The sequence below is a fragment of the Dipodomys merriami genome, unplaced genomic scaffold (genome assembly GCF_024711535.1).
Source record: "Dipodomys merriami isolate MVZ:Mamm:240054 unplaced genomic scaffold, mDipMer1.0.p SCAF_20, whole genome shotgun sequence".
In the NCBI taxonomy this organism is placed as follows: Eukaryota; Metazoa; Chordata; class Mammalia; order Rodentia; family Heteromyidae; genus Dipodomys; species Dipodomys merriami.
Window position 1 is genome coordinate 4735873 of NW_027203382.1, and position 144179 is coordinate 4880051.

The 144179-nt window shown below is 35.1% G+C and overlaps 1 protein-coding gene and 1 non-coding gene across 3 annotated transcripts; both read left to right on the forward strand.

Annotated features, from left to right (window-relative positions):
* The first annotated feature begins 26080 nt into the window (after positions 1-26080).
* On the forward strand, positions 26081-119143 carry St8sia4 (ST8 alpha-N-acetyl-neuraminide alpha-2,8-sialyltransferase 4). Of its 2 annotated transcripts, XM_070031016.1 has the most exons (5): positions 26081-26517; positions 33963-34094; positions 41894-42151; positions 76784-77077; positions 114848-119143. In XM_070031016.1, exons 1-5 carry the CDS (start codon positions 26405-26407, stop codon positions 115128-115130), a joined length of 1080 nt encoding a protein of 359 aa, XP_069887117.1. In that variant the 5' UTR covers positions 26081-26404; the 3' UTR covers positions 115131-119143. The 2 variants fall into 2 exon arrangements, with proteins under 2 accessions (XP_069887117.1, XP_069887118.1); XM_070031017.1 differs by lacking the exons at positions 26081-26517; positions 33963-34094 and adding an exon at positions 41171-41253.
* Positions 119144-131531: 12388 nt separating this feature from the next.
* On the forward strand, positions 131532-131638 carry LOC138833043 (U6 spliceosomal RNA). The gene has a single exon (XR_011373763.1). It is a non-coding gene; the product is annotated as a U6 spliceosomal RNA (small nuclear RNA).
* The last annotated feature ends 12541 nt before the right edge of the window (positions 131639-144179 follow it).

Here is a 144179-nt window from a genome sequence, read left to right on the forward strand (position 1 = left end):
CTTCCTTCCTTCCTTCCTTTCTTCCTTCCTTCCTTCCTTCCTTCTTTCTTCTTCTTTCTTTCCATACTTCCTTTTCTTCCTTCCTTTCTTGTCTTTATCTTTTCTCTTTTTAACACAAGGTCTTTCCATGTATCCTAGAGTGGCCATAAATTTTGCTTCTATTCCCTGAACTCTGAGTTTACAGATATGGTCACCTGCATTTGGCTTATGTATCTTGGCTTTTTTTTATTGTAAAGATACTGTACAGAGGGGTTATAGTTACATCAGTAAGGTAATGAGTGCATTTCTTGTCGAGCATTGTAACCCCCTCCTTTTTCTCCTACTATCCCTTCTCTACTCCACCTCCCCCACTACTCTCTCCACCCCCAAAAGTTCTAAAGTTCATTTCCATCATAGTGTCTTGTGAGTATCATTGTTGCAATGTGCCATTCTGTGTTCTTGTTTCAGGATTTTATTATTCCCCTTCCCCTGCCCAAATTAGATAAATGTATATACAAGATGCAGGGTACCAAAATCATTTACATGGTACATTAGAAATACGTTAGAATCAATAGCAAGAAAGAAAAAAAACACTTGTGTCCCTATCTTGGGGTTCATTTCGCTTAACATCACCTTATCTGGTCATATGTGCATAGTTTTTGACCTTTTCTGTTTGTCCCAGACATATACTAGTTATTGCAAATCACTGTATTTGATGTCGGTGCCCTGCATCTTGTGTATACACTTCTCTAATTTGGGGAGGGGAAGAGGAAAAACAAAATGCTTAAAAAAGGATACAGTTTGACCCATTTTAACAATGAGATGTACAAGACGCTAAGTCGAAAAACGATCTTTACAGTTTGGGGGGGGGGTTTCAGGAAAAGCAAAGGAGGAGGGAGCAATGCTTGAGAGGATATGTGCTCATTGCCTCGCTAATGTAACTATAACCCTTCTGCACAGTATTTTTACAATAAAACGTACTAAAATTTTACAAAAAAATCAGTGGAAGAGGCGATATACCATACGGGGAAGAACATATAAAAGAAACAAAAAAATCACAAAGTACATTAAAAACAACAACGACAAAGAAAAACTCTTGTGTCCATATCTTGGGGTTCATTTCGCTTAGCATCATCTTATATGGCCATATAGAGCTGCCCTATGACCCAGCAATCTCACTCCTGGGAATTTACCCAAATGATCACAAACAAGGCCATACTAGCACTACTATGTTTATTTCATTCACCATAGCTAAGATATGAAACAATCCAGATGCCCCTCAGTAGGTAAATTGATCAAGAAAATGTGATATATATATGTATATATATATGTATATATATATATATACATATATATATAATGGAATTCTCTTCTTCCATTAATGGAATTCTCTGCTTCCATTAGAAAGATTGATACTGTGGAGGGGAAGGGGAAAAACAAATCATTTAAATAGGGATACAGGTGGACCCATTGCAAAAATGAGATGTACAAGTCGTTATGTCGAAAAATGAACTTTACAACTTTGGGGCGGGGCGGGGCGGGGGGGGGGGTAGCGGGGAGGATTGGGTGGGGGGGGGCGGGGGAGGATGGGAAGGGATGGGAAGGGGAAACAAAGGAGGAGACTACAATGCTTGAATGTACTCATTATCTTGCCCATGTAATTGTAACCCCTCTGAACAGTATTTTCACAATAAAAAATAAATAAATAAAATAAATAAATAAAGATAGATCACCAAAAAAAAAAAAGATTGACACTGCCCCATTGGTTAGGAAATGCAAAGACTTGGAAAAAATCATATTAAGTGAAGTAACCTAGACCCAAAAAAATATAGGTCCCATGGTTTCCCTTATTTGTAATAATTGGTATACCTCTAGGATAATCTATCAGATAAGCAGAAAGCTCAAAAACTGTGTCTTGGATTTTTAAAGTGTTGAACATGTTGTATGTGAGAGCTGTACCTATTTTAGCCCTGACCTCTGTTTACCACATCATCTCAGGCATATTTTCCTGATTCTTAGCATGTACTGTATGACAGATCATAAAATTTAAGTAGTTAGTAACTAAATTTTTGTCTGACATTTATCAATGTTTAGCTTTGTTCTAATAAGTCATTGAGATCTATGACAGTCCTAAATACGGAATTGGAAAAGAAATCAGAAATTATTTCTCTATAGTACTAGACAGTGTACTTTTAAGTTTGGGAGTCATTTAGTATGCATTATAACTAATGAGCTCTGTAGATAATATGTTAATGAGTGAGCAGTCATTTTGCAGTGACATATTCTTTAGTAGTTCAGATATGGTATTTTAGGTATTTTATTTACTGACTTCAGTCTAGAGAAATCTATATAGTACTAGTCCAGCAAAATTATAGCAAGACCTTTATTGGATCTCTACTAAATGTTGATGTGTTCACCAAGATTTCTCCACTTGATGCTGTGATTTGGAAAAAAAAATAGGTACAATCAAAACATTTGTGCTAAAGGAATTGCTTGCATTATGTGTACCAGCAAACTATTCTTTCCTCTGAACATTTTCTTTGCCTAACCTCATAAGAAATTTTATGACAGATTGATACTCAACTGAAGACTACGGGGCATCCTTTTGCAGATTTCTGTTGTTTTCCTCTTACTGTCCTTCGCTGGTAATCTGTCCTCTAATAACCTGTACCTCAGTGTCTGCAGACTCAAAGGTCCATTTCAAAAATTTTAAAAAATCTATCATAGCTCTTTTGAGTTGGCACTCCCTGTCCAGGAATTGCAAGTTATAAATAACCAGGCAACAGCACACATTTTGCACCTGTACCTGTCCTCTCACAGTCTCTTGGGGACAGTTATACAGTCTCTAATGACAATTTTGTTTTTAATTGTTTGTGAAAAGAAGTCCGACTTTCATCTGTAATTCATTGTGTATACAAAATTTTTTTTCTTGAAAAAGAGTTTTAGACACTGTTGGAAAAAATCAGAATATGTAATTTCTGCTTTTGTCTATAATATAAATGATCAAGCACCTGTGGACAATTTTTATTATTTTTGTTTTTCTTTTTGTTTTTGCGAGTCACGAGGCTTGAACTCTGGGCCTTGGGTCTGTCCCTGAGCCTCTTTATGCTCATGGCTAGCATTTGAGTCACAGTGCCACTTATGGCTTTATTGGAGGTAAGAGTCTCAAGAACTTTCCTGCCCTGGCTAGCTTCAAAGCATGATCCTCACATCTCAGCCTCTTAAGTAGCTGGGATTGCAGCTAGGATTGCAGGCGTGAGCTACTGACACCTGGAAAATTTTAGTATTTTTAAATGAAAGCATCCTGCATTTGAAATAACCTTGGGAACTGTTTCCATAGCTAGAAATGCTCTTATATGCTGTTTATATTTTACTTATCAGAGAAATGAAAACCACATAGCATAAAACATTTTAAAAGTTTGAAATTATATTGCAAATTTGACTGATTTCTACAACTGCAAGATGTTATGTGAAAATTTTCAAGGAAAAAGGTCATGTTTTGCAGTGACTTTAGGAGTTTCTTGCTATATAAAGGTCATGTTTTGCAGTGACTTTAGGAGTTTCTTGCTATATATAGTTTCCTAAATCTATCTACATATCGTCATGCTTTTCAAAAACAGATCACATTGTGTTTTTAGCAATTCTTCAATTTCCTCTTTATTTCTTTTCTATTTGCTGTTCCTGTATTCTGGGGTTCCAAATATGAAAGAAATTGCTTTCTTTGTCATTTTCTTGAGAGTGATAGTTGGTAGGTAGTCATAAACCTGTCGGCAAAACAGTTAGAGAAAGATACAATCTTTCTATTAAGCAAGCTCATATGTCTAAAAAAAAGGGTATTTAGGAACCTAGACATAGCCATGGAGAGAAGGTAGCAATCTGATGATAGAGAAATTTCTGAAATAATTTATCTGATGTGAATATTTGAGTTTTGTACAATAGTTATTTTATGATTTTCCAGAGCAAAAGACACTACGCATGTGTGTTTGTAGGTATGAATAGAGACAGAGACAGACGCATACATATGGAGGGGAGACTTGTTATAAAGAGGTTTTTTTTCATATGATTGTAATGAAGGCTTAAGTATTCAAAATTTGTAATGTAAATGAGGACTTTTAAGACCAAGAAGAAATAATCATGTAGTTGCAATCAAAAGACCAAAAAAGCAGAAGAGAGACCCAAGAGAGCCAGCAGAGTGCGTGAAGTCCAAGGGCAGTCGTGCAAAATGTCCTTCTGCTCACAGATGTTGGGCTCTATGTTGTATTTAGACACTCAACTGTTTGACTAGATCCCATCTACATTATAGGGGACAATCTACTCTATCAATTTAAATTTTACCAAGTTAAATGTTTTACCAACTTAAATGTATGATCACAAATGACTCTCACACTTACCATTTAACGTTAACAATAACATTTATATCAATGCTTTAACTTATTAAAATACCTGTAAAATAGAAAAATCATAATGATACCATTAGTAAACTGAAAAACAAGTCTCTGTGTTGTACAATATATTGAAGGAATAAATGGTGGTATCTTTCGGAAGAGGAATGAAAAGGTCATAGAAAATACATGAGATGGAGATCACAGAAATAATAGAATAATTTTGGTATTCTTAATAGAATAGACTTAATTGACACACAGACACAGAATGATAATTGTTGAGAGATTTCCTTTCTATGTGGAATCTATAATAAACAAATCCATAAAACAAGTAAAATTGTGGTAGTGGATAAGAAATACAAAGTTTGAGTTGCAAAGTAAAATATTCTGGAAATCTAATATCAAACGCTTAAAAGTTACTAAAACTAAAGATATTAACTGTTCTACTCAAACAAATAAGGATAATTACTAGATTAAGTGATGAACATATTAACTAGCTTTATTGTGGATTTCACAGTACACACATATCAAAATGGTATGTTGAACAGATTAAATACACATGATATTGTCAATTATTTATTCATAAAGCTGAAAATAAATGTCTTTTTAAGGAATTGTCATCTTTCCAATATACAGTAATTAGAATGTGGAAAATCCCTATGATCCTTTGATTCTATCCAACCCAGTCTTCCACAGTGTTCTGTTGCTTTATTCAGTGACTCAGAAATATTTTGGTCCAGCCAGGAAGTCACACTGGGTAAAATGAACGGAACAAAGAATAGAATCTTGTACTTTTTGTGCCAAACACAGCACTTAGCCAGCACTCTCTAGATACTCAAAGGTAAATGAAGCATGTCCTTTTCCACAAATTTCTAAAGCAGTCTTTGGGAAAATTTACATTTTATTAAACTGTGAAAATATGCTAAAATGGTTCCAAATTCCTTTGTATTTTTATTCTATAATTCTTTGGAAATAACATAAAATATTCTCTCATGTTGCGTTTTAGGTTTGCTTTTGGAAACAAGATAATGATCTATGCACCATTAGAGAGAACAGTTGAAACTAGAATAATATCAACTAGATCTGTTTTCATTCATCATTGATTCAAATGTGTGCTTTCAGTCTTTGTATATAAACTCTTCCCATAGCAATAAGAAAGCATTATGGTAACTCTTACTGAATATTATGATTAACCATGTGATCTTTCACGAACATTTATAGGAAGTTTTCCCTGCTCATTCAAATAAATGCCACATTGAACACTCAATATGGTTGAAAGTGCCATCCCTCACTAAAAATACCCTGTCTTCAAATCATAGTATTGTACATTAAGTTACTATGAAACTTTTAAATATGCATTACAGTGCAATTCTGTACATGTCATCTTCAAGATGTTGTGCTATGAGCCATGTAATGCTCTTAAATAGTAGAACCTGTGTTGTTAGACTCAAGGTTGATTAGCTTGCTGCAAAGATAGTAGAACAGGGGTGCTTGTCACCTAGATGACTGCTCTTGATTTGAATTTTGCATTTAGGTAGTGCATCTTAGTGATGTTAAAGGTGATCTTACCATAAATATCTCCTCCCAAAATTCCAAAGCTAGCACTGAGATGCTTCAGATAGCAAGATAAACAAATTCCACTTAAACAATTTAAGTTAGACCCCAAGAAACATAGGTCCCATTTTTTAAATTTGTAATAGTTAGTATATTCTAGGATAATCTTTTTTAAATAAGTTTTAAATTGTGAAAATACTGTACAGGGGTTACAGTTAACATAAGCAAGGTAATGAGTGCATTTATTATCAAGCATTGTTGCCTCCTCCTTTGTTTTTCCCCTACCATCCCTTCCCTCCCACCTCCTCAACTACATTCCCTCCTTCCCGCACCCCTAGGATAATCTTATCAGATGAGCAGAATAACTCAATAACTATGTACATATGACCATATAGGATGATGCTAAGTGAAATGAAGCCCAAGACATGGACAAAAGAGGTTTTTCTTTGTTTTTGTGGTTTTTAACGTACTGTGAGATTCATTGTTTCTTTTGTATGTTGTTCCCTCTATAATGTATCCATTGTTGTCACTGTATTTGATTTTGGTGTCCTGCTATGTATATATGTTTATTTGAATTAGGGAAGGGAAAGAGAGCAACAGAATGGTGAGACAAAGGACAAAGGGGGAACCAATACAACAGTGACGTATACAAGACAATATGTTAGAAATGACCTGTACAACCTGGGAGGGTTGGGGGAAGGGAGAGTAGGTGAAAAATGAGGGAAGGGATAACAAGTTTGACAAGAAATGTACCTATTACCTTACTTATGTAACTGTAGTCACTCTACACATCACCTCAAAAATAAAAAAATGAGTGAAAAAATAACGTTAGTAGGAATTCGTTTTCCTTTACTTCATTTGATTTTCCTTGAGGCCTCCAAAAAGTAATTAAACAGCCCTATTTTTCTAAATGCATTAGCAGTATTAGAAATGCTATAATTGAACAAATGCCAGAAGTGAGCTATCTTTGTGTTATACAAGACTGAGTTTATTGAAACAAAGGTTGTCATTCTCATAGTAATGTTGAACAACAGAACTCTTGCACTTTTCACTTTGATGTACCTGTCATATGTATCAGCAATATTATCAGTATAAAATAAACACAATTCCTAGAAGGTATATGGGAAACAAGTCCTTAAACCTGAACAGCATTTTGAGACCTAAAATTCTGATGAAGTGAAACCAAGATGGAAGGACCAACACAATGTTACTTAGAATACTCTGTGAAGTTGATAATATAATGTATTACCTAGAATCTTCCTTTAAAACTAAAGAACTATTTTCTTCCCCCTTTGGCATTGCCAGGATCTCATTCCCTCTCTAGAAATTTCCTTTAGCTAAAGAGAACATCAGTGCTCAGGTCATGGCCCCTATCAAAATAGAAACCTGCTTATTGTCAAAATAGGAGTGTAAAATTATGACTCCCTTGTCTCAAGGCAAGACACCCAAAAGGTTATCTCAGTCATACATATTCTAAGAAAATGCATGAACCTATTTTTGGAAGTTCGACTTCTTCCAGTATCCAACCAAATGCCGAAACTTGCAAAGTGTGGTAACATTTAGAGCACTGACTGACAGATACCCTTCCCACATACAAATTTCCATCTCAGAGAGTTTTTTAGGGATCCTGACTTGAGACAATTGGCACCAACAGTGGTTTAAATACGCAGATTTAATGTAAGATGTGGTTACTGGTGCTGCTGCCAGGTATATGGCAAGGAGAGCACTGTCATTGGCATAAAAAAACTCATATCTGCTGAATCCACCAGATGTTATGATCCACCATTGTTATGATGGGGGGCTGGGAATGTGGCTTTCTGGTAGAGTGGTTGCATTGTATACATGAAACCCTGGCATCAATTCCTCAGTACCACGTAAACAGAAGCAGCCAGAAGTGGTTCTGTGGCTCAAGTGGAAGAGTGCTAACCTTGAGCAAAAGAAGCTCAGGGGCAGTGCAAAACCCTGAGTTCAAGCCTTAGGGAAACAAAAGAATGTTATGATAGTACAAGTGAATACACTTAGAAAGATAGAGACAGTATTTCAAGGGAAAAGAGGAGTGTTAAAGAATAATAGAAGATAATTGAAATAGATATTGTCACTCTGTTAAGTTGATACACCATAGAAAATGAATAAAAGATTTATAGTTTCTGAGAATGTACTTACACCTTACTACCTTACCCTCTGTACATCACCTTAACAATAAAATTAAATTAAAAGATTGTTCATGACTAATCATGAATGAATATAAAATATAGGGGGGATCTGACTCAGGATTAAATATAATCATCTTCAAAGAAGGGTGAATTCTCAGCAATTTCCAAAAGAGACCATACAAATTCCAGTGGTAGGCTTCTGATTGGGAAAGCCTGTGATCATAGAGTTTGGGATCATTGGAATTAATGAATTAAAATCTTTTATAGCAGAACTCCCAAGTGCTCTGGGATAGAAGAAGATACTCACTTTATCCTAAAGACCAACATGGCCATATTACTCTAAACAAAAATATAGTGATGTATGCCTAGAAGGCATCATGAACAGTTCTGGACCCAATGCTTTTCTAGCCTCCAGGCTAAGAAAATGATTTACATGTGAAGAAAATTTTTTAAAGAAAAAAGTATCTACTGAGAACACCTCATAATAAATATTGTGTTCTGCAGAACTTAGTATGTATAAACTAGAAGGAGTTATGAGAATTTAAATGGATCTAGACCCTAAGGGTGCTATATCGTAAAGGTAAAATATGAATTTGTACAAAAACTCCTTGGTTTATTGATAAGGGAAGATTATCCCAGGATAAAACATTTGACATTCTAACAAAGATTACAATGAATAATTCTAATAGATTAATTAAACTTTTAAAAGTTTAAATAAAAACAATATCTGATTGCACATAAAGTAGAAATACTAAAATTGACATGGCAGATGAAGTTTTAAAAATTTACCATTTTACAAATGTGACCAACTAACGGTTTCTTTCCCAGCTTCTGAACTTGACCCAGTTTTCCTAGATAGAGCTCATTGAGAGAAGGAAGGAAGGAAGGAAGGAAGGAAGGAAGGAAGGAAGGAAGGAAGGAAGGAAGGAGGGAGGGAGGGAAAAAGGAAGGAAGGGAAGGAGGGAGGTGGGAGGGAGGGAGGGAGAGAAGAAGAAAATAAAAAAAGCAGAGCGAGAAGAGAAAGGGAGGGAAGAAAGGGCAAAGGGAAATTTCAGTGACTATTGGTCCTGTTGCCAATCATGTGTTGAAAGTTGACAAAGCCATGCAAGTTATTAGCAAGGCAAGCCTATCAGAAATAAGTTGACATGGAGATTGTAAATCTAAGATCAGGAATGTGCAGGGTTAGATGGAAAGAAGTATGTTACAGGAATAAATTGGTCTGACTCTACTAATAACCACACCACAACCTTGTATTAGTCTCTCTCCCTCTGTGACATTTGTGATCATGTAAGATTTTCTTTACCACAGTAGAGGAGGAAGATACTAAACTGAATCTGCTGCTGCACTACAACCCACTCAGGAGCAATCTTTAAAGGAATTATGAGACATTCCTGTTTGGTAAGCTTGCTCCTAAGGCCAACTCCAGAAATGAGGTTAGTAATTCACCTCGTTATTCATCCTTTCTGAGTGTCTTAAATTATAAAACTATAAGAATCAGAAAACCTATGTGCATCAACAAAATGTTCATTAAAGTAGCCTAAAGTAAGTAGATCATGGTGAAAAATATGTACAATTTAGAGATACTTTCAGAGGTTAGCATATGAGGATCCTTGTTGGTTTCCAGGGTAACATGAAACCTGAAACAACCTACATCTAACAACTGGTCAGTAGAATACTGAAGCAGATCCTTTTGCTTCAAATACTTAAGAACACTCTCACATTCAGAGTATCTAATAGGCATTCGGAGTCTTGTTAAGACTCCGAAGCAGTTTCTCATCTCCCTGACAAAACTGATTTCTTTCACACCAACACAGATGACAGATGTTGCCTTCAAAGATATATATATATATATATATATATATATACATATATATATATATGTATTTATATATATTTATATATAATCTAAGAGTATGTTTCTTGCAACTGATATAAAATTAAGAATGTCTTTATAAGTGAACATACTAACATAACAACTATTGTTATTTTTGTCTAGTGCATAGATCATTTTTTGGTCAGCAGAATAGTTGAACTTATTTAATTCCAGGAAGGCTTAGAGGTTTCTAGCACAATATTAGGAATGCAGAATTGGAGTTCTTATCCAATTCTGCCCACAGAAATCTTACCTGTATATTTAGAATACTTCTTTATGATGGTACATCTTGGTAATTGTTGACAGAAAGTGAGATTTGGGGCACCCTGAAGTATTCGACAAGTTCTCCAGAATAATGTCATTTTTCTCTCTGACTATCTTTTAAGTATTTCCTACTTCTTGTCTTTTCCAAGCCTGTCATGAATTCATAGTCTTCCAAGAAATATTTTCCAAATCACCAGTCTGTTTGGGATGTAATAATAAAAGATCCATAGATGAGGAGGTTTATACAACAAACATATTTCTTGCAGGTCTAGAGGCTGAGGATTTCAGGTTTGAGGGGCTGGATTTTCTACCTGGTGACGGCACAATTGCTGCATTAGAAACTTGTGTCCCCTTGCTGTCATCACATATGTGCTTGGAAGGCAGAAGGGGTAAGAGAGCTCTAAACTCTTTATGAGGGCACTTATTTGGGAGAGTGCTGCCCTATGGCTTCCTGCCTTCCTTCCAAAGCCTGCAGCCCTAAGTGTCATCATTAAATGATGAGGATTTCAACAAATAAAATCAGGGAAAGCATAATAATTCAGTACATAATTTCAACTTAATGTTTTATCATTCTGGAAATCATAGTATTATTTGGTTTTAATTACTCATAGTACATATCACTTCCAAACTTTTATAATTGGACTAATCTTGGCATCGTTTCATTGCTCGCATTCCATTATTGCATCAAGATAACATTAGATGAACAAACAATTATTAGAAAAAATGTGTAGACGAAAAACTAGATCAGAGCCACAGGAAAATAGGATGCCCTTTCCAATCACCTGTGCCTCTTGTAAAGGGGAGCTAACTATCAACCCCAGCTTGAGTTCTACAAAGAAGGAGAGATACAGAAGAGTATGAGTTGTTTCAAACACAAGTTTCACAATGTATGCGCTTTAGGGCTGACTTCTCACAATTATGCTGTAGCATATGTTTGAAGTAACATAAGAAAACAACAAAACACAAGCACTTGGCAGGCTCCTGTTTGAAGCCTGAAGCGGATACCAAATCATCTTCTCAAAATAAGTAACAGTAAAAATTGTTAAGTTGTAGAAGCAACTATATTCAAGCACTGTAAGCAAGCAGCAAACCACTCTTCCAGCAGCCATGGAATGCACCCCACTGATCTCCTATGCAGGGATTATGATTAACTGACAGACCCAGCTGCTGCATGCAGAGTTCAATACCATGTCCATGCTGAGGCCATGCTTCCCACAGCTTCTGACAGCAAATGACTGCACCTTTGTAGTGAATAAGAAGACTCACCAGATAAGAGCTGTGGACTTGTTATCTTGATTAAAGCTTGTCAGAAAGCCAGAACAGTGTCTACTCCCAGCCATTTGAGAGGTAGAGATAGGAGAATCTCCTTTAAAGGCCACCTACGACCAAAATTGTTAACAGACTTTATTTTAAAGAAGCTGAGAGTAGTGACAAATGTCTGTAATTTCAGCGATGGGAGAGGCACAGATAGGAGAATTGTCTCCAGCTGGACAAGGCAGAAGAAAACACTAGTCCCTATGTGAAAAATACCTAAAGCTTAAAAAAAAAAAAAAAGGGAGGAAGGAGGAATGGGAGAAAGAAAAGAAGAAAGCTTTGTCAGAGCAGTGCTTTATGTCAACTTGATTACCTTCTAAACCCTCTGTCTTTCCCTTTCTCCTTCACAGAGGCCTCAATTTTCCCTGGAAATTGCTTAACTACTCTCTCTTGTTTTTTCTCTCTTGTGTTTCTCTCTCTCTTGTTTTTCCCTCCCTCACTTTCTCTCTTTCTTTGTCACTCTTTCTCTTTGTCTCTCTCACTGTTATTTTCCTTGATGTGTGCCTGTCTGATAATGTGAAATAGTACAAATGATTTCAAGTTTGGTTCAAAAATTCAAATGGTAAGATTTGCAACTGATTCTTACATGATCAGTAGGATAGAATCCAGACTAGAAGATAGAAAATTGGTCCAAGGTGAGCCTAAACTCTTAAATATTTCACAAGTTATGGCTTGACAAAACAAAAACTCCTAGGACCAGAGAGTACCTTTACAGCTGGGGTGATGATTCACAAGATGTGGGGAGTCTACATTCGGGTTCTTGTGACCCAGTTGGAAAACTTTGTGACTCTTTTCCTAATGCAATTGTTGATAGATACATGCTGCATGCCTGTTCCAGGAAGATTTTTATTGTGATGATTATTATTATGATGATAGTTTGTGTCACTGTATGAGGAGCTACCATGACCTGCAATGGGATGTTTTTATTACAAGTTTCTTTAATCAATAACTCAAAGGCTAGTCAAAAATAATTTTCAAAGGATAATAAACATCAGTGTTTACCTAAGACTATTTTCTAGGAAAAAATATGTCTAAACTTTGATATACAAATACAGATAAATAGATGATAGAGATATATGTTTATATATAAATATATACTTATATATAGATATCCAAATATATAATACATATCCATTTTTAGGGCATAAAATGCACAAAGAAAATTGGATTAACTCTTATTTATCAAATTGTATCAAACTGGGTAAATTTTACTTCATCTGCTTATTCTTAAGCAATTAAAAATATAGAAAAGGAAAACCACTGATTTTTGAAAAATTTTTGCTATATATTTTAAAATATTTTTCAAATGTAAACACCAGAAAATACATAAAATTCTCAAAACTCTCAATAGTGCTTGAAAAGTCACTATACAATCCATTTATATGGCACTCAAGGGCTGATCAAAATGGAATTAATAAGAAAGAACGGCGTTGCCTGTAATGGATGGGGTTAGCCAAGGGAAGGACTAGAGGGTATTGCTGGCTGAAAGAAGCATTCTGTGCTCTTAAAAACTGTACTAGTTACTGCTACAAAATCGACCTAGCTTTTCATATCATATCCTTAAGAAGAGTGTATTTCAGAAGATTTAAGTTATACCAGTAAAAGTAAAAATAATTGGCTAAATTCAGAGTAGAGAGTGAGAACAATAGACAGATTGATTACTATTTTTTGTCAGCATCTCCACACTCTAGCAAACTACTGTTTTAAGTCTTTCTCCCTTTCCCAGTGAAATATTTTAGGTTGTGAGAAGATATAACTAACAAAATGGTTTCTATAGGTTTGATATTGAGAAATGTGTACATATAGTACTGCTTCTACAGGATACCATGAGACAAAATCAATCTTTATAAAGGAGAGAGAATGATGGTTGTGTTCTTGGGGAGAAATGTTAAAAAGTAGAGATAGAATGTTATGTGGAGGAAACAAGTTATCTACATGAGGTAAATATATAAATAAAATCTGTTTATATAAACTAAAGCTGAAATCCTAAAGCGAAGAAAATTGTTGACAAACTTCTAGCCCAGAATGACCTGCACTCTTAGCCCACTGTGTATTTTAGCATCAGGAGTTTTTTCTATGTCATCTACACTTCTCTCATATTATCCTCAATTTTGTTTTTGCTTATATATTTCTATCTGGCATGGAGCGATTTATACCTCTTTCAAGAGGTAAAGCTGTTTTGTTTTGCTTAGTTTTGTTCCATTTGCTTTGTTTCTGCTAAGTGTGTCTACCTGCTAAGAATTTTATTCAGATATATTTATTAAGAGATTAGCATGCAGCAATCTCCTGAGGGAAGAACCACATTACTAGTGTTCTATTGATTTTCATCCACATTTCAAGCTTTAGCCAATAGAATGTGAGGACCATAACATACAGAAACATCAAGAAGAACAATAATATGGTGATCCTAGATCTCTTGCATTATGTCTGAAATAAAGATTACCCTTTAAAGCTAAAGTCTGCATTGGGAAGACAAATAGAACAGTCACAGAACTTGATCCTTAGCCACAGACATCTGTGTTTGTTGTTCTTAGATTTGGGGAATGTTTCTTATTACTAATGTTAACTCACATGCTAAATTAGGAAATAAAAGATTCAGAATAAAATATTTTAACAACAAGTATGAATTGTAAATTTTAATAGGTCTTAGATGATAAAAATACACCATTTAATTAAAATTAAAAATCAAATTATTTAAAAAAATATATTAGTACGAGATCAAAAAACAATGCTCTGTCCAGGTACCAGTGGCTCACACCAGTAATCAGAGCTACTTGAGAGACTGAGATTAAAGATTTCAATTAAAAGCCAGCCCAAGTATCAAAGTCTATGAGACTCTTATCTTCAATACACTCAAAAAAAGCAAAAAAGAAAAAATAAAAAGAAAGAAAAAAAGCTCAAGGACAACACCTAGACCCCAAAGTTTAAGCAGCATGATTGGCACATAAACAAAAAATTATCCAATTCAGTTACTGAGGTTTGATTTCTTTAACTCTTGGGTGTAGTAATTAAAAATTAACTACTCCTCTCACCACTAAATTATCATTTGTTTTAACACTTAAAGAGAGATCTATTCCTACAGAGGCTCTCACAAGTGAATTCTGTTTTTCTTTATTAGTTTCTTAGATCAGTTTTCAAATACGGATATTATTGCAGTGTGTTTACCCACATGACTGCCCTTCTTTTAGGTCCCACTCTGATCATTTAAGACATATTTGTTCTTTCTGATAGTCATAGTCTTGAATTGCCTTATAATTGTCCCAAAAATTTCAGCATGGAATTTCACTTCTACATATTCCAACATTTTCCAATTTGACTATGCATATATGCCTATGGCCCTAGAGATATTTTCAAATATATTGGCATTTTAGCATGTGCCCTTTATAATTGCTGAGCCTGGCTTACTTCACTCATTATGAAATTTCCTAGGTATCCAATTTCTTACAAATGACATTAAATTATTCTTCTTGATGAATTAATAACATTTAATCTATTCTCTATCTTACTTTTTTTTTATCAGTCATGGGGTTTGAACTCTGGGCTTGGGCACTGTCTCTTAGCTCTTCAGTTCAAGGAGAGTGCTCTAGCACTTGAGCCACAGTGCCACTTCTTGCTTTCTGGTGATTTGTTGCATATCAGAGTCTCAGAGACTTTCCTGCCTGGTCTGGCTTTGAACTGCGATTCTCAGCTCTCTGCTTCCTGAGTAGCTAGGATTGAGTAGTTAGGTGTGAGCCACCAGCGCCCATCTATCTTATGTATTCTTGATCCACTCTTTGATTTTAGGACATCTGGTCTGTTTCCATGACTTAGATACAGTGAATAGTGCTGTAAGGAAAAAGAGTATATAGGTGCCTTTCATTCAATCTTTCCATAATGATAACTCTGGATGAAAGGGTAGTTTTCTTTTAAAATTTTTGAGGAATCTCCACAATGTTTTACATAGTAGTTGCAGTAATTTACATTCTCACTGGGTACATATAAGGATTCTTTCCCTCCTCATTCTTGACAGCATAACTATTCTACCTGAAGTAAGACAGAATTGCAATAAAAAATGTAAAAGCCATCCACATAGGCAAGGAAGAATTCAAATGATCCTTATTGGCAATGGTATAATTCTGTAATTATAGGACTCTAAAGACACCACCCCAAACTCCTAGAACTGATCATCACCTTTAGCAAAGAACAAAATTTAGTAGCTTTTTTGTAGAACACCCATGAGGAGATGGAAAAGGAAAATGAGAATGAGAACTTCTACAACAAAACATCAAAAAGAGAAATTGAAGAAGACACTAAGAGGTGGAAAAACTTCACCTGTTAAAGGATTGACTAAATTAATACCGTGAAAATGGCCATACTGCCAATGGCAACTTGCACATTCAAGGCAATACATGATGTCATTGTATATCAAAATCACAATGTTATTCACACACACACACACACACACACACACACACACACACACACACACACACACACACACACACAAGTATTCATATGGAATCACAAAAGGACCTGAGAAACTATCCTGGACAACCAAAGCAATGCTGAAGTTATCAAAATTCCAGACCTCAAACCCAGAAATAGACCTTAGGCTAATAGAACAAATCATACAACAAAAAATTAACCCACCCATCTACAACCATCTCATTTTTTATAATGAATCTGAAAATACGCTTTGGAAAAAAAGACAGCCTCTTCAACAAATGATTTTGAAAAAGTGGACGTCTAGAGGCAATCTTTGTCTCAGCGAAAAATGCCTGCAGACATCCATGTAAAACCTGACAGTTTGATACGACTATAGGAAGTACTTCCTAAGTACAATTTTCAGGGACTCAGCAAACAGTAGAGAGAGTGAACAAATAGGACTGCATCAAGCTTAAAGCTTCATTACAGTGAAGAGTATAGTTTTCAAGTTAAAAAGCAATCCTACAGAATGGGAGATCACTACCAGCTATGTAAGAGCTTAATAACAAGATTATAAAGGAGCTCAATAAAACCAAAGCTTCTGCTGGGAACCAGTGGCTCATGCCTGCTATTCAAGCTAATCAAGAAGTTCAGATCTGTGGATCATAGCTCAAAGCCAACTTGGACAGAGAGATCTGAGAGATTTTTTTTTTTTATCTCCAATTAATCAGAAAAGGCCAGACTAGAAGCAGAGCTCAAGTGGTAGAACACTAGTCTGGAGCAAAAATGCTAAATAAGAATGCAAGGCTCAGTTCCTAGAGACACACAAAGCAACACACACACACACACACACACACACACACACACACACACACACACACACACACACACACACACACACACACACACACACACACACCAAAGAACCAACAACCCCAAAATAGATATAAAGTAACACTTCTAACACATGAAGAAATCTGTTGTCATAAAGGAAACACAAATCAAATCAACACTGATTTAGCTAAGCATACATACACATACACACATACACACAAATAGTGATATATCTATATTTATCTAAATCTATCTATCTATCAATCCATGTAGCCTCTGTTTCATTACTCACTAGACATTATGTTAAAAATGAACTATATAACTTATGGGTGGAGATGGAAGAAACAGAGAGAGTGAGGGAAGGGATGACACTATTCAAAAAGAAATGTACTCAGTACCTGACTTATTCACTTATTTAACTGTAACCCCTCTGTACATCACACACATACACACACACACACACACACACACATACATATCACCTTTAACCTGTGTGCAGGTTTAAGGGGCTAATTGCATCAACTGATAATCTGTGGTATCTATTTGGTGTAGTTTTGCCATTGACTATGAAATAATTTCTGATAAAAGATAGTTCTGATATTTTCTATAGGTGAATACATCCGGAAAGAACCTTTAGGATATATGAACAAGTACAATCAACTTCACACAGATTCTGCTCACAAAAGAAACACATAGGTGCTGATAAATTGAGGGTACCTTCAAAAGTTTTCCTGTGTTCTAGGCTGGCCATCTTTGAATTTTATAAACAATGAATGTTACAATAATGACTCCTGAGAACTCACTGTAGATGCATTTATTCTTCTGTCAGAAATACAGAAAGGGAATCTATCCTATCACTTTTTTTCCAACTACATATTCCTAGCTAAAGCATATGTTCAAAAACCAACTGATTTTATGATTAGGTCAAACAAGAATTAGAAAAAAATCAAGATATATCTTCCTTGTGCAATTTTAAAATGCATTTTTTTTCTTTTCTGCAGTGATTAGAATACAAGTTGAGCTCTTATCAACTACTAAAATTGACATAAACTATGCTTGCGAGCCTGTTGGGTTTGGCCATGTTTTTGTTCAATCCCTAGGCACTGACATAAAGATTTCTGGTGGAATGCAGAGAATTGTGATTGTGGTAATGCAGAGGAAGGATCAATTATTTATATTATGTTGGGAAGGCATCGGTCAGATGTGAAATAGACTCATTATTTTTCTTTTATTCCCACAGGCTCTCTCCAATAAGTGTCTATTGATTCATTTTTCCCTGAGCAACTTTCTCCTGCTGACAGACTAGGCATTTTTAGACTTAGCCTTCAAATTTAAATCACAAATGCTTTAGTTATTTGTTTAACTTCTCACTTTACAAAATCTGATATTGTTATGATTTAAATATATTAAATAGGCAAACAATAACTGGCACCCTTGAATATAATTATTTAAGCATTCAGAACAAAAAATTCATTCAGGCCTTATATAAATAAAGCCAATGGATAAAAATTCTGGAATAAGCAAAAGTTACATAGAAAGTAAGATGGTCACTTGCTACTCAATTTCACCCAATTATCACACCAACATAGTTGAATATGGTAGTAAGTGACTATGGCAATTTCACGACAACTAAGATGGAGTTTTACTGATTTTTCTGCCCGGGTTCACTTTAAAGTATAATCCTTACAATCTTCCCTTTTGAGTAGATAGGCTGAGTTAGTCACCAGCACCAATCTAGAGCATAAGTTTTCAAAGAGTTCCTTAACAATCCTTGCAATTTCATTTATAGTTCTTTTGTTATCATCTTTCTTTAACTCTCACTTTATGGTTGCATCATCTTCCTCTTTCATTTGCTTCCTTTATTTATCCGTTTGCCACTGGGTTTTTGTTGTTGTTGTTGTTTCAAAGAATCAAGTTTTTGTTTCGTAGATTCTTCAGGTTCATTCAGTTAGTATATGCCTTCCTTCTTACTATTACTTCCCAACCACTACCTTTTAATTGCATTTGTTCTTGTCTATCCAAAAGTTTGGGGTGTTTATTTAATATCTCTTTTTTAACATAAGCACCTAGAGACAGAAGATTTTTTTCTCAGAACCACTTGGAATATATTCTAAAAGCTCTAAAAGCAACTTATGCTTAAGTGTTTGTTGTTGTTGTTGTTGTTTGTCAGTCCTGAGACTTGAACTCAGGGCCTGAGAGCTGTCCCTGAGCTTTTCTACTCAAATCTAGTGCTCTCACTTTGAGTTACTGTTCCACTTATAGTTTTCTAGTGGTTAATTGGACATAAGCATCTCACAGAGTTTCCTGCCCAGGCTGGCTTTGAACCACAATCCTCAGATCTCTGCCTCCTGCATAGCTGACATTATAGGTCTAAGCCACCAACACCCAGCTATGTTTGACATTTTTGATTTAACATTCTTTATTATTTAAAACAAATTTCTGTAATAACTCACGTCATTCAAAATAGATATGGTTTATATCTGATTAATTTTTTTTTTTTTTTGTCGGTCGTGGGGCTTGAACTCTGGGCCTGGGTGCTGTCCCTGAGCTCTTCAGCTCAAGGCAAGCACTCTACTGCTTGAGCTATAGCGCCACTTCCAGTTTTCTAGTGGTTTATTGGAGATAAGAGTCTCACGGACTTTCCTGCCTGGGCTGGCTTTGAACCATGATCCTCAGATCTCAGCCTCCTGAGTAGCTAGGATTACAGGCGTGAGCCACTGGTGCCCAGCTGATTAATTTCTTTAAAGTATCTTGTCCATTAATTTTCAACTTTATTCTATTGAGCTATAATAAATAAGGCTATACAAATTTTCTTCTATTCAAGTTTGTTTAATATTCAAACACATGATACATTTTGTAAAAAGTTCTGTGTGAGGCTGGGAAGAATGTGTATTTTGAGTGTCTTGTGTGAAATACTATGAAGACAGCTGCTTGCTCCATTTTATTTATACTATTTAACTCAAATGTTCTTTGTTGATACATTGTCTGTATTACTTAGCAATTTGTATGAGTGAAGATTAGTATCACCCACTATTATTGTGTTAGGGACTGTCTATGCTTTAGTGTCTACTAGTGTTTGCTTTATAAATAAGGTGAAATAGGGTGCCCCAAATTTATCCATTTATGTGTTTACAATTAAAATATCCTTTTGAATGACTTTTTTTCCTTTATAAATAGAAACTGACCTTTTTGTCTCTCCTTACTAGTTTAGTCAGAAGTGGGCTTTGTTAACTAGAAATGTACTTCTACTTTCAGCCTGCATTTCCTTTGCAAATCCTTGTCTATCTGTTCATTATAAACTTATATTTGGATTTGTGAAAAGTGATGAGGTCATTTTGTTTTAATCCAATCATTAATCTGTAACTGTTAACTGAAAGACTGAGTTCATTAATACTCAAAACTTCATATTTTTGCCATCTTTCTTATTGCCTTTGTAATGTTTGATGCTTTTTTTCTCATTTTCTTTATATATAGTGATAGTCTTACTGTATTTTCATGGCTGTGTTTATTTTCCTTTTCTGTTGTATAGTATTATTTTAAGTATCATCTTCATCTTTACTGGTAATGAATTATTTTAGTATTGTTTATAATGGAAAGTTTTATTTCTTTTTAATATTGAAGAATAGCTTTACTGCACCCTATAATTTAGTTTAGTAGTTGTATTTGTTTAGGGCATCAAAGATTCATCTTGCTTTAAAGTTTTTGTTGAGAGATATATTTTTAATGAATTTGCTCTTATAGGTGATTTAATATTTCTCTCTTGAAATTTTCCAGATTGTTTCTTTTTTTCTTTATGTCTATTTTTTTTTCATGCATTCCTTAGAGAGGTTCATTGCTTATCTTGTCTGTTTGGAGCACTAAGAGTAACTTGGTCTTGTATTACCTTTCTGTTTTGGATAGTTTTTTGGTATTATTTTGTTGAATATATTTTCTATGACTGTAACTTGTACTTTTTCCTTCTATGTTCACAATTTATAGATTTGATTTCCTAATAGTCTTTTAATTTTGGTGTTTTAAGAGGTGTCATTCATGTTTCATTCATTCTTCTTTAGTTTATTTTTTTGTCTTCTTATTTATGTTCTGATGCATCTACCTTGTCTTCATCTACCTTGCATCTACCTGTATAGTATCTTCCATTTGGCTTTGCTCGTAGAGTAGTTTTAAATTTGTTAAATATATTGGACATTTCACTTCCAGAATTTCAATGTTTCTTTCAGAATGTCTACATCCTTATAAAAATTCTTCCTTCATAGTTTTCATTTTCTTTATTTCATTCACTCTTTAGTTTTTTCCCCATTTATTTATTCAGAGGTTTCTATTCATGTCCTCTTTAATTTGGTCATTCTTAGAATTATTTTATAAAATTTTTTTCTGAAATTTTACTCATTTCACTATCATTAATGTTTGGTGCTGTGGAATTACACATATTTTTGGAAGAGTCATGTTGCTTTTATTTTTTACTGTTTCTTAATCGAACTCTGTGCATCTGAGGACAAACCATTTGTTTAGATAGTCAATTCTACTCTTTCAGTTGAAATGTTGTCAATATCCAAGCAAAAGAGTGCAATGCCTGGGGTAAGATCTTATTTCTGTCTACTGATCTTTGGTAGCAGGAAGTAGGGAGGTAGAGCTCAGTGACCAAGCCCTAGCACTTCTCAGGGTACTGGGGCTGATCCTCATCTCTGCTCATATCAAGATCAAGTTAGCTTCAGTATCTTACAGAAGAGTTAGTTGTCCATTTCTGAGCTCCTTTCAATATGAAAAATTTCCTTCCTTAATTGCTTAGAACTGCTGCTGACTTGTGGTCAGCTTTATGGCTTGTGCACTAAGAAGGTCTCACTGCATTAAACCTTTTCTTCCTCAATTTGCGCTTGCCAGAAATAGCAAGCATCTAAGACTAAGGAAGTTCCTTGAATGTGTTGTAAAATGGGGTGTCAACTAGAACACTTATTCAGTACTAGTAAAGAGAAAACTGAAGGGACCCAGAACCTCTTCCTCTGATTTCTGTATTTTCAGACTTATCTAACCATTTCCCTCCCTGAGGGGAAGTTACATAATTCAGAGTCTGGACTTGGAGCTCTGAGTTTTCCATGGGAGCAAGGATACACTGGCAATAGTCCCTGGGGAGGTGTTATATTGCTCTTAAACACTGCCCAGCAATAAACATCCCTGTATTGGAGAATAGGGGGTTGAAGTCATATGATCTGGAGAGTCTGGACTTAGGGCCTTCAGGCAAACACATGCTGAGATAAAATCCTTAGAGATGAGTCTTAGTGCTTTCAGACTTGGCCTAGCAGTCCTAAATCAAGTTATGTAAATCATGTGACTTTAGGAAAACGAGTTCCCTTTTCTGAGTCTCACCTAGCAGACAATACAGGAAGCCAGGTGGCAGGACTTGGAATCTGAATACTATGTCATTCATTGGCTTAGTATTATTTTTTCCATGATCCTCAGGGATAGGGATTTTTCTCTTCACCTGGAAAAAAAACTGGGCTTCCAACAACCACAGATTTTTGCTGCCAGAGATTCCCTCTGTTCAAATTTCTTTTCCAAGCCAATTCAGACACATTTCTTCTCCACAACCAGCAATAGTGATCATCTCTTAACTGGCACTGTGTCTGGGTGTTCTGATTCTCAGAATTAAGATTATCTCTGGTTTTCAAGCCTCAAAGTACATCAAGCCCAGCAGGCCCTTTTCAACATAGTATTTTGCTATCCTGCTCTACAACAGGGAAATGACAAAATGTCTTTCTTCACTTCAGCAAGCCTTTCAGACTGAAGCAGTTACTATCACTCAAATCCCCACATTTTGTTAAGAAAGTATAGGTCTACCCAGTAAATAGAATTGCCAGTTTGTCATGGTAAAATGATTAGCAATAGAGAGGGACTGGGGCCGAAGAATGGAGATATTTTATGACAGTAAAACTATGTGGTAGTATACAGTAATAGCAGATAAATGTCATTCATTTGTCAAAATCCATAGAATTTACAAGACCAAGAAAACAATATTCATGTGAACTATGGAATGCAGATGATAATGGCATGATCATCTAATCTATGTACATTGATTGTAATATGTATATATATTACATCATATGTATGTAAATTGATCATAAGGAAAGCTGTTAATGTGTAGATTTGGGTATCAGAGAAATGTTTATTTTCTGCTTTGGTGGAGGTAAACCTATTACTATTTTAAAACAATCTATTCATATATATATATATGTTATATATATATATATATATGCCATTGCTAATGTCAAGACACAGTCACATACTCACAGTATGAGGATGAATCACCAGCATTATAGTCTCAGTGTATCAATAAACTGAACTAACCAAACAGCAAACAAACACCTGTGATGTGTCATTAAAACACACCAATGGGACTGAAACAGTCCATTTCTTCCAAGCTGAATTTGAGGGCAAAGTCAAGCAAACAAAACATGTATTTGCATTAAGATAGCATCTAGAACCAAATGCACTATTTACATATGCAATATGAGTAATTTCAGAACTGTTGTGAATAGTGACAAATGTGTGTATGGATACATATTTTCTATCTCACTATGATATTACATCGTACCCAAAGATTTTAAGTTGTTTTACTATAGGAAGCCAAAGTCCTTGAGTCTCCCAGAGTCATTATCACCTTTCAGAATTGTTTTCTTCAACAGAAATTTGCCTCTCTACCTATCAACATCAGATATAACAACTTTTAAGTTCAAGTTTTCTCTTCTGGACATTTAATTTTGTCTTATGCCCTTCTGTCTAGTTCTTAGAGTTTATTTAGATTAGCAGCTGAGTTTGAATTTTTCCTATTTGGATGAAGTGTTATTTACAGCTCCAAAGATGAATTAAAACTTTTTTTTCCGTGGGGCTTTCTGGTTTAGGAAGACTATTTCAAGTTGTGGGGCTGCAAAATTGTAAGATCAAACTGAAACTCATGTTCTTCCTTCCTACTTCCTGTTTTAACTATACTGACCTGCCCTAAGAACCGCTGTTCATTTATTCCTGTCTGAGGCTGTACAAGATTCCTTTCCCTTCACTAATTTACCCTTCTGCCCTTGTTACCCTTTAGCCTTTAGAAAGCTTAAAATCTTTGTACCCTCCACCAGGAAGTTCCCTTTCCCTGGTAGCAAAAGTGTAAACACCCTGCCTATCTAATTCTACCCAAGATACCATGATCCAGATACTTATTTAGATACCAAGTGTATATTTTCAATTGCACATCTAGTTCTTGGTACCATATTGAAAATTATCTAGATTAAAAGCTGTTCCTTTTTAAACAATTCAGGTTTCTGTCTGCTTAGATGGTGTTTCTCATCCCTATGTTTCTGTGTCCTCTTAGTTTACCTGACATACCTCAAGAAATTCTGGGAGAATTTAATTGCATTCTCCTGGTAAGAGTTAAGCTTTATCTGAAGTCCAAAATAGGTTTGTATACTGTTCAAAGTTCAACATTTACTATAGAGTATTTAGCATCCAAACCATGACGCACTTCATCTTTCAGTTCCCCTTAAGAAAAAGTTACTTTAATCTTGCTGTTTCAGCTAGTTGAGGAGTCAGTGTAATAGAAATGCATTAATGCAAGCACTATTTGTCTAGACATCAATAAACTCAAAGACTCCCAGTGGGCCACTTGTAGTGTCAATAAAAGCTCATAATTATTGCTCCTTGGGGCATTTTGTATCCAACCCTTTTGTTCACTCTTCTGTAAAGACAAAGCCTTTGAAAACTGGGATATTTGAAACTTTTTTGAACCACAAGTGAGCTGTGGCAATTATTATTAGATATCCCCCTTTTTCAGGTGTTTTCAGTGCATGGGATCCAACAGAGAGGCTCCCACAGCTAAGCAAGCACTGTACAGCTGAGCCACACCTCCGGCCCCCGGAACTTTGTGATTGTAAACAAAGATGTTGGCTGTTGCTATTTTAAGCTGTCTATCCAGGTAAGTGGGGATGTACAGCTCTTGTACTGAAGAATGGTCATGGGCCTCACATTTTTAAGCACTGAAAGGTTTTAACCCCGAAAAGCAAGAGTCGATAGCTACCAGAACTACTGTTCAACTTGAGTAGAGAAGAATTCAAGGCCAGAGAGAATCAGAAGTCTCTGTGATCTTGGGACCAGTGCATAGCAACACGAGAAATCTAACTTCCAGACATTGCCTTCTAAGCCGTTTCTGAGTCCTAGCTCCACAGCAAAATCCAGAAGTGAGATGTGGTACCACTGCCCTTAACAAGCATTTCTCCCAGTGAGATACGAAAGCAAAGACTAATGAAAACGAATTCAACCCCAAAACTGAAATACAGAATTCAAAAAGGGTGAATAGCACACGATACAAGGAAAGAAAATGGTAAAGCAAGAAGAGAAGGGGAAACATCTAATGTTCAGATAGTTATCGATGAGACTTTTTGCCCTTCCTCCCCCCGCCCCCCTTCCTTTTCTGCTTGTTGGAGAATGTGAATGTGTCTGCAAGCAGCTGTTCTTCCCGGTAATCCTGTCTTCTGCAGTGAAGGGTAAAAGACATGAGGATTTTTTTTTAAACTTCTTCGTGAGGAGTTTCAAAGCACAATAAACGCATCACATCATTATGCTATAAAGTTCCGGATGACACCTCTGACTTTATGTCTTGCAGATTCGTAAGCCGAGTTCCTCATGTTATCCACCACCCGGTCAGCGCGACAGATCCGCTAATTGGCTCCTCTACGTGTTTGTACTTACCAGGTTGATTTGTACACGGAATGACCAGCATTCTCCCCCTTCCTCCTTCCAGATCCCTTCCACCTACCTCAGAGGGCGTGCTGTTGCCTGTACGCCTTTGAACGTTTAGCAAAGAAGCTGGGGAAAACACCAACAAAAAAACAAAACAAACACACAAACCAAAAGCCAAGCAACTCCTCTCGCTACCAACCCTGAACTCCCAGCTTTATCCAAAGCATTCTTCCCATGGGACGCGACTCTCATCATTTTTCCAGCAGAGATACGCTGTCCACAAGAGCATCTAGGGTTTCTGTGTCCAGAAATCTGACGCTTTAATGTCCTAGAAGATCGTGTGTGTGTGTGTGTGTGTGTGTGTGTGTGTGTGTGTGTGTGTGTGTGTGTGTGTGATAGCACGCGCGTGTGAGTGTGAGCTTCCTCTCTCCATACGGTGCAGACTGAGCCTGCTAGGTTACTATCCAAGCTGCCGGCAGCATCGCAAGGCAACAGCAGCCTCCGCCCCCTCCGCTTGGCGATTGGCTGGTTTTGCTCATCATTTCCCTGCTAGCTAGAGGGAAGGGCCAGTGACGCCCCCGAACCCAGCTGCAGAAGCGGCCGCCACCTCCGAAGCACAAGGTGTCACATTTGAAAAGAAACCTGAGCCCCTGGGAGGCGGCGCAGAGAGACCGGGGCTGCGCTGGCTGGCGCGAACGGAGCGGCTGGCCGCTGGGCACCGGTGGAAGACCAGTGAGGAGCTCCGGCCCTAGAGGACCCTAGCGACCTGATCTTGGGATCCCCGTTCCGCGCTCTCTTCGCCTATTTTTTTCCCCCTAGATCACACCCCCCCTCCCCCAGCCGCCTCCCTCGCCTATTTCCCAAAAACGGAGCTTTGAAATCCAGCCAAGGTGCGGGAAACGGGACAACCAGGACTTTCCCGGGCAGCCAAGATGCGCTCCATTAGGAAGAGGTGGACGATCTGCACTATAAGTCTGCTCCTGATCTTTTATAAGACAAAAGAAATAGCAAGAACTGAGGAGCGCCAGGAGACGCAACTCGTCGGGTAAATGCAAAGCTTCCTTTCAGGATATAACAAAAAGTCACGCCATACATGAAGTGTGCGCACAGACGGGTTACAGTGATGGTGTTGGGATAGTGGGTGTGTTGGTGTGAGCTCGTGTGTGGCTGGTGGTATCGTGCATTAAATCACAAAGGCTGTTGTTGTGGTATGCATGCTTTCCTTGTGCTGTTGCTGGTAGGAGTTCAACTTGCCCGGTGCGGTGGAGTCAGTTGTTATTGGCGCTGGGTGCTTTTCTTACCCAAGCAGAAGTAAATGCAGAACTGCCAACAAAGAACTCGTGTGCTCCTGTGCTTTCAGTCCTTGGGCAGAACTCAAGCGAGATGTCTTTCTTCTCCAAAAGGCTGCCTGCCCCTCTTTTTCTGCTCTATCTAGAGAGATAGAGAGGAAAACAAGGACACGGGTCGCCTGTGATTTTCTGCTCTTTGTTGGGGTCCGGTGGTAAAGATGTAGATTTTTTTTTTTAATTTTGAGTTTGAAATTACAGTACCATCCAAGATACTCCCTTATTTGCTCTTTCACTGCTGAAACTCGCAGGGTGTCATGGTTACAGTTTTAGAAGGAAACTGGTTGCTGGTATTTTCACAGGCTGGATTCTATTTCTTGAGTTCGCCTAGATGAATTCAGAATCTCCTTGCCCCGTTGTTAAGTTCTCTAAATATCACACTTCCTTCCTCCCGCCCCCTTCCCCTGCTCCCCGAGCCTTTGAAGTTTACCCAGGGAGTGGGTGGTGCAACTTTGTGCTACTGAATGGCTCCGTAGCGTTTCTCTGAGGATGCCAAACCCAGCTGTCAACTCAGTTCAAAGTCCTGTTGCCGTGATCTTCCCTTTCCCAGGCACCCACGGTCAGGAACTCTGCCGCTCTTATTTTTATTTTTCCCTGCCATTGCTAAATCGAAGAAGAATGAGGCTGTCTTTTTGTGCGTGTTTGTACGCGAGTGTCACGGGACCGTTAACACACCGTTAACACTCGGCTCAACTTCTTGCATGCCATTTAGTATTCCTGCTCCTCCCATTTAAGTGAGCAAAACGCAGGTCTATCCTCACAGAAGGAATCGCTTTTCTGTGAAGCATCAGGATAGCAGCAGTACAGTATAAAGGGGGCGCGCGAGTGAGGACAGGATTTTGTTTCCCCTTTCTTTCTTCTATTTTTATTCATCGCTAGACCTATTCAAGGTCTATACTGACGTAAGGAAACAATAAATAAAAACACCCTTCAGGGTCCTCTACCCAGAAGTGGATGGTGTGGAAATCTTGTCATGCCAATTGTAAGAAAGGAAGTGTTGGTTGGGGGCGTGGGCATATACCCACGCCAGCCCTGTGGTTGTCAGGCAGACAAAGGCATCTTTGGGAAGGTGGTGGACCCGCGCTCGTGGGAGCTCGTGGGAGCTCTGGTGAGAGGGGCGGAGGCTGGAGCGTGAGGCTAGAGGCCCTTTGTTCCTTCTTTTCTGGGCCAGTGGACTCCAAGGATGAGCCTGAACAAAGAGGTTCCATCGACAGGACTTGGAGGGTTTGGACCATTCACTCGGGACCCTGGGGAAGAAGAGTGGGCAGGGCGCGGAAGGGGGCGGGGGGCTCCCCCCAGACTACCCTACCACTCCGAGTCCCCTCCCCCCCCAAACTGCGAGCACTCACGGGGAGCGCACTAGGAGTCCCTCCAGGGGAATGACCAGATTCGGGACACCCACATTTCACCGGAGACATTTCTTCCTCGGCCTTTCGAAACCTTGGGCGTAGGAGGAGCCTGCTGGCGGGTAGGGCTCGCAGGGCTGGGTCTTCAGCCCGCTGCCTTTTCTAGCTGAGTTGTGGTCCCTTCCCAAATCTTTAGTGAAGGCTTGGGGCGGGCGCTTGAATGAACCAAACAGGAAGCGCCATGCGCAGTGGGTCCAGCCCTTCATCCCGGGGAGCCAGCAGCGAGTCTGAAGAATGGGTGAGAAAACAGGCGAACTGCCTTTTTGGAAGGAATCAAAGTCATTTGGCTGAAAATAAGCCAAAAAGAAAAAAAAATCACTTTCGTTGCTGAGCTAGCAACCCAGCTCCTCCTCCTTAATTAAAGCCCGTAATTGCAGCCCTTCAGAAAGCAAGGCAGCAAGCCGGCAACCCTTCTCCCACAGATGCCTGGAAGCATCCTAGAACCTGTACTGCCCTCGGGCTATTTATCGGCGTGTGGAATTAGCCTCCCCAGGAGTAAATCTGTAGATGCTGAGAAAGAGAAGGACTTTCAGATTGCTGATGTCCACCCCTCGCCCTCCCCCACCCCCGACCCCGGCATGAAAAATTCAGTGGAAAGGCTAGTGATGGAAAACTCGTGGTTTCTTTCCAACTCTCAGGAGTTCACTCGTAAAACTGTTTTACTATCTCATTGACTCTCCTCTTCAGCAGGCTTGGTGGACAGAGCAGTTTGGGGATGAGATGACTACCTTATCGGTGAAGGTTCTGGTCTGGAGCCCTGGTCAATGCTGCATGTAAAAGTGAAGCAAAGGAGGCAGGCTCTGGCCTTTGGGGGGCACTGCGCGCCTTGTGAGTGGTCAGGAGTTCCTATCTTCTACAATCCTTTCATCTTACAGCATCACCCCTCACAAGTTTTGATTCACATTTCCTGTTATTTTGTTTCTTGGTCCCCCCGCCCCTTTCTTCTCTCAAAAAGCAAGCCGTTTCTTTATGTCTTTGACCCCTGTCCTCTTTTCCTGGGAGGTCCCATCTACAATCAATGTAGCATTACTCTTCTTATTTGACATGTTCAATAGTGGTTCTGGACAGAAAGAAAGAGATTACCAGCAAAACTTTTCCACCTAACACCCACTTTTCATATTTCTACAGAAATACTAGCAGGGTTTTTTTCTGTTTGTTGTTGTTGTTGTTGTTTTATTTTTTGCTTTTATTTTTAGGAAAATTCCGCAATAGTTCAAGTAATAATTATTAAACACCTACAACGAATATTTTTGTTCCATAAAACTTACGTAGGGCCGGGCGCCAATGGCTTACACCTGTAATTCTAGCTACTCAGGACGCTGAGATTTGAGGATCGTGGTTCAAAGCCAGCCCGGGCAGAAAAGTCCGTGAGATTCTTATCTCCAATAAAACTCCAGAAAACCGGAAGGGGCGCTGTGGCTCAAGTGATAGAACCCTCACTGAGGGACACGGGCCAGGCCCAGAGTTCCAGCCCCATGACCGATAAAGTTTAACTCAGTGTGCTTTGAATGGTCTCTCCTTGATTTTTTCTATTATTTTTCTAAATGGGGATTCTAGTCTGTGATTTATTTGGGTCTATGTGCTATTTAGAATTATAATTAAAACGAGTTTTAAGATCTTCACATGTAAGATATATCTGCATGCTCATTTACTGAGATAAAGACAAAACTGTACAAACTTCAGTTTCTACAAATAGTTGTGTTGGTTGTTACCTTACAACCCTATTTTTCTAGTTAATCACAAATGAGACTTTAGCTTACCTTTATTATTATCTAGAAGCCTCTTTAAAAAAATCCTATACACATAGTTAATTTCACTAAGTAATCAATAGCATTAGTTTGGAAATTAATAAAACTGACTGCAGATAAGTGAAAATCACTCATACTTAGCATATTGCAAATGTCAAACAAGTTCAATTTGCTCTAGAGTAGACAACATTTTTATAAAGCAGGAATCAAGGATTTGGACTTTACCTCAAATATTTTGTTTGCAATTGTACTAGAATCCACAATCTCATCTCTACTTTTAGTTGTTTTACACATGGGGAATAGAAACATAAAATTGGTTTCTGTTTATGCTCAGGCTTAGTGTGAAGCAATTTTTTTAAATGACTTTTATAGAGTTTTAAATTGTGAAGGAAGTTTAACTTAGTGCAAAGGGAACATATTCATTCTAAGTCAGGTCATGTAGACTCTCCATGGGGATCAATGGACTTTAGGGACCTAATTTCCAGCAGTGAATTTAATCACATTTGCAGTGTACTGCAGCCCTGACAGAATAAGTTGAGGTGAAACCTGGACTTATATCAAAGAGAAAAAAGCTTTTAATAAATAGTAGGTAACAAAAACCAATTTTCTGCCACTGGTATCCAAAAAAATAGTCTTTGTAGATGTTTCTGTTTTACATATAAGCAGGAATACTTTGTACTCTATTGCTCTCATGTTGAGTGATTTCTTTGATGTGTTTTGTTCTTCCCCTTTAAGAATGCATGTTGAGTATTTTTATAGATAGTCCTATGCAAAAAAAAAATCTTTTTTTTTTTTTTCAGTGCAGCTGTTCAAAAGTCAGGGCAGATTTGAAATGAGAAACAATCAGGGGGTGGAAACATCCTTCATGCCTTGCATTCACAGGAAGGAAGTCTTTTCTAAGACAAGAGTGCTACTAAGATCACATGTGAAAAATCCTTTGGTGTTTGTTTAAGTTTATAAAAAAAAAATCCCTAGAGCCTCAGACTGCACTTAGTTTGGCCTTCTCACACATAAATCCCATTGATTATAAAGGGAAATGTGATTATTTGTGGACAGGATTTCATTCAAAGTTCTTTCCAGTGATTAAAAACCTGATCTCTGACCCATAGTCTGTTCAATGAAAATAATTCAAACCTCAATAGTAACAGGATAGTTACTACAGTAACATGAGGGTTAAAATAGTAACACTAGTTACTATATGTTACCATAGTAACATCATATTCATGATCAGATGCCAACTTTTTAAGTTCTTTTTTTTTAATGGAAGACATTTTGAAAAGTTTACACATATATTACAGTGAACATTGGGCAGGTAACAATGTTTGTCCATGTCATTTCAGCAATCATTTATAACCTTAGAAGTGTAAGTCCATGTTTCTGTTTTCATTTATGAAAAATTATGGGAAGCAGAAATTTTTATTATAATCACAGCAGTTTGTGAGAAACAAGATAATGGTATTATCAGGATAGTTATTGATGGTATGAGACTGGAAAGTCCCATCCCTCCCTCCCCAAAGTACTGATGTTATATGCTTTTAAGAGAATGGGTATATATACTCAAAAATAGTATGGGTTAACTTCTGTTTATATTTACATTTTCATTCAAATGCAATGATTATTATTAAATGTGTAACATGAAATTTGACTTCTGGGACACTGAGAATAAAATACAACCTCATGTTTCCTCACACTCTAAATGACCTCTGTGAGTGACTATTGTTAGCCATCCAGAGACATAGATTTTCATCAGTAGGCTTGTTTAAAATACTAATTTTTTATAGGGCTCTAAATTTCACAGGGAGTGACTTGATATGATGCTTTGAGCTGGTTCATGTTTAAAAAAGAATGTGAACCAAAATACCACAGTATAAGCCTTCAATTACAGACTTTATCCAACAGCTGTTACACAAGAAATGTTCCATTGATAGTCAGAGAGGATTGCCCACATAATAAACATACATTTAGACTTCATGACTGAACAAATACTCATGTTACTTTTAGCCACATCTTGGAGAGTCTGAAAATTAAAAGTTGACATGAAAGAAATAAGTGCACATATTGAGGTAGCTATGAGTTTTGTGCATTTGCCATTAGTAGTAATTATTTCATTCTTGGAATCTGGGTTTCCACCAATAAAGTAAAAAGAGAGGAGTCTATTGGATAATAAATCATTTAGCTATAAATACCCTAATTACATAAATTATATCATAGGGGTTTCTTTTCTTCATCAACATATAGCATCAAATACTACCAGTTTACTTGATACATGGTCCTGACAACACTGATTTTAAAGGTGTACTCCATTTCTTGATAAAGTAGAAAATTCTAAGAATAATTGTCACCAAATGAATTTTTCTTTTCCCTGATCCAATCTCTCTCCCCTGAAATATCTCATTTTTTAGTTGTTCTAAGGCCAGTTTTTAAAATTAACACTAATACTACTTTTTATACAAAGAACCACTTAATCCTTAAAGTCATTTCATATTGGATACTGTTGTTATGATTGTCAAGGTTAAAATAAGGCCATTATGACCTAGAAACTAGCAAGAACTAGCAAGCTTCAGAATCATGCCCTGATCTCCTGATATTCTGAAGTATCCATAATTCAAACAAAATTTCTTCCTATTATGCTTATGTGCCTTTTATGAAAGGAGATACTTTCTCTTTCTATCATCCAAGCAGAATTAGTTGTGGGGGTGTGGTTACAAGTAGAAAGCAGGACTTTGATAAGAATTTTTTTTCTTTAAGTATCATGAACTCTTTTCTTTATATAGAAATAACTTCCATTTTAAAAAGGATGTTGGGTGTTGGGAAGGTGGCTCAGTGGTTCAGCGCTTGCCTTGCATGCATGAGGCCTTGGGTTTGATTCCTCAGCACCACATAAGCAAAAAGAAAAAAAGCCAGAAGCAGCGCTGTAGCTCAGGTGGTAGAGTGCTAGCCTTGAGCTGAAGAGCTGAGGGACAGCGCCCACGCCGAGTTCAGGCCCTACGACCGGACCCCCCCCCCCAAAAAAAAGGATGTTGTGATGCAGTCTTATTTATTTATTTCTTTTTGAGAGACATATACAGTGTTTGGTCTAAAGGTCTCAAGCTTGCTAAACAGGCATTCCACTGGCTTCTATCATGCACTCAGCCCTCTCTCTCTCTCTCTCTCTCTCTCTCTCTCTCTCTCTCTCTCTCTCTCTCTCTCTTTCTCTCTCTCTCTCTCTCTCTCTCTCTCTCTCGCTCTCTCTCTCTCTCTCTCTCTCTCGCTCTCTTTTGTCAGTTGTGGGGGCTGAACTCTGGGCCTGGGCGCTGTCCCTCAGCTCTTCAGCTCAAGGCTAGCGCTCAACCACCTGAACAATATAGCACCACTTCCGGCTTTTTCTGCTTATGTGGTGCTGAGGACTCAACTGAACTGAGGGCCTCATGCATGCAAGGCAAGTGCTCTACCACTGAGCCACCTTCCCAGCCCCCCCTCTTTTTAAAAAAAATTTGATTTTCAAGGTGATATACAGAGGAGTTACAGTTATATATGTAAGGTAGTGAGTACATTTGTTGTTTTTCTCCCACTTTCCCTTCCTCCAAGCTTACCCCAATTGTACAGTTCAATTCTAATATATTGTTTAGTGAGTATCGATATTGCACTAGTTATTTTTCAGCGGAGGTCCCATAGTTTTGCTTCACAGTGCAACTCTCCTACCTATATCTTTTTCCTATCTGGAATCAAATGCAATTACACTCAGATTCTGACTGAGAAGGGATCTTGCTAACTTTTTTTTTTGAGGGATGGCTTTGAACTGTGATTCTCCTGATCTCTACCTTCTGAGCACCTGGGATTATATGCAAGACCCTTGACCTAATTTAATTATGAGAACAACTTTTATGGTGCTTAGATTTTTCCTTCTAACAGAGGAAAAATATAGTGTTTGATTTTTTCAACAGTAATGTTGTGCTAGTTAGACAAAATGCTTCTTGCTTTCACAAAGCTGGTAATTTTGTTTTCTTTCAGAGATGGTGAATTGAGTTTAAGCCGATCACTTGTCAATAGCTCTGATAAAATTACTCGAAAAGCTGGGACATCAATCTTCCAGCACTCTACAGAAGGTTGGAAAATCAATTCCTCTTTGGTCTTGGAGATAAGGTGAGTTTCTTTACTAAGACACAAAAATTTCAAATCATGTTCTCAAATATGTTAATTAGCTCTATCCAACTTATATTAATCACTGGATGTATGAGTTCTTTAATAAAATGTGAACTAGTTTTACTTAGTCTCTCTAAAGAAAATAAAATCATAAAAATGAAGTCATATCAAGAAACAAAGATGAATATGAGTATTTTGAATATAATGTTTTATACTAGTAGAATAAAATATTGAACTGATTACTAATATTTGAGATACTTTTATTTGCTCAGCATGAGCATAGATTTTGAGAATTGCTTTTTTCCTATTGAGTCTTCATTCTGACCTTAGGTTTTCTCAAGTAGATGAAACAGATCATCAACTTCTATTTTGTTGACATTATAAGTAGAGTTGATCTATCCATAGATGGTGTTTCTGTGAGCTCATGTAAAAAATGGACAAAACTCAGATAATACAATTTCTGTACTTCTGCCTTATTTCCCAGACTAGATAGCATTAGCTGAAATGAACTCTTAAAACAAAACTCAATACCTATGTATATCAAGGAAAATAATTTTCTCTGTTATAATCCTATTAATAAGGAAAACTAGTGCTACACCCTCCTAATTATGGAAACAGGGAACATATTATCTTCCTCTGTAGTTTTGTTGTATTATTGCTGGTAAATATGTCTAAATTAAGGCCTTTTAGACTTAAATATGTAAATCAGAGCTCTAAAGCTTCAGAAAAATGGAATCGTACACAATAAAATTATTGTAGTTTTTAGCATTAGAAAAATGCTAATTAGGGGCTGGGAAGGTGGCTCAGTGGTAGAGCACTTGCCTTGCATGCATGAGGCCCTGGGTTAAGCAAAAAGAAAAAAGCCCGAAGTGGCGCAGTGGCTCAAGTGGTAGAGCATTAGCCTTGAGATGAAGAGCTGAGGGACAGTGCCCAGGCCCAGAGTTTAGGCCCCACGACCAGACCCCCCCCCCCCCAAAAGCTAATTATTCAATGTTTAAACACTAGCACCAAGTCTTTTTTTTTTTAATTGTGAAAATACTGTACAGAGGAGTTACAATTACATTGGCAAGATAATGAGTACATTTCTTATCAAGCATTGTAGCCTCCTCCTTTGTTTCCCCTTCCCATCCCTTCCCATCCTGCCTGCGCCCCCCACCCAATCCTCCTCCCCCACACACACCCCCTTCCCACCCACCCCGCAAGAAAGTTGTAAAGTTCGTTTTCGACATAACGACTTGTACATCTCATTGTTGCAATGGGTCCACTTGTATCCCTATTTAAACGATTTGTTTTTCCCCTTCCCCTCCACAAATTATACCGACGTCAAATACAGTGAAAGCAGGGGTTATACTGTGGGGGAGGGACATACAAAGCAACAAAGAAATAATCTTATAAATGTGTTAGAAACGATCACATGAAAGAAAAAAAAAACATTTGAATACATATCTTAGGGTTCATTTCCCTAACATCACCTTATCTGACCTTTTCTGCTTGATTCAGACATATACTAAATATAAGCACCAAGTCTTTATAAGAGTATCTCATTAGGTAAAAGATAAGAGGCTGAACCATTTGCTTGAGTTATGAACTCACTTTTCTTTCCCCTCCCTCATATAGATCATTAAAACCAGGTTTCACTGTGCATACTATGAAAGCACTCTACCACTTGAATCATACCCCTCTCCTTTTTATTTGTATGCTATTTTGGAGCCAGGGTCTTACCCTGCTAATTTGGCATGAGCTGGCCATGAACTTTTGATCCTTTTGCCTGGTATACAGTTGTGTGCTACCATGCAAGATTCTATTCACTTCTTAGCTCATACCTACACATAACATAGATTATAAACAAATAAAAAGAAGAGTTTGCAAATGTTTTTTCTTTCTTGCGATTGTTTCTAACATATTTATAAGATGATTTCTTTGTTGCTTTGTATGTCCCTCCCCCACGGTATAACCCCTGCTTTCACTGTATTTGATGTTGGTATAATTTGTGGAGGGGAAGGGAAAAAAACAAATCGTTTAAATAGGGATACAGGTGTACCCATTGCAACAATAAGATGCACAAGTCGTTATGTCGGGAAAAAGAACTTTGCAACTTTGGCAGGGGGTGGAAGGGTGGGGGTGGGGTGTGGGGGGTGGGAGATTGGAAGGTATGGGAAGAGGAAACAAAGGAGGAGGCAACAATGCTTGATAAGAAATGTACTCACTATCTTGCCCATGTAATTGTAACCCCTCTGTACGGTATTTTCACAATTGCAACATTTGAATTAGGACCTGGCAAAACAGTTCACAGAGTACATTTCAACAAGGCAATCACAGCCTTGCAATTTACTGGAAATTGGGGCTGGGAAGGTGGCTCAGTGGTAGAGCACTTACCTTGCATGCATGAGGCCCTGGGTTCGATTCCTCAGCACCACATAAACAAAAAGAAAAAAAGCCGGAAGTGGCGCTGTGGCTCAAGTGGTAGAGTGCTAGCCTTGAGCTGAAGAGCTGATGGACAGCGCCCAAGCCCAGAGTTCAGGCCCCATGACTGGACCCCCCCACCAAAAAAAAAATTTATATATATGAACTCAGCTATCATCAGAACAGCATAGTCACATGAATAGTTATAAAAATATTTTTAATTTAGTGTCACACCAAAGTTCCTTAACATATAAGACTTGTGGGTTAAGGTGCTTTCACTGTATTTGATGTCGGTATAATTTGTGGAGGGGAAGGGAAAAACAAATCGTTTAAATAGGGATACAGGTGAACCCATTGCAACAATAAGAAGTACAAGTCCTTATGTCGAAAAACGAACTTTACAACTTTGGATGGGAGGGTGGGCGGGGAGGATTGGGTGGGGGATGGGGGCAGGATGGGAAGGGATAAGAAGGGGGAGCAAAGGAGGAGGCTACAATGCTTGATAAGAAATGTACTCATTATCTTGCCCATGTAATTGTAACCCCTCTGTACAGTATTTTCACAATAAAAAGATAAAAATTTTAAAAAAAGACTTGTGGGTTAACTATATAGGCTTTCTTAAAAAAAAGAACTTCATATTACAATCACAGATTTTCTTTGGAGAAAGATCTCTACACAATTCTGAAACCATCTTCTACTTACTTTAGTAAATAGGTGACCTCTAGAATTAATCTTAAGGCATGAAGCTTATCTAGCTTACAGAATGGCAGATACAAGATTGAAAGTCCTGCCTGATTGTTGGGCAGAGTCTTATTAGAGAACAAGTCACTGGCTTGGAAGGATGTATTTTAACAATAAAAAAGAAAACAATTAAAGTGCATCTTTATGTAGTACATGACATTTTTAAATCTGAGATTACAAAATACATCACTCATCCAATTTTACCAAGTTCTGGAGCAAATACCAGATGATAGCCCAAGAAGTAAATGATACTAAAATATTTTTCTTCAAGTATGAGTTTTTCTTTCAGTGTGATATTTGATATTATAATATCTTACTGTAATAGCTAGTACCCTACAAACAGACATCATAAACAATCTACCGGTTCCATCCTTTCAGAACAAATTGATTTGCTGGAATTATCTTTTAAGACAACCTATTTGTAGACATGAAAAAAAAAAAACACTTGGTATTTCTTGAGGCATTTTTGTTCTATGCAATTATCAAATGAACTCATATATTATTTATTTATTTATTTATTTTTGCTCTCAGTCACTGCCTAACGTGTGCAAATACTGATTCTTAATACATGGCTCACAACCTTATTTGCTTTCCAAGTCATGATATATGCCAGATCTAAGATACACCACACAAAACTTTCTGACCAGGTTAATGCCTTTTAAATTGAATTTTAGTTGCTAGCATACATGAGCTCCTTGTTGGCAAGAAACTTACAGAGAGGAAAGAGTGGTATCTGGTAACCGGCTAGCTATATTTAACATTTCATAAGTGAAAACATTGTGTAGTTAATTGTCTGGGACTCAGGCTGCTATTTGCAGTGATGGATGATATTAAATGGGAAGTTCTATTTGAAAATTCAGTTGAAAAGTTTCTGTTCAGTATCTATTTCTGTCAGTTTAACAGTCGAAACCAACCTTTCAGCTTAAGCTGCGTTTACCTCACAAAAAGTTAATTATGACTAAGAATCTTGGTCCCACTGAGGGTGAAATGCATCTTCAGATGGTTTCATTTGTATACAACATTGGAACAATTACTGGATGTAAATGTTTGCTGTCTAAAGCAACGTTCAAAGCTGCATTAACATCAAATGACAGTTATAGACGTACCAGTAATTTTTCATTGTTCTTTTATGTCACACACAGAAAACCTCTTAGAATATTTTTTAGTAACTTGACCACATATTAGATCAACATGTACAGATACAGCCTGTATAGTTATCATTTGCTCTTGCTGGTTATAGTTTTTTTTTTTGAGCTTAGAAGTTGAGTTCAATTCTAAAATCATTTGTTTAGTTTGCTGCTAAATTCATAACAATTATGTTGCTAACAAACGCATACTTCATGAAACTAGTAATCTTTCAGTTCATAGTTTTTAAGCACAAAAGTTTTTCATGTTTTTAATAACAGTTACTTATATTTATGAAGTATAGAGGTTTTTATCCTTTTATTTCTCCATATACTTATAGTCTGAAAAGCTGGACTTCTCTAATTCACAGAACTTTTTTTTTGTCAGTCAGGGCCTGTGCACTGTCTCTGAGCTTCTTCAGTCAAGACTAGTGCTCTACCACTTTAAGCCACAGCTCCACTCCACTTCTGGTTTTCTGGTGGTTAGTTATGATAAGAGTCTTAAGGACTTTCCTACCTGGACTGACTTTGAACTGTAACTCTCAGATCTCAGCTTTCTAGTAGCTAGGATAACAAGCATAAGCCACTGGTGATTGGCTTTCACAGAACTTTTATGTACATCTGTAACTTAAAAAAAATTAGTCTTTCTTTACAATTTCAAAAGTTATTCACTTAAGTCACATTATTGCTTTTTAAAAAAATTTTATTATGAAAATACTAGACAGAGGAGTTACAATTACATGGGCAAGATAATGAATACATTACTTTATTGTTTGCTGATCATTGTTTTCAGTCCTCTATGCATTAACATCAGATATTTTTTCTTGTACATATGTAAGGATTAAATGATTGGTTATATGTAAGAAAAAGATATACTGGCATCATCCCTTTTGTCATTTTAACAAGACAAAAATTTTTTGGTCCCAAAACTTTGACTTTTATATTTTGATAAGCCTTTGTGTATTCACAGTATTTTTAAATTAATTTTCAATTTATTTGTTTATTTTTATTTTAATACATTTTTATTGTAAAAATACTGTATAGTGGGTTACAGTTACATGAGCATTGTTGCCTTCTCCTTTGTTTTTCCCTTACCATCCCTTTCCTCCCACCTCTACAACTACACTTCCCCCCAAAGAAATTTGCTTTGAAAGGTACTTTTACTATGGTTGCTGCTACTATTAAAAATATAAATTACCAATGAGCCGGTAACAGCATTGGAAAAATACACAATATATAACCATCTTAGGAGCTATTCAAATGAGTATATTTTCTTCTAAGAGATAGAATCATTTACTTTAAAAATTCATCTACTCCTTTAGTATTATTTTAACATCATTTTTTCTAACAATAAATTCGATAAAGATGCATAACTATGGTGTTTATAAGACATATTTGACATATTTTAAGGTGTTTTGCTGCTAATTGTTTTATGCCACAGAAAAGGCACTGTTACTGGAAAGTCCCTCTCATTACTATTTACTAATAAAGGCAGTGTGGCCTTTATGACCAGCTGAAAGGGCTTTTCTCTTTTGTATTTCCGAGCTACCAAAATCCTCTTTTCTATCTTCACCTCTAACCTACTCACCAACCAAGCCAGTACTGGTTGAACACATCCTCAAAGCCTTCTACAGCAATCCATTTAAATTCTGCTCAAACGAAAATGATAACATCATCTAGCTGACAACCAAACCACATCCGTGCAGTCTCTGCTTTACAGCCCGCTTTGTCATTTTCACAGGAAATAAATTTTGGTTGAAATACATGTGCTAAAGTTTTCACCATTTTCCCCCAACTAAATGGTTATTAATGAGTCTATATCAAAGTTAATGCTTTTTCTTAAACCATATATTTTCTACTTTGGGTGTAGAATCACTGTGCTCTTCCTAGAATGAATGACTTCTGTAGATTTTCAATTTATAAACCCATAGTTGCTGATTTCAACAATAATTCTCTTGTAATCTGTATTCTTTTAAAATAAATCATGATGGTGTTGGATAGTATTTCTATCAGTTTTGTGATTTCACTAGTTTTATATATTACAAAGATTTCTTCTGTACATAGTTACTAAGACAACTTTAATTATTGTAATCTGTCCCTTCTCCAACTTAATGTCACTTGAATCTATAGAGTTACATGGAAAGGTGGAACGCTTCTTCTTGCTGTGATACCTTCAGTTCATGGTCATTTCTGCTGCTAGTTGGGAAACCCCTTGAGTATCCACTTAATTAGACTCCCCACACAAATAATAGATTACACTCCATCTTTAGAAGTCTAGACAATTGCCGGAGGTCCAAGCCCTTTCATCCCTGCTTTCAACTTTAAGTGTCTTACTAAAAAGCAGAAACTAACATAGACCAACATGTAAACCAAGTTTCCAACAGCAACATATTGATTAGATATATTGTATGATTTCCAAGTTATGAGACTTATCAAGTTATGAGATTTATCAGGTGCCTTTTAAAATTGTGCTTAACTTTTGCAATACTGGCAGCTTTCTGCTGTATGTTTTCTTATCTACCTATTTATTTATACCTAGTTATTAATACAAGTACTTGGGTACTTGTTTTTGTGTGTATGTGTGTGTGTGTGTGTGTGTGTGTGTTTGCATAGGTTTTCACACCCATGAACAATGTAACATTAAGGATTTCATCAGTTAAATCACTAATTAAAAGGAGATCTTTAAGTACAATGGCCAGATAAGCTGGTTGAGAGGCTTATTTCTTTCATGTCCTCATGTATTTCATATAGGCATTTCTCCTTTAAGAAAACTAATTTTGTGACCATTCTACAATGTACTCCAGTGGACTTGGATTTAAAAATTCGGAACTATCCAGATGACTTCTATTGCCCATGGAAAATTTCAGAGTCAAATACGGAAAAGAAAAAGGGTACAAAAGACAAGAAACAGTCAACTATCTCTGATACATAGTCCAAAGCTATTTCTACCTATCGTTTCATTGATTCTGCTCAAATTATGTCCTCTATGCTCGAATTTGGAAGAAAAATTTCATAGACATTTAGTGCTACAATTTTAATTATATTTACAAAATGCACAAGCTGCATAAATATGATGTTCACTGGGAAATCTTTTTAATAGTGTTCACTGTAGTATAATTCAACGTAATTTTGAGCTATTTCCATTTACCTTAACTAGACAACATTAAAAATGACTACACAAAATTGAATAACACAGAATATTTAATTATACAAAGTCTAGTCATCCTAACTATTATATATAATAAACTAACTTTTCTTTAGCTTATCTTATAAATGAAATCTGTTTACTTTTCCTATCACAAATGGCAATATAAACTATTCATTTACCAAAAAAAATTGCAAACCTTACAAGAAAGGTATTTTTTAAAGCAGATTATAATTTCCAATAGAATCTATTCCTATAGAATTGGATGATTAAATTACCACCTGAAATTAGTAGTTTATTAGTCTGTTTTACATGTTACTTTGTAAATGGAGTTGCCAGATGTTGGATGTGTCCTTAATGCAAAGCTTTTCTTGGATTTCCTGCAGGAAGAACATTCTTCGCTTCTTAGATGCAGAGCGAGATGTCTCAGTGGTCAAGAGTAGCTTTAAGCCGGGTGATGTCATCCACTATGTGTTGGATCGACGCAGGACCCTCAACATTTCTCAGGATTTGCACAGCCTCCTACCAGAAGTTTCACCAATGAAAAATCGCAGGTTTAAAACCTGTGCGGTTGTTGGAAATTCTGGCATTCTTCTAGACAGTGGATGTGGAAAGGAGATTGACAGCCACAATTTTGTAATAAGGTAAGTTTCTTTCTCATCCTACAGGTTGTGTTTCTCCAGGCAGTTTACTTACAAAATTGGAAGAAATGTTGGAATTTATTATTATATTAAACACTAAGAACTTAAACATTGGTCTTTCATGTCCTTTGCTGTGTCATATCTAAACCTCCATTTAACATAGAATAGAAAATTAAGATTGCTACTTAACTGATCATTATATCAATGACAGAAGTTAGTTTTCAGGGTTGGAGAAAATAAAAATTTTATTATATATAAAATATTTATGAAAAAGAACATTTTCTTAATATCTTTATACTCATTACCTTTGTTTAACTTAATGTTTGTATGAAATTATGAAGATGATGGTCAAGCATGGTGGTTCATTGCCTGTAATCCCAGCTAGTTGGGGGGTAGACATTAAAATAAACTACAGTTCAGAACCAACCTAAAGTTAGTTTGGTAAGGTGGTTCACATCTGTATTCCAAGTTAAGTTAGAAGCACAGGCATGAAAACCATGATTCCAGGCAAATCCCATTCAAAAGCATGAGACCTTAACTGGAAAGTATTTAACGCAAAACAATGATGGCATGTGACTTAAGAGGTAGAGCATCTGCCAAACAAGCACACAGCCCTGTATTCAAACTCTAAAAATATAATAATTATTAGTAGTAGAGCAATGAATTATCCAGACTGTAATGTAGTGAGGTGGTAGATGTAAGCTAATTATATATTTTTCTTCACAATTACTTGGGAGAGTCAAAAAACATAGTTTATAAAGCTTGTATTTTATTTTCTTGGCCAAATTGCCTTCATTGTTCAATATTTGTGGTATTTATGGTATGATAGTAATTTTTAGACTTTGAGTTTTTCACATAGTTGTATGTATCTATGTGTTTTTTTGTTTTGTTTTTTATTATTGTGAAAATACCATACAGAGGGGTTACAATTACGTGGGCAAGATAGTGAGTACATTTCTTACCAAGCATTGTTGCCTCCTCTTTTGTTTCCTCATACCATCCCTTCCCCTCTCCACCCCACCACCCCCATCCCCCCTACTACCACCCCATCCCTCGTTCTCCCCACCCCGCCAAATTTGTAAAGTTTGTTTTTCAACATAACGTTTTGTACATCTCATTCTTGTAACAGGTCCAACTGTAACCCTATTTAAACAGTTTGTTTTTTCCCTTCCCCTCCACAAATTATATCAACATTAAATACAGTGAAAGCAGGGCTTATACCTTGGGGGAGGGACATACAAAACAACAAAGAAATCATCTTATAAATATCTTGCAAACAATCGCAAGAAAGAAAAAAAAACATTTGAATCCTGATCTTGGGGTTCATTTAGCCTAACATCAACTTGTCTGACAGTTTCTGTTTTCAAACTCATTCTGTGAAGCCATCATAACCCTCATCCCAAAACCAGGCAGGGACTCATCAAAGAAAGAGAACTATAGACCAATTTCTTCTTTTTTGGGGGAGGGGTCCGTTGTGGGGCCTGAATTCTGGGCTTGGGCGCTGTCCCTCAGCTCTTCAGCTCAAGGCTAGCATTCTACCACTTGAGCCACAGCTCCACTTCCGGCTTTTTTTCTTTTTTGCTTATGTGGTGCTGAGAAATCGAACCCAGGGCCTCATGCATACAAGGCAAACGCTCTACCACTGAGCCACCTTCCCAGCCCCTAGACCCATTTCTTTGATGAACATTGATGCAAAAACTTCTCAACAAAATGTTGGCCAATCGACTTCAACAATTCATCCAAAAAATCATACACCACGATCAAACAGGATTCATTTCAGGGATGCAAAGCTGGGTCAATATATGCAAATCAATTAATATAATTCATCACATCAAGAAGAGCAGGGATAAGAACCACATGGTTATCTATGTGGTTTTTTGTTGATGACAAAGACATTTGATGAACTGTTTTGTTAGTGGATTTCATCACTAATACTAATTCAAATATCTGTGTTTTGATTCAATTTACTTCTTTGGGGAGAAACTGCTGAGTGAATGAGATGTATTGAAATGTAAAACATGATACGTGATATAAAGATAAAAATTGTCTGTATAAGAGAACGATAAGAGGGAAAACATACTGAGTGGCAAATATTTGAATCCCTGAAGACACATTAGACTATGTAAAAATAGAGATCTTAAAAAATCTTTTTGAGGGGCTGGGAAGGTGGCTCCGTGGTAGAGTACTTGCCTCCCGTACATGAGGCCCTGGGTTCTATTCCTCAGCATGACATAAGCAGAAAAAGCTGGAAGTGGTGCTGTGGTAGAGCGCTAGCCTTGAGCTGAAGAGCGGAGGGATAGCACCCAGGCCCAGAGTTCAGGCCCTGCGACGGACAAAAAAAAATTCTTTTTGAAATAGTGTTCAAAATAAAGTAATACATTGTGAATTTATCAATTACAATTAAGACAGGATTTTCAAAAAAAATCTGTAGTAGCCCTGAAAAAAATCACACCACTACATTATTAGGTAAATGCAATGATAGTAACAAAGATAAGTATAAACATTACCCCTTTTATTTTACCTTTTCTCAAGTTCAGGGTTAAATATAGATTGAAAATAAGTCTTTGAAACTCTGACCTCTTAAACTAATTGAAATACAAGATAAACCCTGTACATGGAAAAAATCATGCAAAGTGAAAGAAAAAAAGATTCATGATGAGAGAATAAAAACAGAAGAGCTTCAGACACTGATGTCTGGCTGACATTTGGATATAAAGGAATTGTAAAATTATTAGCGTTTGTGCAGTGACCAAAGCACACACATAAAGAAACATATAATGAAAGGCATTGCAATGTAAAGAAGGTAGTTTAGAAAGGTGATTGGCACTGGAAGATAATGTTTCTAGCATGACTCACTTCTTAACTGTGGCCTTGAGGCTTGCCCAAGCTGTTAAATGTAACTTGATTTCTGACTCTAAATTGAACACTGCTTTTACATGGTGGCAATGAAAGGAGCTAGGCACTGTAGTTGAAGATCCATTCTTGGATTTTAATTTCTGTTCTGTCTTTGTTGTCCCCCAAGGTCTGCGGACTGGAGTCTGCATTTTTTCCAGTTGAAAAAAATAATTCCTTCATATTACATTGTACCCCTTGGAAGTGGATTTCTACCTTCTTCCTATATTAAGAGGGCCTAGTGACACTCCTTGAATTACATCATAGTCTCTTATTTTCATTTTCCCTGCATTCCATTCCTAGAATCTGCAGGCCCAGCTCCTTATCTCTCTCTCCTACAATTGTCTTTGGCTAGGCTATACAAGTTTACAGACTGCTGGGCTTTAGTCTATTGGTGAGAAAAATTCTCATTACATGAAATCCTGCTGCTCATCTCTTTTTATTTCCTCTGCGTGTAAGAACTGTGCTCTCTTTCACTGGCCAAATACAAACACTGGGCCACCTGGCAGCACTGCCCCCAGAATTTTATGTGTAATTGCGACTGTACATAACTACTAATCAACTCCGTGTTTCATTCTGCAAAATATCATGAATCTAAGGATATGGATAATTCTTTCTTAGCTTTTAATGACATAGGCACCCAATATTTGTGCCTAATTTGTATACTTAAAAACTGTATTATCTACTTGGGCACCGGTGGCTCACACTTGTAATATTAGCTACTCAAGAGGCTGAGATCTTAGAGTCATGTTGGAAGACAGCGTGGCCTAGAAAGTCCCTGAGACTGTTATCTCCAATTAACCACCAGAAAACTGGCAGTGCCATTGTGGCTCAAAGTGATAGAGCCCTACTCGAGCAGAAGCAGCTTAGGAAGAGTGTTCAAGCCCCATGACTGACCAACAAAACAAAACAAAATATGTTCTCTTTAGATCATTAAACTCCAATTGTTATCTTGCAATATATTTTTTATCATTTCTATAATAATCCAACTCCAATTCTGTCTACTTCAACTTTCTCTAGTACACTATTTACCTGACCAAACTTTATGTTCTATTATCCTAAAACTTGAATCTGCCTTACAGCAGTACTGGCTGGTGGATTTTCAGTTCTACTGTGTGTTCTGGGGCCACTATTGCTTACCAACTGACAGTAAATGTTTCTGTAGGAGGATAATCTTTGCAGCTTCCTATCTGAGAACTTGAATGTGCAGTTTCATTTCAATCAGTTACATTTCAACATATTCAACCTCAATAGAGTCTTTATCTGTTTTCAGACTTACTGAGTATGTATTAGCCACATGTTCAAACATAAAATTATTTGCCTTCTTAACTGACAAAAACAAGTAACATGAGAAAAACACTTTGAGAAATGTTGAATAATATGGAAATAGTTCCACAGAAGATTAATGTGGAATTACTAAAGTTATGATATATGAATATATTGCAACAAAATTAGGTTTATTAGGCATTTTAGTGTATTTTTAGGACTTTGGAACATCATTTCACATTCTCCCAACACATGCTTGTAAATCTACAACCTGCTAGATTATTCCATAGTTACTAATATCCTATAAATATTACCTGCATATGAAACTAGAAATTTTAGATCAGACTACAGAATGTGATATAAAAAGGGACATGTTAGGTAGTAGCATTTATTCAACTACAGTGTGGAAATTTAGTGAACCCAGACATACATAAATTATTGGGTTTATTTTGTTTCAGAATTACATATACTCCCATGGGCATATATGTATTTAGATTTCTCTTCAGGTTTAATATACATGGGAAAAATATAATCACCTCAAAGTAGTCTTGATTCTTTTCCTTCCTTAGCATTTTATTTAGAAATCATGAGAAAATTGCATCCAAAGTTTATTCTGAATCTGGTGATTTCTCCTGCCACCCAAGCACCATTTTTCTTAGAAGTCTATAATAGTTGATTAATTTATCTCCCAAGCTTCACATTCCATTAATTCTGAAGCCAAATCTTCCTGGATTGCACATATTTTACCGCTATCAGAATCTGTCCCTGTTTCCTTTTGCAGTTTTGCATTACATATTTATTGCTTTATTGTTTATCTTCCTAAATAGAATGTGGGAGAGATACATTTACAAAGTTTTATTTTAGTTTTTAGAGAAATTAGCTGCTATGTTTATATGTTTTGTTAATATTTTGTAATGTTGGGAGGCAAGAAGGCAGGCAATATGCATTCAAGAAAGGAGAGATGAGGAAAAGAAAGAAGAGAGCATGAAGAAAGATGCATGGGAACAAACCCACGCTGCATGAGAGGAAATTACTTGCACATAACTCATTCGGTCTTGCATTCATACAATTCTTGGATACCTACACAAAGAGGGTCACATTTTCTCCTTTAAAACTCTCACCTGTCCAGTTGTTACCTTTTCTAAACATTTGGTAACAAGGCTTCAGAAGAGGATGTAAGCTCTCTTTGTAATTACTGCAGAAGCCTTCTTACTCTCTTTTATGGAGTAAACTGTTAATCTGGCCCTTATCTGGATTTTAGTCTACTACCTAGCATAGGCAAAAAAGATGATCTTTGTTTCTTTTTATCTGCCTTTTCATTTATTCAATTTATTTTAAATGAAAACATGTATTATGAGGTGGGCACATATGCACCAGTGTCTCTCACCTGTAATCCTAACTATTCCGGAGGCTGAGACCTGAGGATTGAAATTCAAATCCAGCCCAGGCAGCAAAGTCCACAAGACTCTTACCTCCAATTACTCCAAAATGAGGAAATGGAGGTATGGCTCAAGTGGTAGGGCACTAGCCTTGAGAAGAAACAAAAAGGTCCAGGAACAGTGGTCAAGCCCTGACTTCAGCCTTTGGACTGGCACAAAAGGACAACAACAACAAAACCCTATGTGTTACATTATAGTTATAACAACTTTATGAATCTTACATCATAATTTTGTTTTGGTTAAATTTATGTAGCTTTAGTGTTATTAATATAGTGAGATGCTGTAGAGAAGGGGTCCTGAGTGTGACATTTGGTATGTTTTAGAGTCATCTTGTTTTCTAAACTCATACCATGTCTGTTATATTATTCCTAAAAGACCCAGTGTTCATAAAGAATAAATCAATTGGTCAGGTTGGTGATATTTTTTTGTCAGTCCTGGGGTTTGAACTTGGGGCCTGGGCACTCTCCCTGAGCTTCTTTTTTGCTCAAGGTATCACTCTACCACTTGAACCATAGCACCACTTCTGCCTTTTTCTGTTTATGTGTTACTGAGGAATAGAACCCAGGGCTTCATGCATGCTAGACAAGTGTTCTCCATTAACCCACATTCTCAACCTTACGTTAAATTTTCTTAATATGTTTTTTATTGTAAAAACACTGTACAGGGGGTTACAGTTACATGAGCAAGGTAATGAGTACATTTCCTGTCAAGCATTGTTACCTCCTCCTTTGTTTTTCCCCTACCATCCCTTCCCTCCCATCTCCACAGCTACATTCCCTGCTGCCACCTCCCTAAATTGTAAAGTTCATTTTTCAACGTAGTGTCTTTTGCCTCTCATTGTTACAATGGGTCAACCTATATACCTATTTAAGCATTTTGTTTTTTCCCTTCCCCTCCCCAAATTAGAAAAGTGTATATAAAGATGAAGGGTACCAGCATCAAATACAGTGAAAACTGGGGTTATACTGTGGGGAAGGAACATACAAAGAAACAAAATAAATCACATGATACATTATTAATACATTAGAAACAATAGCAAGAAAGAAAAAAAACTACTTGTGTCCCTATCTTGGGGTTCATTTCGCTTAACATCATCTTATCTGGTCATATGTACATAGCTTTTGACCTTTTCTGCTTGTCCCAGACATATACTAGTTATTATGATCTCAAATTTTATTTGAAACAAGGAGGTTGAACCTTCCTATATTAACTCGCAATATGAAAACCATTGATTGGTGTTTGAGTGTTGTAGATGGTAGGACTAGAACTTTAGGTAGCTCTTTGCACTTTTCCAAGCCATGATATTTTCTAAGTTTAGTAAGAACTAATAGCAACTAATCCTGTAAGTTCATGCTTGTATTATGGAGTAACCAAGATGTATAGAAAGTAAGGCAAAGCATCTTAATAAAGGCATAAAAACAATTGTCACAGACATGTTATTTTCTCTGTTGTATATTTTTATTACTTTCCAAAACTAGAAGTTGTGGTGTTTTTTGATTAATATGTGTACCAGAGGAATATAACTCAGGTTTGTTTGCTTTTTTATTTTCCTGCAAAGAAATCTGATGTTGTCAGAAAAAAATACCTCTTGTATAGAATTAATCACTGCAGTAAAAACATTTTTGTTATGTAATAGCTAATTGAGTGATTCCTTAGGGTCTTGCATTATCATTTTAATTATGAATTTATGAATGCTCACCTAGCACATTCTATAATACTCAATAGCAAACATATTTAAAGACATTTCTCAATACTTGTATGCTGAAGAATTTTTTTTTTTTACTCAAGCAGTAAACAAGACACTAGCAGTTGTTTGCAACTGAATAGCAAGTGGCAACAAAGTTCAATTATTATTTAAAAGCTGTCATTCAAAATAGGAAAAAGCAAATGAGCAAAAGTATTAAGAGAATAGCTGAGAATGAAAATTTTGTAACTTCTTAATAAGCACTGTGTCTTCTTGCCAATTGATATATGATTCATTTTCTTCAATTTTATTAATTAGGATAGTTTTCTCCAAACAAATTAGCCACAGAAGTTGTTCCTATGTCTGGCAATGTTAATAAAGAACTACATTCTCCCAGTGCTTGCATGAGCTGTAATTTAGTTCTTTTTAAAAGCTTAAAGGACATAGGGAACTTTGAGATCAAGGAAATTATGTCAGGAATAAAACAAAGTCTAGTATTACCTACTTTTCCTTGAGTTAAAAGCAAATTGGCTTAATCTTGAAGTTGATGGTTTATAATGAATAGTTGGAAGGTATGACCGTGACTGATTTAAATACAGTACAAAAATGACAGATACCATAGTTTGAGTTAGCAAAAGAAAATGTTCAGCCTGTAAAGTTTTAAGTTATTTTAGAAGTTTTACATTTTCTCTAGAATACTTATTTTCTATTTTGACAGTTGTATTGTGCTTTTGCTTAATAGCCTGATGCTTGTGGTAATCCTCCAATCCCACAATTCTAATATAGTTCATTAACAACAACCAATAAATCACTTCATTATGGTCACAGGGTCTCCAAAGACAGCATAAATCCAGACTTCCAATATCATAACAAGGGTTAGATATTTGCTTTAAAATCTAATAAAAACTCATTCTTTCTTGAAATCCTTTGTTATCCATATTTACTTTAGAATATTTGCTTTACAATTCAACAAAGTCTCATTCTTCTTTGAGCTAGTTTGCTACCCATACCAAAATGTTAGAATTATCTCAAGTTTTTATTTAAAAAATAGAATATTGTAAATTTCTTACTTTTTTGGAGATGTATTATGTAATTTTTTTGTAGTTGTATATATGATTGGCCTGGCTGTTTGTATGCCAGTGTGTGTTTGTATTTTGTTTCTTTTTCTTTTTTGTCAGTCCGGGGCTTGAACTCAAGGCCTGAATTGCTGTCCCTGAGCTTCTTTTGCTCAAAGCACTCTACCATTTGTCACAGTGCCACTTCTAAAGATAAGTGTCTTATGGATTTTCGGCCCAGTCTGGCTTTGACTTCCATCCTCAGATTTTAATCTCCTGAGTAGCTAGGGTTGCAGGTTTGAGCAACTGGCGCATGGCTTCCTTTTTCTTTTTCTTTCTTTCTTTTTTTTTGATGAGATACAAGTTTTTGAAGAAGAATGACCTGTCTGGTCTGGTTGGTGAGGGAACTTGTTATTTGAGTAACTTCCCAAGAATCAGATTCAACAAAGTCTTGTGTCCAAGTTGATCTACATATTTCTAAGTCAAAGCAGTAGTTTTAGATAAAAACCTTTATTCAGTATCAATTGGAATTTCAGCATGACTTTTTCTATGACATGGGTCAGATATAAAGGAATGAAATCTTATCATCTTTACTATGTGTCAGAATGTATTCTTGCAAGAAAACTTGAATCTCTTGTTCCATTAAACATATTATGATCAATGCATTTTTATATTTGTATACCTCAAGATACAGGTAGGTGGTCCATTTCTTAATATATACAGTTATGGTTGCACAGAAAGAAGTTTGACCAACATAGGAAAATAAAAGTCTCTTGACACAAGTTGAACATGTATTCTTTTGGACCTATAATCTTTTCTTTTAACAGTAGCTCATGAAATGTGATGAAGGCCATGTGACGTCAAATCCATCATTTGGCTGGAAACTAGCAAATATTTGACTAGTATAATTCATATGGATCAACCATTTACTATCTGCTTGATGAAACAAGCTAATCGGAGAATGAGAGGAAATACTATTTTACAATGATCTCTCAGACTTATTTCTTCAAAGAAATTGAAAGTTTGAAAACTCTAGCTTTTGCTTTGTTGATACTGCAAGAAACTATGATTTTCCTCTATCAGATTTCTCAACAGTAGAGTAGACACAGGTCATAAAGTGTATAAAAATAACTTACATATGTAATTGTGTTTCAAGTACTCTCTTTTTCTTCTTGAGGAAGAATTCACCTTTTCGAAAAGCGTTCACATCTCATATTGTTAAGTATAGGGAGGCTTAATTTTATGCAATATCGTTTTTATTTAATTAATGTAAGAACAAGTATTTGCTTGACTGATTCTTCACTTCTAACATCAATAGTAATGATGTGTAAAGACAGAAATAAGGAAAAAAATTATGGCAGTAACATATTTTATGTTTGTATTGTCTAATTCATTAAATATAATAGATACATAGGGATATATAGAAAATATAAAGATCAATAGATGATAAATGGATGGATGGGTGGATAGAAAATAGGTTATTTTTAAAAATCCAGAAGGTGATAGGTAAATGGATGAGAGAGAGAGACAGAAAGAATATGACTTTAGAATATGCCTACATAGGAAAATCATAATAATATGGGATACAAGAGTCAAATCCCAGTTTATTGCAAGTGATACTGGATACAAATTTTTATTCTCTTTATATTTTATTGTTTTAATTTAGGTTGGTTTTTGTTTTGTTCTGTTTTTGTTTTTTGTTTTTGTCAGTTGTGAGGCTTGAACTCTGGGCCTGGGCACTGTCCCTCAGCTCTTCAGCTCAAGGCTAGTGACCTAGCACTTGAGCCACAGTGCCACTTCAGGTTTTTCTGGTGGTGGTTTGGAGATAAGAGTCTCTTGGACTTTCCTGCCCAGGCTGTCTTTGAACCTCGGTCCTCAGGTCTCAGTCTCCTAAGTAGCTAGGATTATAGCCATGAGTCACCAATGCCAGGATTTGATTAGCTTTTTATATACACAATTACTTTGAGTCTTGACTAGTTATCTGTTGACTGATCACAGAATATCAGAATAACAGAACTCCACAACTTTCCATATCCTCCCTAACATTTATCCAACAATGTACAATATACTATCCCACAATATACAATATACAATCATTACTTTTAAAATGTGTCATAAAAGTAGCACAACTTTTTGTGTGAAGTGACAAGTAGCCTATCTGTGCAAGTTTTTCAAAGAAGAAAAATGTCCAGACTGGATAACAGGTGAATCTGTCTATGGCACAATGTCATGATTCTGAGGATGTGATAACTAACAGCTGTAACTGATCACTGATACTATTTGATCGAATGTCATGTCTTACCTTGCTTAAGCAGTGATACTAGAAAAAAATAACAATGTCAATGATTTCACAATCATTGGATAATAGCTTAAAAACACTAACTTGTCAGTTCTGCATAAGTAGTTGGAATGTCTATTTATGATAATTTATTACTGTAATTCTTCATTCTTTTACTTCATTGTATCTTTCACCATCTTTCTTCTAAGCTAAACCATTTTATTCTATTGAGTCCTTTTGTATTTCTTTTGTTTTTAATTTTTAATTGCTTTATTGTTGTTTTAGAGGTGGTATACAGCATGGCTACTTTTGTATTTATCAAGTAATAAGTACATTTCCTTCCTTTGGCATATCTCTGCCATTCCCTTTCTCCTATCTCTACCCACAAGTTTCATGGTTCACTTTCATCTATGTCCAGTGCAGCCAGTGAGCTCTAGTGCTGCAATTTTCACCTGTTTTTCACTGATTCTGTGCCCTCCCCCTCCCCTTCCCTCAGATGTGCACATGAATATACTATAGACAAGGCAAAGAATAGAGAGTCATCAAAAACAAGACAAAACAAAAAACAACAAACTGTTGAACCTCGAACTTTACAATTTAGGTGGGGCAGGGGGAGTATAGTTGTGGAAGTGGGAGGGAAGGAATGGTAGGGGAAAAACAGAGAGGAGGCAACAATGCTTGATAAGAAATGTGCTCATTACCTAGCTCATGTAACTGTAACCCCTCTGTACAGTATTTTCACAATAAAAAACTTATTTAAAAAAAGAAAGAAAAGTCCTTTGTTTCCATATTTTGGAGATTTAGTATGTATGTCGAGAAAGAGAGAGAGAGAGAGAGAGAGAGAGAGAGAGAGAGAGAGAGAGAGAGAGAGAGAGAGAGAGAGAGAGAGAGAGAGAGAGATGCTTGGTGAGTATTAAGAATCATGCATAATTTGTCCCGTTACATATTTTTTATTTTTTTGATTGGTTACATAAATTCCCAACTTTTACAGTATTGTGAGATAGTGATAGTTAAAGTCACAAACACATTTTAACCTCCATGAGGCAAATTGTCATTTTCATGGTCTATAAAGTTTGTGAATTCTTTGAGCTTTGACAATACAACTATTTCTTCCACATTGGGTAGTATGTACATTTCTTTCCTTTTGCTTGGTGTGAGCTGTTCCCTCTTTCCCTCTCATTCCCTCCCTCCCATTGCTGCCCTTGAGTTGCTTAGTTCATTTTCATCAATGTCCATGCAGCTGATGGGCCTCTCTGTTGTATATTTTCCTGTTTCCCTCTGGATCTGTGTCCTCCTCCTAGCTTCCCTCAGATGTGCACATTTATATGTGTGTGTGTGTGTGTGTGTGTGTGTGTGTGTGTGTGTGTGTATACATATATGTGGTCAACAACAACATGGGGTCATTTAGTAATGATGCAACAAGATGAGGGAGGTCTTTGTTCTTGAGTCTTGTTTACTTTGTCATATCCCCTTGAATTTTGATTTAACATCCAATACCAGGGAGTCAGTGTGCCATTTGTCTCTTTGCTCTTGGCTTACCTCAGTCAAAATGATTTTTTTTTCTAGTTCCATCCATTTCCCCATGAATGCCATTATTTTGTCCTTTCTAATGGCTGCATGGTATTCCATTGCATATAGGTACCGCAATTTGTGGATCATCCTTAGTGGGCATCTGGGTTGTTTCCATAGCTTGGCTATTGTGAACAGTGCTGCAATGAACATGAAGGTACATGTATTTTCGTATCCTGGTTCCTGTTGCTCAGGGTAGATACCTAGGAGTGGTATGGCTGGATCATAGGGGAGGTCTATATTTAGCTTTTTGAGTTACCTCCAGACTGCTTTCCAAAGTGTTTGTATTAGTGTACATTCCCACCTTCAGTGCAATAGGATTCCTCTTTCTCTGCTTCCCTACCAGCATTTGTCATTGGCTGAATTTAGGATGTGGGCTGGGGTAAGGTGGTATCTCAGGGTTGTTTTATTTGCATGTCCTTTACAGCCAGGGATGATGAACATTTCCTCATGTGTTTCTTTGCCATTTTTATCTCTTCTTCTGAGAAGTCTCTCTTTAGTTCTCTTGCCTATTTAGTAATTGGTTTGTTAGGTTTGGGAGGGATTAGTTTCTTGAGTTCCCTATATATAATGGATATTAGGCCTTTGTCTGATATATTGTCAGTAAATATCTTTTCCCAATTGGTTGGTTGGCTTTCTAGTTTGGAGCTATGTCTTTAGCTGTGAAGAAGCTTTTTAATTTTAAGGTAGTCCCATTCATGGAGTCTCTCTCCCATTTGTTGTGTTCCTGGGATTCTGTTCAGGAAGTTCCTGTCATAGCGTGCCTATGAGTTCTAGTATCTCTCCTACTCTGTTCTGCAGTAGTTTCAAATTTTCAGGTTTAATGTTAAGATCTTTAATCCATTTTGAGTTGATGTTGGTGCATGGTGATAGGCTGGGATCTACTTTTAATTTTCTGCATGTGGCCGCCCAGTTTTCCCAGCACTAATAGTTGAAGAGGCTGTGCTTCTTCCACTGTACATCTTTGGCTCCTTTGTCAAATATCAGCTGACTGTAAGTATGTGGTTTTATTCCTGGATCTTCTAATCTATTCTATTGTTCTTCGTATCTCTTTTTATGCCAATACCAAGCTGTCTTTGTTATTATGGCTCTATAGTAGAGTTTGAAATCTGGTATTCTGATCCCTCTATTGTTGTTTCTTTTGCCTAGAATTGCTTTGAGTATTCTAGGTCTTTTGTTGTTCCATATGAAATTTTGGATTGTTTTCTCTATTTCAGTAAAGTACATCATTAGGATTAATGGGAATAGCATTGAATTTGTATATCAATTTTGGCAGTATGGCCATTTTCACTATATTAATTCTGCCTATCCAAGAACATGAAAGGTCTTTCCATTTCCTAGTGTCCTCTATGATTTCTTTCTTTAGGCTTTTATAGTTTTCATTAATTAGTTCCTTTACATCTTTGATGAGGTTAATTCCTATTTTTTGAGGTTATTGTGAATGAGGTTGTTTCCTTGATTTTCCTTTCTGCTTGTATGTTGTTGATGTACAGAAAGGCAACTGATTTTTGTGGGTTAATTTTGTATTCTCCTACTTTGCCGAAGTGGTTTATAAGTACTAAAAGTTTGGGGATGGAATTTTGGGGATCGTTAAGGTATAATATCATGTCACCTGCAAAAAGGGATAGTTTAATTTCTTCCTTCCCTATGCAAATGCTTTTAATGTATTTTTTTTTGCCTTATTGCTCTGGCTAAGGATTCCAAAATTATATTGAAGAGGAGTGGCGAGAGTGGACATCGTTGCCTTGCTCCCGTTTTAGGAGAATTGGTTACAGTTTTTCCCCCTTAAGTATAATATTGGCTATTGGTCTGTGGTATATGGCTTTTATTGTTTTAAGGAATATTCTTTCTATTCATATTTTCTCCAGAGCTTTTAACATGAATGCACGTTTTATTTTATCAAAAGCCTTTTCTACATCAATTGAGATAATTATGGGGTTCTTAACCTTGGAACTGTTGATATGATGGTCCTTTTGTATTTCTTCTTTTTTTAAATTATGTTTTTATTGTGAAATACTGTACAGAGGGGTTACAGTTACATGAGCAAGGTAATGAGTACATTTCTTATCCAGCATTGTTGCCTCCTCCTTTGTTTTTCCCATACCATTCCTTCCCACCTCCTTAGCTAAGACCCCCCACCCTCACCCCACCCCTGCCTAGGCCCAAAGAAACATAGGTCCCATGGTTTCCCATATTTGCAGTAACTAGTATATGTCTGGGACCTTTAGTTTTACTTTTTTTTGAGGGGGGTTCGATTGTGGGGCCTGAACTCTGGGCCTGGGCACTGTCCCTCAGCTCTTCAGGTCAAGGCTAGCACTCTACCACTTGAGCCACAGCTCCACTTCCGGCTTTTTTCTTTTTTCTTATGTGGTGCTGAGGAATCGAACCCACGGCCTCATGCATGCAAGGCAAGCATTCTACCACTGAGCCACCTTCCCAGCCCTGTATTTTTTTTTATTGTGAAATACTGTACAAAGGGGTTACAGTTACATGAGCAAGGTAATGAGTACATTTCTTATCCAGCATTGTTGCCTCCTCCTTTGTTTTTCCCCTACCATCCCTTCCCATCTCCTCAAGCTAAGACCCCTACCCCTACCCCACCCCCGCCTAAGCCCAAAGAAACATAGGTCCCATGGTTTCCCATATTTGCAGTAACTAGTATATGTCTGGGACCTTTTATATTTCTTTTTTATTTTTATTTTTTGGGTCTGGTCGTGGGGCCTGAACTCTGGGTCTAGGCGCTGTCCCTCAGCTCTTCAGGTCAAGACTAGCGCTCTACCACTTGAGCCAAAGCACCACTTCCAGCTTTTTTTCTTTTTGCTTATGTGGTGTTGAGGAATCGAACCCAGGGCCTCAGGCATGCAAGGCAAGTGCTCTACCACCGAGCCACCTTCCCAGCCCCATCCTTTTGTATTTCTTTAGCGGTATCCTCAATCCATATTCTGAACACCATCTTTCTTTTCCATGACCACCTCATTTATTCTACAAGAATACTTTTTCTCATAAAACCCAAGAAGTTCAAATTGTGGTGTAGTAATAGAATTGTTTAAATGTTTACATAAGTACTACTCAAATTAGACTCTTAAACTAGAGCATTAATTGAAAGCTTGTCAGAAATACAGAAACTCAGAATTTGAACACCGACTGTTGACCTAGAACCTGCATTTAATCATGGTGTTCAGGTTTTCACTGTGCTCTGAGATGTGGGATATTCAGGCTGGGGCAGTACATTATAGGTAAGCTGGAGCTTTTCTATCATATACAATTTAGTTATAATAGTACCTATCAATAAAGCTGGCACATTAAGAGATATAGCATGAATTGAATATAGTATTGAATGATGGAGTGAATGAAGAAATTCAATAGGATTTGATTAAAATTTGGGCTTTATTCATATATTGTTATGCATTACTGAATTCCAAAATTAAAATGTAAATGATGTCAAATATAAGGAAGATGACCCAAACACTCACAAAAATATACATAAAAATATACATAAAATATACAAAAATATACATGGTCCAGTGCTTGTTTCAGAGATTTTGAGGATCATGGAAACTGAGTCTTTAACAGTTATTAGAAATTGCATATTAAATAAACAATATTTCACTGTCCAATGAAGTTAATTATAACAGACTTGTCAATAGCAGAGATTTTATCATAAAATAACAATGTAGAAGATATAATTGTAATCTTAAATTGATGATTATTGATAATAAAAACAAAGACACACACAGACACACACACAGACACAAAGAATGGACTTTGCTTAAAGTTTATCATTTAGGATAAAATGTAACTTAGTGCTAAATTTCCCAAAGTTTCCAAAGAGAAGTCAATTTATTAGGAATGAATATTCTCATTTCCTGATATAAATGTAAAATCAATTGAATTGATTAGCCATATTAAAATCATCAATTATATATTGAGGTGACACTGAATAACTAGCCTTGGCTGTTACTGAATAACAAAGAGATAGTATAAATGAATGAACACAGTATCCACAAATCTAAGTATTAATGTTAGTTATAAATGTAATGAATAAATATAGGTTCTTAGGAAATGGAAACAATATGGAGAAGAAGTCTTCATTTTGATGATCTATCTTCCAAAGAGAAAGGATGATATATTTTAGAAAAAAAATGGAGAAATTGACTACCTTGACTGACAATGAATTGTTTTTCATTCTCATTGGTAGACAAATTGTCACATACTTTAAATCACAACCTGAACCATGAATGCTAAATCTTTTTATGTTTTTTAAACAGAAAAATAGAATTTCCACGTGATATATATATATATATATATATACACACACACATAGAGATAGATGTGTTCCACTTTCATAAACAATACATTTTTTCTTAACTCAATAAGATACACCAAACAACTGAGTTTGTTGTAGAGAGGCAAATAGAGGAAATGTGGGTAATTTTTAAAGTTTTATTTAGACAAATAGCAATTTTATATTTTAAATTTATATTTTAACAATAATAACAATACTTATGTGATATAATGTCTACATTACTTTTGTAATTTTGATCTATGAACATTTTTAGTTTTAGAAGGCTAACATTTGTAGGGTTTTTTTCAACTAATCTAAATGATAAAATCTGTCCTATGTGCAAAATACATTGTAATTTGGCTTATAAAAATTTAAACTTATAGCTGAATAGGAAAATTGCTGTGGATATTGCTATGGGGTTATGTGATATACAGCTGTCTTTTCTAACGTCACTTTTTTATTGTGAAAATACTGTACAGAGGGGTTACAATTACATGGGCAAGATAATGAGTACATTTCTTATCAAACATTGTAGTGTTCTCCTTTGTTTCCCCTTCCCATCCCTCCCACCCCTCAATCCTCCTCCCCCCACCAAAGTTGTAAAGTTCATTTTTCGACATAACAACTTGTACATTTCATTGTTGCAATGGGTCCACCTATATCCCTATTTAAATGATTTGTTTTTTCCCTTCCCCTCCATAAATTAAAAAAAAAAGGATTCCATTCATAAGATATAATTGGGGAAATGGAAATGACAATAAAACAATTTTTAAATATAAAACATCTCATTTCTGAAAAAAATGTTACAAAGACTATTTTATTTATTGATTAAAAAGATTTTTTTCACTTACTGATGTGGCACAAAGTTGCATTGATATTGGTACTACAGTGAACTTTATGAAATCTGTAAATTGACATAAATTTTCCATAAATCAAGTTGGCAAAGTCTACCATGAGCCTTTATCCCTCTTACCATGAGTAACAGACTTCTGCTTGGTTACTATTTCCTGTTGTGGAAAACTTTACAAGTGGAAAACAATTGCTTAAATCCAAATACAGCGCTGAGGTTCACAACAAGGAAGGATGACTCAGTAAATCATTGCACATATTGGTGATTTCTCATTGTACACGTTATGAGGAACCTCAGGCTATGGAATCAGTAACACACAAAGCTGAATGTATTCCTTGGCTTGGTATAAAACATTAGATAACATTATTTGATTTGAGATGAAGAACCACATGGATATATAGATGTATAGATGATGAAGAATCATAATATGTTAAGAATTCTCATGGAATTTGACAATAGTGCAATAATGTCCTTTAGAGATCATGTGTTTATTTCTCCTTTTTTAGATTTTATTGTTACCCCTTGTTGTGATCAGAAAATTAATATATTCAGAAGTATATAAAGGGATGTATTCATAGTTAGAAGGACTGAAGTAATAAATAAAAAGTAGGATGTGCAAAGGGACATTGACATGGAAGCACAGGTTTTACTATGACCACAGATGTGTAGGATAATTTCAATGTGCTGGAATGGAAGAAGGCATGGAGTGATAGAAGAAAAGTTGGAGAAGGAGAGGAAAAGAAATAAAATGCAGGACCTATTAAGCCTGACTGAGAAGGAGCAATTTGTTTCCTTAAGTATATTGGGAGGCATTCAGTAAAAGAAATAAGGTAATCAAGTCATACGTTACATAGAGAGAAAGATTGTGAAATGTTTTGGACTGCAAGTGCATGGGATTTTGGATTTTTATCAGCTTTTTAACAGATATTTTTGAGATAAGAAGTCCAAGCATAAAATCCATTTGTTTATACACACCTTAGATGTTCTTGAAGGTAGTTTCAGACAACATTCTGAGTGCAGCAGCACTTGGATAATTGTGCATCCCTCATGGTCTCAGGTTGCTGCTCAACAAAATCCAGTTTGGTCCATTTGAAGTTTGGGATTTTCATATTAGGACAAAGCTCAACCTATAATCATGAAAACAGCAAGGAACAAGCTAAGACAGGTTGTAAGCTGGAGTTGGACAGAGGAAGCAAGTGACAATCAAATGAGCATCAACAAAATGAACTTGTGTGAAAATGGCAATTAAGAGAATACACCACTTTTAGAAAATGCACTACAAATTTGATGACAGATGGTGAAAAGAAAAGCAATCCTGAAGAACCCAAATTGTTTCTCATGAAAATTCCTTTGAGGTAGCTATGCTTAGTGTGACAAAGTGCATTTTACATAGACCGGGAACTTTAGTAACTTCCTTGAGGAAATCCAGTAAGTTAACAAGAGAGCAACACAGCTTTCTTCTTCTCAATTCATACTTAAACTTTTTCAGATGAAGTATAAACATTTATCTCTTTCAACTGTAAACAATAGTCAGTGTTGACCTGACTCGAGAGGTTTTAATTATACGTTTACTTTGAAACATTGAAAACAATTTTACTTTGTTTTTTTTTTCACTCTCATTATATAACCCAGGCTGGCCTGGAAATTATATTCCTTCTATCTCTATGTTCCCAGCTAGCATCATAAGGGTATGCCACCATGCCCCTCAGAAACTTTCATAGAGTATATTCCAGATCTTTTTTATCTCCATTTTTATTAGCAACAATTCCTTGTACAAGGACATTTAATTTGAGGTAAAGTGACAGAGGGGATAAAGCTGGTCAAAGAATAAGGGATGACTATATGGACCTGTCAAATTCCATGAGAATTCTTAACAACCCAAGTTGTATAGTTCATTTCTAACAGGGTCTAATGAGTATCACTGCTGAATGAGTTCACCCTTTGTCACACCATTTCTATGCTTCTCCTTTCCCTCCCCAAATCAAATAAAATTACTTCTTAAGCCCAAGATTCTTTTTATATAGTATGAGGAAATGAAAACAGACCTTTTGTTTTTGTCTATGTACAGAAATACCTGAGGGTGTGTGCAAGGATCTAGCACAAACATAATACACAAGTGTTAGAATTTTACTTCTGATGGTTTAGGATTAACTTTTAGTATATTCCTGGTGCTATAATTATTTCTATGGATTATGCACAAATAAAATATAAACATTAGCAATGAAAGGTCAATGAGGCTAGGCAGAATGCGCTCTTTCATGTAGACTACGTCTGAACAATGCACCTGGCTCTTCCTATTGACATTTTATCCAAATATAGTGTGATTTAGAACACAAATAAATGTAAGATAGTTTGAACTTCACTTCCTAAATCTGACTGCCCATAGAGGCAGTTGAACTAAATAGCCTAATTTCTTTTGGTCTTTCATGGGGCCTGAACTCTGGGCCTGGGCATTATCCCTGGGCATTATCAAGGCTAGATCTCTACCAATTGAGCCACAGTGCCACTTCTGTATTTTTCTGGTTATGTGGTGCTGAGGAATCAAACCCAGGACCTCATGCAAGGCAAGCACTCTACCACTGAGCCACCTTCCCAGCCCCCATAAATTCATTTCTGACTCAGAAATTCTATCACTATTTCCTTATGATCTAGTGGATGCCTTTGGAATAGATCCTGTTAGCTTCCATAGTTTTTTGACTTTTTCCCTTCTAGTTACTTAATTTCATGAACAAATTTTCCCCTCATTTATGAACTTATAGAATTCAAACACTTAATATTATTTTCGAATCTAGAATTTATTTCATTTACTACAAGAGTTCTTTTCCTCTAATGTAAGCAAGAAGAGTATATATTTTCTAACTCAAAGAAAAACCTAATTTTTAATTTTAAATACAGATGATTGTAAATGTGATAAGGGCAAGACTTAGGAAAATCTCAATTTAAAGGGAAATTATAAAGAAGACCTAGTAAATTCACATATTATCAAAGGAAAGAAAAGTTATTTTGCCTCAATATCATAAAGTATAATTGGGGGGAAAACCCTAACATAGTAATCAGAGCTGTATCTACTACATAGCTGTGTATCTTCTTGGTAATGAAATCACCAAAATTCCTGAAATTACAGCAGGGGATCTTCAAGTCTTATTTCACTTATGCTATTCCTCTAAACATTGTATTTTACATAAAATACACACACATATATGTAATATATGGTACCAAAGGTTAAGAATCATTATCTCTTAATGGAGACAGAAATGTTTTATTCTTTCACCCTCTTTTTTGTCAGAATACTTTTCAATGTTTGTGTGACTATGTATGAGCATATTTGTGTATGTGTGCATGCACACCATGTTTTTCAAGAACTTAGTACTGATACTGCTTCTAAATTAGGAACAAAAGACATTTTAATTAAATATTTATTTTAAAAATGTAAAAAACTTTTAATCATCACACTGGGAAGTGTAGCGTTCTAAGCTTAGAATCTAGGTTGATAATTCATTTCCAACACAGAATAATACAGAGCATGTCATGTTTCTGTGTTTTTGTTTGTTTGTTTTTGTTTTTAACCACTTATGCACTGAACTTATTGGAATATGTAAACTTTACTTCTACATATTTGTTATCATGTGTCTTGTGTTGTTGATGGTATTATTTTGCTTTTATTTATATGTGATAAGTATTTAGGACACATCAGATGACTTGAGAGAATGGGAATTTAGTTCAATGTAGATCACTTACCTTGGAAGTCCAATGTCCCAAGTTTGATTCCCAGCATCTAACTAAAATAAAATTTCAACTGAAACACGGGGAGATAAATTTTGCATTAAGTGTTTTTACTTCAAAGTTTACTTTAATTCAGGATCTAAAGAACCACAAACTGAAGACTTTTTTCCCCTTTAATAAAGTATAGCTACTTATGTTATTACAGAGGTATTCTTAAATTTCAAAGCTGGGATGCCACTGGTTTATACCTGTAATCCTAACTACTCAAGAGGCTGAGATCTGAGGACCTTGGTTCAAAGTTAACCTGGACAGGAAAGTCAATGAGACCCTTATCTCCAGTAAACTACTTAGTAAAAGTCAGAAGTGGTGCTGTGGCTTAAGTGGTAGCGCACTAGCCTTGAGCACAAAGAGCCACAGGGACAGTGCCCAGGCCCTGAGTTTAAGCTCCAGCACCAGCAAACAAAAAAAATAAAAGATTCCAAATTCTTAAAAATGGCCCAACTTAGGAATTGATAGCTATTATATTTACTTAGTTGCAGTCCCATTTTGTGTCAAAACATGGTAATCTTTTTTTAATAAGTTTTTTTATTGTGAAAATACTGTATAGAGGGGTTACAGTTACATGAGCAAGGTAATGAGTACATTTCTTATCAAGCATTGTTCCCTCCTCCTTTGTTTTCCCCCTACCTTCCCTTCCCTCCCATCTCTACAACTACACTCCCCCCAACCCCTCACCTCCTAAATTGTAAAGTTCATTTTTCAGCATAGTTTTTCTACATCTCATTGTTGCAATGGGTCAACCTGTATCCCTATTTAAACATTTTGTTTTTTTTCAAAATTTATTTGAAAAAGTGCAAAAAATCACAAATGACCAGTTAATAAACCTTCCCTAAGTCTTATACTAAAGTCCTACTTATATCCATGCCATGAATATAAAGACTTAAAGTAAATTTCTGAATAAAAATCATAAATTGTAAGGTAAACATTAAATTTTGTAATTACTTTTAAGTACCACTATAATCTTTATCCATAAAAGTATTGCTTCTAGCCAAGTGCTGGTGGCACACACCTGTAATCCTAGCTACTCAGGAGGCTGGGATCTGAGGATCACAGTTCAAAGCCAACCTGTGCAGGAAAATCCATGAGATTCTTATCTCCAATTAACGACCAGAAAACTGGAAGTGGCTCCGTGGCTCAAGTGGTAGAGTGCTAGCCTTGAATTGAAGAGCTCAGAGACAGCACCCAAGCCCAAAGTTCAAGCCCCACACCTGACAAAAAAAAAAGTATAGCTTCTAATTTGAAGGTGGCTCAGTGGTAGAGTGCTTGCCTCCCATGCATGAGTTCCTAGGTTCAATTCCTCAGCACAGGAGCAAAAAAAGCCAGAAGTGGCACTGTGGCTCAAATAGTAGAGTGCTAGCCTTGAGCTGAAGAGCTGAGGGAAAGTGCCCTGGACCAGAGTTCAGGCCCCATGACCGATCAAAAAAAAAAAAAAAAAAGGATACAGGTTGACCCATTGTACCAATGTGATGTAAAAGACACTATGTTGGGGGTGGGGGGGTGAGGAGTTAAGGAGGTTGGGAGGAAAAGGATGGTAGGGGAAAAACAAAGGAGGGGGTAACAATGCTCGATAGGAAACCATGCTCATTACCTTACTCATGTACCTGTAAACCCTCTCTACAGCATCTTTACAATAAAAATATATATTTAGAAAAAAAGGATATTTTTCCTACCAGCTCTGCAATGTCACATACTAGATTTTTTATTTTTATTTATTTTATTTTTAATATATATTTTCATTGTAAAGATACTGTACAGAGGGGTTACAATTACATGAATAAGGTAATGAGTACATTTCCAATCGAGCATTGCTACCCCCTCCTTTGTTTTCCCCTACCATCCTTTCCCTCCCCCCCTCCTTAATTCCTCTCTCTCCCCCTGCCCACTGTGCCTGAAATTGTAAAGTTCATTTTCAACATAGTGTCTTGTACATCACATTGTTACAATGGAGCAACCTGTATCCATATTTAAGCATTTTGTTTTAACATTGTGAATTGCAAAGGGAAAAATAGTTTTCCATCATGGATGATAAAAATACCAATTGCAATATTTCATGAGTACTGCATACTCTTTTCTTTTCTTTCTTTCTTTCTTTTTCTTTCTCCTTCTTTCCCTCCCTCCCTCCCTCCCTCCCTCTCTCCTTCCTTCCTTCCTTCCTTCCTTCCTTCCTTCCTTCCTTCCTTCCTTCCTTCTTTCCTTCCTTCCTTCCTTCCTTCCTCTCTCTCTCTTCCTTCCTTCCTTCTTTTCTTTTCTTTTTTTTCTTTTCTTTCTTTTGTTTGGTTGAAGGGCTTGAACTCTTTGTGCTCAAGGATACTGCTCTACCACTTGAACCATAGTACCACTTCCTGCTTACTGTTGTTAACATACAGCAATTTTAAGGACATAAATTCCCTGATGTATCAGACCTTCCTTTTGCAAAACAGTGGTAACTTCTTAGCAATTATAGATCAGAACATTAGCCCATTTCCATGAAGGTTGTGGCCACAGTGTGTTCTAATACATCCTGAGAATTCCCAATTAGTCACAGATTCCTAACCTAAATAGCTCATATTTTTTACACAAGACAATAAAAAAAGGAATTCTCAATCACTTTGAGAAGTTTCTCCCACTCATTTTTCTGAAATTTCTTTTTAAATTCCTCTCGTAACAAAGGAATGATTTAGCAGATATGCTGACATTAATACTATACATAATTTCAAGGAATTTGATATTTATAATGAAAAAAATAAATCCACCTTGGTGTGTTTAGATAGATAGATATTGTATATATTATAAAATATATTGAATATATGCACAACATGTATTATATGCACAATATATATTACATACATAATGTATTTATAAAAATATATGTTATTTTTTAATAAAAATGAAAACCAATCAAGTTAGATTTTACTGCTCTATGATAAATGGTAGAATTAACAAATTATATAAAAATTACTTTGATAATCTATGTAGCAGAATATTAAATTTCTAGCAGTGTTTATGAAAAGTATGATGTTCAAGGAATGTAAAAATTACACTTATTTTTATGTTCATATTTTTTATTTAGTTAGGTAATCCACAATTAAAATACTTGGAATGTAGAATCTAAAATCAGACCTTTTGGAACCCCAGCTCTAGCATAAAGAAGCCAAAATGATCATAGACTCATCAGCCTCTGTCTTTGTTTACTCATTAGTAAAATAATGATGGTAATGGTCCATTATGTTGGCATGAGAATTAGTTTAGTTTGTGTATTTGTTTGCATGTGTGTATATATACACTCATCTTTTGGAATATGCAGTTGCCTTTGACTTTATCAAGCATTTTGTTTAAGATATTGTCATACTGAATGTTGAATGTTAAACTGATAGGCACTAGTGACATGAAGAGAAGTTAGATACAACATAAGGAACCTACTTTGTAGTAGGAGAAACTGACATAACCATGCAACCATTACACAATGTGATAAGTTCAAAGAGAAGCTACTCATTATCACTGTTGTTTCAGTAAAAGCAAGATAGCACAAGGTAAAAACTCTTATTAAAGTGATCAAATTCAAGATTTGGTACTTAACTATGAAGAATAAAGACTTTCTACATAAAGGAATGTTCAACCTTAAGAAACAAAGTCATGGTCTCTAATAGATACTAAGTAGATCCTGGATCACTAGATTTTAAATTTCATTTATTACTAGATGAGATTCTCATACATGGCATATGTAGAAGCATGGAATTGGCAATTGTAAGACTATTCAATCATGTAGGCAATAGAAACATTAAAGAAAGAACAGTAAGTAAAAAGGGATCCCAGATGGATAGTGGAGAGGTTTGTATACATATATATATATATATATATATATATATATATATATATATATATATATATATATATGTATATATATAAAAAGAATTTGATGGCTTGTAAGAGATGAGCATAAGAAAAGTAAAGAGTGCCTTGAAGTTCATTTTGCTTAGTGTCATCTTACATAGTCATATGTACATAGCTATTGAGCTATCCAGTTCATCTGCTAAAAAATGATTGAAAAGGGAAACCATGGAACCTATGTTTTTGGGTCTGGCTTACTTCACTTAATATAATTTTTTTCAAGTCTTTCCATTTGCTTACAAATGGGACATTGTCATTCCTGCTGATGGAAGCATAGAATTCCATTTTGTGTGTGTATATATCTATCTATATGTATATACATTTATATAGATAGATAGATATCACATTTTCTTGATCCATTCATCTACTGAAGGGCATCTGAGTTAGTTCCATATACTAGCTATGTTGAATAATGTGTGTTAGCAGCTTTAGTATGGCCTGTTTGTGATCACTATGGTAAATGCCCAGAATTGGGATTCCTGGTCATTGCCAGGCTCTAAGTGTAGTCTTTTGAGGAACCTCCATACTGCTTTCCAGAGTGGTTGAAATGAACTCCAAGGAATGGACACAAAGGATTTTCTTTGTTTTTGTTGTTGTTGTTGTTTAATGAACTGTGTGAGTTTTTTGTTTCCTTTGTATGTTCTTCCCTCTGTGGTATATCCCCTGCTGTCATTGTGTTTGATTTTGGTACCCTGGTCGTATACATATGTATATTTGAGTTAGGGAAGGGAAGAGGAACAACAGAATGATGAGATAAAGGACAAGGGTTAACCAGTGAAATGGCAATATGCACAAGACAATATGTTGGAAATGATCTGTACAACTTGGAGTTGGGGGTTGGGGGCAGGCAAAGTAGGAGAAAATGAGGGAAGGGGAAATTTGGCAAGAAATGTACTCATTTATTACCTTACTTAAATAACAGTAATCCTTCTATACATCACCTTGACAATTAAAAAAAAAAAGAAAGTAAAGAGTGCAAAAGACTCTCAGATGGTCTTGTTTTGGTGACAGAAAAAAAGGGCTTATGACTTAATATTAGGAAGTTAAAAAACAAAACAAAACAAAGTATTTACAGGATAAGGCACCTGTGGATTACTGCTCTAATCCTAGTTACTCAGGAGGCTGAGATCTGAAGACTGCAGTTCAAAGCCAGCCAGGCAAGAAACTTGGTGAGACTCTTATCTCCAATAAACAACCCAGGAAATGGGAAGTAGTGTTGTTCCTCAAGTGGTTGAGTGCTAGCCTTGAGTTGAAGTGCTGAGGGACAGTGTCTAGTCCCAGAGTTCAAGCCCCTCAACCGATAAAAAGCAAGAAAGAAAAGCAAGAAAGCAAGCAAGAAAGAAAGAAAGGAAAGAAAGAACACTGTTTTTTTTGTTGTTTGTTTGTTTTTTGTTTTACTTTGATCACTTGAATACAAGTGACATTAAGGCAATGAGTGACTTCAGGAATTGACAGCAGAGGTGGAAAGATAGGTAAGGTTCTCTCACTAAGCCAAAAGAAACCTGGGAGTAGTAAAACTCTTCAAAGAGGAGCAGCGTGCACTGACAGAGATGACTGATACCAAAATTCTAGAAAATGTGGTCAACTCAAAAGAGATGATAAGTAATGATTGCTTGAATATTTGTTGTAAACAATTATTTGAGGCTTTCATAATTTTACTCATTTTATTACCCAACCAGCTTTCCAAGAAATCACTTTTCTTCCAGTTTAGCAAGAGTTGATTCTGGCTGTTGAATACAAAGAGCAAGAAGAGGTGACTTGAAGAGAAATTAGATAAAATCTAGATAATAGACACTACTAAAATTTAAGTAAACAAATGTCAGATGTAATCACAAAACAGTTATATTTTAATGTAATTGTTATAATTTAATAATTTAATATAACTGTTTTAATTTAATATAACAGTTATATTTTAATAACTGTTTTGTGATATATAGTTGTTTTTTATTTAAATTTTATTGTAAAGGTGAGGTACAGAGGGGTTACAGTTACATAAGTAAGATAATGAGTGCATTTCTTTTTGAACAGTATTACTTCCCCCTCCCTCATTTTCTTCTACTTTCCCCTTCCCATCCAATCTTCCCCATCCAATCTTCCCTGTCCCAAGTTGTAACATTTGTTTCCAACATAGTGTCTAGTGAGTATCACTGCTGAATTGGTTTACTTTTGGTCCCAGTTTTAACAGTATAATACTGAGAGATCATATCTAAAGTCTCACTGAAATTACTCATTATAGCCCTTAGTAAATGAAGGAAGATGACTCAACATAGTTACTGTGTACCTACTGTGAGAGTATTAAGAAGTGGAATATAGTAACAAAACAATTAGCTCCTTGAATTGATAGGTATTCATTCAGTTACTCTTGTAGATTTTTTTCTGTAGCCTTTTGTCAATACATTGTCAAGATACCAAGAACAGCCATTGAACTCTGTCTTCAACGTTCATTAATGCACACAATTATGTAATGCACTGATAATTAGACGTTGTTAGACCTTTTACATATTTATTTTTCTGATCCTAGGGTTTGAACTCAGAAGCCGGGCACTTTCTTTGGGCCTCTTTGAGCAGTTTATTGGAGATAGGAGCTTCACGGACTTTCCTGCCCAGGCTTGCTTCCAATCCATGATCCTCAGATCTCACCCTCCTGAGTAGCTAGGATTACAGGCATGAGCCACCAGGGCCTGGCTTTTAGATTTTTTTAATTGAAAAAAAATTATCTAAAATCTACTAATCATTGTCCTTATGATGTCTTTTTTTTTAACCACTTATTCTTGTTTCATTTTGTGCTACTATATTTTTTAAATCCCTTCTTGAAAAACATGTTCTAACTTGTAATTAGTCAAACCACTCAAAATTAAATAGGCTCCAAGGCAAAAACTGATAAATGCAAAATGTGATTAAAAATGTGTATTTACAATGAGACTTTGAGGCTAAAATGCCTCTTCTTGCATAACCAGATTCATTCTTGCAGGTATGATGGGCTTAGCAAGGGTATTGTAATAAAGAAAGACAGGTATTTATTGAACCTAGGAAGAATTAGTTGATGTATCAGAGGATAGTTTTGAGTTTCATAATCCATTTAAGTTTATTGAATATAGTAACTCTTGTAGTAGTCTCTGAATATCTTGAAGTAATTTTTATTCTCTTATTATTAAAAAAATATGAGATCTAGTGCTAAAGAAGATCAATCCTTCCCACAATATTTCACGCAGTCTTTAATAATGAGCACAATTCTAATAAAATATAAGCCTGTAAATAAGAAAGAGAAGAGCCTATACATCTTAGTATAATTACTTCAATTAAATGCAATAAAAAGACTTTTCTCATCTTCCACACCTAGGAAAACTCGATCCTAGTACCCATTTGTGAAGAGTGGTCTCAGGGTAGTGAGGAAAGGTGAATCTTACCTTTTAACACGGAGATGTTCAGTTCAGACTAGCCATTAGGGTCAGTATGTGATGGAACTCTCAGCCAAGTCACCTCCACAGGGAGCTAAACTTGTAACCAAATATTTGTCATGGTGATTCTTCTACATTCCAAGGGATTAAGTGGATTAAGTGATACTTGAAACTTAAGAGTATTGAGTTTTAAATCAGCATCTACCATTTAGTCTTGAACTTGTTTACTCTTGAACAATTAACTGTAATTCAGTTATTTCTCATCAAGGCAAAAATATAATAGAGGCTCATTGTATGAATTTTACACAATACTGTATGCAAGCCAAATGGCATCTAGCTCTGGATATGTCAAATAGTAACTTTTATATAAATACATTCATTATTACCTATGAATTATTACATTATGAAATTTTAATTGGAGGATCTTATTCTCCTGAATATTTGACTTATAGTCTTCATTTTAAGTACAATTGATCATGTCTGCATGTCTGAAATTTCCTATATTCCCTGTGGAGTCAAATTTATATGTTTAATATTTAAAATCATGACAATTTCTCTCCATCAGTCATCTATGCTCCAAGTTCTAGGAATCTAAAACTAAATTTTCCCAAATTAATTTGCCAAATGTGTTGTAAAGAAAGTTCAGATTTTCCTAAGTGTTTTTCAGAATGATATTTCTATTTGTCATATCTTTCCATTTAGATTTGCCTAAAAGACTTCCTAAAGATTTACAATTACATTCGGGACTGGGAAGGTGGCTCAGTGGTAGAGTGCTTGCCTTGCATGCATGAGGCCCTGGGTTCGATTCCTCAGCACCACATAAGGAAAAAGAAAAAAGCCAGAAGTGGTGCTCTGGCTCAAATGGTAGAGCGCTAGCCTTGAGCTGAAGAGCTGAGGGACAGCACCCAGGCCCAGAGTTCAGGCCCCATGACCCGCCCCCCTCTCTCCCCCTCAAAAAAAAAAGATTTACAACTACAGTAGATTATAAAGGAAAGATGATGATGCAAAAGAGATTAACACTGCCTAGGTTATATTAATAACATAGGGAAATAAAATTTAAGAGGAAATTAAATTCATTTCAGGTTCTCAATTTTTTTTATTTCATGTCTCATAATCATTGTGATTCTCATTTACAGAAAAAGTTGAATGTTAGAACTATTTTTACTCGTCAATGTTGCCTCAATAAAGAAAAACAAAAAGTAATTATAATATTAGACAGGTTAATTTCCTTAAGGTCATGCATGTTGGGATAGAAATGGTAGTGCCACATGGCTACTGGCGGAGATGGCTAAAAAAAGAAAAGAAGCATTTTTCTTTAATATTTAAGCAGAAGTTGAGAAAATACTACATGCCTGTTCAACTTATCAGTTTTTTCAAATAATTCTGCCTTATTGATCACCCTTGCCCAATGCTACGTGATTCCATAATATGTTTACAATTTAAGTAAATTTGATGAAAAATTGCCTTTATGTTTTGATTGAAAAGTGGGAAAGACAGGCTAATGTAATTTCTCAATTATACAAATCTGCTAGGATGAGTGTGATTTCTATTTTCACTCTGTGGATTTCCCAAGAAATTATATGACACTATTCTTCCCACCCTTGCCTGGAATGAAAACAAATCTGGGTTTGTGAAAAAATTTCCTCTTGTGTTTAGTCACATAATTATTTTTATGAGATGTGAGTTGTTTCCATTTATTTATGTCAAGTTGAGAATATTATCATTGTGAATCTTAGCAGCAAACATAGCATTTGCTGTGTGTGCTTGTATTTTTGGGTGTCGATCCACCATACTAAAACTGCAAATCTTCAAAATGATTTTTCATGTTAATTTCTTATAAATTCTTTATGACAAATTGGCATTCCATTTGTAAACACATTTTAATCCTGTGATTCACAAATCAAAATATTATCAAGAAGCTCTTTAATGTATTGCTAACATTTAAAGAATCTTTATTCTCAAAAGACCTGAAGCATAGACGTTAAGGTAACATTTCTCTATCTTTAAAATCCTTTGTTTAATAACTGCTTGGAATTTGTGCAATATCAGAGTTGAGTGGCTATTGTATTATGTGCTTAAGTCTTGGCTGCTTGAAATTAAAAACTAGCTCTCAATGTTAGAAAACTTTTTCCACATAATTTCCCATAATTCCCAAATACATCGTATGTATAAACATTGGGTTAAAATTGCAAAGTTAGATTTCACTTTTCTTTCTTTTCGGGGGGGTGGGGGGGGGAGGGAGTCAGGTCATGGGGCCTGAACTCTGGGCCTGGGCGCTGTCCCTCAGCTCTTCAGCTCAAGGCTAGCACTCTGCCACTTGGGCCACAGAGCCACTTCCGGCTTTTTTCTTTTTGCTTAGGTTGGTGCTGAGGAATCGAACCCAGGGCCTCATGCATGCAAGGCAAGCACTCTACCACTGAGCCACCTTCCCAGCCCCTCACTTCTCTTTTATATGCTATCAACCTTAGGATATGTTTCCTAATCACAGTGATTATAGCTCTTCATCTTGCATGTGGATAATGCTTCTCCTGACGACAAGCTCAAGCGCTTTGTTTCAGGTCTATTTAGAGCCTACCTACCTCCTTCACCTCAGGAAAGTCAGACTACAGGTTACCTATTCTAACTCCTCCCTAACAGTATTGAGGGTGTAACCACAAACCTAAAAAAAAAAAAAGCCAAGCCACAGTCTTCCAGAAATAATATGACATGACTGTAAAAACAGGATTGTTTGAGGGAAGAACCAGAGGAATGGAGGAAGGGGAAAGGAAGGAATAACAATTGAAGTATATATATATATATATATGTTTTTATATATTCTGTGTATGTATATATATATGTCAAAAGAAAGATGCTTTACAATTATGAAAGGAATTCTGAAGCTATTGCCTGTGATATAGGGATGCAAAAAACAAACTCCAAGCAAATTCCAGTGGAATTGGAGCTTTCCCCACTCCTGCAGGAGTTTAATCAATAATGCAGAATCAACACAAAGAACTGAGAACTTAACAGTAATAAGAAGCTTGCGTAACAAATTCATATGTCTGATTTGTCAAAAGCAGTTTGGTAGCAAAAATTGAATTTGAAGAAAGACAACATAGCCTAACTCTCTTCAATGATCTGCTAATCTATTTGATCAGAAGTTTTGGCTCATAAAATTCCATTGTTTTGAAGTTGGATGCTCACTTATTTTATACAGTTAAGAATAACATGAGCCTCATAAATACTTGACATATATCTCAGTTAATTCTGAATATTATAATCTCTAAGAAGATTTTTAGTAAGATTAAGATTTTGTGATTGAGATCATATTTATATTCTTGCTTTATCATCAGTATTGTTGCTAGTAATAATCATGAGTTTACCCAATTTCTGAACTGCTGAATTGCATGCAACATAGCTGGTTGGTTATCTGGGCTTAATTTCCCCCCCTTGAATATGTTACCTTCAGTCAATATATGATGACACATCTGGCACATCCACAATGATTTACTGGCCACATGTATACATGATATTACTCTTTCTTTGCAGTAAGTAAGTATACATACTGCTTCAAAGAAAATGACAAGCCAGATCCCAGCCCCAGAACAGAATGAATTTTATTCTGTCTTTTTGCCTTGTGGTTTTCATTCTACCAGTTACCGTCCTTTGTAATGTCTGTTGGGGTCATGTTCAAGTTGTCACAATTCTACAAGTGAATTTATTATTCTCTGATTGTGATTACTCATTTTATATTCATCAATGCTTCCAAATATGTTGGTTTGTTTCCTAGACCAACAATACTCCCTAGAAATATTCTATAATCTTCATTTTGTTTTCAAAATGGAAAATATTCATCTTCAATACACAAATTGATCATCATCTGGCTTTCTAAAAAGGTATATGCCAGACAATTTTGATATGTAAGACCATGTGTGTGTGTGTATGTGTGTGTGTGTGTGTGTGTGTGTGTGTGTGTGGTCTTAAAAGAGTACATGTTGGCAATGTATGGGGTAGCTTGGGGAAATTTAATATTAATATATGTGGTTAAAAATTTAAGAGAGAAAAATTAAGAACATACTATTCATGAAAAATAAAAAGATAATCAAGCAGATGTAGTTTTCACTCTCACATGTTCTTATGTTATGGAGAAAATGAAGTATAAATGTTGTTTCCTACAGTAAGAATATTCTAAAAGCAATTATTGAAGATTGTAGCAGAAAAATATGTATGGTGCTTTCTCTCCTCTCTCTTTCTCTGTCTCTCTGTCTCTGTCTCTGTCTCTGTCTCAGTCTGTCTCTGTCTCTGTCTCTGTCTCTGTCTCTGTCTCTGTCTCTCTCTCTCTCTCTCTCTCTCTCTCTCTCTCACACACACACACACACACACACACACACACACATACACACACACCCTTGGGTGGCATGTCAGTTTGAATGTTTGTAAGTTCTAGCAAATTTTGTGTGAAGAACAGGTCATAATAAGACCTTCAGAATATATTTGTTTTTCTCTCAGAAATTAGATTCATGTTAAATCAGCTTGATTAGTACTTCAAATTCACTTTAATATTTGTGTGGTTGACATGTTAGTGCTTCTAATATTATCAAATCTTGGCTATCCCATGAGATCATGGCAAAATGTATACTTTGACATATGTTTATGTCCAGCAGTGGTTTTGCAAAGCTCTCCTGTCTTACATGTGCTATGGTAATAAGAAAGATTAATATCTAATCTTAATCAGTAGAATGGCTTTTGAGTAGGAAAACAAGTTTTCTTTATCTTATGATATGATGTGTTTGAAGATAGTAGAATTGAAGATGCAAAACTCTTTTAAAAATACATATTAAACTTTAATTTACAGATTATCATCTGCTAATATTTTTCTCCTTAATAATATACTTTAGGTAATTAAGTGTGTGAGATGAAAGTGTATGAAATGAAAGAGATTGGTTGTTATAACTAATGAAGAGAATTGGGCAATAACAGAACGCATTAATTAATTGAGATAAGGAAGTCTAAGCAGGTAGAATTTTAATAGCACAACACACCTTGACGTTTTCATTAAAATTTAACCTGTTTGTGAATTAATTAATGTAACAAAATATACAAGAAGAGAAATATAGGAAGTTTTATAACACAACCAAACCTCAAAAATGCCTAAATATAAAATTTATTCAATTTGCTTTCTCTTGGAGTACTGATAAAAGGAAAGTTAAAAGCTGTATTTTCAGTGTATGCATGTTTCATCAAGCTGTAGATTGAATAAACTGACATTTTTCAGATGGTAAATTCTTGTTTGTTTAAATTCTTTTTAAAAATTTATCATCTGATTAAGACCTGCTTCCTTTTTTATTTTAGCAAGTTAAAACAGGTTTTTACAAAAGCAATTTCAAGTCATATAGCCAAAGATTAATGTGATAGAATCAAAAGAACATCACAAATTAGTAGCAGAAAAATACAAGGTGTTTTTCAAAGAAGTTTTCTAGTACAACAGTAGAAACAAGCTATGTGAATAACATCAGGTCCAGGCTTTTAGTACATCCACGTGGTTCTGTGGAAAGATCAGTCTCACACATTCTAGTTCTTTCTTACTTATGTATTTTCTAGCCATGGAGATGACCTAATAGGAAAAATAGGTACCCTGAGGATCTCCCTGTAAAAAACAGAAAGGGCAATATTTTTATCTCATACTAAAAACTTTATTACTTTCCTTAAAATTCTCAGATAGTCATATTTATTCTGATATCTCCATTTTCTTCCCCATAAAGGCCAATAGCAGACACTTGTAAATTTGGTTTGTGGAAAATGCTGTCAAGAACTGATCTTTTTCTCTAACTTCAGAGTACAGAAAAGTCAGACTCTGTGTGTAAAGTTGATGAAGAGAGTTACGTTTGACAAGCAGAGCAGATTGGAATATCAAGTCCAATGTGTTTTACTTACAGAATGGCATATGGTTTAGACTGCTTTTTGCATGCCAACTGAGCCTTTGTGAATTTACCAATGTAAATTTGCTTATTATGAATTCATATCTTATAGCATTGTGAAAATAAGAATAAAGATTATTCTTAGACAACAATTTGAATATAAATGGCACTTTGAGTCCAATACTTGATATGCATATCCTAAACATGTGGTGACATAGTCAAAATATAATTTTACTGTGTATATTATATTTGGATGTTTTTATATGTTGGAGAATAGCATGCTCAACCTTCATTCTTCTTTTCAAACATATGTTTTATGAGGGACTGTTTCATATTTATTTTTCATTTGTCCATTAATTGTTTCCTCTTTAGGTGTAATCTAGCTCCTGTGGTGGAGTTTGCTGCAGATGTGGGAACTAAATCAGATTTTATTACCATGAACCCATCAGTTGTGCAAAGAGCATTTGGAGGCTTTCGGAATGAGAGTGACAGAGAAAAATTTGTGCATAGACTTTCTATGCTGAATGACAGTGTCCTTTGGATTCCTGCTTTCATGGTCAAAGGAGGAGAGAAGCACGTGGAATGGGTTAATGCATTAATCCTTAAGAATAAACTGAAAGTGCGCACTGCGTATCCATCACTGAGACTTATTCATGCTGTCAGAGGGTAAGTGACTGGAAAGGACAAATCTGTCCTTGGTACAGTAGAACTCATAACTAAACATTTTTTCTATATGGAAGGAGCTTTAGTGCAATCTCCCCTGGCTATAGATCCTTTATCTTATAATGGCTACTCTATTCATAAACATGACTTTATTTTGGGTACTTATTTTAATTCATCCTCCTGAAAAAGCTGTTGTTGAAATTGTCAGTTATTTATATCTGCTCACTGATTTTTTTCTTTTCTTTTCTTTTTTTTTTTTTGGTCATGGGGCTTGAACTCAGGGCCTTAGTACTGCCATCCAGTTTTTTTCACTAGTGTTAGAACACTAGCCTAGCTCTAGTACTTCTGGTTTTCTGGTGATTAATTGGATATGAAAGTCTTCTGATCTTTTCTGCTGTAGCTGGCTTTGAATCACAATCCTCAGATCTCAGACTACTAAGTAGCTAGGATTACAGATGTGAGCCACCAGTATCTAGCTCTAACCACTGATTTTTATATTTAGCTATGCTACAGGGTAAGAATCCATTGTAAATTGATAAGTAAGAAGTAAACATAAAACAGAAATGCTAAGGGTTAATAGGCAATATTGAAAAAGTATGAATGGAAGATGTATTTAAAGAGTAATTAAAAATAATCTTTAGCTAAGAGGCTTCCAGGGAGAAGAAAGAAATTCTCTGAGATAATATGTTCAATGCTTCACCCCAAAGTTGCAGTCACTTCTAAAAATTAAGACATTTATCTTTTATCAATATATGTTTAATAAAATATGATAAGTAATCTCTTGTTTAAAAGTAGTAAATGGCCGGTAGACCAAATGTAACCAGTTACACAGTAAGTATATAAAGTATATAACTCATGGGTGTTAATTCTGTGCATTTATTGAATGTGTATTAAGTGTCAGATACTGCAGACAGAAAAATGAAAACCAGCTGATCACTAATTTAAAAAAAATACATTGGCTTATGCTAGCTACTGAGGAAGTAGAGGCCTAGATAACTGCAATTTGAAGCCAGCTGGGAGCAAAACTCTGTGATAGTCGATCTCCAATTTACCAGCAAACTGCCATGCTTCAGGCATGACTCAACTGTGCTAGCCAAGAGCAAGAATGTTGAGTGTGAGGCCCTGATTTCAAGCACAGAAAAAAAAAGAAAAGGGAGGAATGGGAAGAGGAACAGGAAAGAAGGGGAAAAAGAAAGAAAATAAGACAACATAAATATATGTACAATGCATATATGTGCATATATAATGGTAAGGTATGTGTATACATCCATATATACATATACATGTATATATAATGGTAAGGCATAATCAGAAGATATGTTTCTAGGAACAAATTATTTTTTCCTCAAGTTCACAAAGAAGTGTGGATTTTGTATTCAAATTGGCTTTAAAAATAGAATAACAATTGTTACAGGGATAGAAGAAGAGAAACAGAAACACAGAGAGACACAGAGACAAAGCAAGACATATACACAGCAGAGAGAGAGACAGAGAACTCATAACTGAGATAACACTACCTGTTACTGCCTCATTTGAAGAAATTGAAACAAATAAATTATTAAGTACACATGCAGCTCTTGGTGGAGTACTGGAAAATAAATTAGACATGTAAGTTGGGAAAGGAAACACATATACCCTGTAAGAAGCATAGTTCATGGGGCTGGGAAGGTGGCTCCGTGTTAGAACACTTGCGTTGCATGCATGAGGCCTTGGGTTCGATTCCTCAGCACCACATAAGCAAAAAGAAAAAAGCCAGAAGTGGTGCTGTGGCTCAAGTGGTAGAATGCTAGCCTTGAACTGAAGAGCTAAGGGACAGCGCCCAGGCACAGAGTTCAGGCCCCATGACCGGACCCCCCCTCCCCGCAAAAATAAGCATAGTTTATGTCCAAATTTAAGAAAACATCTTATAATTGTTACAGAAAAGTAAAGATACATGACAGAATCATGGACATGGAAGGAAAAAGATGGTTCAGGGGACCTATTAAACACAATGAACAGAATTCCTAAAAGATAAGGGATTCCAAACCTAGAATAAAAAAATAGTTTGCTTCTTTTTCTGAGTGAAGACCACACTAAGATGTTTTTGTTTGATTTGGTATTGTTATTGAGACATTTTCTTCAAGGACTTGCAATTTCCTGTTTCAACTCCAGATACTTTCTTGTATTGTTTTATTCCACACAGGTAAATTGCCTTTTTATAATTAGATTGAGATTATCACCATTATATTATATTTATAATGTAAGAGGTTTCAAGAAAATTATAAATAACCCTGGCAATTGAATTTGACTTTGAAAAGAATGATACATTTTTAACAAAGCTCATAGCATAATACATGCTGTTTAGAATACCTTTTTAAAATAACAATGTTGAATATCATCTTATATATGTGCTCAAGTAATAGTTAATTAAGAATTAACACCAAATACTTGGAATATTCTTTGACTACGGGAATCAAATGAGAAAATTTAGAATTATTCTGAATTACTAGATTTTAATTCATATTTCTTAACAAGTTGTTTTTTCAGTAAAATTATATATGCTTAACAATGATGACCTCACAGATGCTTTATTGTTTTTAACAACCTCTCTTGCCCAGCTTGGCCTTGAACTCTTGGGTCAATTGCACCTCCTGATTCAGCTTCCCTTTGGCTGGAATTACTGGTATATACCAGTACGCCAGCTGAGCTATTTTTAAATGTAAAATCTACAGATATTTTTATTTGCATTATGAATACTCTTATTTTGGTATTATTCAGTTTTCTGTCACAAATATTTCGATATATACTGTTTCAGGAAATTCAGAAGGATTGAATTTCAAAAGAGAAGTAAAACCAAACTTGTGACTGCTAGTTTAATGTCTGGTATACTTTTATTATGGTTACTATGTTTTAGGGATTATTTGGCCTGATTGATTTTGAATATTATAGAAAGATGTCAATTTGTAGCCTCACTTACATATACACTTCCACAGTCTCCTTTAAAGAAAGCAATTGAGTTCTAAAATGTGGCAAGTATATAAGTAGTCCTAGAGTTACCTATCTCTCAAATGTATATTTATGCATACAATATATCATCTCGATAGGATGTGATAGCTAGAACTCTGAAAGAGAATAAGGAAGTGTGAACTCTCACAAAACAAAGAAGAGTTACATGAAATGAAAGCCAGTTCAACCTTCCCGAGGGCCTGTCCTTCAAGAATGAGTTTTACATCTTTTTTGACTTACTTCTCTGAAACCCTGTGGTTCATAGAGCTTAGCAAAATAGTTTCATATCCTCTGCTGATTACTTAATTGTTGATGCTTCTGAAAAAAATACATTTTAGGGCTGGCCTGATCACAATCTTATAATGTGAGGGTATTTCCAAGTATGATAATTGCCAATAGAAAGTTCAACTGGTACTAGAAATGAAGAATCCTGAACACAGGATCATCCAGGTAATTATCATATGGTCAGGTTTAATCATTTCAACTTTTTAAAATAAATTATGATGCCTTACTAACTCTAGACACTTATGTAGTCTTGTTGTTGTTTTTGTAGGGGCTTCAAAATGTTAACTATTAGTCACAAAACTTAATGGCATTTGAGATTATGTTCTAGTTTATGATTATTTTTGAAGGTCTTATTAATTTAAATAGGAAGAAAAAAATCTTGCTAGATTCATATTAAGAAGAACTTGCAAAAGAGAAAAAGTAGCCTAATGGGTATGAATAAAATATATAATAACAAGTTTAAAATAATTCATTAAAACAATATAGGATTTTGAAAGTCCCAAGTGGTCCACATTTGACATAAATAATCATTTCGATGTCTTTGGACTCCACATATCGCTGGACCTGTACTTTGGATCTCATTATATATGGGAATATTCAAATTGCTGCACTCATTCTTTTGCTTAATTTTCTGTCATCCTCAAATATGTTGTCTGTATCCTCTGTACATGACTTGCTAAAATTTTGATCATTATAATAGAAGAGACAATACCTTCTTTCAATTAATTTTCTTGGAAATTAATTTTCATGCTCCAACATCTCTAGCTAAATTTTAATTTGGGCAATAGTCACTGTGTTGCAAAATATTTTATTGATTAGGAAAGTTTTATTACTAGAAGTATGACAACAAGAATTACTTATTTAAATAAATTTATTATCTTTATATAGATTTTAATGAATTGCTTTCAATGTGATTTGCAGCATCAATCATTTCAGTCTTAAGGGTAGCACAAAACATCATTTTTGAGATTTAAGTTCCTGGGTACATCTTTCAGATATAAAAATCTGCCTGTTTGTGTATACCGAGATAAAAAACTATATGAAAATTAGAGCCTTCCTCTGCAGGCTAAGTTCATGTGAACACCATGAACTTACAGAGAATTATGAACCAGATCAGGTTTTCAGTATAGTCTCTAGTAAGCTGAAGTATATCAATTGGCTTCAGGAAATTTATTTATTACTTATTTTAAATTCATTAAAATGTATTATTTGGAGTATAGATCAATCCAAAGCCACATGAGGAAAAACAATTAAAAAAAACACTTTGAGAACGGAAATATTCACTCTAAATTCTTCTGAATATGGCTTACTTGTTTTAAATATAGCTTTCTTCTAAAAACATTCCCATGTGGTTTCTATTTTGACCTATGAACAACACAGCTGCAATATTTTCTTATAAAATGTGTGTCCTAGTTTAATGTTTTTGAGTAGCTAGACACTGAAGAGTGTGTACCTTTTAAATTAAGGAGATTTCCATGATAGAGTATTTCTTCCTGTACTGGTTACTCTGACACATATTATTTTAGCACAATATTATTTTTAGCACAATATTATGTCCCAGAAGCTTCCATTATTTATTTTGTATTGGAGAGTGTGATAAAGTGGTAGGTTTATATCTGAGAAGACATTCACAAATACATGGGCTCCAAGCTGGACAATAACTTCCACTTCCACGCTGTTTTGGGCCCATGAACTGTCTAATTCTTGGTCATGTCTGGTGGAGACAAACTCTTTGCAGTACACCCAAAATTGCCTTGAAAGAGTGGTAAATCTGGGCACTTCTGTGACCTTGGCCTACTCTCAATGTCCTCTTTGATATGTGCTTCTCTCTTTTCTTTACATAAATCCATTTTTACTCTTTCCTCAATCTCAGTTTAAAAGTAAGCTCCAGTTGGGCTCAAGTCCTGACTGTAGTACTTCGAAAGAGATTGGCCTGAGTGCTCTTTCTGTTATTTTCCTTGTAAGTGATGTTCATCTCTTTTAGAGGAGTCATGAACAATGTTCATTTCTGTGGATTTAGATGGTAAGTTTTATGACAACAGAAACAGACTTCTTCATTATTAATCTGACTAATAAGAAACACAAATTCCTTGCATACATTATATTGAAGGAAAGGGCACATGTGTACAGGGATAGGAAAACATTGGGCTAAAGTAACTGGAATTCAGCTCAAAGTTATGCTTCAGAGAAATTCAGGAAACAGGAAAGATCCTGATGTGGTGGTACATACCTGTAATTCCAGCTGAGAGGAAGGGATCCATCAGCTTGAGGAAAATCTGAGTTCCATGGTAAGACTATTGAAACTGTCAGATTTACTCAAGAATAAATAAAAGGATAAAAAAAAAGAAGAAATAAATTTGGCAAGTAAGTAGAATCAAGCGAAAGATTTTCTTATCAATTGGAGAAACACTAGAAATGACATTCTCCATGGAGCATTGTGATAGAAAAGGCGACAGACTTATTAGAAAATTTTAAATCCAAATAATCAGGACAGAAACTGGATAGCCTGTCTTCTATCAATGCAATAATTAAACAAATATTATCAGCTTGTGTTCAGTATATATTGAGCTTGCTAGAATTTTTTACCCACCTGTGGTATTAAAGAGATCATATTCATGGGAACATTTAAGCTGGTTCATCATCTACAATTTTTTCCTGTCCTCCTGAAGAAGGTGACTTATTCATGTAATTTAGCAACTTAGTTTTCTTTTGAGTATTATCTTTCAGAATCAGACAAAATTTCCATTGTACATACCCTTATTCTTTTTAATTAATATGCTAACTTGTACAGAATATTAAGTTATCATGTGATTTCTATAAATACTTCAGTCAGGGAGATGAGTTTATTTGTAATATTAAAAAATAAATATTAAATTAGAAATTAAAAATACAGTTTTATACTGCTATATTCAAAAACTATAGCATAAACATGACTTCTTTTCATAGGTTTACATTCAGTGCATGTCTTTGGTTTTCCTTTTGTGTTTCTAGTTCTAAGAGACTCACTCTTCTCAATCAACCCAGAATTTCCCATTTTTCTGACCTTTCAGGAAGAAAAGAGGAACATTGAGCAATATGTAGAATGTGTGATAAATTAATCTGCATAAAGCTCTTGTAATGTATCTCCAGGTAACTACATAATAGTTACATAATAGCATTCAGAGATTGTTTATATGTTAAAATCATTACTTATGAACTTAAAAGGTAAATATGTTACTATATTTCTAGAGAATAAACATAACTAAATATTGAATATACAGAGAAATGTTGTTTACTTAAAACTACCAAACATTTTAAAAGTTAACATTTCTAATATCCTTGAAATAGATGTAGTTCATCATGAGAGTAATAGCTAAGATTGTTTTCATGTGATTGAGCACAGTCAATCAGCAAGCTTGAGATCCTACATGGTCTTTAACATAGACAGAGCCTTAGGCCATAGTTTCCAATTTTTGTCTAATGGCATTTGTAATGTTAGCTCCATACAGTTATAAAAAGTATAAGAAAAAGATTCAGAACTTGCTTTAGAATTGTAACGAAGGTAACCCATTTGTGACAGATTCTTTTGCCTGTTTCAGAAGAACTCATGCTATGCTAGTATGATTGAGAAGAGATGGAGGGAAGGTCATTATTGTTCTTCACTATTCTCTAAATCTCCTCTCCTGAGTCACTTAAAACACTGTGCATATATGTTTTAACAAAATACGCTTGAAGACTTTGACAACAAAATATTTTAATTCCCTTTTGACAACTCATTTTAATTCTACTCTTACACAAAACTAAGAATTGGAGATCCAGTTGGCTAGTTCTTTGATATTACAGATTCCAGTTTGAGAATAACACCTGCACTTGATTTCTCACAACTCAAGATCTGAATGTAAACTATTCATATTTTTACATTCAATGGGTGAAAGAAATCAGAAAATGACATTCAGAGAGACAAAAAAGAATGACTGACAATATAGCCCTAGTCAGGTTGTAATATATTAAAATGTGAATTATCATTTTTGGATCAGTGTTCATGAGCCTAATCACTTTCTTCAAGTGATTTAATGCTGGAACTGTCAATTAGGGGAAGGGAGTGCAATTTTGTATTATTTCTTCAGCTTTTAAGGAAAAGCACTTGTTATCACATCATAGAGACTTGAGTCTTCGTTACTATTTATAGGTCATTAGGTATTCAGTTACATCAAAGAATTTTTGTACCTATATTGAAAGATTCTTTATCTGTCAAAAGATGTTAGTTCTAATTTAGAAAATTTTAGTTCAATGAGAAATTAAGACTTAACTTTCAATATCTAGGACAGATAATAAAAATATGCATTCAGATGTAAGTTGTTGAAGTTAAAGAAAAGTAGTCATAAAGGACTTGTGAACAAGTTTGGGTAATTTCAGGAGCAAGGTGTGGAAAATATGTGGAACTGCTGCACCACTGATATCCATTATTCTTACTAACCCATTTATTGTGCAAGTTTACACAAATGGATCATGGTTAGGATTCATAGTTAAGTTCATTTTCAAAATACCATACAAATGACTGTTATGTATTTGGCCAAATGCCAAATGCATGACTTTTTGAGAAAAGATTTCAGTACTGCAGCAATGGTATTATTTAGCCATATTTCCCATTCCATGTTTTGATCTTGTTTTGCTTTGGTTTATTACAATATTGAAAATCAGTAACTTAAGGACTGAATTATAAATCCTCAGTTTTTCCCAGTAATAGTTTACCCTCCAGACCATCATTCAGTGATCACATGGATAGTCAAATGGAGCAACGGTTTGGCAATTGCTACCAGGAAAAAAAAATGCTTGTTTCAGACATAGAAACTTGTAACAAGTTTTGGTAATGCAAGTACAGTTTATGTGGCCTATTTTACCCATTTGAAGCACACCCCTGTAAAAGCCTTGCTTATACACCCCAGATGACAAAATCAGTAAAATGGTCCATTTCACCCTCTGATAAAAAAAATAATTAAGAATTTCAAGGTACATACCATGTATAAATTTTCTTTAACAAAGAGTGTAAACTGAGTTTCTTGATCTTCATTACAATTTCAGTGAAATTTACCAAAATCCATTAAGCTTTAGCATCAAAGCAATATTTAGAGCCTTCTTTTTTTTTTTTTTTTTTTTTTTGGTCATGGGGCTTGAAATCTGGGCCTGGGCATTGTCCCTCAGTTCTTCAGCTTAAGGCAAGAGCTCTACCACTTGAGCAACAACACTACTTCTGGTTTCCTGGTGGTTTATGGGAGATAAGAGTCTCAGGGACTTTCCTGCCCAGGCTGACTTTGAACCCCATCCTCAGATCTCATGAGTAGCTAGGATTACAGGTGTGAGCCACCAGCATCCGGCTCAGAGCCGCCTCCGCCTCCGCTGCCTCCGCCTCCTCCTCCTCCTCCTCTTCCTCCTCCTCCTCCTCCTCCTCCTCGTTTTTTATTATAAAAATACTGTACAGAAGGAGGTACAGTTATATGAGCAAGGTAATGAGTACATTTCCTATCAAGCATTGTTGCCTCCTCCTTTGTTTCTTATTTCAAATAAAAATGATATTTTTACAAAGTACAAATAGTTTAAAAATGTGACAATTGTTTATATTTGAGCAGTCTAAAATGCCCCGGATTCAATGATACATCGCTAATCTTTTTGAAAGTTTGTCCTAATAAATTATTAGCTTCTTATTTCTCTTTCATCCAATATTTTTTTTTTGCAAAAAGTAAAATAGAAACAGTAAGATTATCACTTGCAGCTAAATTTGTGGTTTTACATTGTAACCCATTGATCAATACAGAATTCTGCAAGCTGTCTGCAGAAACTCCCTTGTAGCTGAATAGAAAACATTTACACATTACCAGCTAATATTACACTAAAGTATCTGTTTCTCAGCAACACTTGAAAAAAAACTCTATTGTAATTATGAATATCTAACAAGATCTAGTTTAAAATAATGAAAATTATGGAGACAGAGTTGGTTGGATAGTAGGTTCCTTGCTGAATTTTCATCATTTTTAGTTATTTTTTTGTTGTTTAATGATGAGCATTTTATTGGAGCTTGATATCTTGTGGAACCTATCTATGTTGCAGTCAAATACTCCATCAGCATGTCTCCATCAATAAAAGTCACTACAAGGAATTACCAGTACTGCCAGCATACTTACTTACTTATTTATTTTTAGTTTATTAAGCAGGCAAATATATTTTTCTCTATCATTTTTTTTGAAGCAGATGCCTACAACAACAAGAAATGTTGGTCTCAAAATTAATAAGCTAAGTTTAAAGAATGAGAAATAGTTACCATTTTATGTGCAAGTAAATATTTGGTGAATATATAAATTATTAATTATAAACTATGTGAAGAATGAAATACATATTTTTTCATTTAAAAGTCTGTGCAAAGCAACATAATATCACAACATCTACAAAATATAAATGAATCAGTGTGCGTATGCTGTAGCAAATTTTGTGTTTCACTAAACATTTATAGAGTACTGTCATATCCCAGGAGATTGAGGAGGACTGAAGCTGAAAAGATGATAACAAAATAATATGTATTCTCAAGTGACAGAATTTCCAGATTGATGGTCCAGAGGTTCACATAAGAAAGGGACAAGGTGATATGGCAAGTGTTTGGATGTTTGAGCTGTCAATGCCTAGAATTCACAGAAGAGATTCCAAGCAGGATTTGAAGGTAGCTAAAGGTCTAAACCATTAACTCATAGGCATGCTCATCCTTGTGTTGTGCCATCACTCTATTGCATGTGGGTCTTCCTTTAAGACAGCTAAGGAAAAAGAAATTCCCGTTGTGTAATTCAAATAAATAATAGTGTTAATCAATATCTCATTTTACAAAAAGCTTCAAGATCTGAGCCATATGATTTTACCGTGCAAAAATTTACTCTAGAAAGCATTAGCAGATAATAAGAATAAACAGTTATAGGAGTACCGAAATTAACAACTTGTGAAGAAATAAATCAAGGCGGCCAAAACATGTCCACATACATATATGATGACTCTCTGCACTCTCTCTGCCATGATATAAGGTAGGATTAGCATTTCTCCATATTCTGATTTCCTCATTTAACTTGTCATGCATAGGAAATCCATCTTGCATTTCTCAGTGAGACAGAGTGTGATGATGAGGAGACATACTAGGATTGCAAACAGTTAAGGTGGGGGTCAAGGATCATAGAAACAGATTCTTAACAAAAACATGATGACAAACCATCTTCATTTGTTTTATTCTTTGTGATTAATGTGTTAAGAAAACTTGGAGCACTGAGTTTTATATATCCTTAAGTAACCCAAGAAGAGGAATGTTATAAGAGCAAACAGGCTGAAAGTGGGGGGAAACATCTAAGGAAAACAGAAAGCTGCTGAAACATGATGCACCCCAGACTTGCCAGCAAGATAGAAAGGCACAGCTTCCGCTTTGGTATTTGAATGTTAAGGAAATGACTTTTTATCATCCAAACATTGTGATTCACAATGAAATGAATTGCAGCAGAGTGGGGGGAATGGGAGGGGGATTTTGCAACCCCCAGAATGCTCAGGATCTTTCATTACTTAGGGTAGATTGGGGACTTTCTAACCAAACTGTTCGTTGATAGTATGAGAAAACATTTACATAGCTTGTTCTTTATTCCATAACAGCAACATATTGAAAAGTAGTTTCATAGCCTCTTTTAAATGCTTCTACCCTTTACCCGAAAGGAAACTAGAATTGGTTATATGTGTGCTTGCCTTAGTAGGCTAGGTGGGGCAGGGAGTAGGTATGTATGTAATCAAACAGTATACTCTAATTCAGCGATAGACAAATTGCTGTCTCCCACCAGTAAGACTGAAGGACAGGATATAAAAGTTTAGGATCAGGAGTGACTAGTTCAAATTACAAACATATTGAAAAATATATAGGCTTCATATACACATGGAAAAATATGGAAAGGATTTTAATCCTTATGACCTAATTAAATCCCTCATTTTGTTCTACTGATACAATTGAGGCACATCATTTTTCTAAAGCTAACATTCATTTTGTGGTACAAGCCAGAGCTGCTGATTCCAGTCCCTCTCTAGACCAGTGATGATGATATTTGTGCCATTTTATCTTTCATCTTGATATGTAATTTTTCAATATCATACTACTGATTTAGATAACTTTGTATTCTGCCAAGGCAATATTGGAAAAGTGAATGGATTCCTATTTATCATATATCTTCATTGGTTTCTGACTTGTGTGTTTTGTGGCCAAAAAATAGATTTTTTTCTCAGAAAGGAAGACCGAATAAGTAATAAAAGTATCTAATGATAATATAAATCCCAAACTTCAAGCTTAACTTTCTAAATAATTCTATAATAAAATTTCACTGCGTACATTTTTTTCCAAATTCGAAAGAGATTGCAGCATTTCTATAACTGGATACTGAAGCATTTCATTAACTTTAGGTTCATTTATCTGCTTGGGCTTTCAGCTAACATCTGAAAAGAAAAAGCAAGACCATTCCTTGAAAATGGATGGAAGGTGTGCCATTTTTATTTGAAAAGCTCAAGCAAACTACATTTGAGATATCTTACTGTCAATATTTATTCAGCCTGAAGGCAGTGAAATTTGTACACTTGAGTCTCAATTCTTAAAAAGTCTATGCTGATAAAAAATTTATAGGATTTTAGGGCATGTTATCAAGGCAGTTTTTTTTTTTCTTTGAATTTTGTCGGTTGTGGGGCTTGAACTCTGGGCATGGGTGCTGTCCCTGAGTTCTTCAGCTCCAGATTAGTGCTCTATCACTTGAGCCATATTGCCACTTCCAGTTTTCTAGTAGTTTATTGGAGGTAAGAGTCTCACAGACTTTCTTGCCCAAACTGGCTTTGAACCACGATCCTGTGATCTCAGCCTCCTGAGTAGCTAGGATTACAGACATAAGCCACCAGCACCCAGCTTCAATGCAGTTTTGACAATTTTGCTAGATAGTTTAATGTGGGTGACATAGTATTGGAAAAACAAGGTTACCATTACTGAATCTGAGGAAATGCCTTAGTTGTAATTTTTGTTTGATTTTAAATATATTTATTTTATCAAAGAATATATTCATGAAGATATGTTTAAGGAAACTTTTACAAAATACATCTGTAATATTCATTAGTTATATGAGTCATGTCTACAAAATTACAAAAATGCCATCAACTTGAATTTAAATTATTTTTATTCTTATAACTAAATAAAGAAAAAAATGGAAGTACCTTGATTTGTAATATTTAATCTAACAGGTTTTATTTCTCTAGTATCCCAGATGCAGACAGTTACTAATGTTAAAATATGAATTATAATGGTACAAGTTGGATATTACCTCTAGGACTGATGTATTATATTTATTATTCAGTGTTCATATGGCACTTGCCTATTTATTAATAGTTTAATCTAACAGCAGTCTTCATTAAAATACAGGATTTCTCTTATTTCTCATATACAAATATCTCCTTGGCATTTCTGTGCCTCTTCCTCATTTTAGAAAACAGGTAGCAAACAAACAACTTATCATTGAGTTAGAGTCTGTTGACCTATTGAACAATACAGATACTTAAAAAATGAATTTGTTGTCAACAATGAAGCTATGAGACTTTAAATATAAATATCAATCTCTTATAATTCCTTTAGAAATTAGAAGATGTAACAACAGTAGTCTCTTATTTCTTCATGCTAACAGCGAGGTAAAATGAAATGTAGCTGTGTTGTATGGTCTGGACATTGTTATGATGATCTTCAAACGCTAAGCACCACCTGTCCCTACCATTGTGATACCAGTAATGTATTTCATCCTCTTTTAGGTGTAAAAGTGTGTGTGTGTGTGTGTGTGTGTGTGTGTGTGTGTGTGTGTGTGTGTGTGTGTGGTTTTACGATTAGTGGTATTACTGATTCATTAGATGCAATGATTAAGTGTACAGAAGACTAAATCGTTTAAGAGGTCTTTTAAAATGACAGTATTTGGTTCTTTGGTATAAATACATTACTTATTAAAATGTGTTGAAGCTTGTCCACAAATGTGTATTTTTGGCACCAGTTTAAGAAATTGAGGGATAAATTACTGCAAAATGTTCAATAGCATTTCACTAATGGAATTTCCTTTTAAGCAAGTGTGCAAGTGTTCAACAGGGATTCCCTCAGGGAAAATGAAAAAACTTGGATTTACAACATTTGTTGATTTTCATAGTTTAAATGCTCCCAAATGTTCAATTCCAAGTTAAAGACAAAATGTCAACCAGCTGGCAGAATTCCAGAAAATTTGACAACAGTTTTGTGAATGGAAGTGTCATTCAAGGAGATGTGTGTGCTTGTGTGTGGTATGTGTGTATGCGTGTGTGTATGTATGTGTTAGGTGAAGAAAAAGTGGATCCACTAATATATAGGCTCATCAAATGAAATCCTTTTTATCACACTGGGAACTCTATCAGAAATATGTCTCATTGATTAGAATATTTCCTTTTATTATATATCTCATCAGAGTTCAGTTTGCTTAATGCAAATGTAATAGCAACAGTGATATCTACAAAAGCAAGATTGATAGCTTTTATTCAATTCATCTCTTCTGATCGATAACACTCATCAAATATAATGGATATTTTATGTAACAATCCTTAAAGTGGAGTCTCTAAGTGTTAGTGACAAAAAAAAAAACAAAAAAAATTCTTCTTCCTGTTACTACGCTTAACCTGGCTAAACGCTTTTGAATAGAATTCAAATTTTACAGTGTTTGTTAAAAATGGATGTTTACCCTAGTAGTACTATTACTTCCCTATATTTTCATCTTTAAAAGAATATAGAAACTTATAATCTTATGAGTTGTCATTATGATATAACACAATTCACATATTATAATTTTTCTATTACAATGCTTGAGAGAATTTTGACAGGATTTCTTTCCTTTTTAAAAAAATATTCTGGAAACATGTTCATTATAAAATTAATTCCTACAGGTAAGACACATGTTTACTTACATAATACAAATAAGATTTCTCAATGGATTAGCATGAAAATAAATATATTAGCAAAAATATCATAGGTGGTTTTTATTTATTTTTACCATCCTTAAGTAGTCATACAAAGGAGTTGCAAATCAACACAGCAGTTTATGACAAATGGGCGCCTCTACCAACATTCTTTCAAATTGGCATCCACTGCTCCCAACCCACCTTTCCCTCACTTCTCTTCAATTTTAGGTTATGTATTGGATTTTTTTTGCCATTTAACAGTGCAAGTTTTATATACAATATATGTGGATGTATATCATCTCTTCCACATCTTCATCCCCTTCAACCCACCTTCCCCTTATTTTTTTTCAGTTCTGTGATATATACAATTATTTTCTGCCTGCATTCTCCTCCCCCTTCTCCCTTTGCTGTTCTATCCCTCTCCTTAGCCCTCCCCTTCCCCTCTTGTAAGTACCCATTTCTTGGTACTTATTTTGCTGGCCTTTGACTTAATCTTTCTAAAGAAGTATACTATTTGATCTTAGCTTATTTTTAAGTCATTTTCTTTAGTCATAATTAAGTACATAGATGGAAACAATTTCTTATAAAAAATTCAAAAGTCTCCCAAAATAACAGCACAATGAAACTTAACAAACTATAAGAAGATTGGGGAGGAGAAAAGCTGGAATAGGAATATAATAGTGGATGTGACCTTATAAAAAGTACACTGTACTATTACAATGAAATCCTCTTGTACTATAAATATGTGCCAATTCATAACTAAAAATAAGCTTATAACTGTGATTTTTTCTATAATACATATCACAGCAAACATATATAATTTATGTATATGCATATTTTAGTATGTATGTATGCATTACAGTTATATATATATGCAGTTGTTGTTCATATAGTTCTACTTCTAGAAGTCTAATGGAATATTTTATTAAAGCAAATGTTAATGAAGACTTACATCTTGACACAAAATAAATAATAACAGTGTACAATAGAGCAGCCTACCATTAACACTGTTGGTGTTTTATTATACCTCTCATCTATCAATTTAGAGATGTTTTGATTGAGAATTTTGTATTATTTCTTATTTGTTCCATAATGAAAAGAATCTCACAACTGGCTAGGAATGTGGCTTAGTGGTAGAATGCTTGCCTAGCATGAATCCATGAAGCCCTGGGTTTGATTCCTCAGTCAGTACCACATAAACAGAAAAAGCTGGGAGTGGTGCTGTGGCTCAAGTGGTAGAGTACTGGCCTTGGGCAAAAGAAGCACAGAGACAGTGCCCAGACCTGAGTTCAAGTTCCAAAATTGGTCAAAAAAAAAAAAAAAAAAAAAAAGAAGCTGGGCTCCGGTGGCTCACGCCTGTAATTTTAACTACATAGGAGGCTGAGATCTGAGGATCTCAGGCACAAAGTCCATCATACTCTTATGTCCAATAAACCACTAAAAAACCGGAAGTGGTGCTGTGGCTCGGGTGGTAGAGTGCTCGCCTTGAGCTATAGAGCACAGTGACAGCGCCCAAGCCCAGAGTTCAAGCCCCAGCTTACAACCAAAGTGCAAAAATATAACTTTTGCAATAATCCTTAAAATCGTGCATCATTATATTTTCTAAAAGTTGCTATCTCTTTGCAAAATGATAATTTTGTTTGACTGTACTGGCAAAATAAAATAGTGCATATTTAATCTAAATACATCCTAAATTCATTAATTGGTTAAATGCAGATACATTGAAACCATTGGATCTAAAATGTTTTATTTCTTTTGGGTATAGAAATAATGTTCAGCATAGCAGATAGGGAATCTGCATCATTTGTTTGCATAAACTGCCCTGTCTGCATGAAAGAAGCAGAGACTAAAGTCAAATATAGCATTTGGCTTTAGGGAAACAATGCAATCTAAGACTGGCTGATGAATAACCAAATACCAGTAATATGTTGCTGCTGGTCTCAAGACTTATGAATGTTATTTATTTGCTGTCTCTGAAAAGTCTGACCAAAGTGTATGTGTGTGTGTGTGTGTGTGTGTGTGTGTGTGTGTGTGCGCTCGCGCGCGCGCATGCGCACACACACATGTGTAAATAGATAAATCACTTTAAGTACTTGTTAAAGTCTATTCTCTGTTTTTCTTTTTATAGTTTCTGCATAGAATATGTTTGTTTCCTCAGTGCTTTGATTGGAAAGGCTTAGACTTCTGAGTTTGAAGTGGACAGTACAAGAACAAAAAACAGGATATCAAACAAAGCAATAGAGTCTGTAGGTTACTGTTGCAGAATTGTCCCAGGGATGGCATTTGGAAATGGAAGAATGAGGATAATACATAAATTATCTTATTTCACTCTCTTTCCAATTAATTTAATGGTATGGAAAATAAATCTGCAAAGATTTCTCTCTCTCTCTCTTTCTCTCTCTCTCCCCCTCCCCTCTCTCCTCTCTGTGTTTCTTTTAGGGAGTCATTCAACAATGACTCTACTAAAACATCTCTGACTGACTTCTATATTATAAGTAGAAAGTAGTTTAATTATTAAAATAATATTCACTTTTTTTTCTCTAAGATGTTGTACTGTGTGTGTGTTTTAATACTTCCATTAGAGCTCCTACAAGTAAAATCCATAGTGAGAATAATTGACATGGTAGTACTTTTCACATGAAAATCGGAAAGTCTCCAAGTATTCTCTATATATCAGCACAAAACTGTGGCAATTTTCTTTGATGGATATCATTCTGTTTCAAGTATCAATGCTGTCTGTCAAATCTAAGTACAAGTAGAATCTGAAAATTATAAATCACGTTTCTAGATTTTTTCTAATTATATATGTGTATATCTATGCATATATAATTCAATTGCTTAAATTGGTTTCTATTTCAAAGAAATGTCCTCCTTGACAATATGGGATGAAAACTTTGATTTGCCTAATTAGATGTGTCAACATGTCATTTAACACTTATCACAGAAGAGTAAATCACATAATTCCAAGTTATACTTAGTAAGAAGTACTAAGTATAATGAAGAAAACATGTTAACCTTCTTTCTACATTAGATTTTGAAAAGATTTCTACTTCTGCCTGGTGCCTGTGGCTCACGCCTGTAATCCTAGCTACTCAGGAGGCTGAGATCTGAGGGTCACGGTTCAAAGCCAGCCCGGGCAGGAAAGTCCATGAAACTCTTATCTCCAATAAACCACTAGAAAACCAGAAGTGGTGCTGTGGTTCAAGTAGTAGAGCGCTTGCCTTGAGCTGAAGAGCTGAGAGATAGCCCCCAACCCCAGAATTCAAGCCCCAAGAATGATTAAAAAAATCTACTTCTCTGCGTTTTTACTAGCTAGACCAACATAACTAATGACTCACCTCAGGACATCTCCAATGAGGCTGTGAAGTATTATATTTGATGCTTAATCATATCGTAATTTTTAAAAGTTTAAATATTAAATCTGAACTAATTCTGCCTAAAATTAGTTTGGCCAAATCTGTAGAGTTACAGAGACCTACTTCAGCATAGCACAAACTCTGGATCTGGAAGACATTTGAATTCCCCTTCCACATCTCAGCGATCTTTAGCCATTTGCTTATTCTGTAAAGTAGGGCTATTAAGAATGCCTACATCATTTAACTACTGAAAAGAACACTTGAGCTGTATGCAGTGCATTTTTAGAATAATATCTGGGGCATCATAAATACTAAACTAGATTTAGTGCTCAGTACTTCATCATGGCAAAATAGATTCAGCAAATTCTCCTTTGGGTAATTAGGAAAAAATAACATCTCTCCAGGTATTTCTGTCTCTCTAGACACAAACTCCCTTTTTCTGTTGTTTTGTTTAAATATATCATAGTGACTTCTAATAAAGTGTATGGCAGCATGAAAGAGCTTTGGTTAGAAAAAGAAATAGAGTACTTAGTGATCATATCTTATTATGCCTTGCCTTGATTTCAAAAAGTAATCTACTCCAGCTGTTCTAGTTTATTTTCATTTCCACTTATATATCTTGGAACTTGGACTTCAGACAACTGATATTTATCTTTCCATTTTGGTGAATAGTAATAATATAGGAACACTTCTAATGTGCATTTCCCAAAGAAATATAAGCAATCCATACTTGGCAGATGTAATGGCACTATGCAATTTGTTGTTAAATGTCTACTGTCTCTTCCAAGTTATTTTTGTAATCCCAATTGATGGTCACAGCATTTACAATGAAATTTTCCATTTTAGAATTTGTTTTGCTGTTTTTCAGAGTGGCAAGAGTATTTTCTGATGAGAAATTTCCTATGAACAAATATGATTTAGTAGAAAAATATATCTGAAAAATAGTATAAGCAATACTCCATGAAGTTAATTTGTTATATTTTATAGCATTGGGTATTTTTTTTTGGTCAGTTGTGGGGCTTGAATTCATGACCTGGGCATTGTCCCTGAGTCCCAGTGTTCTAGTGCTTTACCATTTGAGCCACAGCAGCACTTCTGGTTTTTGAGTGGTTAGTTGGGGCTAAGAGTCTCACTGGGACTTTTCTGCCCAGGTTGGATTTGAACTATGATCCTCAGATCTCACCTCCTGAGTAGCTAGTATTACAGGCATGCGCCATAGGTTCCCAGCTTAGCATTGGACATTTTAAAATGTCAACTAGTCATATCTATTTTTGGCTGAAAGGTAGGCTTTTAAAATGTGTGCTTTTTTAGCATTACTTTATTCATTTATTCAAAATTATGGGGGCATAACATTAATTGGTTATGTTTGTAGAAAATGAAACTGCTTTCAAAATGGAGGATGATACATGACAGAATATCTCACACTTCTATAAACTACTGGCTAAACCTCATGAGAGATATAAGATAGAATAAGTGCTTATAGACTTAGGAAATGCCATTTGCATGAAGATCAGAGCTTCTCAATATGTTTGCAATTAGTGATTGAGATGTTTGTGTAGACAGAAACAGGTTTCAAGTTTGTAATATAAATATTATTACACTTATAAAAGAATATAAACTGGAAGAGTTTAGAATATTAGTTCCTTCTTTTTCCCATTTCATTTCTTTTATGGCCTTGAAAAATATATTCAATATCAAGAGACAATGAGAGGAAAAAAGAAGAGAGTTGAGAGAAGAAAATCCATTAAAGAATTCAGAAACTCCAAACCATCTAACTAAAATAAGCTTCAGAATAATACCTTATAGCGCTGTTTAAATGTCTTTATCTACCAAATTATAATTAGTAGAGTCACTAACAAGTATATATCCTTTATATTAGATAGAAAACTATATTTATTCTCTAACATTCAACATGCTAATGCTTGAGCATTCTATTCTTGCCCCACAAACTAACAGAACTCATGTTTTATTGTTTTATTTGTCTACTTTTGTAATTCTAGCAAACATATACCTTAGAGAGACACAAAGTGTCATGTACTGATAGTGTCAGCTACTTAGGTGACTAAGGAGGAGTATCATTTCACTGGAGATATTCAGACTGTGTGCATGAGTAGATGTTGGATTTTATTTTATAGTAGCTAACCTCCTTTGTTATTTTAGTACTCATTTGATTAAGATATTTTTCTGTTCTTTTAAACATTTTTTAAATTCTTCAATGCACTTACTCACAAGTCTTTATTAAACAAATGCCAGTGAAAGTGATTTGCTAGATCTAGAAGACAAATCTGGATTAAATGGACAGTTTATCATGATGGTATCCGCATCTGGATATTAAAGTACAATATGACAAGCTGGGGAGGAATGGGTGTTTTTGGAGGGACCCTTCCAGCAGAACTGATTTAGGAGACTGATTAAAAGAAAAATGCCTGCTGGAAAAAAGTGATACTTTAATTAATCTCAGGAACAGGAAGAAAGGTTTCAGGCAGAGTAAGTGACACTTATAAAACCCCAGATGCCTTTGGTAATCATTTTGTTGTGAAATATCACTAAAACCCAATAACAGTCATTATTAAAGTGATTTTCACAGTAAGTAAATGACTTTGAGAGTCATTTCTAGTATCACATTTTTTTCCACATGAGGAACCTGAGGAATGGATTAAAGCAAAGCCAAAGATTTAGATAAATGGTTTTCTTTTATGATCTCTTTTATCTTTCTCAATTTCAGCTTTTACACTAATGTAGAAAACATAATTCTTCTTCTACATTCAAGGTTCTACGCTAGGAACCAGGGTTATAGAGCTGATTAAGTTTTACTTCTGCTCTCAAGCAGTTGACAGTTTTTCCTGGAGGATAATATGCAAACAAATAAGAACACACCAAACTTACAACACATACAGCTGTGCAGATCCCCCAACATGATAAGAGGTCAAAGTGTTTTCTTAATTCACCTTCAAATCTAGAGCAAGGTGTCTTTAATACACCACATAATGGTATGAAACACGGCTTTCTGACAACTTACCAACTGTCCCAATGATTTTGGGTTTTTTTGCTGCAAAAGAGAGTATTATATACTGTGAGAACTAAAAACTATGACGCTAGAATAGATAATTAAACATAAAGTGACATAAAAATAATTACTTTTATCAGGGTCAATAATGATATACTTCATTAAAAAGTGGCATTTTGGACCCTGAACAGAGGGGAGGGGGATATTTCCTTAATGGAAAGAGGTAGAGGACTAGAGTAGACAAAACTTAATATGGATGGGGGTTATTAAGAGAAGCATTTTAATGCTTTTGCAGAAAAGTTACAGAAATGAATGAGAACAAAAAGAGAATTCTCTAGTTTGATATCATTCTGGATAATGCAGAAAGGGCCTTCATTCTTCTGAAAAATAGAGAATCAGTAGAAAATTTTGAGCAAAAAGTGTTACGAGAAGAACTGTACTTTTATAAAATTAGTGTTTCATTATAAAATGAGCCTATACAAGTATTTTAGAGCGTGATTTGTTAAAATTTGGAGAAATTAATAACTGTCTAAACTGACCTATAAAAAGTAAGAAAAGGAGAGGAGTAGGAACATTAGCTAGGAATGTATTAAGGTTTTAGAATGCTCTAATACCTTTAGTGTACTAACCTATATTAGTGGAAAAGAGGGAGAGTGACATTTTGGAAATAAGAGCAATCTCCTCCATATCATTAATGGGGACAGGAAATCTTTCTTCTCATTCCAGCTTCTATGGTCTAAAGCATGTTTGAAAGTGAAACATCTGTGATACTGAAATATCTTCAATAACAAAACATCTGTGATACCAAAATATCTTTAGGATTTTTTGCGTTTTAGAAAGACATCCCTCAGGCATATGTCCCAGATATTCAGTTTCATATTTTAGTGATAATTGAAAATGCCATAATGTCTTATCAGAGCCTCAAAGGAAAAAAATGCCCATGTGGGACATTAACTAGGGAAAGAACAGATAAGATCTAAAGCGTGAACTGATTTGAAGCAATGCTTCTACTTTAAGTATAAATGAGCATTCCATCTTAATCTAAATACAAAGTCTCTGTTATTGTAAATTACTGTCTATTAAAACAAAGATTAAAGTAGTATTTAAACCAAAGTATATTCTGTTTAGAATTTGTAGATAAATTATTTATAAAGTATTTTTGGAGTTGATGTTTTAAATAAAGTTACGGCTCTAGATACTTTAAGTGTTCTCATTTTTACTTCAATATATTGATATCTCATGTCTTAATTATTATGTCAACTATATCCCTTCACAAAACTTCAAGGGAAATAAGCAGAAAATTTAAGAGTAGGTAGAAGCAGGTTGTTGGTGGCTCACACCTGTCCTCAGATCTTAGAAGGCTGAGATCTGAGGATTGTGGTTCTCAGCTAGTGTTGGCAGAAAAGACTGTGAGACTTATATCCAATTAACTGCCAAAAAGCTGGAAGTAGAGCTGTGGTAAAGTGGTAGAGTATTATCTCTGAACAACAAAAACAATAAAAGCTCAGGGACAGTTTCAGTTTCCACGCACGTGTGTGTGCACACACACACACAGACATAAATTAGATGGGAAAGTTAGCCAAGTACACATACATACTCCCAACTATTCCACGGGTAGAAGGATCACAGTTGGAGAACTACCAGATAGGGCAAGACCCTGTCTGGAAAAGACACTAAAAGCAAAATTACTTGAGGTGTTGGTCAGATGAGAGAGCACTTACATAGTATACATAAGGACCAGACTTTAATTCCTAGTACGATAACAAACAAGTTAGATGAGGGATGTTTGTTTTTTAAGTAAAATGGTTATCTAGGGACCACCACTTTAGCCTTGACTCATCTAGAGTAACTGCAGCTGGAACTAGACTCCAGCTTTAGTGGGATATTGGAAAGGATACTAGAAATGGTAGGTAGGGAATGAAAGGAAATGAAAATGATGAAACAGAACAGAGCCTAGACAATGTGTTGGGGCTGAGTGACCCTGTAGGAGCAGTAGGATCAAGGTGATGATAGTTCCACTTTTTTCACTATTTGGTTGCCTATGGATTAGTAAATTAGTCTCCTTTTAATATGAGAAGAGCGGAGTCTGAAAAGCAAGGAGTGTGAAGTATTCCAGATAGAAAGGGCGTAGAATGAAAAAAGATTTTACCTTTTCAGGAATCATCTGAGTATCACTGTATTTACATGTTATAATTCTTCTTGATTTCTCTCTAAAAATCACTGCACACAGTCCTTCTATTTTTACTGTTATTTTATGTTAAACTTTACCTAGCCCTCAGCTATGAAATAGAGGCTGTTAATTAACCTACAGTAGGGATCCTGTCTGCTTCCATCTTTGTTTATTTGCTGGTGGAGAACCTCAGAAACAGCAGGTTTGCCAAATCAGGTGGTCACTGGAGGATCCTTAGATCAATAAATGGAAAAATTAATCATCCATAAATTAGCATATGTAGATACATAGCTTGAAGTTTGAATCAGCTCACCAGTGACTATACACTGTATAGGTCATGCTCATACTGCTGCTAGCATCAGAGCAGTGTGCTACAATAAGACACAACATGCTGGTGATCATGAAAGGAGCTACTGGTCCCATAACATTCTGTCATGAACATCACTACTATTAGGGGAGAGTTAAAGTGATAAATATACATCCTGTGCTTCTTAGAGTCTTGTGGCCCCATATGAAATTTGTCTCAGAAGCTAAGGAGAGCTTCATTAAATGCTGGGCCAACCCACTGTGAAAAAAAAATCTCTCTGGCATCCCCCAGCTACCATTCAGAATGTGAAATTCAGGTCAAGATGAGCCACTTCAGCATCTTGGGGCAATGCAGCTGTCACTGAGACACATATGTCTCCAGAGAAAAACAGTCACACTGTTTCCATGGAGGATAGTACCAATGCATCATCACTCAAGTTGTAGTTCGGTGTTACTCATCAACAGAACAAATTCAATATGCAGATGAGCAGAAGTAGCTCCAATACTTCTTGTTTTTATATGTCAAGAATTTTCTGGGAGCAAATTTTCCTTAGTTTGTATTTAAGCGGAGAGGGTGACACTTGTAAGTCACACAGCTTCAAGATAAACAATTCAGTTGGGTACTGATAGCTTATGCCTGTAATCCTAGATACTGATGAGACTAAGACATGAGGATCACCATTCTATGCCAGCCCGAGTAGTAAACTCTGTGAGACTTTTATCTCCAATTACCAAACAAAAAACCTGGAAGCAGAGCTGTGGCTCAAGTGGCAGAACAGTAGTGGGAGGGTACAATAGCCCAGAGACTACACTCAGGCCCTGAGTTGAAGCCCCAGGTTTAGCACACACACATTCACACACACTCTCTCTCTCTCTCTCACACACACACACACACTCACACAATACAATTTGCTGTTTTCCTCCAAAACACAGGCATTTTCAACATACATTTCAAAGAAGGGTTTTATATTTATTACTAGATATTGAGCTTATTCTATTCAATAATATTTTCAGTACTAGCACAAATTTTATAATGAAGTTTGCAGATTTCTTGTTGTACACTTAACAGAAACTCAGTGAACAAGTTTAAAAGTATTATTTTTTAATATATTCATTTTATTGTAAATATACTTTACAAAGGTGTTACAGTTACATGAGTAATGAGTACATTTCCTATCGAACATTGTTACTCCCTCCTTTGTTTTTTCCTTACCATCCCTTCCCTTTCCACTTCCCGAACTTCTCTCTTCCTGCCCAAGCTCTAAAGTTCATTTTCAACATCTCATTGTTACACTATATCCTTGTTTCAGCATTTTGTTATTTCCCGTCCCCTCCCCAAATTAGAAAAAAATATATATATATACAAGATGCCAGGCACTAGAATCAAATACAGTGAAAACAGGCATTATACCATGGGAGAAGGACATAAGATTATTTTTAAAAGACAGAAAGAGGGATAAGAAAGAGCAACAGAGGTGGTAAATTTAATCAAATCACAGAATAGGCACAAATGAAATAACACAATTAAACCCCTTGATGTAATTTCTATATGCTAATAAAAAGATTATAGAGCTACTGTAAACATTTTTCTACAATTTCATTAGTACTCATCACCATACAGGTATACCCAAATAAGCAGCAATGAAACTATGGGAAGCCTATTACTTTTCATTTATACCTTCATATCAAAAGGTCCTAAATAGTTGGAACCAAACTGATTCTAATACATTTCATAATATGAAATACCTTTACTTAAGGAAGAATTCACCTGGGCTTTTTGACATTTGCATTGGCATATTATCATATTTGATATTATCTCTAATATCAAAAATAATATAAAACATTTGATTCTGCTTGTACTGAAAGAATCATATTGATATTCCAACTTTTTAAGTTTAATGCACTACTGTCAAATATGAATTTTGACACACATAATTGTAATGTTCCTGTGAGATGTGAATATATGTGTACACAAATCACTATGTTCACATGTGCAAATATATGCTAATACGTTTATATGTAGTTGTATTAGTGCATTGCATACATGTAACATAATATATAATGTATAACTACATTTTTACAATGAAAAGCATACCTATAAGTTATCTCCATTTTAATAATTAGAATGAAATGTCCTCAAACCTAATAATGCTCTGTTAACAATTTGTTTTACTTGTATATCTCAGAAACTCTTGCCTTCAGTAATCTGTTAATTTATTTAACAAGTATGCTTATTCTTGCTGTGTAAAATGATCCAGTAGGTAAGAACCTATAGTTTGTGTGTAAACAAATTTAGTATTTGCATATCTCCAAAAAGCCCCCAAAGCACATACTAAGCTATAAAATAACTTTCAGTTCTTCACACATGTTATTTCTTCTTTGCATTGTGACAGACTTTCCCCACCACATACCTATCACATTCCCCAGATGGCTTAGACATCATCACTGGCAGAACATGAATAATATTTTAGGTCGAACAGATGTAAGCAATTTGTAGATTTTTCCCTTCTGAACCATCTTTGTTTTGATGAATCAACTGGAAATTGAAACTTAAGTCAAACTTCTGTTTGTAAAAGAGCAATGTTTTCCCAGATTGGACTATATAGTCAGCTCTGAAGTATAGACAAGAGACAGAATATGAAAACTGGCCTGAGTATTTTACAACAACACCAGCAAATCACTATTTAGTAGTATGATGCCCTCCTTCTTTCTTTAGTCTATATAACTACATTTGTAAAATTGTTTTACAACCAAACCAGGTAGTCTGTTTACTTCAAGCATATTGTTCAGAAAAACTAGATCACTAGCAACATCAAATGTACTGCTGTAATGGTAAGAGGAAAAGAAATGAATGTTTGTGGTAAGAATGCAGTCTGCTTTATGTAATTGTGCAAATTATAAAGACTTTTTAATTAAAAACTTGACTCATGTTAAGACTTTCTGGAAATCCAAGGTAAAGAAAGCCTTCTAAGCCAGGCACCAGTGGCTCAACCTGTAATTCTAGCTACTCAGAAAGCTGAGGTCTGAGGATCAAGATTCAAAGGCAGTCCAAGCAGAAACATTTCTGAGATTTTTTTAAAATTTGTCACAGGGCTTGAACTCAGGGCCTGAATACTGTCCCTGATCTCTTTTGCTCAGTCTATCCCCTGTTAATTGAAGACAAGGATCTTATGGGCTTTTCTGCCTGGGCTGGCTTCAAACCATGATCCTCAGATCTCAGCCTCCTGAGTAGCTAGGAATACAGGCATGGGTAATTGGCACCCTGCTCCTGAGTTCTTAACTCTGATTAACCATCAAAAATCGAGAAGTGGAGACATAAAAAACACAGACAAGGGGAGAGCCAATGCAACAGTGATGTACACAAGACAATATGTTGAAAATGATCTGTACAACTTAGGGGGTGGGAGGTTAAAAGGGAAGGAAATAGGAGAAAAATATGGGAAGGGGTAGCAAGTTTGACAAGAAATGTACTTATTACCTTACTTTTGTAACTACAACCCCTCTGTAATCACCTGAGAATAAAAAAGAATACAAAATATTTGCTTAATGTCAATTTCATAGTTACAAAATAATATGTAACTACATAATTATACAATGATGTCTCATTTGTAAATAACATAATTTTTGTTTACAATAGCCAATTGCTAAGGCTAACCGGCCATTTTCAGGATTTCACTGCTTGAAATTAATCTAAAAATTCTTCTTGCAATGGAAATAGCAAGTGTTCTACAGTATTATGAGCTTGCTTGTGTTTATCTGTTTATTTTTTAACTGAAATTTGTTTGAACTTAGCCATCCTACCTGGATATCCACCTGAGCCACGATCTACCTACTTTAGGGTTTGCATAGTTGCTGGGATCACAGGCAAGTGATCCCCTCCATGGGGATAGACTCTTGGCTTTTCTGGTCAGTCTAGCTTAGAACCATGATCCTCTGGATCTCAGTCACCCAGTTAGTTAGGGTTACAAGCCAATGATTTCTCAACTTCCTTAAATTAATTCTTATAAGATCAATCTTATTATCATATATATTTGATATATAATACATGTATATGAAGTATATTATGTATGATATATATGTATGTATATTAAATGTAATATATTTATATATGATATATGTCATAACTATGCTGCAGAAATATTTAATAACCAACAGAGGTATGATCAAATATGGTCATCATTTCATGTCCTATTTCCATGTTCATTACTTCATTTTGACACCATTGGTTTAGGATGCTTAATAGTAATGGAATAAATTATAATTAGGTAGATTCATATTCTGTCTTGTCAGTTTTTCTAGCTCTTCCCTCTTTTGAAAATATGCAATTTCCTGTCCCTCTTTAATAGTAATTGGAGTTTCAAAGTAAGGGAAATAATATGACTTGAATACAATTACAATTGTGTTTATTACACTACTTCTACTTCCATTCTCCTAAATACAGGCTTCTTCTCAGTAAGAAAATCACAGCTGCAGCTGGTGGCTAATGATGTTATTTTCCCAACCCTTCATATCTGTGGCCACCACTGAAGTATAATTTCTGGCTTAATTAACAAACAGAATAAGAAGACTTACTTTGGCTCCTTCTTCCTTCTTAGGTTCTATGCATGAATTTTGTTTAATAATATAAGCAAGTCTCTGTGTCCCTTATTTAACTGCAGTAAACAATAAGTCAAAAATTAACAGACATTTTTCCCCTATATATCTTTAAAATGAAGGATCATCTGGCAAGGCCCACAAAATTTTCCCACAAAGAAGGTCCCCAAAATTTTAAAGTCATTTGGGTTTCTTCACTAGAGAATTAGTTTGAAATATTATATTGTACTAGTAAATTGAAAGACTCCAGAGTTACTTTACTAGTTTCACCACTGGTGATTCAATGTAAGACTATATATGTATATATAACTTAATCTTCATATTTAAGTGGAATTTATTCTCAAGTAGTCATTACACTTTTCCTGAAACTCTATATTCTGTAGATATATCTCTTTCTGCATTTATGTGTACTTTTTTGCTTTATGGAATTTTAAACAAGACATTTGAGTCAGCATATAAACTGTTACTTGAATATACTAACAGACAGATGGTGAAAAATTTTGCTCACCAACTTTGTAAACTTACTCCCTCACAACCTTTGTCTTCAGATTTTTTTCCTAAGAACCAATCACCAAACAAATAATTTGAGATGCTTTGTTATGCAAATATTCCTTTTGAACAATAACAACAACAAAAAGCCATTTCAATCACATTTTCATTTTCAAGATTTTTTCGTTTCACCCTTTTTAAGTTTATTGTTATGAAGACTAACTAATTATACCCATCAACTTATATTCTTATTTAAAAAGCCTAAGGGGGGAAAATATGACTCTCCTGCTGAATTTCTATTCTATCAGTGGAGCTAGAAGAAAGTACCTTATGAGACAAATGTCTTCCACAGTGTATTTTTGTCAGTTCATGATTGCTATATTGAACTGAGTTCATAGTCAAGATGGATATATTGTTATCATTTTCCCCTTTCAAAACATATCAAGTTCAAAAAGTAACTTGGTCTTTGTTTTCATTTGTTTTGTTTAATTTTGCCAGATGATTATTCAAGCTTTAGTTGTAGAACATAGACAAAAAATATTATCATTATTGTTATTATTAAGGTATGTGCAGGGGCATTACTATTTCCCACAAGTCTGGTAATGAGTTCATTACTTTTTGGACAATGTCACCTTTCCTCATTCTTTCTTAATTTTCCACTCCCATCTCTTTCCACACATTGAATAGTTCCTTTTCAACAGAGTGTCTGTTGAGTACCACTGATGCATTTGTCCACCCTGTCCCACCATTCTTTGCCCTCCTTACCCACCAAAAGACTGATACACAAATAAGACAAAAAATTAAGAAACAAACAGGACAAAACTTGTTTTTTAACATTTTAAAACAAAACCAAGAGCCAATCTAAAACTAACCAGACATTATATAAATATGCCTTTGCATTGTGATTGAAATTTATAACATAAAACCAATATAATCTATTTTTTTTTACTTAAGCCGGTGACTACTCAGGAGGCTGAGATCTCAGGATCATGGTTCAAAGCCACTTCTGGCAGGAAAGTCCATGAGACTCTTATCTTCAGTAAACCTCTAGAAAACCAGAAGTGGTACTGTGGCTTAAGTGGTAGAGCACTTGCCTTGAGCTAAAGAGCACAAGGACAGAGCCTATGCCCAGAGTAAATAATATATAAATATATTATTATATAAAAATAATTTACTTAAGTGTCATTTAGTATTCTATACAGCAACACCACTTAACATTAATTTACAAATTAGGAACCTGAGACAAAATATTTGAAAGACAGCCACATCTCAAAAGGTGAAAAATTCAGTACTCATACTGTAATAGGTGACTTTATTCTAAGACCCTGAATTTTTCTATATAATGAAATCACCCAGTTATTTCCAGTTCTCATTTAAAAATTATTTATAAGATATATATGTTTGTATGTATGTATTTATAATTTATACAAATAGATACATTGATGATTGTAGCTGTATAATCTCCATTATAAACCTTCAGAGTTTACTGCAGAGTTTCTTTGAGGATAAAATTCACAATTATGCAATTCTTTAGTGTTGAAAACAATTTAATAATATTTCTTTCCTCTTAATAGCATCACTGGCTTACAATTCATATATTTGAATATTTAAATTGAATACTTTTTAGGCTTATTGATAAAGCTGATTAATCACCATCATAATCCTTGTAGAATACTTCACCCCAAAAGAAAGATATTCTCCTGTTTCTTGAGCCTTCATCTTGGCTACCAATAGTTATTTTTTTTGTCTGAATGGACTAGTCTTTTCTAGATATTTCATATAATTGGAACATCTTTTACAAGTCTCCTCCTTTGCTATTTATGCACTTCCTTTTAATTATCATGAGAAACCTGATTTTAGGGATATATCCCACTATACTTGTTCATTGCATTAGATAAAATATGAGTTACTTTTACATTGAGGTCATTGGTAATCACAACAATTTAAGTATTTATGTGCAAGATTTTGTAGAAATAGAATTTTTAAATTCCCTAGAGTCTTGTTAAGGAAAAAAACAACTTAAAGACAGAATTTATTCTGTATCATTTTCATTAGGGAAGAAATGATCTCAAGTATAACTGAACTCTTTTTGAGTATACCTGGACAAGCAAGAACTCTTAGCCAAATTGCAGATTGAGGCATGAAAAGTTACTAAGAAAAGCATTAAGGATAAGGGGATTAATGCTAAGCAGGCCTATTAGACATGTTCTTAAAGACAGGTTAAAAACTAAGACATGAAAGGGCTTGATTCCATATCAGGTGTGATTTCTCAGCAAAGGTGGACAATTCACATTATAATGATGAAGCAAGGTATCTTTTAAAACTGCACTAGGCAAGGATGAACAAAGAAGGCCAGTACTGAGGCTTAGTTGAAAAGGGGACTCACAGGAGTCAAACAGAAGTTTGGCCAGAGATTTTTTTTCTAATTACTTATCCAGGAATGTGATTTTTTTCATTTTATAATAGCTTAATAATTAACCTTCTGAAAAAAACGTATTTAGAGTATTTCCAAAGAGGCTTAACAATTTCAATTTTCCATGTGCAATTGATTAAAAATTAATATTCTAGCTACTCTAGTTGATGTAGAATTGGATTTCATTGTGGTATTGATCCCTCATGACCGATGGCGTTGAATGTATTTTATGTACACGATAGCTATTTGTACATCTTTTCTTGAAAAGATATCAGTCCTTATTCCTTTTTCTAAATTGGAGAGAACTTTTTACTTAGTGGTAAGACTGTGCCAAATATGCAGCAATTGTCTGAATAGGTAGTCTGTTCAACATCTGATGTTTAAAGGCAAAAATAAAAACAGAAGGTCAGAATTATGTCTAATTTTAACTACCTTTGTCAAATGCTATTCACATAGCTCTGATAATCCTGGTATCACAGGATTTTATTTAGATGGTTAGGAGTACTTGAAATTATGAGAGTGAGAGAGAATTACTATAGTAAGCAGTTACGGTTCACTAATAACACATGAGATAATTTGTAAAATCAACACAAAATAAGTTTACCTAGGATTTTTTTTGGCCACTGTATCTAAAGTCAACCTGATATAATACATAACTACATAGAAAGAAAAAGTTGATATTCTGACTGAAGGAAGATACAAATAGCATACATTTTTGCTAGATACGACACAGAGATCAAACTACAGAATTATTATTCAAATTTCTTCTGAACATAAACTACAAGACTACAGTAACTTCCCAATTCCTTTTCCTTTCTGTAACTGCTGTATGCCTCTAATGAGCTTAGCTATAAAGTTTTATAAAACACTGTATTATATGAAGGACCATTGCAGATTTTTTTGACTTTCTGTACATTTTCTTACTACAGAGCTCTGTATATAAAGGGCACAATGAAAAGTATATTGACATGTGATCTCTAGAGATTACAAATTTATGATTTCATTTTAATGACAATTCACAATGTTTGTAAGAAGTATTTCCTCATGGAAATTCTTACCCTTTGATATCATGAGTTCACCTTTGGCCTTTGAAATGTGGTCAATTACATACTGAAACCAAAATCATCTTCTGACTTAGAACACTTCTGAGAGTGTGCATTAGGAAAATTGAGTCCAGTATGAAAGTGCCAAAAAGCTTTATGCATAGACCACACCACTAGTTAAAATCACTAATTACTGTAAGATTATAGAACTTATTTTTCAACCCTGTCCTCTCTGTTGTAAAATGAAAGCTCTAGAGAAGCTGAGGAACCTATGGCCTTGTTAGTTAAAATCAAAATACTTGCACAGCAAGGCAGAGTTAAACTTTTTTTTTTGTCGGTTGTGGGGGCTGAACTCTGGGCCTGGGCACTGTCCCTCAGCTCTTCAGCTCAAAGCTAGGGCCCTACCACTTGAGCCATAGCACCACTTCCAGCTATTTTCTGCTTATGTGGCGCTGAGGAATCAAACACAGAGCCTCATGCATGCAACGTAAGCACTCTACCACTGAGCCAACTTCCCAGCCCCAGTGTTAATCTTAAATTAAGGTTTTGTCACCTATATCCTCCAAGACCTTAATCATGTGATTACATTTTTCCCAAACCCAGGCCTCAGTATCCTCTACTGTGGAAGGAAGGAAGGAAGGATCACCAAAGACAAAAATTAACTTCAGTAATTAGCTTAATTATGTGTGTATAAATGATCATAATATATTGTAAGTAAAATGATGTGGAGACTCAGAGGAGGCAACTTTTCATGTATGTCTGTGTTCTTGTTTATATGTCACATGTCAGAATTTTTTTCCCATTATATCATTACATCTTCAAATCACCTACAGATTCATGGATTATACCCTGATTTTCCCCCCAAAAAATTTAAGTATATGTAAGCTGGATTACTTGATAAATTAAATATATTGCTGTTTTCTTGCTTTTATTTTTTGTTTTTATTTTTTTAATCTTTTCTTGTAAAGATACTGTACAGAGGGGTTACAGTTATATGTGTAAGGTAATGAGTACATTTCCTATTGAGCATTGTTACCTCCTCCTTCTATCCCTTCCCTCCCCACCTCCCCAACTCCTTCCCTTTACCACCCTCCAAAGTTGTTAAGTTCATTTTCAACATAGTGTTTTGTATACCTCATTGTTACAAGGGGTCAGCCTGTGTCCTTGTTTCAGCATTTTGTTATTTCCCTTCCCCTCCCCAAATTAGAAAATTGTATATACAAGATGCAGGGCACTGGAATCAAATACACTGAAAACAGGGGTTATACCATGGGGGGAGAACATACAAAAGAATAAAAAAAATCACATAGTACTTTAAAAACAACAACAACAAACACAAAAGAAAAACCTGTTGTGTCTATATTTTGGGGTTCATTTCACTTAGCATCATCTTATAGGGTCATATATTCATAGCTTTTGACCTTTTCTGTTTCTCTGGTAAGATTATCCTAGACATATACTAATTATTGCAAATAAGGGAAACCAGGAGACTTATGTTTCTTTGGGTCTGGCTTACTTTTACTTCACTTAATATAATTTTTTCCAAGTCTTTCCATTTCCTAACAAGCGGGGTTGTGTCATTCTTTCTGATGGAGGCATCAAATTCCATTGTGTGTGTGTGTGTGTGTGTGTGTGTGTGTGTGTGTGTGTGTGTGTGTGTGTGTACCACTTCTTCTTGATCCATTCATCTACTGAGGGACATCTGGGTTAGTTCCATATCTTAGCTATGGTGAATAATGCTGCGATAAACATAATTGTGCTAAATTTTAAACCATCTTATAAAAAATATAATTTTAAGGTAAATTAGCACCTATTGTACTGAATTTCAGTGTAGAAGTTTCATTATCTTAATAAATGATATTTTAAATTGAGTTTTATTAATTCAGATTTTAAAACAAGTCAGTATTCTAACTTTGAATTAAGTCATCATAAAAGTTTTAATTTCTTCATGTCAGCCTTTATGTAGCTAGGTAGTTTTAAGTATGACTCTTGAACTTGTATTCACTAGTGTGGCTTACAATATTATTATATATCTAATTGGATATAGTAACAGAGTTTGAAAAGAGTATTTATCCTTGTCTTTTACAGATGTGGAATTTGTTTCACATCTTGAATCTTGATCATTCCAATCTGCCTATAAAATTTGAGCACATCATTAAACTCACAGTACTTCTTTCCAACAATATTCCTTTAGGCTTCTGTGATTTTCGTACTCATAGATTGTTATTACTGTGAACTTAGTTAAGACCTTTTTAAATTTTTTTCACCTTATCTATTACATTTCTCTGTTGTTAAGATCTACTTTTCCAGTGATGCATTTTGAAACTTTGTCAGATAAGTAATTTATTTTATTGTTTCTCCAAACATGTTTTGACAAGTGAATAGTTTTTTACTTTGTAATAATTTGAAGTTTAGAAATCCAAACATCATAAGATTTACTTTTTCTTGTGAAGATAAACTAATCTGCATAGATTAACATATATGGTATAAGAAAACAAAAAAACTGTTGAAGTTCTCTACTATTTTTAAATAAGGTGCTCTATGCCCCAAGCATTGGAACCAGTCATGAATTTTTTTTAAAAAATTATTTTTATTTTTTGTGAACATACTGTACAGAGGGGTTACAATTACATGGGCAAGATAGTGAGTACATTTCTTATCAAACATTGCAGCCTCCTCCTTTATTTACCCTTCACATCCCTTCCCAGTCCCCCCCCCACCCCCTCCACCCAATTCCCCCCTCCCCACCAAAGTTGTAAAGTTCGTTTTCGACATGACAACTTGTACTTCTCATAGTTGCAACTGGTCCATCTGTATCCTTAAATGACTTCTTTTTCCCCATCTCCTCCACAAATTATACCGACATCAAATATAGTGAAAGCAGTGGTTATACTGTGGGGGAGGGACATACAAAGCAACAAAGAAATAATCTTATAAATGCATTAGAAACAAGTGCATGAAAGAAAAAAAACATTTAAATACATATCTAAGGGTTCATTTTCCTAACATCACATTATCTGACCTTCTCTGCTTGACTCATACATATACTAGATATTGCAAATAAGGGAAACCATGGGACCTATGTTTCTTTGGGCTTGGCTTACTTCACTTAATATAATTTTTTCCAAGTCCTTCCATTTCCTAACAAATGGGGCAATGTCATTCTTTCTGATGGAGGCATAGAATTCCATTGTGTATATATACCACATTTTCTTGATCCATTCATCTACTGAGGGGCACCTGGGTTGGTTCCATATCTTAGCTATGGTAAATAATGCTGCAATAAACATAATTGTGCTGGTAGCTTTAGTGTGGTCTTGTTTGTAAACATTTGGGTAAATGCCCAAAAGTGGGATTGCTGGGTCATAGGGGAGCTCTATGTGAAGTCTTTTCAGGAACCTCTATACTGCTTTCCAAAGTGGTTGAACACGTTTACACTCAAACCAACAATGAAGTAAGGTTCCCTTCTGTCCACATCCCCTCCAGCATCTGTTGTTGTTAGAGTTCTTGATTATAGCCATTCTAACTGGGGTGAGGTGGTATCTCAGTGTTGTTTTGATTTGTATTTCTTTTATGGCTAGGGAGCAGTCATGAATTTTGAATGTAGTACCTCAGTAACAACTGTGGATCAAAAAGGTTGACTGATAACACATCTCTGCTTTGAATTGTTGAAGTAAATTATTTTCACCTTCAGCTTATCTTTATAACATTGTAGTTAATTTGTGTTCCATATAGAAATCACTTGGGTCTTTGTATGTATCTAAATACAGTTACTTGTACTTTCCAAATTAGAAGTTAAAATTTATTTATTGATAAGACTTGGAATCCCTGAGAAATAATAAAACTATATTATTTTAGACTACTGATGTTTTACTCACTTTAGAAAAAAATCAATGTAATTTTCATACTGCTATATTTCCCAATCATTGTTATTTTCCCATAAAATATTCCTTATGATTTTAATTTCAATTTGGCAAACCCACCATAGAAGTTTATAAATAAATGTAATTTTATTCACCAGTTTCACCTTCTGACATTTATAACTACAGATAATACAAAACTTTCCTATAGTAATCTGTTCATGGTAATAGCACTTGCTTTCTTAGAACACAGAAAATTTCAGGCTACATCAATCTCAGGTCTTCAAATGGAGACTAACTACGTTTCTGAATAGATTCACCTTGTGTGTTTCTTTCATGAGTTGAACTATGTACAAAATTTAGTTTTTACTCAGTTTGGGTACCTATGGGTTATGAGAAAGATTTTTAGGTGTTTTTTTTAAATCCGAAAATCCCTTACAAATGTTCTTTACAACAAAAATCAATACATTTTACATAGCTTATAATATTTACCCTATGCTATCCAACACATGAGAGCAAGTAGAAATGGGATTGGGTCAAATTGTGGCATATAAGTGTTCATTGGTAGATTGCTCATCTAGCACACAGAAAGCCCTGGGCTCCATCCCCAACACCACAAAAGAAAAAATAAAAAGGAAGAAGAGAACAGAAGTGTCAGGCCAATTATCATTAGAATAAAAAAATTAGAAAGGAGAAATAGGGAATCGCAGTGGAGTGTTCTTGGGGTGGAAGTGTCTGGAGAGGTTTATGGTACATCTAGAAGCAATTGAAGAAAAGTAGCATTTCAAGTTTGTTTTGTTCATATTCAGTATTCAAAATATACCTTGTTTTCTTTTGAAAGTCTTCATTTTTCAAAAATACAAAGAAGAAAGAATACTGTTTAATTCAAAAGCACATTCATTAACTAGAGCAATGCGTAGTAATACAATTTTTTTCTTTCAATTTTAAGATATGTGTTACCTCAAATTGAAGTCAATAGTGAAGACAAACAGAAAGAACTCCATTAACTATACTTTCAATAGGACAGCTTGTGAAGTAAAGGGAAATAGACACTCTTCCCCTTTTAGCTATTTTCATATTAGCTCATTGTTTTAAAGGCAATGAATATGTCAAGAAGTAATGGAAAACCCCTTTTCAGTAGAAGTGATGATTTATTTAAGAGTTTTCATATTTTTGAGGCCAAAAGACTTGGGCAACAATGGTAGATTTAACATTTTGAATTATCTTATTTTTTTTTAATTAACTACTATGAAATTCTTAAAAGCATTGGAATACATAGCAACATGTATTTCAGTATTATATTGTATAGATGATATATGACTTATCAATTATCCTACAGTGTATGTTAAAAATCTTTATTTTATCTTTAAATAGTTGTAAAATGAGTTGACATATTCAACAAAGTAACATATGAATACAATAAATTGAATTTTTGTCACTTAACCGAGCAACTTATTAATACAATATAGCTTGATCAATGTCACCCTTTCAATATTATTAGTGTTTGTTTGTTTGTTTTTCACTTGTGGAAGTAATACTTTTAACTTCCTTAGTTATCTAGTTGTCCTGAGTATTTAATCCAGGGCCTGGAATATGCTAAACTATTGTTCTACCTCTTGGCCACTTTCACAGCTCATCAGTTTGGTTTTGGTGTAGGTTCACATTAATTTTATCTCTGCTCATCTCAGACTCAGAATAGTTCTACTTCGGTTTCCTGAGTAGCTGTGATTGCAGATGTGTGCCACCAAAATATGGTTTTTAATATTTTTAATATAGTTTGAATTTTCAACTTAGGGATTCAAAAAATCTCATCTGACATAATGAAAGCAGGTATTTATTTATTTGAAATTTTAATTCAAATGTTAGGTATTCTGAAAATATGTAGGTATAATTTCAAATTAATGTTTCCTATAAGGATTATTTAATTCCAACCTGTTTGATATCACCTCTTGTATTCATAGTTAATCCATTCTGAGAAGATTCTATTCTGTATATTATAAAATATGTGTTGATAATCCATCTTGATCCTGATATTCAAAACAATACTTACCTTCATTTGAGTCCCCTGGTGATTTATATCTTATAAATAAACAGACATGAAGGATGAGGATAGCTTCAAAACACAAAACTTTCTAAATGCTTAAAATTTAATTTTTTAGTAATCATTTAACATATTTGGTCACAAGATACATTTAAAATTTCCACATTACATGTTTGATATGTTGTCCATTTTATGTCACTCTAAACTCCTCTGATCTTTTGTTTTTTGTTTTTGTTTTCTCCTAGTTACTGGCTGACAAATAAAGTTCCCATCAAACGGCCAAGCACAGGCCTCCTCATGTATACACTTGCTACAAGATTCTGTGACGAAATTCATCTATATGGATTCTGGCCATTCCCTAAAGATTTGAATGGAAAAGCTGTCAAATACCATTACTATGATGACTTAAAATATAGGTACTTTTCCAATGCAAGTCCTCACAGGATGCCATTAGAATTCAAAACATTAAACGTGCTGCATAATCGAGGAGCTCTAAAACTGACAACAGGAAAGTGTATGAAGCAATAAAGCACAGTTCAAAACACACACACACACACACACACACACACACACACACACACACACACAAGACACCACATACACTTCTTTACGAAAGATGATTCTGAAGATTTGAAAACAGGATCCAAAGTAAGACTTGCTTTCAATATTTACCTGTTCACTGAAAAAATTGATAAGGAAATTCATGTGAAATCCATGACCAGCTGATGAAATACCTGCTAAGTGCTCTAACAATTCAATATTTTGACTTCATGGGTCCTAGTAAGTGCCACTTCCACTAAGAATACAGTCTGAATGTATAATCAGTAGTGTTTACAAGATCCAACAATGCACTCATCATTAAGCAACAAAGCAAATATGTTCATCACTGTCTGGCTGCCACTGCAATGCGGAGCACATCAAACGAGGAACCCACGAATGAACACAGCTCAGTCCTTGAGAAGTTAGATCGCCCTTGTCAACAGAAATCTTGATGAAAACAGTTTGAGCAGTGAAGTCCATCAGATCAAACCACTCAAGTAAATGCCTTCAGTCGGGACTCTGAGTCTGATCATGTGTTTTGTGTTCTTATTTATGTTTTGATTGTTTTCTTGTAATCAAAACTCCTTTGGTTTGGGTATTGGGTGCTTAGAAATCCTTTTCTGAGATATAGAAATGGAAAATATATAAGAATGAGAAAAATAAAAATCAAATATTTTCTAAATTTCTTACATTTTTTAAAAAAGAGCAATCACACCAATTTAAAAATTTTTATTTTGCAAAGCTCTAAACCTCCACATTACTTTCCAATGGTGTAAGAAGGTACCAACCAAAGTGAATCATCCCATTCTAAAGTGAACCATTCTAAAGGAGACATGTCACATGTTCTCCGAGATGGGAAATTTAGCAGAAATTGCACTTTTGGTACCAAAGATTATATTCATATTTCTACACAGCAAACCACTCTTCTTTCATGAACATATTATTATACTGTAAAATTGACTCTAAGTATTTTAAAATTTCCAAACTCAAGCTTTGTTTTTATGTTATGCCTTTTACATTTCACAAAAAAATATGTGGAAGCAGTTTGCCCTTTAGAATAATATTTGATTGATATATCTGAAATGTGACCTCTAGTTCTTCGATACCTCTCTGGTCATCACAGTCTTTATATCATTGTTAAATTTCTTAGTATAGAAATAACACGAGTATTGTTTAATATTGAGATGATTAATTTTAAGAAGCTTGCAATGGAACTGTGTGTCAGTATTTTGCACTTAAAATGAATTAAGTTGACTAATATTTTTCAGTTAAATTTAGTCATATTAATACTGAATGTGTGATACTGAACATGGTATTATTCATAAAGGGTTTTAAAATAACAATGAATAACAGACTTGACCAATACTCCAGTTTTCTGGTAACTTCTACTGGTAGGTGATTCTGATGGTAATAACCTCTTTTGAAAGCAGAAGCACTGAATTCTCACTTCCACTTTGTCCTGAAACAACTAGCATGACTTCTTGTTTCTTGGGGAAGGCAATTTGAGGAAAGAAATAGCATGAAGGATATGTGCTGTGTTTCTTAGGGAGAAAAATATGATAAATGAATAAAGAGCATGATATATTCATGTATGTATGCATATATCATGTTATTATCATGAGAAAAGATATTCACAGTAATATGCTTATTAATATTTTTAATGATACATGGTATTATTTTTTAAAGTATAGAATGTTGGGATACAGAAGAGTATATTTTCTGAGAATTCATGTGTCTCTAAAAATGCAAAACAGAATGCATCAGGGGAAACTAGTAGCTAAAATACTACAACTTAATATAAATTTTAAATATAAATATCTACAAGTTTTAAAGATTAAGTTGAAAAGTCTGATTTGCTTAAAACAATGTACAATAAGTACTTTATGGAATCTGAGATCGGAGTATTTGCTTATAATAAAATGTTCCTATAGCCGTTAGCATGAATTAAAAAAAAAGTAATCTAGAAATTGTACATTTGTACAGGTAAAAATCCAACTGGACGCTCATTAATAGTATGTCCTTAAAAGCAGCAGCCAGACACCTTGCCATTTTTAGTGCATTTTCAAACAAGTGTATTTAAGTAATTTTAAGGCTACAGCAAACACATGTCTGCCATTCACTGTTCTGTGTGTTGATGCTTGTCTCATAGACACATTGGGTAGTGCCTTTCAACTTCTTCACCTTGATTTGTTACCCTAGGCTTTGTGTTCTGCAAATATTTGCCCAGATCAGAAAATGCTCAGCATAAAAAAGGGCTTGAGATTTGGCAGAAACTACTTTTGTTCATCTCAGGGAACTTTCAGTACTCAAGAATGAATTCAATTAAAGGAATTTAATGCTCAAAGAAGACAAACTGTACAGGACCATTTCATTCAATAATATATACATTTTCATCTGCTCCTTTCCCCTTCTCCCTCCCCCACATTGTCTACTGGAGCCTTCTTATATGAAAATGGCAAGGAGGTTATTGAAGACTAAGATCAAGAAGAAAAAAAGGGTTGAGATTTAACTGACAGGTGTGTAAGTGATCAGAAAAAAATCAAAATTTACATATATACATATATTATACTTAAGATATCTAGGAGTTGATCTCTTGATAGTATCATATTTCACAGCTTTAATGTTTTATTAATTTTCTATGATTTAACCCTGTCCCTGGCAATGCTCAGGCAGCTGACTGATATATTCCTGGTTTTTAGGTTGTTACTGTGTTGATGATGTGAGTAGGCCAAGGAAACATTTCCATGTTCTATAACTAGAATTAAGTTGTTGAAATAAAAAATGAGTCAGGATCAGATTTTCTGGGCAAACTTAATGATTTAGCTTACAGGACCAATGAGACCACTGGGGAAATTTTCCTGCCTGAAAGAAGATGCTGAGCATTCCCATGTCTTCATGTGCTGTGTATCATATGAATTGTAAATCAATTGTTAATGGAATTTCTACATATATGCTTATAGAAGTGATTTATTTAAAAAAAGAAGCTGGGGTAATGTAAATACCAATTAGTTTCAAATCTACTTCAAAGAAAAGGTTAATTTATTTCTGAGCCAGCTAGTTGTGCTGCATAGAATGTGGATCTGATTCATAAAAGCGTTGTCTTCATGTGGTTATTGTAAGGACTATAATTGTGGAAGGGGTGTGGGGAAAATTATGTATAGTTAGTTGTTATCGCTACAATTTTTGGACGTTCCCCGTCAAATAGTATCAATATACCAATGTCTTAAAAATTGAGTGAGGTCATTGTTTGTATTTAATAAAAGATAACTCAAATAAATCCCACCTAGAAATAGATATTTTATTATATGTGCTATAAATATACCTATGTAGTACAAATAGACTCGTGTGATGCATATATATACAATGTTATATATGTGTATTTGTCCGTACACACCAAGTCTGTAATATGTGCACACTAGGTTTGTGTTATGTGAACATCTTCAGGGTCTGAACTGAGAATAACTCTGGAGATAAGTAAGGCCACTTTAGAAAAAAAGAAGTTCTTTTGAGACTTCATTTATTAACCTGCTAAGGGAAATCCACTTTATAACTGAAATTCTATGTTGTCTATGCCTAGAGTTACAGTAAGAGACTACTGGGTCTAACTCCCTCAAAATCAAAACAAATAATAGAAAAGGAAAATGGCAAAGGAATAAAAAGTCATCAGCTGGCAACATTACTTCAATAGCAATTTTCGGATTGTGTTTTCCATCGAAGTAGCGCCTTTTACTAAATACTGTTTTGTTGTGTAGGCAAAAGCACAAGTGTTTGTTTCAAATGTATATAGCAGGAAAAAAAGAGTTTACAGAGATAGAATTGCTGCACAGGATAATTGCTACTGAGTATTTCTTATGTCATTTGTGAAATTAAATGAGGTTATTTTTTTTCCTGTTGGATTTATTCTGTTCAACACTGTTTCCCTATTGTTTGTGTATAGCAGTGGGTATAATTGACTATTTGTAAAATTATAAAATAAATTAAAACCTTTGTTTCTTTTTCAATTTTTCTCTTACTTTTAATATCCAAGCCTTTGATTTCATTCTATATGTCAACATTACACCATTAGTTTTAACAATCCTTCATCCTTGCACTTACTTTAGTGTATTTATGGGGAGATAAGCCATGTCAATAGCTCCACGAACATCAAAAAATCCTTAACATTTTCCCCATGGTTTATTGAAAAATGGAGTATTCTGCAAGAGACAGTCATTTCTATGTAACTTATACTCCTGCTGACTAAAGTGACTGAGTTACTTCACCTTCAATAGCTGGAGGACACGAGGGGTAACATTTACGCTTTCATGTTCTAGGACAGCATATTAACTTGTGATTTCTTCTTCAAATTGCTGCTGCCTACACTTTGCCTGGGAAATATCTGAAAGACTAGCAACTTCAGTCTTCTTCCATGGCTTTCCATAACTTTTGAATCTATACTTGCAGACCCTGCACTGCACTGGGTTTGTTGTTATTGTTGTTTGTTTGTTTTTGAGACTATTTTAACTGTGATTGCATGCGGCTACATTCTACATTAAACCTTTAGGAAACATTTTTTTGGAAACAATACTAACAATGGTTCATGAACACAGATGTTATTTATGTAGGTGTCATTACACTTACTTTCAAAGATTCATAAAGCATGTCTATTCTGGGAATTTGATCAGATCTCATTATACAGAACTCTACCAGCTAATGTTACAGAACTTATAAGATTTGAGCACGACATTTGGTGACCTTTGATGACTTTAGTATCAGGTTTCTTAAATAACTTATTTCTATATAAAATATTGCTTCAAATATTTATTCTTTTTGTATGCAGATGTGTTCAATGCTGAAATAATGGGCACATTTCTCTTTGGAGAATGATTTATAAAATAATAAACTTATCCTCACACATTTCTAACATGCTCTCAGGAATTAAAAAGACACTGCGATATATATTACAAATTCTGAAAATAAGACATTTATATAAGTTTTTTTCCTAACAAATCATGTCCAGAATTGTTCCCTTAATATGCTTTTATAAAAACAAACCATTTTATAATAATATTTTGTATAATTAAAAACTGGACATAATTTTTTTCATTTACATTAAAATATAAGTGCAAAACCAACAACATACTTTGTAATATAATACTAAAATTTTATTATTCCTATATTTCTTTATACTATACATTGCATCATTAAAAGGCAGATATTGATAGGAGCTAGCGGCTCCCATTCAGAATCCTAACTACTCGGAAGGCTAAGACCCAGGAATCATAGTTCAAAGTCAGCCTGGGAAGAAAAGTCTGTTAGACTCCATTTCAAGAAAATCAGCAAGAAAACTTCAAGGCTTCAAGTGTGACAAAAATTCTTGACTGCCAACTAAATAAGTGGTGCTAGCAAAAGGTTATGAGTTCAAAGGTCAGTACTGCCAACATAAATGATCTGTAATAGATATTAAAGTGGATTATTCGCTTTCTTAAAGATGCCACAGATAGTTGATTGATTTTTAATGTTTTTAAGAATATTTGATCATTTTTGGTTACTGAATCAAACTAATATGAATTGCTAGTACTTAAGGCTGTTGGTGTAAAATAGAATGAATATATGCTCATAGTAACCCCCAAATGTTATATACCCAATTCATGTATCTTATGTTGTTAATATGTAAACTGGCTATAATCTGAGCCAAATAGAGTCTAGCTATTTTACGTACATCAATTGATTTAATTGTAATTACAGATCCATGAGCTAAATACTGCAATATTCTAATTTTACAAGTAAGATTATGGAAGAGGTTAAAGGATATGAACCTGACCCACTGACAGAAAATTTGCATTCCTCCCTGTCCTCCTCTGGAAGGACAAACTCTATCATTACTTTATGAACATATATTGGAAGTACATGTGAGTAAATAAAAAGAATAATTCAAAGAATATAGAATTTAAGCTTTAGTTATGTCCAGAAGCTCCTACCTCAAAGCTGCATTATTACCTCTATTAATGTAAACAACCACCTTCTAAGTCAGTGTCTCTTCCCTGTATGTGTGAAAAAAACTGCCAGTTTCAGCCTGCAAACACATGGGTGTTTATGTCTGTGTGTATGTGTGTGGGGGAGGTGTCTGTGAAATGAGTCTAGGGAAACTATATATATATATATATATGATATATGATTGATCATATATATAGATATATCATATATATAGATATATCACATGATGCTATCTTACATATATATGTATTAAGGATTGTAAGTGGGAGCCACCAGCTACCATATATTCTTGCTCTTACATACCTATATTTATATATACATGTAAACATATATATATGCATGTGTATATACATATATGTGTATGTGCCTATGCATATATGTGTCTATATATGCATATATGAATATACATAACAAATATATATATATATATGCACACACAACCTGGTACTCCTCTGTTAAGATGATTACTTTATGTATTACAAAATTCATCATATTACTGCAGAATCTAAGTTGAGATTCCAATCCAAATATTTTGATTGAATTTGGGAGTTCCATTCATCTCCATTAGTGACTGCCTGCAGAAATCACTTAAGGGTGAACTTCTGCAAATGGCTAAACTCATCAGTTCACTATTGATTTTGGTCCCCTGTCTCTCTCTTCCTAGTCTCTCTTATTATTTCACCTGCCTAATCTCCACTTTCAAAGGGCAGTTCAATGTTTTCCCTTGTGCATTAGCTTCACTGCTCATGAGCCCACGAATATAAAGAAGAGTCCTAGATATAAAAATGCATTATTATTAGATCTCTCCTCGACAGACACAAGATCCCAGTCACTTGACTGCTCAATACATCATCAAACTTCAATAATAAAACTATGTGAACACATTAAATATCAACACAAAATAACTATTCATTTATTTTTTGCTTCCAGATACCTGTTTTCCAACTCAGTCAACATTATAAACTTCTCAAGTAAAGAGCAATCCATGATGTATTCCACAAAAAATCAACTCCATAAGTGACAATTGTCTACATCTCTCGTGAAAGTTCAGGAAATATATTAATATAGTAAAAAAGCTGAGTTTTTGAAGAGTTGTAGATGAGCAATTTTCTTCTAGAAAGCATGAACATTATGTTCATTCTCATGAACATAAAAGAAACAAATCCATAACAAAACAGAGGACAAATAAGAATTTTGCTTCAGCTGGGAATATGCTTTGCATTTGGGAGACTAAAGAAGCAGGATCCAAATTTGAAACCTTCGATATAGATGGAGTTTGTGACCAGGAATATATAGTGTAACCCTACCTAAAAAAAGTTTTATTTGTTTTCTTTCACCTTAGACCAAATATTTTATTAATACTATTTTCAAGTCTGTAAACGATTTATTTTCTATATTATTCTTATAACAATCACTCCCCTTTATAAATAGTAATAACAACGACATTTCTAAGAATAGTCCCACCACTAACACTATTGCTTTTGCAAGTTAAATTAGCTTAGTACTGGTCCCATAGTACCACAGAAAGAAACCATTGCTATGGTATGTTAACTTGCATTTTCTCAACCTTGGGATAAGACAGTGTTCTCATCCTCTGTTGACTGCCCAGCCCAGCTTCCTTGCCCCAGACTTCCAGCAGCATGCAGATGGGCAGCTCTGAGCACATCTGCCACTGATGCACAGCTGTAAACACTCTCAGCTGGTAGCAGATGTTTCCAAGAAAGATCCTTACCACTGCAGCTGTTCTACTTTGTCTTCTGTGTCAGTTAATCTCCAGGATTGAGCATAAGGCCATTTTGTTTAAAAAGATTATTTGTCTCTTAGATATAAAACAATAACAAAGTATGTGCAAACTCCACCATTTCATATTCATCCCTTCCCTAATAGGTCAATACCTATTTTTTCTGAGAGAGAGAGAGAGAGAGAGAGAGAGAGAGAGAGAGAGAGAGAGAGCCTTTATCTTAATTTCAAACTTTATTTATAGAAATTTTCAAAATCAGAATATAAATACTAGTAGGAAAGCATATATCCTTTCTGCTTTTGAAAGGCCATTGGTATGATTGAATAATATTCTAATAATTGGATTAATAGTTTACAGTTTTTAATCAAAAGCAGATTATATACTTATTTGATCCAATTCCATAGTACTTGATACCATAAATTCTCACTGTAAATTTTATAAAGTAGATTTTCTGTATGTTTTTTCAAATCTAATCATATGAAAATTTTTTTTTTTTTTTTTTTTTTTTGTCGATCGTGGGGCTTGAACTCTGGGCCTGAGCGCTGTCCCTCAGCTCTTCAGCTCAAGGCGAGCGCTCTACCACTTGAGCTACAGCGCCACTTCCGGTTTTCTGGTGGTTTATTGGAGATAGGAGTCTCACGGTCTCTCCTGCCCGGGCTGGCTTTGAACCGCGATCCTCAGATCTCAGCCTCCTGAGTAGCTAGGATTACAGGCGTGAGCCACCAGCGCCCGGCATCATATGAAAATTTTAAAAAGTCACCTATAACATATAAGCCATAGCCAGATGCCAGTGGCTCATACCCATAACCTTAGCTACTCAGGAGGCTGAGATCTATGGATTGCAGTTCAAAGCCAGCTCAGCCAAGAAAGTCATGAGACTCTTTCTCCAGTAAACTACTCAGAAAAAGCTGGACATGGTGCTGTGGCTCAAGTGGTAGAATGCTAGCCTTGAGCCAAAGAAGCTCAGGGATAGCACCCAGGCCCTGAGTTCAACTGGTGCACATTTGAGCATGCACACACACACACACACACACACACACACACACACACACACACACACACACACACACACATACATACACACCCATATATAATTTACTAAAATGCTAATCATTAGCAATACCTTCTTCATAATTTCAAACTGTAAATGGACAAGTAGACAGGGAAATGAAACAAACAATATCATTTGCTGACACACACTTTGTAGTATGCCCAGAATTACAAGGACACAGGGAATCCAGTGGATAGGATCACCAATCTTGACCTATAGGTTCAGAAAGTATCTTCTGGCCTGTGGGTACTAATGGATATTAAAGACCATTTCTAATTCCATTTGAGAAACATTTCTTAACTGTTGCTATTGTGCACACATAAGAAGCTATCAATTTTTACATCTATACAACATAGATGTTAATCATCTATTGGTACCACATGTGATTTGAAAAGATATGGAACAGACTTGCAGGGAAGATCTGTGTCTGCTGAGATAGAATCACACTTTCTGGATAAACTATACTGGAACATCTTCTGCAATCATGAAACAGCCTGAGCAGAGGATGTGAGCTACACTGAGCAGGATTTATAGTTGAATGATTAAATCAAGACAAGTCATATCACAGTAATAAGATAAATTATATTTTATTTGACAAAGAAGATTCAAATAATACTAATAGCATGTATACAGACCCTAAAAATATAATAAAATCAAATAATCTATTCAGATAAAATATACATACTCATTTTATCATGGGATCCATATGAACAGTTTGAAGGGTTTTTGTTTGTTTGTTTGTTGTTGTGGTAGTGGTGGTTACTAGGATTTTAACTCAGGCCCTTGAACTTCTCTTTTTCTTAAATTTTATTTTCTTGTAAAGATGCTGTACAGAGAGGTTACAGTTCCATCAGTAAGTTAATGAGTACATTTCCTGTTGGGGATTGTTATCCCCTTCTTAGTTTTTCTCACACTATCCCTTCTCTACCCTACCTCCCACACAGCTCACCCCTAAATTTGTAAGATTCATTTCCAACATAGTGTTTTGTCAGTATCATTGTTTCAATGGGTCATCCTGTGTGCTTGTTTCAGCATTTTGTTATTCCTCTTCTCCTTCCCAAGTTATATAAATGTATATACAAGATGCAAGGTATCAAAATCAAATACAGTGACAGCAGTGATATACCATAGGAGCAAGAACATATAAAACAAGCAAAGAAATAACAAAATGCTGAAATAAGGATACGGGTTAATCCATTGTAACAATGAGATGTAGGAGGCACTATGCTGAAAACAAATTTTACAACTTCTGGGTGCAGGGGACTGGGGGAGGGAGGAGTTGGGGAGAGAAGGAATGATAGGGGAAAAACAAAGGAGGAGGTACATTAAAAACAACAATAACTAAGTAAAACCTCTTATGTCCATATCTTGGGGATCATTTCACTTGGAATCATCTTATATGGTCATATGTTAATAGCTTTTGAGCTTTTCTGTTCATCTGATGACATTATCCTAGACATTTTAGACTAATTATTGCAAATAAGGGAAACCATGGGACCTATATTGTTTTCGGTCTGGGTTACTTCACTTAATAAGATTTTTTTCCAAGTCTTTCCATTTCCTAACAAATGGGCAGTGCCATTCTTTCTGATGGAAGCATAGAATTCCATATATATATATATATATATATATATATATATATATATATAATACAATTTTTTGGTTCATTCATCTACTGAAGGCATCTTAGCTATGGTGAATTAAGAAAACTAATAACAACAGATGCTGGAGGGCATGTGGCCAAAAGAGAACCCTACTGTGCTGTTGGCGGGAGTGTAAACTTGTTCAACCACTCTGGAAAGCAGTATGGAAGTTCCTCAAAAGACTCCACATAGAGCTCCCCTATGACCCAGCAATCCCACTTCTGAGCATTTACCCAAACAATCACAAACAAGGCCATACTAAAATTACCAGCACAACTATGTTTATCACAGGTACTTGAACTTCTAAGCAGGTGTTTTACCACCTGAACGATATATCCAGCTAGTTGAAAAGTTCTTAATGGAAGTAGTTTATTTGGGAAATGTTCCTTGGAAGCAGAAGTGAGAAGCCAGAGGAAGTATATCAGAAAAGGAGGAATGTTTACATCAAAATAAGAACTAGTTCTTTGATAATATGTATCCCCTACTTGAAGATCCTTATAAGAGTGTCAAGATTCAAGGTATTAGAGAATGCCATTGTCATCTTTCACTGGGTGCTTCTCTATGAGTCTTTAGAGCTCTCAATGTCTTATTTTGACATATAAATTCTAAGCTAGCTCCCATATGTGATTCATACTATATGTAAGAAAATTGTTCTTGAAGTGAACCCTAAGATAGGGATGCAAGAGGTTTTATTTTTGTTACTGTTGTTTTTAATGTGCTTATAATGTATTATGTGAATTTTTTGTTTCTTTTGTATGTTCTCCCATGGTATAACCCCTGTTTTCACTGTATTTGATTCTGGTGTGCTGCATCTTTTATATACATTTTTCTAATTTGGGGAAGGGAAGGGAAATAACAAAATGCTGAAATAAGGATACATATTAATCCATTGTAACAATGAGATATATGAGACACTATGTTGAAAACAAATTTTACAAATTCTGGGTGTGGGGTGGGGTACGGGAGGGAGGAATTGGGGAGGTGGGGAGAGAAGGAATGATATGGGAAAAACAAAGGAGGAGGTAGCAATGCTTGATAGGAATTGTACTCATTACTCATGTGACTGTAACCCCTCAGTACAGTATATTTACAATAAAAACATCTATAAAAAAGATATAATAAATTCTTGAAACAACTAACTACTGGTATAATGCTGTTTGCCTAGTCAGTTATTGGAATCTTAGGTGAGGAAGAGAAGATAGGTAGCATTTAAAGTGATATTACAGTATAACCTTGTGGCCTAGTGTCTCCCATTAATTCCAGTCATAACCAATCCTCCAATTAGTTAAAGCCTTACAAAGTTACAGAAGATTAAAGGTGCTCTTTGGGTAACTACAGTTCCACCACCTGCCAATGTTTCCAAGGTGATTGGTGTTCATCATCTCTTGTCTACATTCATTTTAGGTTTCTTACTTTGATTCTCTTATTTCCATATCTTGTACTTGTTTCTTAAAATATGCACAGACATTCATTCTAGGTGTCTGAACATTTATCTGGCTTTTAGCTGGAACTTGATTATGGAACTGTCCACTCAAACTTATTTATGAGCACTGAAGTCTCAAGAGACATTAAGTAACTTTTTAAAATCCCAGACATATTCTTTCTTACTATAACCCATAATGCAGCTCTTTGTTCTGTCTGTGTCAATTATCTATGCTGGCATGATAACTCCTCTCCTTTTCTATTAGCTCACCATCAGGGAAAGTAAAAATTTATGAGGTTGCAATCTTAGGTTTAAAACTGAGTGGCATCTTTTTTGTGTCTCCAAGAGGAAGGATTTGCCCAATAACAAACAGTGCTTTTAATAGTTTGAGTTATAAATCCAAGAAACACAGATTTCCAAAATGTATTTAAAAAAGGTGTAGGAAGGTCAGCTAATGATAGTTTCAGTCTTTATGATTGAGCTAGTATTCTGGATTTCAGGAACACAAACATCATCTATTGGAGAGTAGTTTATTGTGTATTACATCTGGTAGTGGACATCCTCCTGCATCTACATGTTATCTTGATGATGAGCTGTCATTTTGCCAGGCACTTAGGAGGTCATTCTATTATATTGGCAAATATTGTGTGGTGATGGCAGGTGTAGTTGAGACAAATGTGTTTCATGGCAATGATTATGGCAATGATTCTTTTTGTGTTTAAGAAATTGCCTGCTGTTCTGAGGAAATGCACAAGATACCATTTCAATGAATTAGGAATATTACACATTTGGCAAAAAAACTACATCTCTAAGAAAACAAATTTATCTCCATACCACTATCAGTTTTGATGAGGTTATATTGCTTCTTCCTCCAGTGTTGAAAGGCTCTGTTTCATTTCGACAAGCTTCCAATTTTTTTTTACCTCAGTAGATATCATATAAAGGACATAGGTAGATTTCGGTTCCTGATAGTTTACACATTCAGCAAAGCAATAGTTATCCTTAATAAAGGGAACCCCACACTCAATACCACACATAATTCCATGTCTTCTACTCTAGATCATCTGTTTATGGTCCCATTGCACAAACACTGTTGAAAACTGAGTTAAAAACTCAGTAGGATCAGCCTGTGGTTAAGATTCTCCTCTGTATTAGCGTATGCTCCAGAACACATGGAGATGATAGACACACTGATTAACAAACTTTGTGCCCTCCCTCTAATTCATTTGCATATGACATTCTAAACTTGCTTTTTTCCTCCAGCCTGTCTGACTAAGCCCCTATGCAACTAGTGAAAACCAGTTTTTACTTTGATACTAAGTGAATGCCAAGAATATCAGTAGCTGTACACTGTGAAGTTTTTTTTCTCCTTACCACTATTCATAGAACCACACCTAGATCAGCCTTAAGTACAGCAGCAGCATATTTTTCACTTAATCATCTATTAAGTTTACCCATCTAGGAATCATACTTGAATTTTTATTCTCTATCAATAGGTCTTTGATAACACCCTGAAAAGCCATTGATATAAGCTAAGGAAGAATCAGTGATTGAATCAAAGTACTTGAAATGTCATTCTGGACCATCTATTTGTGTAATTTACATGTACACTCCTGAACAAATTAAGGCGTGGTATCATCTGAGTGTTTTTGTCCTCCAACATCCATGTCTTAAAATCTTAATTTCAAATGTAATGATTTTAGGAGACAGAAACTTTGGGAGGCAATTCAGTCATGGGTAGAATTTTGCCCTCACAAAAGTTCTACAGTCTGCCAATTAGCCAAGGGAAAATAAAATAGTGTTCATACTATCTATGTGGCTAACTGAACTATATAAACAGTTGAGGATCAAGTGATTCAAGGTAATTAGTAACCTGACGGTAAACAGTTAATGACAACATAATAAGGAAGGTACAAACAGTTAATGGGCTAAAAATTAGTGCAGCTGGAATACAGACAACAGAGTAAGAAATAGGAGATTAAATTAGAAAAGTGGAGAGAGAAGTGGGTGCAAAGTTGAGAAGTAATTTTGTATTATCTGGTAAGTCACAGAAATAATCTAGCTTTCACAGGGAGAATTACTTTATTTTATTAGCAAAGGAATGATCTAATTAATGTAAAAAAGATCAATTTGGATGCAAAATGAGAATAGACCATATTGAGCATAGATAAAATCCATGAAATCTCATAGGGCAATACTATAAATAAGTCCAGTGTGGCTATAGTAACTATGGGGAGATATGATCAGGCATTATTCACATATTCTTAGAAATTTAGAGCCAAATATATTTGCTTGAAATTAAATGTAAATTTGAGAGAAGAATATGAGTTTGAAATATGAGTCTATGACATAAGAGACAGGCAGGACTAAGTGATCAGCATTCTGAAAGACACAAGATGCACTGTCCTAGTTTATTCATTTAACAGAAATGCCTTTACCAATATTAGTACCTTCTATGTTCAATTACTGATGGAGGCAATTATATGAAGATAAAACCCTCCTGGGCCAAGATGAGAGAATTATGATGGACACTATAAGTTCTTGAGTTGCCAGCTAGTACCCAGGGGTCAAGTAAGAAAAATTCTTTAAAGTTTTACTTCCTTTTCTTCCTGTTCTTCCTCCTTTGCTAGTTCATATGTGTCGGTCCTTAATATTACCAATTTGTACAATCTCATGTCAGTGCTTGCTTCAAGAGAATTCAACATGTAATTGGAATCAAAGGTGGAAGGGAAATTAAGTAATAAGATTCTACTTACTGGGAAATCTATTTCATTAATGTTGGGAGGTGGAGCACAGATATCTCCTGGGGGTAAATTAGTATTGAGTTGTTAGAAATCTCATTCTTGAATGCAGATGACACATTGGTGCATTGGTGTTATCCAACAGCAGAGAACTGAACGCCTATTGTTATGCACAATAATTGATGCCCTTGAAAAAGATAATAAAAATTTACTGCCAATTTACAGGCACTTTAAAATTAGTAGGGAAAATAAAGGAACCCTCAGAAGCCTCATCTGGCTACATTCTTCTTTTGCATTTGGAAGGCACAGAAAGTTGAGAAACCAGGCCCCAAATAAAGAATGTAAATAGTAGAGTAACCCAACTCCAACAACTGTAAAATCAAAAGTGATTTTTAAATAAGTTTTTTTGTGTGAAAATACTGTACAGAGGGGTTACAGTTACAAGAGCAAGGTAATGAGTACATCTCCACAACTACAGCCCCCCCCCAGCCTAAATTGTAGTGTTAGTTTTTCAACAGTGTCTTGTACATCTCACTGTTGCAATGGGTGTACATCTCACCTTTGCAATGGGTCCACCAGTATCCCTATTTAAACAATTTGTTTTTCCTTTCTCCTCCCCAAATTATACCAACATCAAATACAGTGAAAACAGGGTTTATACTGTGGGGAAGGGACATACAAAGCAAAAAGATCATGTGGTACCTTATAAATATGTTAGAAACAATAGCAAGAAAGAAAACACATTGTGTCCTTATCTTGGGGTTCATTTGGCTTAACATCCTCTTATCTGACCTTTTCTGCTTGTCTCAGACATATATTAGTTATTACAAATAAGGGAAACTATGGGACCTTTGTTTCTTTGGGCCTGGCTTACTTCACTTAATATAATTTTTCCAAGTCTTTCCATTTCCTAACAAATGGGGCTGTGTCATTCTTTCTCATGGAGGCATAGAATTTCATTGTGTATATATACCACATTTTCTTTATCCATTCATCTACTGAGGTGCATCTGGGTTGGTTCTATATCTTAGCTATGGTAAATAATGCTGCAATAAACATAGTTGTGCTGGTAGCTTTAGTATAAGAGTGATTTTTTTAATGTAAAATCAGAGACCTCAATGAAGGAAAAGCAACAACAGGCAAAGTTTAAAATGGAGAACTTGACATGAAGATGATTGCTTCTAAAAATAAATGTATTTCTTTTATTGAACCAGGATAATAATAGTTATAGAAACATAGGGTTAATGACTATTGACTGGGACAGCAAAGCTCAAGAGATTCCTTCTTTGCTAAACTGTGGTGTGACCTCCAGAGTTCATAACCTGGTTGTGTCTGTGTGAAGTGGTTCACAGACCTACAAAGTCTGTGAGGATGACTATAAAATCTCATTTGTTGTGAAATCTGATTTCCATCTTGTCTGTTAACGACAGATAATAATATCCCACAGTGTCTGAAACATAGACATGCTAAGGAACAATAGATGATAGAAAATATTTCTAATTATGGGAAATTTTCTGTAATCTGCTGGGAATCCTAGATACTGAAAATATAACCAGGCTACCATTATAACAAATGCATTGCAAAATATCTGATTTCTCCATGAAAAAAATCCCTACATGTGTATATTATTAAATATGTAGTTTATTTTGCATAGTCTTAACCTCACTAAATATTGTTTACCATTTTACCATGAGGTTTATTTCTTACCATAGTGTTTGGGGGTTATACTGATATCAATGCATTAAACAATATTTTGAAATATTCAGTATTATTTAACATTTTATTTTATGAATATATTTCCATGTTAATTTTTTCTGGTGCTCACTTCAGTAGCACATATACTAATGTTGGATTGATACAGAGAAGATTAGCATGGCCCTTGAGAAAAGATGACACTCAAATTTGTGAAGTGTTCCATATTTATTCATTTATCTGTCTTTGGAGGGGTAAGGAGAGGAACAGAATTGGAGAGACAAAGAGTGAACAAATGCAGCAGTGGTACTCAAGAGATACCATGTCGGAAAGGAACAATACAACTTATGTGTGGGGAACATGAGGGAAGAACTGGGAGAGAGTAAGGGAAAGGGTGACAATCTCCAAGAAGAAATGTACTCTATCTGACTGTATATCATCTTTGTTTAAAAAATCACTTTATTAAAAAATCACTGAGTTGTAATACTCAAAAGAATAATTTTGAGACCACATCCTACCTCCAGCTTTTCAGATTCAAAGTCAGTTTCTCTGTATGGGTCAAATTCACACCTGCATATCACAAGGAAAATAGTTCTGTTAATTATGGGTCGATTCACCAGATAAACATTTTTCCTCACACAGGGTTTTTTTTTTTTTTGGTTGGGTTGTGGGGCCTGAACTCTGGGCCTGGGTGCTGTCCCTCAGCTCTTCAGCTCAAAGCTAGCACTCTACCACTTGAGCCACAGCGCCACTTCCAGCTTTTTTCTTTTTGCTTATGTGGTGCTGAGGAATCGAACCCAGGGCCTCAGGCATGCAAGGCAAGCGCTCTACCACTGAGCCATCTTCTCAGCCCCTCACACAGGTTTTTAAATCTATTGCTGCAAAGGAGCCAGGGTATCTCAAAAAGAAAATGCACTGAAAGTAACAAGGACCTTGACTATAGTAAATGATAGTGGTTACAGAGCTAAATGTACTTTTCTGTTACTTTTGGCTCATTAGTCTTTCAAGAGCTTTTTTTTTTTTTTTTTTTTTTTTTGGTCTGTCGTGGGGCCTGAAGTCTGGGCCTCTGGGCACTGTCTCTCAGCTCTTCAGCTCAAGGCTAATGCTCTACCACTTGAGCCACAGCACCACTTCTGGCCTTTTCTGCTAATGTGATGCTGAGAAATCCAACACCGGGCCTCATGTATGCGCAAGGCAAGCGCTCTACCACTGAGCCACCTTCCCAGCCCTCAAGAGCTCTTTTTTTTGTTTGTTTTTTTCTTCTCACTAACTGCGTTACTTAATTCTTAAATTTGAGGGCATATAGTGGACAAAAGATTGGACTTTTTCTTACCCACCTCTAGGTTCATGGCTGATACATGTGTAACAAGGAGCAGATTAACAAGAGAAAAACATACAAATCTATATGTGTGTTTTTACATACATGCACACAAACCAAAAATCATGTTTTGCATGATGTATGTGTCTTTGGCAATGAAAACCTAAAGAAAGAGGATATCTGTATAGTTTTATGGTTGAGAGAAGCATGGTTAGATAATGGAGTGTGATCTAATAGTGAAGATTTGAGATACAGTAGGGACAATGACCTAGCTAATTTTGTTCAGATTTTTTTTTTCTGTGTCTCCGTAGCTCATTGATAAACATGTTCCTTAGCTTGGGATAAAAAGAGGATACACCCTGAAGGAGGGTCTTCTAGAGTGAAAGGAAGAAAATTACAGTGCCCTTTCTAGATCTTCTACTCTGCTTCAAGGAAAAAGAGTGAAGTAAAATGAGAAGGGCTTTCTTGTATCTGCTATTTTCTCAAATATCAAGGGGCTGTATTGGACGGTAGCATGTCCTGAACTTCATCAGAGCTAAGCAGTTTGTTTGTTTTCCAAGCTATTTTTTCTTTATCACCTTTTTAAAAAATATTGTCATTGTGTAAGTAAAGTAGTGATTACATTTCTTGTCTAACTTGTTACCCCTTTCTTCATTTTTCTCCCTCTTTACCTCACCCCACCCCCTTAAGTTGTACAGATAATTTCCAACATATTGTCTTATGAGTATTGCTAATTATTAGGTTCTCCCACACATAGATCCAAAGACACTAATTGTTAGTGACTTTATTTTTTAATATGTGTATATATGCATGTATATATATATATATATATATATAGTAAAAATACTGTACAGGGGGTTACAGTTACATGATCAAGGTAATGAGTCCATTTCCTACTCTCCCCACTGTATAGATCAACCCTGTAAAATCTCAACATAGAAACCTCAGATCTAAACTGCATAGACCAACTAGATTTTAACAGACATCTACAGAATATTTCACCAGCAGCATCAGAATACATGTTCTTTTCCAAACTCTTTCCATTGCCTCTGGTCTATTTCTTTCAGTTACAATATCTTTTCTCGCTTTAACTCATGTCTACTAAACATATTGGCTAGCATCTGTTTATAATTTGAGTTTCAGGTCAGACATTAGTCTATTTTCCCACTCTTTCAACACTGTCTCTATTTATCATTATTGCTATGTTTTTGTTGTTGTTATGGGGCTTGAACTCAGGTCCTGGGTACTGTCCTCAAGCTATCTGCTTGAGGCCAACCCTCTACCACTTTGAACCACAGTTCCACTTCTGGATTTTGAGTGGATAACTGGAAATAAGAGTCTCATGGGGACTTTTCTGTCTGGGCTGGCTTTGAATGGAGATCCTCAGAGCTCAGCCTACTGAGTATCTAGAATTATAGGCACAAGCCACTAGAGCCTGGCTTGTACTAATTTTTTATATCTAAATATTGTTGATCATTTTAGAGCCTAGATTGTATTTTATCAGTTCACCTTGTTGTGAGTAGATAGCTTGTCACCATAACAAACACCCAGTAAATTCTTGATACTTCCACTGGATGAATTATTTAACCATTGTGTTACATTGACTCCAAAAAACAAATGTCACATACATTTAACAATTTGACTTCTCTCAATCTGAGTGCTGCTTAACATTGGTGATACTGACAGAATAATTGGAAAATTTAAATATTTATTACATCTGAAGATTTGGTTCTCTAAAAATTATGATAAATCCAAAAGACTCTCACCTCCAATTAACTAGCAAAAAGCCAGAAGTGGAGTTGTGGGTCAAGTGGTAGAGTACCAGCCTTGAAAAAAATTATGATAATGAGTGATTAAGATGAGTGAATATTGAAGTTGCATTTTCCCATTTCTTTTGACACTTAATAAATAGTAATAATAATGTGAAAATGTGCTAATAACTATAAATTAGTATTGATTACCTTCTGTTACCTCTGAATTCTCAAGGTAAGTTGTGGGACTATTTCTTTCATGCAACATTAGCTTATTTGAATACTACAAATTGTCACAGCTAAAATTTAATCAAAAAGAACTCAACATACTTGATGAAATGCATTATATTTAAATAATATTAAATTACAAAGAAAATCTTCGTAGCTTGAGACAGGAAATCAGATTAGCATTATTCAATTAATAAGCAAAAGTTTTAGAGTCTTTGTACCTACAAGGTTGTTGTGCTTACCATACACAAAATACAAAAACTACTATGCTGTAAACTATAACATCAGTGTCTGATGAAATAATAACATCAATGTCTGATATTGTTATCCATTTAAAAATCTAATTATCACATTATTCTAAAAAATTCCTAATCTGTGATCTTTCATTGAGCAAGATCAATAGGTAACATTGAAAAAAGTGCCATATAAATAAATATATATATATATATCCCTTTATTTTCAATTATGAGTAAGAAAATATATAAATGTACACATATATGTATGTTTACATAGTTTTTTTCTACAAATGACCCAGAATGCATAATTACTCCTTAAATGGATATTGAAGGCTCTTTTGGGCCTCTGTCAGGACATAAAGGCCCTTAGCACTACCTTATTAGATAATTCGCAATTCATTGGGCAGGAAGTATAGGTTTTGGGATCTGTTCTCAGATCCAAATCCAGCAGTGGGTAAAATGTTTGAATACATGAACATGTCTTTCATAGTCTGTTTTGCCTCACATTTCTTATCAGTTTTCTGTGCAGGTAAGCCTATGATTTTCATAATAGAAAAAACATATCTACACCTAATATAATTTAGACCATCAACTACTTTGCTAGAATTTCATTTCCTTTCATTTGTTATATGTATGTTTTCAGTATTAATGGATAGGTGACAAACTGCAATAAAACCCCATTTTTTGGTTCAAGAAGAAATTTGAACTCTAAGGGAACAGCCTTGATTTGAACTTATGGTAATAATTAAGAAAATCTGGTTGTCAGGGTGCTCATTCCTGTAATCCTAGCTACTCAGTAGATTGATATCTGAGGATCTGTTCCAACTCAGCCAGGAGAGTCTTATCTCCAATAAGCCACTCAGAAAAAGTCAAAAGTGGTGCTGTGGCTCAGGTGATAGAACACTAGCATTGAGCACAAAGAGGTTCAAGGACAGTGCCCAGGACCTGAGTTGAAGCCCCAGGACAGGCAAGAGAGAGAAAGAGAAAAAGAGAGGGGAGAGGAGAAGGGAAAGGAGAGGAGGGGGGAGGGGAGCGGGGGGAGTAGAAGGGAGGGGAGAGGGAAAGGCAGAGGAATGGGAGAGGAAGAGGGAAAGGAGAGAAGAGAAGAAGGGAGGGGAGGGGAGAGGAGAGGATGAAATCTCAAATATAAGTTTATATTAAATAAATAGCATAAATCCATATAGATTATTTTGATTGAAAGTCCTGATTGAAAGTCCCAATGTTCCCAACTCACTCAAACATGGCAGTCCCGAGATTATAAGTGACATATAAGTGACAATCACCTACTATCTTCCTCCACTCCAGTGCAGCACACTGCTCCCCTCTGATCTCATTCACCAGCCCTGCTTCTGACAGAGCATTTCCACTATTTCACCCACTCCTGGAGTTTCCTCTAGCTTTGACATCTCATGTGTCACTTCATCTTCTGTACTTTTCTCTGGTTTCATCATCTCACTGGGCCGGTCCCAACTACATTATGTTACATTTAAACTCATTTTTCTCTCCTGCATCATTTTTCCCTTAATACTCATGACAAGCTGGTAACTGTGTTTCACTTAGTTTTTACTTCTTTTTGCTTCTCTTTGAGAATGCAAGAAGTTGACTTTGGTTATTTACTGCAGTATCTTCTCCAATTCAAACTGTCTGGAACATAATTGAGGCTATAAAATAGATTTGAGGGGGAAATTAAAGCCATTGTAAATCCTAGGGCTACCATAATATTCAGATACATAATTCTGATAGCTAATACAAGGATTGAAGTGGAAAATATTAGATGATTATTTCAACAATCCTATTATTTATGTCTAAAATGCAGTTATTTTGTACTTTGAAATTCAGTGCAATTTGGCATTTACTTAGGTGGATCTAAAACTTATCATTAGAATGTTACATTTATATTAATGTCTCGCCACATGCTTATATTCATAAACTAAATTCAAGAAGTTATGAAGACATTCATTCACATGTTCATCTTTTCACTTAGGGCTATGAAATACTTCCTCTGTGTTAAATGTTCCTAACAGCCTCCAATCATGGCAAAAATCACTTTACCTATCATGAACAACTTTTAAAGCCAAGTAAGGAATGAAAAATGTAAATGTTCTGATTTTATTTACAGATTTCTTCATGCAAATAGACAATATAAAATTTATATATCTTAGCAATACCTGTTTCTTTTTCTTCCTAATAATAGATAACCTTCTCCAAATAGATCTAGGACACTGCTATCTCTTAGTCCTCAGTACTGCTACTGAGGGATTAGACAGAGATATGCTTCTAAGATTTTCAGTGTACTACATATCACACCAGCCTACATGTGTAGAAATCCATGGCTAATTGTCTGAGTTGCTTGAAAAAAAAGATGCAGACTTAATTAAATGAGTTAGAAATATTCTCTCTAGAAAATGGTTAAGATATACTAGTATCAAAACTAATCCTTGGTAGAACTTGGCTATAAAGACAAGTCGTGGGAATTTAAATTTATGGTGAAATATCTACATATTTTTCAACTAATAAACATAAACATCTTCAATGTGGGCCAGTTATGACCATAATTTCTGTAGCATAACTGCATTTAAGTTTCTGTGGTATCCTGCAAAAATAAAAGTTGAAGAAATTTATCAATGCTAAGGCCTCCTCACAAAAATGCTTAAAGAAATTCTTCAAGTGGAAGCAAAAAGATGCTAATTACCGATATGAAAATATAAGAAAGCATAATATTCAAAGATAAAGGTAAATATACTCCAGTACCGAATACTCCTATACTGGTACAACACTTCATAAATCAAATACCTCATTTGTATGAGGGAGAAGCCTCAAAAATACAGCAAATGACTGGCTGTTGTTGAGAAATATATAATACAAAAAGATATAATAATCATTATGTTACAAACATATAAATTGTGGGAGGAAGAATAAAAATTTAGAATTTTTGTAAGCAACTAAAATTAGGTTGCGACTAGCATGAGTCAATGATAACTATAAAATATTTTAAGTAAATTTCATAGTAACTTAAAAGTGAACAGTGCTATTAAATACTCAAAGGATAAAGAGAATGGAATCAAAACAGTGCTGAAGAAAATAAGCAAACCAAAAAGGATATCCTCGGAAGAAAACTGAACAAAGATATGCAAAATTATCAGAAATCAAGTCCTTCCATAAATAAGGAATCGAATTAGTCAATAATAAAGATACAATGACTAAATGGATTTTAAAAATAGTATCTAGTTATGTGCTATTTCTAGAGACGTACTACAACCTCAAGCAAGATTATACATAGTTTGAAAATGAAAGAGTAGAAGAAAATACTCTCATATTCCTTTTGAGTGAGAAGAGGCATAGCTTCATCTCAGATGAAGTAGAATTTAGGTGTAAAATTTTTCCAAAAAAGTGATAATTGTTCAATAAAAGAATGACAATTTAATGATTGAAGTTATAATCATTCAATGCTAAAACTTAAAATTATCAAGGGAATATAACATAACAGTAATTAAGATATATATATAGAGAGAGATATAGATATATCCAGCATCAAAGCACTTAGTATAACAGTGTATACTAATAAATATAAAGAAAGAAATGGTTATTGCAATAACAGTAGGGGACTTTATACCACACTTTCAACAAATTACACATCAGTTTGATAGAATATTAATCACTACACACTGGAATTGAACTGCATTTTAGACAAAATGGATATAATCAATGTATACAGAACTTTTCACCCAATGGCAGCAGAATATGTATTTTTTCTAATATACATCTATTAATATTCCACAGGGTATATTATATGGCAGATAACAAAAACTCAGGAAGATATCATAGCATATATTATTTATATATAAATGGTATAAAACATATTAATGACAGATTTTTAAAGTTCATACATATGTAAATGTTAAACAGCATGCTCTTGAATAACCAATACATCAAAATATAATAAAATAGGGAAATTTTAAACTAACGTGGACAAATGATGTTGGAGATACGACTTACCAGACCCTAGAGAATGCCAACAACAAACAAAAAAACTTGTCAGAAGAAGGAAGCTTATAGCAATAAAGCCTACATTTAAAAAGAAATTATGACAAACTGGGAACTCTTGGCTCATGCTTGAAATCCTAGCTACTCAGGAGGATGAGATCTAAGGATTGAGATTCAAAGCCACATGGGATGGGAAAGTCTGTGAGACTCTTACCTCCTATTAACCACCAAAAAACTAGAAGGGGAATTGTGGCTTAAAGTACTAGAGCACTTGCCTTGAGCAAAAAGGTTTAGGGACAGTGTCCACACCTTGATTTCAAGCCACCCCCCAAAAAAAAGTTCAAAAAAAAAAGTAAAGAAAGAAAGATGACAAATAGAAAACGTAACATTTTATCTCACAGCTCTAGATAAAGAATAAATTAAAGCCACAATTACCAAAAGGAAGAAACAAAGTTAATACATAAATACAAATAAAAATCATTTTGTATTTGAAAAAAATAACAAAATCAATAAACACTTAGGTAATATTTATGTCTGTACCAAAATTAGAAAAAATTCTCAGCTATACAGAAACTGATAACAGGAAAATTGCATCAGATGATTCAGTAAGAAAGAGTTCATAAGAAACTATATGATAATTACATGCCGATAATTTTCATAACCAAGAAAAATGAATTTCCCAAAAATTTCCACAAATACTACATCTACAAATAGTGAATAAAGAAGCAAAAGAAACTCTAAGACACCGGTGACAAAGAAGTTGAAGTACTAATTAAAAACCTCGCAACAAATTAAAGCCCAGAACAAGACGTCTATATATCCAAGTTCTACCAAATTTTCATAGGAAAAAAAAACTAATAAAATACTTATTAAACACTTCTAAAATATAATTGGAAAGAATTTGTTAATTCAATGCATTAAGTCAGCATTAGGTTGATATTCTGTATGTTAGGGAGATGAGATTGACTTAGGGGAAGGGGAGCAGAGAAAAACCAAGCAATGCCCCTGGTTAACACTGATGCCAAAACCCTCAGTAAATTATCAAAGTACAGTAACCCATCAAAGAGGTTGTACATCATGAAGAAGGAGAATTTCAAAATAAACAACCTAACATTTTATCTCACCAGTACCTACTACTAAAAGGTTCCATCACCTCTCAAATCTCCACAATGAGGGTTTAGCTTCTAGCACATGAAACCTTGGGGAAGATGGGGCTGCACTCAACCTATATCTAAGCATAGCAAAGTTTAATATTCTTTCTTGATACACTGTCCTCACTGTTTATATAAGGAAGGAAATTCCTAGCCTGGAGCCAATGCTTCATTCCTGAAATCCTTACTACTTAGAAGCTGAGACCTGAAGGACTGAGGTTCAAAAAGATTGTGGGCAGGAGAGTCTATATGACTCTACCGCTAATTAGCAGCACAAAGCCAGGCTGAAGGCTCAGCTCAAATGGTAGAGCACTGGCTATGAGCAAGAAAACTCAGTGAGAGCATGAGGCTCTCAGTTCAAACACCTGGGGGTGTGTGGGGTGCAGAATGGAAAATTTCTCAACATAATAAAGATCATTTATGAAAATTGTATAGTTATCAACTTAATTGATGGGGGAAACCAAACTTTTTTTCAGTTTCTTATATAAGGCAAAGATGACTACTTTCAGCATTCCTATTAACATAGCATTGGAGGTGCTATCCAAAGCAATTAGATAAGCAAAAAGCATAAATGTTTTCAAACTAGAAACAAAGAAAACAGCTTAAATCAATTTTCAGATGACATGATTCTACATGTAGAAAATCCAAAAAAAGAATCTAAGAATTTTTTTTATTAATTGAATTCAGTTAGGTGTGAGACACAAAATTCTGTGCCTTATCTATATGTGAATTAATAACCTGGTTAAAAATAAAACATAAAATAAAAACAAAAGTCAAGAATACCAGTGCCAGTGGGCATTCATGCTTATAGTTACAGCTTCTCAGAAGTCTGAAATCTGAAGATTATGCTTTGAAGCCATCCCAAGCGGGAAAGTCTCTGAGACCCTTATCTCCAATTAACCACCAAACAGCTAGAATTAGAGCTTCCAGTTATGATAAGAGGTCTCTCTAGCTGAGGGAGTTAAGAAATCCACATATGGCTCAGGCCTGTAATCCTAGCTACTCAGGAGGCTGAGAGCTGAGGATCTTGGTTCAAAATCAGCCCAGGCAGGAAAGTCCATGAGATTCTAATCTCCAATTAACCACCAGAAAACAGGAAGTGGCACTGTAGCTTAAGTGGTAGCATGCTCACCTTGAGCTGAAGAGCACAGGGACAGGGCCCAGGCCCAGAGTTCAAAGCCCCATGACAGATCAAAAAAAAAAAATCACTGTGGAGTTAGTTATGTTCTTTATAACATTGGATATTGTCACCATGCTCCTTCATTGTCTATTCTGAAAAGGCATTAGCTCCAGAAGATATTTTTTATTTGTTTTTTAGACAACATAAAACTAATGTCTTCATTTATTTATAATTAAGATGATGAGACTTCTTGGTCACATCAAATCTCTTTAGGCATAAAATTACAATCGTTTTGACATTAAATTATCATCACTCTGTATCCCTAGTGTAGTTGTTTTCACGATATTTGCAAAATGTGGAGTGACAACCATCTTTTCTTAAATGTCATCCTTTTGTCTCCTCTTCTAACATTTGCATTCATTCTTCCTATATCAACACCCATTCTCTGTTGTAAATTCTGAAATTTGTGTGAGACAAAACTAGGAAGAAAAATAAGCCTGAGAAAAGCAATAAAGAGAAATTAAACAGAAGCAATTGGTGAAATTAATCTCTTCTTACACCCAGGCATTTCGCACAGCCCAGTTCAGGTATCCTGAATCTGTGGTGACAACAGAGACATTTACATGGCCATGCGCCAAGCAAAAAAACAATGTTTCAGGTGAGTTCTGCTTCATCATTGCTTTCTATGGTGTGCAGGTTATGGGAATGTGAACATGTGAATGTCTGTGACAGACACGCGCCTCCCTGCAGTCCTCCACTAACATAACCACTGAAGCCACAGTGCAGTGCTGCGGATGTCCTCTTAGCGTTGGGGGGTGAAGGCCAGGGCAGCTTCTAACTATTGTCCTCACAACTTCCTCCCTTTCTCCTTTACACAATGCCCGTGAACTTGTCTAACTTTTGCTCTCTGGAAAAGCTGACACGCACATCCCCAGACAAAGCAGATTTGAAGGCGACATGCAGCTTCATTGTGTCTTTGAAATGTCCCTCTGTGAATAAAGTCAGTCCACAAAGTCATGGTAGTTCTCTCTCCAATGGTACTGCCAGGTCAGCTCTCCACTGGAGGCCTGAGAAAGAAGATAAGACTATTTGACTTCAAACCTCATGGTGATTTTCATTAAATGATAAATCACCCTGAGTCTATTTTGAGCTTGGGTTTCTATAATAAAAATAAATAAATAAATAAAAATAAAAAATAAAAGGAACAGTGAGGGGAAAAAAAAGACTTTGTTTCACCGACCCCATTTTTCCTACTCCTTGTTTTGGTATGGAAATGTATTTGGGAAATCTAAAGGCAATTGGAAAATGTGTGATAGCGCTGCAGACTGAACTTCCTCTCTATCTGGGTCTCATCAAGGAAGTAACAACATGATCAAAGCCTGCATTGTGTGAAAACACAACAAGCATTAGAATGCCACCTACCATTTGAAAGTTATCCCTCAGTGCACTTGAGAGCCTAAGATATCTTGAATAGGTGAATCCAGGGAGGGCAATGTGTCTCTAAGGTGTCTCAGAGCAGACTGCTTCCTCAGGAACGTCCCTCTAGAAGGACTTCCTTCCAATCGCATGGGCAGGATGTGATTGGGCTACCTATTTTCTAAGGTGACAACTAAAACCTGACAGGGTTTAAAATTTAATTAGCCTGTAATCCTTTGGAATAATACAGAGGTAACATGAACTGTGAATAAAATCAATGTGTAGTACAGTAATGGATTCTAAAGAAAGATTTGTTATAATAATGAAATTCATTTAATAAAAGATAAATAGTTTCAAATACAATGATTAACATTTTGCTTCAGGTTTAAGGGACTGTTATCTCCCTTGTCATTTCTCTTCGGCATGAATGGATTTTTTTTCTACTTTCTACAAATGTGGAATTATTCTTTCTACTTTTCTTCTCACCCCACTAAAATCTCCAAAATGTAGCTTTTCACAGGCAGCTGTTTATTTAGTGAGTACTTACTAAGAATTAAATAACAAGTCAGTCATAAACTTAATATTTTCAATAAAGTGTATTTTCTTGGAGAAACTAACTTCTGCAGATACTTCTTACAGGATATTTGTGTCCAGACCACAGTAGTGGTTTGTTTCTACAGCTCTGACACAGCTGGCTAACTGCTGCATGGCAGAGGAAGGCCATGTTAAATTCAAGGCTAACATCAAACTTGAAAACTTTTGCTGGGGGCTGGTGCTTTATAACTGTAATCCTAGATACTCAGGAGGCTGAGATCTGAGGATCTCAGTTCAAAGCCAGCCTGAGGAAGAAAGTCAGTGAGACTCTTATCTCCAATTAATCACCAGAGAACCAGAAATGGAGCTGTGGCTCAAAGTGGTACAGCACTAGCCTTTAGCAAAAAGCACAGGGACAGCACCCAGGCCCTGAATTCAAACCCCACAACTGACAAAAAGAAAAAGAAAAATTAATCTTTCAGTAAGGTGCTACAGTTGCAGATTCATGCCTGTAATGGTAATGGGAGGCTGACAGTGGAGGAATCACAGTTCAAGGCCACCCTGGTCAGAAAAAAAATGTGAAAAAATAAAAAAAAATGTGAAAAAAATTGTGAGACTCTGTTCATGTGACTCAAAGCTAGATACTACTAAGTGATGACAGGGAGGATATACTAGTTGGAGAAGTAAGAAAATAAACAAATAAGAAAACAACATTGGTGGTATGACATTGGTGGTATTGCACTTAGCTAGCAAGCATGAAGCCCAGGGTTCAAAACTCACTTAAAAACATTACTATGCAAAGCTGAGAGCAAAGACTAACACCTGTAATCCTAACTACTCAGCAGTATGAGATCTAGAGATTGTGATCAGTCTGGGCAGGAATGAATGTCTACACTCATATCTCCACTTAACTAGCAAACACTTGAACATGGAACTGTGGCTCAAGTGACAGAGTACTAGACTTGAGTGAAAATCTAAAGGACAGTGCTCAAACCCTGAGTTCAAGCCCCAATACCCCTACACATAACCATAATT

Excerpts from the sequence above, each read along its gene's own strand:
- St8sia4 (XM_070031016.1), top strand. The coding sequence starts at position 26,405 with ATGCGCTCCATTAGGAAGAGGTGGACGATCTGCACTATAAGTCTGCTC. Across the intron at positions 26,518-33,962 it reads CAGGAGACGCAACTCGTCGG|AGATGGTGAATTGAGTTTAA; the intron begins GTAAATGCAAAG and ends GTTTTCTTTCAG. Across the intron at positions 42,152-76,783 it reads AGCCACAATTTTGTAATAAG|GTGTAATCTAGCTCCTGTGG; the intron begins GTAAGTTTCTTT and ends TTTCCTCTTTAG.